Raw genomic sequence first — 124,132 nt, 5'->3', positions numbered from 1 at the left:
TATTGTTGGAATATTGGAAACAGCGGCATAAAACCAAACTCACTCACTCACAACGATATACAACAGGAGACATTTACTTTACGCTTTTATCCACACAATGCCACACATTTACAAATTTTCTAATAAAGTCATTTTCATATAGCTAAATTGTGCGGTGAGATTGTATTCTACAAACCTTTCGAAGTCACTCACTAACAGACTTATTTTCTGGTCTTTTAAATAACCAACGCCATGTCCTTGTAAGTTTCACAAAATCACCTTATTTTTTTATTCCGCAACAGTACCCAGATCAACACTGAAGACGATGGACCCTAGAACGTAGTTTTTGCTGAATACGTTATGTCATATTTTAACTTCGCACAGGCTCTATCAACAGGAAACAAATTTCATAGATTCATTTCGTGTTTGAAGGTTACGTTGTCTGACTCACATGTGAAAATAACGAATAGATTGTATATATATCAGGAAAATGCAATCAAATGTGAAGGCAGTACATCACATAGCTGTCAGTCATCATACCTCAACTGTAAGCAGTCGGGACAACCATCTGTAGACCCTTGTATAAGTATCAACAAGACATGTGAATATTCGGGTTATAATTGATCTTCAGTAACCCCTGCATGTGGTAAGAAGTGACCGAGGGGATAGGGTGGTCAAGGCTCGCTGACCTGGTTGACATTTGGTATCGTATCACGACTGTGTGCATCGATGCTCATGATGTTGATCACTGAATTGTCTAGTCCAGACTCGATTAATTACAGACCGACGCTGTTTAGCTTGGGTGTTTCTGAGTGCGGCGATAAACAACATCCAACCAACAGCTGGTGCTAATGATGCATGTATAACAGACAGATCCCGGGGAATCGAATCCGGGTCTTCGGCACGACGAACGAACGCTTTAACCACAAGGCTACCCCACCGCCCGGACTCTCACTACACTAGAAATCAAACCTTTCTGTTTGAAGTATTATGGGTGAAGGCACGAAACGTCTAAAAACACCCATGTATTTGTCTGAGTGCTTCTGTGCCTAGAATTGTTCCGTCTTGCTATGCACCTTTACACCATAAACAGCAATATTGCATCCTGTAAGACTCTTTGCCATGAACGGCTTGGACTGGCCCATTGTGTCCGTTTTAAGTGTTTGATTCACTTCAGCTCTGTTCATTTTTTTCTCGCTCTTTCAATACAACAAAGCTAAGTCTCTTTACGCTTCACACATCACCTTTTATGTTGTTCCAAACACACCACTGAAGACAAGGGGCTGTAGAACTCGGATATTGTGGAATACTACATTTCAAAGTTTGCTAACGAAATCATTTACACAGTCTCTTCAAAAATCCAACCTTCCAACCAACAGGAAAGAAGCGTCAGTCATGCCTCTTCATAAAAAGAATAGTGTTAATACATGTTCCAACCACCGACCGGTCGCGCTTACGTGCTCAGTCTAAAGATTTTGAAAAATGTGTGCTTCAATATGTTTTCAATTACTTCCGAGAAAATGATATCCTAACTAATTTACAATCGGGTTTTAGGCCGGGGGACTCTACCTAAAATACATTAACCTATTTTATTGCGAAAGGCCTTGGTGATGGTAAAGAAGTCAGAGCCGCTTCTTGTGATATCAGTAACGCTTTTAGTTTGGCATGAAGGCATAATATCAAAACTTAAGGGGTAGCCTAGTGGGTAAAGCGTTCGCTCGTAACGCCGAAGACCCGGGTTCGATTCCCCACGTGGGTACAATGTGTGAAGGGCATTTCTGGTGTCCTCCGCCGTGATATTGCTGGAATATTGCTAAAAGCGGCGTAAAACTAAACTAACTCACTCATTCTCTCAACACGTAAGAGCTAGGGTATCGATGGATCTATTTTGAATTGGTTTGAAAGTTACCTAGAAAATAAATTACAAAAAAACGTTGTCTTTAATGGATATTGCTGATTATAAAACTGTACACGCTGGCGTCCCCCAAGGTTCAGTCATGGGACCATTCTTCATTGTGTACATCAACGATATAGTAGATAGAATCGAAAATCACATTCGTCTCTCTGCTTAAGACACCTGAATACATGTAAGTGTAGATCACGACAGTGTCGCAGCTCGTCTCAATGATGATCTAAACCGAATCTCAAAACTGGGCAAAATTGTGGCAGGTTAACCCTCACCCTAACAAAACAGAAACAGTGAATGTTTCTGGCAGGCTTAAAACTAACAGGACTCCGACATAAAACATGAATCAAATTATTATACAGGAAATCAAAATATCGCCTTTCTAGGAAAACGCTCTAAACCATGCACAAGTCATTCGGGATATGCGATTGCTGTTGTCATGTTTGGGATAACTGTACGATTGATCAGTCACTTGAACTGTTACACTCTGACGCACTCCGCATCATACGTGGCGATTCGCGGAATTGGTCATGAAAATTACACCTTGAAACTAATTCTAAACCCCTGAAAGAAAGAAGGTGTAACACCAAATTAGTAAACTTTCATAAAATGAATAACAATCTCGCTCCAGGGTACTAATGCGAACTTGTACCTAAAACTCTCTCTGACAATAGTCAATACAATCTCAGAAACAATTCCAAGTTACAAACAATAAACTGTAGGACAAACACATATGAAAAACAATTCCTACCAGACACAATTAAACAATTAAAACCTGGAATTACCTGACGACGTAGCGAATACTAAATACAATAGGCAAATTTACAACTTTCTTAACAGATTATGAATCCAATAATTATCTTGACCTGAACTGTGGTTGTCGATTTTGCCAGATCGTACACAGTCGTATATAAATTTATATTAATCTTACTGGCGTAGGTAGGTAGGTGTGTATGTGCTGCGTGTGTGCGTGCATGTTTTACCTCACTTCGTGAGATTTTGCTCACTTCGCTAGGTTTACTCCGATAACTTCAAAGTTGTTGTGACTGTATTAGTATCTACAGCGTAACACATTAAACAATCTGTAGGAGGAAATATGGAGAGGAAATTGTTTGTGGTGACATAATTATTGTCAAGCGTTCTTTTTAACTCACCAGTGGGCGAGGACGGAGTGAGTGAGTGGATTTGAAGGCGTGTCAGCAATGTTATTGAGTATCGTAATTGGGAATATCAAAACAAACCATAATAGTTTTCGTGAACGCAAATTCTGGAAACCTTGTTACTTTTGTTGTGCTGCAAGGATATATTACTTTTTCCTATATGCATTTGCTCTGGGTAGTGGTATGCTCGCAAAATGGAATATGCCCTCTTTTCTTAACGGTATAGATATTGTAATTTCCCACGGATAAAAAACAAGTACAGGGCGACAGATTTTCTTAAAGGGTACTCCTGTTCTAAACAAGGTGTGCACTCCTTTACACCATCAGAGTCAGTGACATCAAAACATGAATTTAGAATTATGACCTTCTGTTGCTATACTACGGGAACATGAAACACGCATGAAAGTTTCCTCACAGTTCTATCTTCCTTTGAATGGTTAAATTAAATATTAAGGGGAAATGGGGATGTTGCTGTCCCGGATACGCGAAATACGCAGTGAATAATGGGAAATAACTACACAATAAATAGGGCATGGAAGAATCATAAATGTCAGGAGATGGTATGGTCAGCAAAGATCTCGGAGGATGAGAGGGTAATGCTAAAAAATGATTGATCTTATTGGATCAGTTCTGCGGAATACTCCTTTTTTCAACAATGAATTCACTCACAATTCAACCGGTTTCGATGAAGGGAACGAATTCGGGTGGTCAGGCTCGCTGACTTGGTTGCCACATGTCATGAAATCCCAGATGCTTTGATCGATGCTCATGCTGTTGGTCAATGGATTTCATTATTTACAGACACCCGCCATATAGCTGGACTATTGCTGAATGTGGAATACTAGGCCCAGTCACTCACAATCTCTAGCTTCATACTTTGCAAGATATCATTTCGTGATAAAACTAATATGGGGTCAGCGAATTCGGGTGGTCAGGCTCGCTGACTTGGTTGCCACATGTCATGAAATCCCAGATGCTTTGATCGATGCTCATGCTGTTGGTCAATGGATTTCATTATTTACAGACACCCGCCATATAGCTGGACTATTGCTGAATGTGGAATACTAGGCCCAGTCACTCACAATCTCTAGCTTCATACTTTGCAAGATATCATTTCGTGATAAAACTAATATGGGGTCAGCATGACAAGTGAATGCTTTAGCCACTAGGCAACCCCGCAGCCCTAGAGTCAACTAACAAGTGGTCAGATTCACTGACTTGGTTAACACATGTCATCAGTGTCATATTGTCAAGGTCGATGCTCATGATGTTGATCACTGGATTGTATTGTCCAGGTTTGATTATTTACAGACTGTCACCATATAACTAGAGTAACAATCAAACAACCAATATAGCAACATCATTCAGTATTATACAGAACAGTATATAATTAACAATCATCTAAACCAACCTTCATCAGGTTCTTCAGAGGCACTTAGACAGACTTCACATGACTAAGGGGGCAAGGAATAGCACAGAAACATTGTGACATGCAATAAAGGAGAAGTTGTCACCCATAATATCTGCCTTCAACCTTCATCCTTTAAATATACAGGGCCACATTACGCTAGAAATGTGTTTGATTCCAGCTCATGTGACAAAACTGACATAATCAAACTCAGCGTCGATGAAAAACAAACAGCAAATAATGCACAGATCTTTAAGATGTAAAAACTACACACTGAAGACGATATGTAAATATATGGGTGTACATGACTGTAGTAGCTTAGCTAGCCTGTTAACGTTGATACTTCTACCCCACAAAAAAACAAACTGGAATAAACATTAAAATGTACTGTTAATTTTCACTGAAATAGGTGTATGTGACAATAGATCTAATTCTGACTACTGTTAGGCTCTTGGGATGTTGGCTCAAAATGCAAACTGGCAGTTGTGAGAAAGCAAGCAGGAAGCGAGGTGCACAAATTAAATGTTCAGCATATCACCAGGGGAATCTGAAAGTGAAAAGATGCTTCTTGTTGTGTGCATGTATTTCACTCATGTCAACAATTAAACCATTAAAGACAAATAAATAATCAAAGCATTGTAATAAACTACTCAAAATATGCTGCTAATATACTGATAAAAATTAATAAGGCAAGAGTTTATAAAAGAAAATTAAAAACATAATCACTGTCCTGTATATCAGCAGCCCACAACAATATCAGTGCAACACTGTTTTAAATATTCTGTAAATGGATTCAGCTAGAGCCAGTAACAAAGGTAATTTATCACAAATATTTACTTTTTATGGTGTGTATTGCTATACACTTTAACAGATACGTTGTTACTATACCAACAAAAACAAGTAAAGCAACAGTTTATATATTTAAAAAAATAAACACAGTCCTGTATTTTTGCAGGCGGATACAATGCATACAACTTCATTTCCTGTTTATGAATTCAGACAATCAGAATGCATAACAAAGTTAATAAACTCTTTCTATTTATCCTGATAATTCAGTGCTAGTATGTAATTATGAGTCTTTTGCTGCTGTCAGCACTGTTTAAGGGGAGGGAACTCCTGCTGTGTTTACATACTGTACACATGGGCAAATCAAGTGATACTTTTAAAGTGTATGAGCCAACGCTTTGACCACATGGCTACCCATGGTTCTAAATTGTTTGGAAAACAAATGCAACGAAACATATCCAAATACAGGTTATCGGTATCATATCACAAAAACAATTACAACACAGAGTGTATGTCTCACCAAACAATTAAGGATTCTTGCACAATATTTGAGAGTGAGTGAGCTGGGATTAAAGCTAGAATCCTAGCTGACATATTGTATAAGAGAATGCATTATTACTCACATAAAAATAGTGAGTGAGTGAGTGAGTTTAGTTTTATGCAGCTTTTAGCAATATTCCAAAAATATCACGGCAGGGGACACCAGAAAATGGGCTTCACACATTGTACCCATGTGGGGAATCGAACGTGGGTCTTCGGCGTGATGAGCGAACACTTTAACCACTAGGCTACCCCACCACCCCCACATAACAGTAACTTGGCGCACTTTGAAAAGTCACAGTAGAACCTTGTCTGTGCTTTTTCTTAGTAGCATCCTGATTAAAGGGCAAAATGGGAAGTGGCTTTCAAAAAAAATGTACCCCTGTAAATTTCATATGGTGGCAACATTTAGACCTTATCAACTTGGCAGTATACATGTATGGTGACACAAGTTTCATTGTCCTTGATTAGATGAACAGGTCATAGACACTAAAGTTTGGACAATGCTGGCGCTGTCAAAGTAGCTTGCAGTCATGATATAAACAAATTATGTGTGCATATCAGCTGTTTGTCTCTGAGGGGTGTCAGCATGGCAGTGAGGTCAAGGGCAAGATGGATGTTGGATTGCTCCTTTCAAACTCAAGGACCAAGGTCAGCCGTCGTGCCAACAATCCCCAAGTCCATCCTCAAGGTATGAGATTCTACTTCTCAGCCATTTCACCTCCCGCCGTGCGCCACAGGTTGTCCAGAAGTTCAACATCTTCTTGTATCGCTGAGCCATGTCAAAGTCACAGGAGTAATGAAGTTTCCTCAGACAGACCGGGCAGAGGAATATCGGCCGTGAGTCCAACTCCTGCACATGATTGGATCCATTCATCAAGCACTTGAAGTGGACACAGTGGGTCAGTCCAAACATGTGGCCCAGTTCGTGGCACAGGGTCTTGCAGGCTCGGACCAGAAGCGTGCTGTCACTGTCAGGAAGAAACCACACATGCGAGTCAGTGAGAGTGTATGAGTGAGTGAGTGAGTGACTGAGAGTCCGAGTGACTGAGTGACAGAGGTTGCAGCTGATGGAATGGGAGTTCAAATATGTTAGGGTACAGCAGGTTAAGTATGATGTGTAACATTCTGCATTAACTGTGGTCCACGGTTCTGTCCCCTGTCTTAAATCTTGTGCAGTGTGAATACAGTGTTGGAACAAAAAAAGTTTATTTTTGTGAGACTTGGACTTGGTTAACTGAAACACCAAGAAAAACGAAAAGAATCAAAGCGAATCGAGCACTTGATGCATGCCAGCAGTGTGCCCTCAGTGATGGGCAGAAATAATAGGAGGGAAGAAATCAGTGGTTGAGTTTAAGTGGTTGAGTGATGGTTGAGTGAGTGGTTGAGTGATGGTTGAGTGATGGTTGAGTGACTGAGGGAGTGCTTCTGAGGGAATATGAGGTGAAAAATTGCTGGGCAGGTGGAGGTTTCAGTGAGGTTTAGTGGTTGGTTGGTTGACTGAATGTGTGAGGTGACAACTGAGTGAGCTCATATTAAAATTTTGAGTGAGTGGGTGAGTTGGATATAATAATGCTTGAAACAATTCTTCGCGTACAACATGGCATGTAAACATATGTTATGTATGTCATTTTTGGGACTACCGATTTTCATTAACAGGCAATGTGTATTCCATGTATGCAAAGTTTATGGGGGAAGAAATCCTAAAGGTTACAGTTAGATATTTGTCACATTTGTGTGTGCTGACAAATTTTGAAATCAGGGTCAACTGCAAATCAAACTATAATCACTGATGCCTGCAGTCCCGAAAGGACACAACTTTCTTAAAGGCATTGCAGCACTTAACAAGGCTGGACATAAGAAGTTACATAACACACTTTATACTCCAAGACATTATAAGTTGTTTATTGGTCAGGAGTTGGGCATGGGTTGACGTACCTTCAATGTTTGTTTATGTTCCCTGAGCCCACAGGGTGAGGGGAACATAGACAAACATTGGGAGTACCTCAACCAACTGTTGCTGACGGACCAGTGAACAACGTATTTATCTTACGGAACACCTCAATGTTAATTCGGATCTGTTTGAAGCATGGGTATCGGATCATACACTTCAGCCAACCTGTGTGAATCAAACGATTCGAATCTTGCATCTTGCTGTTTTTCCCTTAAGTATTGTCTTAGTAAAGTCGCTGCGATGCTATTCCCCTTCTTGATATTCACAAGGACTACATTTGAACATTTTGTCAAAATTTATTTATTGAAAAGAGAGTCAATTGTTTTTGTAGCCATCGCTAGACTTTGTGGATGACACAAGAAAAACAAATTTAGACTTATCTCCGTTCCACTGATTTTCATTCACAAAACATCATGGTAATTTCTGTGCATCATGCTTCATTTAATGGTATTCAAGATAAAAAAGTAACTACCACGAAGAACCGAGTGAGTTGCTATTGGGAGCGGGGTATACTGCAATGTATCAGAAGACGTTTATGTGTGAGGTAAGAGAAACTGATCTATAGCTGAAGTACAAACCATGAGAAGCCATCATCTTCATTGAAACTGTAGCAGCAGTTTTCACCAAATACAAAAAATATTATCCAAAATTGATGTGGCAGAGTCAACTTTGTAGATAGTTACTGCTGTAAATATAATAAACATGTGAATCTTTTAAAGTATCTTGTCATGGTATTATTTTGATGAGATATACTGTCTAATTAAATAGCCTAAATCTACCTAAATTTATCAGTTATTTTACATGTGAATAGCCTAAATCTACCTAAATTTATCAGTTATTTTACATGTGAATAGCCTAAATCTACCTAAATTTATCAGTTATTTTACATGTGAATAGCCTAAATCTACCTAAATTTACATGTGAATAGCCTAAATCTACCTAAATTTATCAGTTATTTTACATGTGAATAGCCTAAATCTACCTAAATTTATCAGTTATTTTACATGTGAATAGCCTAAATCTACCTAAATTTATCAGTTATTTTACATGTGAATAGCCTAAATCTACCTAAATTTATCAGTTATTTTATCTTCAAAATTTCATATCCTCTAAAGCTCTCTAAACACCAATCTAGTCTCAATGTAATCTATTTCAGTAATACTCATTTGCACTGCATGCTTTTCTCCTGTCAATCCTTCTTAAAACATGTCCTTTGCTCAGGCTAGTGCATAAATTCTATTGTTCTGTGTTCATCCAAGCGTGTAAGCTATCATGGTATTTAAAGTTTAATTTGATCTAGTTTCATGTCAGTATCTTATGTGGTCAGCGTCAGACAGGTTGTGTTTTTTTGGGATCGAGATCATGGTGATCTGGACTGTGTTTCATATATGAATGTTAGTAATGCCTAGTCTTGTATATATTTCTTGTGGTTTGCTATGTGTGTTTCATAGTTTGTGGTTGCATTGGCTATGGTTTATAGTATTGTTGATATCTCAACATTCACTCTTCATTATGTGTAAATAGTTTAAATGATGGTAACTCACAGTACAGTGAGTTGTGTAATTGCTATGTTACATAATTACCTATATTATAGCATCACATGTAGTTATTAGTTTCTATTTCACTTAAGTATAATCTCAATAATCTTCTCATCTTCCTACTATGTTGAAACATAATTGCCATTAGTACCCTCGTCCTTACAATAAAATGAATGCTTGTATAGATGTATGTGCGTATGTGTGGTTAGATGTGGTTGTTTGTATTTTTACCATAGTTGCTATTTTAATAGTTTGTTATACATATTACTATCTGCACATGGCATTTATGCATCCTACAGATAATGTGGGCAGGATGACGTAGATGTGTCAAGTTGGCAATAGCACAGGTGTCACCACCAAGGTATGTTTTCATTGTTTAAAGTACATTCTGTTTCATATATCCTAAATGTCTACAATAAGTGTAATGTTTACATTATCAGACTTGTGTAATGTAATTAATGTATTATGATGGTACTAATCATATGAATATCAGAAGTTGTCATTGTAATGCATTTATGTTTAGCAATATATGTGCATGTGTGTGTTTACATTTAGTATTTGTGAATATGTAGTAAGTATGTAGTAATGAGATTTGTTTTACCATATTTCAGACTAAATCGTCTTTATTACATTTATGTAATAAAATATCCACCTCCTCACACCCCAGTGGCTTTGTGGTTTTGTCCGCATCCTAACGCTACTACAGTGACATCACACAAAAATCACATGCAGAGCATAAAAACAAAAAATGCCTTAAAAAGTGATAATATAAATCATGATACTGACATACAATAAACACTCATGGCTAAGTCGAGAATAGTATTCTGTGGGAAGTGGAAGGGAGGTAATCTTAAACTGGAGCTTCTTTGTCAGTTAGGCACAAGAAGAGTTACCTCCCATTATATGCTTCTTCCAGAGCTCATAACAGCAACAACTGATTGGGGAGTTCTTGCTATGACCAGCCACAACTCCAAACTGTCTTAGATAGTATACAACTGCACAAAGAGTTCAAAAAAGCAAAAGACAATTATGTTTACAAACAACTGATGTTTTATTGATACTGAGTTATGTTACCCAGGTAATTATATATAAATTTCCAGATTTGTTTGTCAATTTGAATTTAGACTTCATTTCAGCTATTGGGCTAGTAAAATGAGGATGTTGTCGTGGAGTTGAACACATTTTTGTTAGTCAACAATCTCTAGCTAATCTGTATTTATGGTTCATCTCACCCAGTGTACTTGAATATGCTGGTCCTCTGCATCCCAAAGTTGTCAAGGTAACGAGCCAGAGAGTACACACCACAACGTGTGTGACTACTGGCTACCCCAAACACAAAGTTCCAGTCATCCTGTGGATACAGGTCACACAGTGTGACCCCTGCCACACAGAATGCATCAGTTCTCACCAGTTTCACCAGTCGGTTCAACACAACAAATGCATTCACCTGCAAGGTCCTGGAATTAGCATTCACCCGCTCGGGAACATCTCCCTTGAGGGAAATAGGTATGAGGACTTCCACATCCATTCCAAAGAATATGTGAGCATATGACTGTATGGCAGTGATGATATCTGGCGGCACCAGCTCCTCGTCAATGCTGAACGGCTGGATGTAGATACGGTGTCGGACACTATCCGGGGAGTAACGGAGGGAGGTGAGAAAGTCATAAAATGTCTGTCCATGCTCCCTGTGGTGTTTCAACCAGTCCGAGGAGCTGGGCTGGTTCATTACTTGAAATGATGTGAAGTCTGAAGGGAGAAGACATCAATAATAATAAATGTGACATTGATAAAGTACTTTTTCCAGTCTAGACTACGAGTTGTCCAACTTTCATTTTTGTGGAAGTTGCAGTGGCTGAGCGGGCTAGGCAGCTGACTTTGTGTGCTGGCGATTAGGTGCCTGACTCTGAGGGTCCGGGTTCGAATCCCGGATGGGACTCAACCAAAAATTACTAGAATTTGTACTTTACTGAGAAAGTGAAATCCCAAATATGACATTTACTTTTTCCAGCACAAACACATTATTCACTGTAAAAACACTAGCTGCCTGAGAGACTCTAGGAGGTTAATAGACCACGAGTCATTCCACCAGGTACCTAATTTCTGCTGGGTGGACAGAGGCAAGTTGGAATAAACATGTCACCTCACATTACAGTGTGAGTGAGTGAATTTACTTTTATGCCGCACTCAGCAATATTCCAACTACATGGCAGCGGTCTGTAAATAATCGATTCTGAACCAAACAATCTAGTGATCAACAGCATATAATGTTGAGTATAATACAAGTGGGTTTAATGACCGAGTGAGTATTTTTTATCATTTATTTTGCATGTGCTTGGAGTTCAGTGTTATATAAGAGGGCAATTATTACAATTATTATAATCATAGCTGATTTAAAACACAAAACAAAACTGTTCAGCGACCAGCTTACACAGATTGTCTCGTATTTTCAAACAGCCAGGAAGTACTATAATGCTTGTATTGACACTGCTCTCTCACCTAAACCTTTCTGCCCTATAATATCCTATCTTCAATCTTTGAATATTCAATCAAACAGATTCAGTTCTCATTTACCTGCCAAACAAAAGACCATCAAGGTCAAAGTGCTGCAAATGGAGAGAGATTGGAATTCTGCTAGAGTATCACATCACGGCGCTGCCATATTGATATATCTACCTGGTACAAAGAACTTCAACAAACTCTGCGTGTTCTGTGAACGAAGATCATAATGGTCTTCATATTTCAACTCGTAGCTTCCAAATCGTCCTCGCTTAGTTCCATCGTCCATCTGAATTAAAAACATAACAGGGATATTAAGCAATTTTTCAAAGGGTGTCGTTGGGCACTGGATAGACAATTTAGGTGTGCCTTTGTGAAAATAAGTTTGTCCAAACCCTTTGATAATCCAATTAAACTTAAAATATTCCAGTAATTTTATCATGTCAATGTATTGTTTCATATCTGTAGACGTCAAGTAAATCTGAACACTTGAAAGGTGGAATATCTGAACACTATCAAGACTGCAATTTATTTGTCCTGGACAAGTGAACTATGTCATCCAAAACAGGATTTCCAGTTACGAGCGCTGGCATTCAAAATAACGACAAACAAGTTAGGCTGTGAGAAAGAGTGCAAACGCTAAATAGTTTAAATATATTTTAATTAATTTTCACTTTTGTAGTCATGCCAACAGGGTACATTGGAAATACTTCATCCATGTTACTTCAATATCTAACATCCCACTGCACACAAATCAACCATGATTTCCATGGATCTTCAGTGTGATGAGTGATGAGTGATCCACTTTGGGAAGTGATCCACACACACCTCTGGATATGCCATAAGAGCAAATTATTCTCCTGACTAAGACTGTGCATTAATAGACATTGTGTCCTAATTGTGTAGATCATTGTTGGTGCTGTTTATCACTGAATTGTCTGGCTCACACTTAGTTCATAGGAATAAACTCGTATTCCAGCCAAGGCCTACCTTGGTATAGTGCGAAGTCGTCTAGTTATATGCTGGACTAGCTCACACTCGACTACTGTTTACAGACAGCAGCCATGAACCAGGAATATTGCAGAGTACAGAGGATGACAGACTACAGAAGAGTGGTATTTAAGTCCTATCCTACTTTCTTATTGAAGTTATCACTGTTATTTGTTAGTACAGGCATTTGTTAGTGCAGTGGTTTTCCTGAAATTAACGTTGAATCCATATATAACAAAAAATTGACAGGTTGACAACATTACTGAGGTACAAACTGGCCAGATGACATCTTTCGAGATGTCAACTCGTGATCAGCTGATGACAGAAGTGTGACCATTGTGAAACGACAAACCTTCACAGCGAGTCCTATGGCGTCTATCAACATGTCATCCGACAAACGAGTGAAATCCGCCATGTTTATGTTAGATATTTCACTTCTGCAGTCGCGGTGTCAGTCGATATCGTTTCTTTGGTCGACAATACAAGTATGACTTCACTTCGCGTGACACGACCACAAGCATTGTTGACTCTTTTAAGCTTCCGCAAATCTTGCTAAGGGAGGCTACTCTTGAGATATTACGTGCCACACGAAACGGTTTGCCGATCTTTTAAAAGCGCTACTACGTAATATTTAAAATAGTATTTAAAATAGATTCAAGACAAAAGCGAAAATAAAAAAAACTAAACATAACCAATAAACTCATAAATATTTCTTCCTGGAATAATTAGGAATATAACCAGATGAAACAAAGGCACTGTTCACAAATATGATGGCCATTTCTGGTTTCCTAGCATTTCTGCGTTTTGACAAAAATCTCATTATCCTGTTTTATATGAGAGCTTATAAATTAGATACTCTGTTGAATCCAGTAAAGACTTTGATGCATATCATACCTTTATTTAATACGTAAATTTCATTAATGATGCTGTAAACGAAATGTCAGCTCACAGCAAAATACTAGACTAAGTGTTTAACTGTTTGGTCAGTCTGGTCCTAGCAGGATGTGGCAGATTACAAAGGGAGGCAATCCGTGTACGACTATTAAAACATGCACCAAATTCTATTTTATGAATGCTTTTTTAACTTAATGCTCCTTGCACATCTCAGCACTTTGTTGATCTAAGTGTATGCAACTGAAAATTATCGAAGATTATCATGAATATTTTATGTGATTAAGTAACAACAGCACTGGAAATCAGTTAAAGTGTATGTTTTCGTCCGAACACCACAAACTATAGGCAAACCCTTTTCATGTAAACTGCAAAAGGAAGCTATTTTGAACAAAATCCTCATATGGTAATACAATATAATTGTCTTAATGATACCAAAAGTACTTTAAGAGATATCACGAAATATGTTCAGTGATTACAGTTTACATCCAGTGTGAAATTATATAAACAAATTAAATAAAGATAAAGAGCGTCTACAGTGACACATTTCTTTCAAGGCACTTGGGGGCTATGTGTATCTACTAACGCGCGTGTAACTGAATATGAAACCAAGAACAGTTTTACGGATTTGACAGTCGGTCTTGGCGATTTGTCAGTTGGTCTTAGCTATTTGACTGGCCAGTGAAGCAAAGTGTTTCAGTGTTTTGGCAGGCGTTCTTAAGGATGGTGACAATTGTTCTTACGGATTTAACAGACCGTCTTAGAGATGAGGCAGAAGGTTTCATGGATTTGGCAGACGACCTCACGGATTCGGTTGTCGGTCCCAGAGATTTGACAGACCATATTAGAGATCAAAAAGACTGTCGCGGGGATGTGACAGTCGGTGTAAAGTGTTTGACAGACCGTCTTAAAGATCAAGCAGGCAAGTCTTAATGTTTGTCAGTCTGTTTCAGGGATTTGACAGTCGGCCTTAGACTAACAGCTAGTCTCTGAAATGAACATATTTTACTGAAAAAACGTTCATAGTGAAAAAAAAAATAATATAGTGAAATGGAGCCCTGAGACTTTCTTCATTTTCCTGAAGCTATGGAAATCTAGACTTGCCACATTTTCTAGACTTGCGTGGGCTTTCTTGGATATATATACTTCAGGGTCTGAGTTGAGTTGACAGATCGAGATGAGACAGGTAGGCAATTTCTGAGGTTGGGATCCTTTATGTAGACCCCTAAACGTACACAGGCAGCTCCTTCACTCACTTTCCACCCATGGACTTGTGTGTGTAACATTTGCTATGTGGGTCAACGTGGAAGGGCAGAAGAACGGACACTTTGCCATTTCGCCATGTGGAACTCGTAAAAACAAAATGTCGGCGTGTTGTGACAGCTGCTCGGGCCCACGTTCCCCTCACGTGCCAAGCCGGATACCCCCTCCAATAAGTCTTGCATCCACGCCCCATAGCTACACATTCTTGGGGTGGGGTAATATTATCTCACATACAATGGCCATTCTTTCGACGTGAACTTCCAGTGAAGGTAACGCTGGTATGGCGCAGCCTCAGTTGTAGTCATGGTGAACTTTTTTCTCGACTTCTGATAGGTTAAAATCGTGATCTGCAAAGGCTTGTGGGAAATGGAGAACCTTGTGTGTATTTTGATCTCGGGGCTAATCAGAGTGAGAGTGCCTAACCTAGCCCCACTCTTAGTCTGAAAGATATTTGAAAACAAATACAATGTAACTCCCTTCAAAATTGATACTAAACTTCAAGAAGATGGGAATGGTGAGGTAGCTTGTTACACCGAAGATCCGGGTTCGGTTCCCCACATGTGCGAAACTCATATCTGGTGTCCCGTGCAGTGATACTGCTAGCGGCCTAACACAGTTACTCACTTACTCAGGGACATTGCAGCCAAGGACATCTATGCTTGCTATACATTGTGCTATGGCATGGTTGGGCGCAAAACATGTACATGTTTCACCTACGCATCTGAAATCGGGCCGGGTTACCGCTATATGCTGTTGCGGGCATACGAGTAAAGGGTATATAAATTAATATCTGTTACCAATAGTAACCTAGGGTAAGCTCTATTTTGGCATACGTACCACAAGGAAAAACATGTAAGCTTTGGATTTTTGGATTACATCTTCGAGACAACGTCTCTGGTAGAAATTCAAATGAAACAGGAACAATGCATCGTTAAAACCGATTTATGAAAACAGCCAATGCGTTTGAAGGAGATCTTGAGGCAAATTATGAACTAAGAGGAACTGAGTTTGTGAGAATATTCTCCTTTTAGACTGCGTGCGTCAATACATTCAGAAAATCCGAGTTTCGAGCTAGTTTACAACAATTTAACAACATCAACTGTCTTACAGTCCCCGAATCTCATTATTTTCCATACCACCAAGCCCTCTGTGCGATGCTAAACTCTTAAATGAAGCAGGCCTAGATTTCCTCAGGTTCTGAATCTCTGGAATCCCTGGGGCTCCTTTTCAATTTAGATGCGTTAGTTTGTTACAATCAAAATTATGTATAATCAGAAACTAAGCATTAGTGAACAATGTAACCTTTGTTGGTCGTATGAGACTATTTAACTGACAGGGTGATCAGAGAGCTGACTTGGTGGTTCGCACGAATCGTGCCTCAACGGCGTGGGAAATTGTTCAAATAATGTCGATTACTTGAATTGTCTTGTCCAGAAGACAATTAGACAAATTGTTCTTTGCGCCTTCAGTTAATAATCAGAAAGTTTCAAATATTTTGAAATGCGACTTTTTTTTCTCGCGGAGACGGTAAAGACGCTAATTTAACGAGATACTTAAGAAATTCAAACGAAAACCCGAGTATTGATTTTAATATAACGTGTCTACATGAATACAGACCCGTGAAGATCCTGGTTGGAACTGATCTTAAGTGACCCGTAATTGTTGAAAAAAGGGACTAACGGGTCCAGGTAGTCAGACTCGATGGCTTGATGAGCACATGTCATCGTATCCCAGTGGTGTAGATCGAGGTTCATGGTGTTGATCATTTGATTGTCTGGTCCAGACAAATTTGTAGATCATATCGCTGGACAAAAGCTGAGTACAGTGTTAAACACAAACCACCAAACATCCAGCATGAATACAATGATTTGATGGGATTCTGCTCCATGTTGTTAAAGCTTCCTAAAACAACACTCGCTCACTCTATTACTGAATCTATAAGACATGAATTTACAGCATGTTTAGCCAATGCGACTTTTTCATTCATTACACAGTGTCCTCTAATCTTACATCTGCAACAAAGAAACGGGTTACTGTCACAATACCGCTCTCATAACAATATTAAACTGTCAACGTCCTCATTAGATAGATAAGACTTGACGACAAAAGGGCCTCAACTCTCCCTCTGTCGTCCACCGTCTGCAGTCAATGATTCCTTGCTTGGTCGTTCCACATATCAAACCATGAAAGAACAACACCTAATTAAATCACAACTGTCTTGGGAGTGTGTTTCCGGGCTGTCACCAAGTTCCTAATTGTGTCGTGCATTCTCCTGAACGTGTTATATGGTTGTCTGAAGGCGTGGATGTTCAGCCTTTGCTGAAGTCCTTGCTAAAACGACAAGCTAAATTGAGATAAGACATAGGCATGTGTGTATTCACTTGCTTTAAGGCCCCGCTAAATAATACCTGAGTGGTATTGGTGTGGGGGTGGGGGTGGGGGTGGGAGTGGGAGTGGATGTGAGTGTGGGTGTGGATGTGAGTGTGGGGGTCGTGGTGGGTGTGGGTGTGGGTGTGGGTGTGGGTGTGGGTGTGGGTGTGGGTGTGGGTGTAATTTAAAAAATTAAATTTTCACCCCATTTCACTCTTCTTATAATAAACTTTCAGGATGAAATCAGGGAAAGCACACACACGCGCACGCACGCATGCACTCATGTAGACACACACACACACACACACACACACACACACACCAAGATTTAACAAAGTAAAAACGTAAACAAAACCATCTGTTTAAAATAAAGAGCAATGAACAATAACTTTGAAGAGCAGTCTTTTTAGGCCAGCAAATATTATACCTCCACACTTCTGAGAGTCTAGAAAGGGCGTATTCATTGTTTAGATCTGAATACACGTCACCTCTCTGCTCTTTGACTTACGTTCCGTCGGTTTGGATATTTTGGTATGCTCGTGGGAGACCCATCAAGCCTACTGGAGTTACCGCTGTATGGTGAGGTCAGAAACATGTTTATTGATAGGAGACGCCATCGAGTATAAACAGTGTGTCAACTATCCTTGTTTTGGCACTTCTCTGAACCAAGGCAACCCGCGTCTACTTACGACGAACATTTCCCCATTGCTGCCGGTATTTGCCAATTACTCCCTCGACCCATGGGAGCAATTGGTGCTTTACTCACGCTCGGGGCCGCATCGGTATGGTGGCTAGCCCCTGTCGTGGATGATCAGTAATTGGGGGTATCGCTGGGCAATGAGGCGTGGTGTGGTTATTGTTGGTAGACGTGATGTATGGTTTTAAAGAAGACATGTGGCATAGACATTCATACCACTGGAGTGGATCTAGTGTGGGAGATATTTAACATGCCGGCAGATGGTGCCTTGTCCTGATCTGATTTCCTTCGGCGGTGAGATTCCTCCTTACAGTGTATCACTAGCGGCACATTCCGCATTTTAAGTACCATTGTTTTATTCGTATGGCCATTCCACACTCATTCAACGTTTAAGTCTGACACCCACACCTATTCTCACACTCATACACACACCCACACACACATCCCACACCTACTCCTACACCTACACACTCCAATTATGAACAACTAGCCCTTACGTAAATGGATCCGTTATAAAACATTTTTAAGAAAAAAGCTGGACTTAGGACTTGTGGAATTAGTGAGTGCTTTTAGCAATTTTCAGCAACACCATGGCGGGTGACATCTGGGCTCCACAGATTTCATCCATGTCGGGAATCGAACCCGGGCATTTGGCTTCACGAGCGAACGCTTTAACTACTAGACTTCTCACCTTCCAGTGACAGCTGTGATAAATCTTACCAATGTACTTCCCTATTCTTCCCTCATTGATTCCTTCCTTTTAAATTTTATGCACTCCTAACCCTGTCTCCTCTTCTCAACTCTCACTACTGTCCCCATTCCCTCCGCCCCTGTAATTAATGATAATTCCCTTGGATAATAGTATCTGGGCCAGCCCAGAGGTTAATATCCCATAGCAGTCACCCACTGGCAGATACAATGAAGAGATGGGATGGCAAACATCGTATACAGCCTAAATTTCACCTAGTCCACTAGTCTGTCAGAATGCGCGTTGTATCAAGAACAATGTCCCTGTGTATACTCTTAAAAAAGTAGGGGAACCTTAACTTTCAATTTGGATGTGAAGTGTAAACGTTAACAAACGTTTCAAGGACTGACATCTTATGAACGCACCACCGATTCCCCTCTATTACCACCCCTAAACACAACGCATGATATACACATACACAACACAGTACACGTGCATGGGGTCCCATTAATATTCTTGATTTTGTCGATTTTTCTGGAAGGTCGAGGAATCACTTAGAACATTAATTTTGACACTCATCTTGCATCACACATTTGTTAGTGTTTGTTTCTAGTCATTTGTTTTTAAATGAAAATCGCACACATGCAAATTACTTGCCATACACGAATGATCTTTCAAAAGCGACTACATACCCAGTAGCATTGGTTGTAAGGTGAGTGAGTGAGTTAGTATTTAACGTCACATCGGCAATCTTGCAGTCATATCGTGACGAGAACAGTCTTGAAAAGAGGAATTTATATATCTAGTAAACAACCAGTCAACGAAGGACAGTAAAACAACTAGAGTATCACAATAATAAATAAAACTAGCTTGGAAAGTTAAAACTAACATCACTATTCAGACAATACCATAAAAACAGACTCTATAGATCGCCAACAACTGAAGATAGATCACCATACTAGAGGCCATGGGGACTTACATTACTTTTGCTACCTGCATAGACCGTAGCTGGATTTACACCATCCCCTCAGCTGCTGGAGATTGTATGCAAGATTAGCCACAAATTAAAATGACAGAAATACTAAGCTACAAAAAAATGGAAGATTAAATTTGACCTCAAATGTTTTGGGACTTACGTACCCTCTCAGGAGGACAATTATCTTACGGTACTTCAACCCCCTTCGAGGATACAGCCTCTACTAACGATCTCAGTTACTAATTCAACTTCCAATCATAAAATGGTTATATATTTACAAGTCAGATAACAAATCTAATTCTTTGAAAAATGCAAAAATTAAATGAGAACTTACGTTAGTAAAAAGGTCCATCATAGTTCTTGATTTGAAATAATTGTTCCTTGTGATGGAATATTCAACACAGTCAAGCAAGACATGCTTGACCGTGATTATTTCATCACAAGGGATGCAGAACGGAGGATCCTCGGCTTTCAAAAGATATTCATGCGTATACCTGGTGTGGCCAATACGACATCGTCGTATAATGACCTCTTGATATCTGGACTGACAACCCAAGTAGGTGTAACCGACATATGGTTTTATTGCATGTAATTTTTAATGCCTACTTGGGTGTCCCACTTCTTCTGCATCAGGTCACGGATGTAAGATCTAATGGTAGCTTTATAATCTGAATATGGAATGAAAAGTGGTGTCACAGATTTGTTGAGTGCTTCCTTGGCAGCAAGATCAGCCATTGTGTTCCCAGAAATGCCAACATGGCTAGGTAACCAACAAAAGACGATGTCGTATTGGCCGGTAGCAAGATTATTAAACAGTTCAATAATTTCTGTTAAAAGTGGATGTTTGGAGGAAAGATTTTTAATAGCCTGAAGGCAAGAAAGAGAGTCTGAATAGATTACATACTGTTTATGTTTGGGGTGTCTTTCAATATATTTAAGAGCTGTTAATATGGCGTTTGCTTCCGCTGTGAAAATAGAGCTGTGATCCGGTAATCTGGAAGAGATTGTTTTGGACCCAATGACCGTTGCACAAGCCACTGCACCATCACCCTTGGATCCATCTGTGAATAAGGATTTATATGTATTGTATTTTATACGGCGTTGATGAAGACATGGTTCATCAGCCTCGACATAGAGGCTGTCGACAGGTGATGTTCGAAAAGAGCCAAGACAAAGTCTCAGACCTTGATGGTGAACAGAATCTAAAAGTTTTAGGTTGCTTTTGCGAAAGGGATCAATGATCGATAAAGTTATAAGAGGGTAGCTTGATCGCCTCCCCACTTAGAATGTGAAACAACTTTCAACAAGTCAAGTGCCTTCAGGCATTTAGTTTTGAAGGATTTTATATGTGGTAGAAACGTTAAATGTGAGTCAAAAATTAAACCCAAGAACTTGGCGTCCTTTACAACTGTAATGGGAGTTTCATTGAGAAACAGTTCAGGGTCTTTATGCGGCTTATACTTTCTACAAAAATGTATACAATTAGTCTTGGTTTTAGAAAATTTGAAACCGTTTTCAAGACACCATTTATTAATCTTGTTTAAACACAACTGCAGTTGCCGCTCAATGGTATGCATATTTTTCCCCACGACAAGAAATATTAAAATCATCCACAAATAACGATCCATCAATTGAATCGTTTAAAACTTTTGATGAACTGTTTATCTTAACACTAAACAATGTTACTGACAAAATACTGCCTTGTGGGACACCCTGATCCTGACTGTAATGATCAGACAGGGTAGACCCCACTCGGACTTGAAATTGTCTGTCTTCTAAAAGCTGTGATATAAAAAGGGGTAAACGACCCCTCAAACCAAAATCATGGAGATCTTTCAAAATGCCATACTTCCATGTCGTATCATATGCCTTTTCAAGATCGAAAAAAATCGATACAGCATGTTGTTTATTTAGCATGGAATGTTTGATGAAAGACTCTAAGCGTACTAAATGATCGATGGTACTACGATTTTTCCGGAAACCACATTGAATGTCAGTGATAAGGTTGTTGGTTTCCAGGTACCAAACTAGACGATTATTAACCATACGTTCCATTGTCTTGCAAACACAGCTAGTTAAAGAAATTGGTCTGTAATTAGATGGATCTGTATGATCCCGGCCAGGTTTAGGAATAGGAATGATTATGGCACTGCGCCATGATGGTGGGAAATTACCAGAAGTCCAGATACAGTCAAAGATATTCAGTAATGTTTCTAAACACGAGTCAGGTAGATGTTTAAGGAGCTGATAATGAATATTATCGGCTCCTGAAGCAGTGTCATGGGCTTGCCCAAGTGCAGTATGGAGCTCATGAATTGAAAAGATTTCATTATAATCCTCTCCATTATCTGAACTAAAATTAATTGACATTTTTTCTTGCTGATTTTTAAACTTCTGAAAGGTTGGTGGATAATTGGATGAGGAGGAATGTTTAGCTAATGTTTCACCTAACTTGTTAGCAATATCAGATTTTTCTGTTAAAAAATTGTCTCCCTCTTTAAAATGGTGTACACTACATTTGGAACCTTTACCTTTAATCTTCTTCACCATATTCCATACCTTAGAAATAGGTGTTCGTGAGGTTATTTTGGAAACATAGTTTTGCCATGACTCGTTTATGCTGTTTAAATGTACGACGAGCCTTGGCGGTTGAAATTTTAAATTGGTTTAAATCATGGACTGTTGGATGCCGGCGAAAACATTTTTCTGCCTTTTTCCTAGCTTTTTGAGCTTGTTTGCAGTCAATGGTAAACCATGGTTTACGAATGTGTGGAACCGTAGAGGATTTGGGAATACAATCATCAGCAATCATATTTAATTCACCAGAAAACAGCTGAATAGGATCAGACGCATTTAAAAAGATTTCGGGTTTTAATCTGTTTGTGCATAAGGTCTCAAATAAAGACCAATCTGCCTTGTTAAAGTTCCACCTAGACGACGGTGCAGCATCACTTGGGTTTATGGCTGTGAGTATAGTGGGAAAATGATCACTTCCACAAAGATCATCGTGGACTGACCATTCAAATTCATTGTATAAGCTGGTATCCGCAACTGTTAAATCTAGAGAGGAGTATGAGCCAGTGGCAGGGTGAAGATATGTGTTAGAATTATCATTGAAAATACATAAATTCAGAATTGGTGAAGAAATCCTCAAGCATCTCTCCTTTTGTGTTGGTGTTATTGCTACCCCAAAGCGGATTATGACCATTTAAATCTCCCATGATAATGCAAGGTTTTGGGAGTTGATCATAAAGCATCTGAAGATCAGATTGCTGCAGAGACGATGATGGCGGAATATACAATGAACACAATGTGACAACAATATGCAGAGTAACACGCACTGCAACTGCCTGAAGAGGGGTATTGAGAGGAACAGTGATGTGGATAGTTCCATGATTCACCAAAATAGAGGACCCCCCAGTAGCCTTAGCACATGGAGGTTCTACAGGAGATCTGGGACAGTTTCTACTCCGCTCACTAATCTGCGGAGTGATATCCATGTGTAAAGGTTCAAATGGATTATGAACCTCCACAGGGACCGTCAAGGGCACTGGGACCTCAACATGTTTCAGAGTTCTTGATTCTTTCTTTTTTAACGACTTCCTTTCTTTTTTCGTTAAACGTTCTGTGATTGTTGCTGGTTGGGACTCAGCAGATTGGGACACAGCAGGTGTCTCCGTCACAGGTGTCGGAGATGTCTCAGTCTGAGTCTCCGATGTAGATTCACCAGAAATGGTATACAATTTTATTTGTTTGTTCAACACCCAGGATATTGCAGTCTGGCAGCCATTATCCACTTTGTCAGCACCGGAAGACACGGCTGCAGAGTAAGATTTTGCGGAAGGAGTTACAGTTGAAAGATCTGCTACGTTTTTTTGCTTCTGAAAAAGAGATGTTATTTGAGTACTTGATTTTATTGATTGTGACTTCTCTCTCAAATTTTGGACACATCTTCGAAGATGACATGTGCTTACCATGGCAATTTGCACACTTGACATCATTTGTGCAATCAGAGCCGTCATTTTGTTCACTACAACGGAAGCACACTGAAGCATTCTTACAGAACCTGGCACCATGTCCAAATTGCTGACATTTGAAGCAACGAAGTGGATTAGGGATAAATATATCCACTCCAAGGTTGAAATATCCAGCTTTGATAGAATCTGGAAGTTTAGAGAGAGCAAATGTCAAAAGGTAAGTATTTGTAGAAACAATTTTATCATGATCTTTCCTTGTAAAACTTTTAACAGAAATAACACCTTGCGATTTGAGTTCTGCAACAATGTCATCCTCTGACATGTCAGACAGGCATTTTGAGCGATCCCGGACAATGCCTTTACAAGTGTTTAGTGACTTGTGTGCAGAGACAGTGACCTCAGAATCAGCAACGTAGTGAGCAGTAAGCAAGTTCACAGACTGCTGTTTCGTGGCACATTCGAACAGCAGACAACCACTACGAAGATGAGTGACATTATTCACAGTACCACAAATACCCTCTATAGATTTTGAAATAACAAACGGATTGATCTTCAGTGGTGTACCGTTAGTTCCCTCCACAACCAGAAATCGTGGCCAGGAATTAGTGTTAACTTCAGGACATTCATCATCTGACGATGAAATTGTGTCTGTTTCTACGTGTCTTCGTTTATTTGTAGAACGAGAACCAGCATATTGTAGGTGTGCCATGTTGTAAAGAAGTAAATTCGACATCCCCGCTCCCCACCCGCCATCGAGTGTCAACAAGGACGACATAGCAGTAGAAACCAAATTGCAACACCAGGGTTACAGGGATGTTATACTCCAGCAATTGGGACATGAAAAGCTATGAAAACAAAAAGAATAAATGTCAGGCTGGTTCGGTCCATGACATCATTCCCAAGAACCACAGATTTCAGAGGCCCATATTACCAGATTGGCCCATGAGCCACCGCCTTCTGGCATAGGACTCTAGGCAATGTAATACAACAATATATGTTTGTACATTTCAGATCAAAAGGACCAATACCCAATAAGTTAAAAGTGCAAAAATAAATTCTATGCACAGGGCTTGGCGTGACCAGCCGATTGTTAGAACCGGGCCAGTTCTACCACCCGTCTAGGTGAAGTCAGGGCCAAAGTGGTGTGTTAGGCAATAGGAACACGGTTGCAGGCTCCTATTGCCCTCAACCACCAGGATCAATTCCTCCACCGACACAGGGCCGCAACCCACGGCTAACGGGTTGGTGGACCAAATATCCCCCGGGGTCCACTACGGGGGCGTCGGCGAGCTCTTAGCGCTACCCAGCACCCATCACGAGTGCCTGGTTGTAAGGAAGTGCAAATGGTGATGCACTCACTGTTCACTGTTATTATATCAAATCTGACTGACTCCGATAAATCCCCTAAATATATTTTAATCGTAAATAAAAAGTAACTGAAGTTCCCCTACATCTTTTAAGAGTATAGTTGATTCCAACTCGACGATCCCTACATCACAGCTCGCTTTTCTCTTGTTCTAAACAGCTGGACCCAATTCGACGGTTCCCTCATCACAATTCGTGTTATTCAACGTTCTCAATAGTTAGTTTCCACTTGACGGTGTTTACATCACAGTTCCCGTTGTATCAAGAACAATGTCCCTGTGCCTTTGTGAACAGCTGGTTCCCACTTGCCGATTCGTCCATCACACTTCGCGTTGAGTACATCACTCAACAACTGACCACTTAGGATCAGTCAAAATATTTTCTTAACACATGGACAACACCGCTCAATCATAACGTAGCCTTTAAGGTATTATTGACAACAGCGACTAAACAGCTCGTAAGAACCCTTTCATGCCGGTGCCTGTCCCGTGTCTGAAACACTGTAGTAACACTGGCAAGTGTACACTGGTACCATCCACTGTATCGGATACTATATGTACGTTAACCATATATCTCACCTTGTACTGACTGCCTTGTGCTGAACTCTATGAGGCCTGCAGAGAACGCGTTCAAATTTACAGTACTTTTTATAAAGGTATAAACACACAAAACTACAAGCTAAAAATCAATTGATTTCGAGTCTGAACTTGAAGCAGGTATCGATTCTCTCAGTCAGTGAGAGACAGGCAATCCTTTGTTTGCTTTCCCGTTTGAACTAAGCAGTTATCATGGTCTTATACAGCACAGAAAAACGCGGGGAAATCTTTGCTCTCTTGTCTTACTTTAAAGTAGCATCCACATTCTTCTCGAACTCAATGAGAGGAGGGCAGCCTTCTGCTTTCCCGTCTGATCTTGACGCATCAATCACATTCTTCTCGAACTCAGTGAGAGGGAGGCAGCCTTCGTTTTCCCGTCTGATCTTGACGCATCAATCACATTCTTCTCGAACTCAGTGAGAGGGAGGCAGCCTTCGTTTTCCCGTCTGATCTTGACGCATCAATCACATTCTTCTGGAACTCAGTGAGAGGGAGGCAGGAACTTGAAGCATCAGTCTTGTTTGTAGGGAGACATAGAGAGGAATTCAATGGTATGGCGAAGATATACAGGTCTGGGGATACTGACTGCTTTGTTACACGTATGTAGCAACCAGTGATTGATAATATGAACACCCGTCGTTGATGTATGATGACCACACAGATTCAGCTATTTCACCATGTCACTGGCCAGTCCAATTAAGCTGCCTCATGTTTGTTCCTTTGTTTCTTAAGTATTGAAGACAACACGATCTGAGCTCCATGACATGACAAGAAAGGTGATATAACATACACCATACATTAAATCGAATTAATATTATATTAGTCTGTTAATAATTAAATGACTAGTGTTGATATAATCCATTAGAAATCCTACTGTATTCAATATTAGTTATATCATTATATTTATCATCAGTCTAACGGCATCATAAAATCCTTCCATATATTGTGGCTGAAACTGTCGTTGCCTACAGAGGTACATGTGCATTAATTTTCTGTGTATAGAGCTGCACGCCTAGCCTAAAAAAATCAGAGCTATACCCTCGGTCTGTTCTTTCAGTATTGTTTCGCTTTCTTCATGGGAATTGTCATAGTGTTGAATTAGATGCATTTGATTGCGTTATATAAGAAACGACCACATACTGTAAGAATTATTTCGTGTTGCACAGCACCACTCAATCAGCTGATCGACAACCATCACATTCGCGTTCGTTTTTTATTTATTTTTTTTTGGGAGGGGGGGAGGTGGGGGGGAGGGGGGGAAATAGGAATAATTATTTTGTATTTTGACTTTGATTAGGCTACATGTCTGTACAGAGAAACATACCTGGGGTACATATCTATAGTACCTTTACCGTCAACGGCCCCGTCAGCGACATTGACGTTTCCTTTCAATACACCAGGGAATCGGAGCGATCAGGTGATAATGAGGACTCACCACGCCCCGGAAACTCACAGCAGCTGTGTGGGTCAGTCGGTACAAGACAAACCGGGACGGTAGGAATTCTTCTCCCCACCGGGGAATTATTGAACCAATTTGTGGTACTTTACCTCGTTTGTGGAGTTTGATATTTTGCAGGTTTCTTATCATTCCGTGTTTGCTGGTTCATTTCATATGGCGAGTCCTGCTTTGTTGTAACAGCTCTGCTAGCACATGTTAAATTACAGTATACAACGTTTTTAGCGAACAACGCTTATAACTAACGGGTATCACGAACTACCTTCTTATTCTCACCAGGACATATTATTCGAAACGTGGTTATAATGAAATTCTTTAAAGGTTTCCGGAAGGTGGACGAACATGAATGCGTGACACGTTTTGTTGGTAACTATTTGTTTTTATTCTTCACGCGATGTTTTGGACAGAGCAAACTCTTGTTTTCTCAGATGAATGCCAAGTCTATGGATAAAAATACAACATGATTTTTCTGTCTATCAATTATTACCGATTTGACTATTGTGTTATCGATAATGTTTTCCATTAACTTCTGTAGAAGTACTAGTTTTTTATTTCTCTCACAATATACAGTTTTAGGACTTAATTTATGGGCTTCTTCTGAAATACGTTCAAACCGCTGTGTTGTTAATAATCCTTCCGAAACGTGGAACCACTCACAGGTGATGTGAAATATACTATCCAAAAAATAAACGCATAGACGAGAAATCTGTAGCGAAAATGTTGCTTTTTCAAACATGAATAACTCGTCCACAAATAGACTTTAGTGCATGAACTTATACTCCAGTTTAGAAGGTACTGTCTATACAAACAAGTGGATACTGTTAGACAACAGAGACACTAGCTGGGCTCGATGGTGACGATGCAGCACGACCTCGACGTCACGTTTCCTGGCTCTCAAACCAATCACTTTCAGCCTGTTCCGTACAGTTTGACCGGATATCCTCTGAAGTCCAGGCATCCTGTCTGCTGTGCTTTCATACTATCACGCAACTGTATTACCCGGGTGTACTGATCTTGGGCTGCAGTGGTAACTCGAGGTCTGCCTGTACGGGGTCGGTACACCTGTATGGTTGTAACGAGCTGCAAGCTATGATGTCTAGTTCAGACTAACATTCAGACGCCTGACAATAGAAGATTGCTTATCTCCAGCAAGCATTCTTTCAATGGCGATGTCCTTTACATGTGTCCTACAGGCATAACGTGACGTAGGGATTTTACCTTGAAACTCCTTCAAAACAAATGAACTCCTTCTAAAATACTTTGAAGAAATCTCACCAAAATCAACAGTTTCAGGTAAAATCGATTAGTACTTGTGCAAATGTGTAAAATCATGTTATCAACACCTTTGGTACATATTTTGACGGTTGTTTGAACACAGTAGGAAATTAATAGATCTTTAAAAACACAAATCGCATATGCCCTTCTTTTCTGGGGCTAGCATCCATGCATTTCTTTCAAATACTTTAGATATCCTTGCTCAAAGTTACGTCTCCGATATTTATATATAATCAGTCGATATTCAATCAACGATTATTGATCTCTATGATCTATGTTGACCGGAAATGGGCTTCACACTTAGTACCCATGAAGGAAATCGAACCCAGGTCTTCAGCGTGAGAAGCCGACGCTTTAACTACTTTTAAGTATTTGGCTACCTAATAGCCAGTTCTGAGTTACTGGGTAAGCGAGGGCATACAGTTTTACACCGCTCAGTGAAATATTCCAGCAATGTCTTAGCGGGGAACACACATACATACACAAGTGGGCTTCACGCATTGTGCCACAGACGAAAGCTTTGTCTCTGAATATGTATTATTTTGATTCTTACAAATATACTCATTTGATTGAAAAGGAGAAACTGTGAAACTTTGGTTGATTCACGGCTTTAGCATTCCCGGTAAATCCTCTGTAAATCTTGACTTGCCACATTTTCTAGACTTGAGTAAGCTTTCTTGGCTTCAGGGTCTGTATCACAGACCAGGACTTAGATTTTCGAAGCTCTCTTAGCGACAAGACCTAAGAAAATGTTAATGTATGGTATTTACGATTATCTTAGTGCCAAGAGAGCTTCGAAAATCTATACCGGGCATTCGTAATAGTGGCAATTAATAGGAGTGTACATGCACAAGTCTCTGAGGTAACAATTAATGGTTTAAATGATACTTTCTAAAACAATATAGATAAAATTAACACATTGTTAGATGATCTTGTCTGGACCAAACAATCCAGGGATCAACAGCATGAGCATATCCCACTACATCTGAGACACAAAGACATGTCCACCACGTCAGCAAGACTGAACACCTGATCCTGTTTTAGTCCCCCTTTGCTATAAGCAAGAGTGACTGAAGATCCACTCTAAACCGGCTATTCTCGGCATGATGCTTTACGATAAGAGCATATCCCTTTGCAAATATCACTAAACATGCAAAAGCAGTTAGTCAGTGAGAGAGTGAGTTTAGTTTAACGCCACACTCAGCAATATTCAAGCTTTGATCTGTGAATAATCGAGTATGGACCAGACAATCCGTTCATCAACAGAAAGAGCATCGATCTGCACAGTTGGGAATCGATGACATGTGTCAACCAAGTCAGCGAGCCTGGCCACCCGATCCCATTAGTCGCGTCTTACGACAAGCATCGTCGCTTTTATGGCAAGCATGGGTTGCTGAAGGCTTATCCGTCCCCGGGACCTTCACGGGTCACAGTATTTCATCCGCTCAACAAACTTGTCTAAGATCAAAGATGTAATAATCGCAATGTGTGAAGGACATTGAAGCGACGGGGAAGCCTACTGGTTAAAGCGTTCGCCTGTCACGCCTTAGACCCGTGTTCGATGCCCTTTGTGGTTAGAGTGAAATGTGTGAAGCCCATATTCGGTGTCTCCTGCTAATATTGCAAGAATATTCCTCAAATCGGCGTGAAACCTCACCCACTCACCAACCCATTCGGAAAGAAGTTGCATTAGAACGACATTTCAGCGTCAGCCCGAGATAACATGATAAAGCATTATGAGTGATGGAGCATTGTTTCCACAGCGTCCTCATCGGGGCGGGTGCTACATTACATGGTAACCCCTTCCCTCCTGTATAACCCCCTCCCCGGACCAGATGCCCATCAGGAACATTCCAGCGACACGGTGGTATTTTTATGCTCGGCGACAATACTTCCAGCCCCGAGAGACAGGGATGAGATCTCGCTTCGGCCGCATCCCCATCGCCCCACGTGATAAGTGGTGTATTTGTTCAGGGGTCGAAGGAATATTTTAGTCTGGAGATTTTGGCTGTTGACTGTTGCTGTTTAACGCCGCACACAGCAATATTCCAGCTATGTGGCGGCGGTCTGTAACTAATCAATAATTGAGTGTGGACCAGACAATCCAGTAGCGAACAGCATAAGCACTAGGATGCGATGACATGTACCAACCAAGTCAAAGAGCCTAATCACTCGATCACGAGAGAGAGAGAGAGAGAGAGAGAGAGAGAGACAGAGAGAGAGAGAGAGAGAGAGAGAGAGAGAGTGAGAGGTGGGGGCGGAAAAGGGTGAAGGTAGTGGGAAATAAGAGAGAGGATGGGAGAATTAATTTCTCCTGTACACGTTCGGATCTCATCTATGGAAAAAATTGTCTGCATGAGTTTAATTTTTGTCTGCATAAGTTTAATTTTTAGCCACTCTTGGCAATATTCCCACAATATCACGGGACACCATAAAAGGGCTTCACACACTGTACCCGTGTGGAGAATTGAACCCGTGAGGAGCGAACGCTCTAACCACTGGCTACCCCTCAGCCCCTAGGATCACACTGTACGCAAGACTGTGAGCCATATCATATATGTCGTAATACATGTACTGCATGTGGAGCAATACGTATGCCAATCTCAATGTAAGGATAACATTGACGATAACATCAACAAGGACGATAATGATGACAATGATCATGATAAACTATCACAACAAAATGATTATTACAAAAGTGATTCAACATAGTTGCACAAACGATGTTTACACTAAAGCTTACAAGAACAACAATAACGTCATAATCAGGAAATGCGTACATCGAAAACAGGTCCAACCGCGCACTTTATCACCAGTTCCCAGGAATCTCTACGTATACACCACCGGCAAAGCACAAATCCGCCCATTCGCGTGCAAGCACTGAAGGTTTTCAAACGAAAACCAAGTTGGCGAAAGACTGTGTGAAGGATTATTTCAAGAGAATATTGGATTAATTTTCAGAATGGATTTTACACAGTGTGTATCAGTTGTCATGTTAGCGTTCAGCGGTCTGGTGCTTCCTGTTACAAGTAAGTTTCCGTTTCTTGTCCTTGGCCATAGCTCCATGCCAGCATCTGGCGGCGAGGCTCAACACGAGCCTCGGGGGGTGATGGAGATTGTGTTTTATGACCGCAACCTCTAAGTTACACGTGTAATCTGTCACAGTTGGAAATTGGATAAACTCGCTACTAAATTTACTGGGTTATATTTGTATATTTGTACATCGGTTGTATTTAAACCACCCCTTCTTAAACGGAGATGTGTCTTTCATAAAATCGTTTCCATTCAAATGACCACCATTAAATATGCAGATTCCCTCTTGTGCCACTCATAATTTTTAGGGTTTGCATTCAAGTAGACAGTGTTTTCGAAGCAGTTTGCAGATATGCGATATCTGAACAACGTGAGTTGAATTGGTGTAAAGCACGCACCGTCACGTGTTGTGTTTTTACCCCAAGACAACGAGGAACCTTATGAAATAGTTTATGTTTTTAGACGAACGTGTTTTGCAGCCAGCTGGTTTCCTGATGTACGTGTTTAACAGCAAAATTCCCCAGATATTCTGAAGTAAAGATGACGATATACTTGTTGCTCATTATGATATGCTTCAGTTCAAGTTGATATACGTGTTTAGCAGCCAGGCGCCTTATGATATACGGCAGTTCCATGTTGCGATATTTGTGTTTACCTGCCAGGCACCTTATGATATACTACAGTTCATGTTGCGATACACGTGTTTAGCTGCCTGGCGCCTAATGATATACTACAGTTCATGTACGACATACCTGTACCAGTCAAGTTATTTATGACAGCCTGGTACCATATACGTGTTTGAATGAGCCTCTGGATTCCTTATGACTTGCACAAATCTCTAAGGTAGAAATGTAGTGTTTAAATGATAATATCGATCTAAAACCGATATCTATCTTGTACTGTCTGCATATGTAGACTTGGCTCTTTAAAGGATAGAATGACATTACACGGGCTCAGCATTCAGTACAGCCATGAAGCAAGGCTACTTATGACATACCGCTGTACAAGTGCGTTTTTTGCCACCAGCTCTTTTATTAAATACTGCAACACACTTTACAATATACATGGTACGTGTTTTGTCACGTTCCCTTTGATATACTGCAACCCACATTAGGATACATGTGTGTTTAGTACCAAGTATTTTATGATATACTGCACTACATGGGACTATATGCGTGTTTAACAAGCACGGTTCATATGGTTAACTACAATGCGTTTGACGATACATGCATTGTGGAATACGAGTAGAGTGCGTGACATACCAGGCGCTTGTGTGTGCTGAAAAAGTACGACATAAAGAAACAAATCTTGTTGAACATTATGTTATTCATTTTATGACGTTAAAGAGAGAAAGAAAAGGGAGAGATGGGCCGGGAGGGGATAGAGAGAGGGGGGAGGGTGAGGGAGGAGAGAAAGGGAGCGAAGGGGAAGAGTGAGTAAGAAAGGGAGAGGGAAAGAAAAACAGGGAGAGAATGAAGCAGGGGAGAGGGAGAGAAAGAAAGGGAGAGCAAGGGAGGGAGAGAATGACAGAGAAAGAAAGAGTGAGGGAAGGGAAAGAGAGAACAAAAAAAAGAAAGAGGGACAGGGAGGACAAGAGAGAGAAAAAATGAAGACAGGGAAGTGGAATTGAGAGAGGGGTGGGAGCGAGTGAGAGAGAGAGTGGTGCATGAGACGAGTTCCCGAGTGCATTCCAAACCAGATGTAGCGTATGTAATGCATTGTTCTCACATTCATGCATGTTCACGGACAGACCGAGATAACACGAGAATGAAGGTCTTGAGAGAACATCCGGGCTGTACCCATTCATGCCTACATATCTGTGCTGTACCTGGCTTGACTTCAAACACTGATGCCTCCACAGCGCCACACCGTATCACGTAACGCTGGTGCAATTCCCCTCTGTTTTTCCACATGCTACACAGATTTTCCATCTTATAATTACCTTTTCGCATGTCGACAGTATTGCGGTTGTTATAAACCTGTCTAGCTGAAAGTTCATATGACTAGGACATATATACAGTGAGTAACACTATTCCCCAGTGCATCTGCAAGGCGGGAACTCTATGTTGATGTTTGGGGGAGGGTTTTTTTTTTTTAAACTAATGCTTCCGCCTTTATGAAATTATTAATTTGTGCAGAGTTTTGTTTGTTTATGGTGTTAACAAATTGAATGCAATTCCCGCAGCATCGTAAACATCTGTTAACACCTTACCCCAGAGATATGCCAAGGTCAAGGTCGCCGTCCTATTACTCATAGTGTCGGTGAACATATGTCTAGCTTGCCTGTATGTGTGCAAATTCTATATAGAACGGACCTGGAGGGCATGCATATAGAAAGAAATCTCAGTTTAGTCTCCCAGCAGAAAGGGACAGTAGATTTGACTGAAGTTAACCTTATGTTATCATATAACTATATTTTTTTGTTATAATTTCAAATGATCCCGGCTAGAATTGATTTTCAGTAACATGGCTGTCGAAGGAGGTGATTAACGGACCAGGTGGTCTGGCTAGCTGACGTAGTTGGCATATGTTAGCGTATCCCAGTTGTGTAGGTCTGTGTTCATGCTGTTGATCACTGGATCGGGTAGTCCGGTTCGTTGACCTTTTTGACACATGTTATCATATTCTAATTGCGTAGACCATGCTGTTGATCACTGGATTGTCTGGTGCAGACGTAACTGATTGTTTATAGAGTACAGACCACCGCCACATAGCTGAAATATTGCTGAGTGCGGCGTGAAAGTTAACTCACCCATTCATTATAACTTACAGTATTGTTGAAATTTTGTAATTACCTGAAAATAAGACGATGGTGAAAAATATTTGAAAAGAGTATAGAATGCCCAATGCAGATTGTAGAATGTCCGATTTATTAATTACTATTAAAATACATTCATTTGTTCACCGAGTTATTTATTGAATCATGTTTATTGTAGATGTGTGTGTTTATTTGCATTTGCAAGATTCTTATCTTAATTAGTAAAACAAGTGGAAATACATTCTAATTTCATCACAGGTAGCACTAGTGAGTGTTTCGCGACGAACAAAAACATTAACCTGCCACTATTAAAAAGTGATGCTCTGCGACTGTTTCTTGGGGGTCTGCTGATATCCATTCGCCAGATTGAGTTATGGGACGAGTTGAACAGGCCTGTCAACGTTAAATGTAGCGTGTCGTACAGTTACAAACACAACACTCTCTTGGGGAATTCAACTGACGTAAATACTTGTGTTGGATGCGAGATCATGTAGATTCTTTCGTGTTGGCTCGATGTTCAGTCTCATGTCTTCTGTGTTGGCTGTGCTTGGCTAGAAGAAGCGTAGCTCAAGACTTCAGTGATTCAAAAGTCTATGGATGTGCAGTGATTTGTCTTTATGACATGCAAGTCTGGACAAGCGGACAACAACGCGGGTCATTTGAGCAAGAAATTGTTAGTATTGTCATTTATATATAATCTTATAATAAGGCTCTTGAGAGGCATATAAGCCAAAATATCACGGATGTCAACTTCTTCTTTATTCAGTACACAATGTTTGTTGGCTTTCCGTGCCCCTACGTCAGGTGAATGAGCGACACAATGTAATTGTGACAAATAGCTACAGATATCTTGAGAGATCAGAGTATGATGGAAGTTCCTTAAGTGGCTTCGCTAAGTAATTCCTCTTGAAATAGCTTTGCCCCAGATATTGTATGTTACATCAATATTCCAGCCATTCCATATTATGTCGACAGTCTGTAAATAATCGAGTCTAGTCCGGGCAATCTAGTGACTGACATCATCTAGCCAACTGGACCACGGTGACATGGATCAGTCTACAAACTTGCAGTCGGTACAATCACCCCACGCAGGAAATACTCATAAACCCCTTTCCTGTGAGAACTTTTATAAAATGAGGACAATGTGGTTGTACCCTCGCGCAGGCAAGTCACCCACCCTTTGATGGTGTTATCAAAATGTTTGTAGTTAAGGAATCTGTTTCCTAGTTAGTCAGACATCAGGGTTTTCATCTTGACTGATACAGCTCTGACTCTTGAGATATCTCTGCCATGTCTCGTACCATAGGTTCCACCTTATCTTAACGCACAAGGGCCCGTTTCACAAAAATCTCGTAAGAAGATACCTCGTAGCTTTCCTAGCAGCATTCGTACCTCCTATACTGTAACACAGGAGGTACGAATGTAATCTTTCGTACAGACTCTGAAGTAAATATATCCAAGAAAGTCCACGCAAGTCTAGAAAATGTGGCAAGTCTAGATTTCCTTTGCTTCAGGCTGAAAATGAAGAAAGTCTCAGGGCTCTTCAGTGAAATATGTTCATTTCAGAGACTAGTTGTTAGTCTTGTACGAATGCAACGAGAAAGGTTACGAGATATAATGCCTACGAGAGTTTTGTGAAACGGATCCCAGTATCCTCCACACGCTGTGTGCGTGAAGGTGGCGCATGTGTTAATATGTATACTCGGGCATACGTATGAAAATACAAATGATTCTGTAGTTGTTTCCAGAGTTTCGGCTTGCGTTGCGACACAAAGCATGCGAAGCCAATAGTATTGGAACACTTGTACTTTCAGGCGTTCCCTTTTTCGTTTCCATGAGTATATGTTTTCCCCGATGCCAACTTGCGTTTCTCCATTACCTCACTGACTACTATCAGACTGACACCGACACAATCCATTCATCACATCCCTCGCATGCACGACTTACACACCATCTACAACACGTACATCAGCGACGGCGTCCTCGTCAGATAACGTATGTAACGATAAGATAGCTACATATGTGTTTACAACGTCATCAGCAACGACTGATCCATCCACTCCAAAACTCAAGTCGCCGTGCTATCGTGGCCTATCTTTGGTTACAAATATCACTTTTGGTAAATAAAAGTGATCAAAAGGGTAACAATTTCACTAATAGTTTACAAGTTCTAGCAACGGAGTCAATGATACTCATATGGAGAAATCATGAAAATGAAATCACTGGCATTAATTAGACAGTGTCGTTGAATAGGGTGTGCGTAATATGAATCAATGGCATTAATTAGATAGTGTTGTTGAATAGGGTGTGCGTAATATGAATCAATGGCATTAATTAGACCGTGATGCTGAATAGGGTGTGCGTAATGTGGCTCACTGGCATTAATTAGACAGTGTTGTTGAATAGGGTGTGCGTAATATGAATCAATGGCATTAATTAGACAGTGTTGTTGAATAGGGTGTGCGTAATGTGACTCACTGGCATTGATTAGATAGTGTTGTTGAATAGGGTGTGCGTATTATGAATCAATGGCATTAATTAGACAGTGATGTTGAATAGGGTGTGCGTAATGTGGCTCACTGGCATTAATTAGATAGTGTTGTTGAATAGGGTGTGCGTAATATGAATCAATGGCATTAATTAGACAGTGATGTTGAATAAGGTGTGCGTAATGTGGCTCACTGGCATTAATTAGACAGTGTTGTTGAATAGGGTGTGCGTAATATGAATCAGTGGCATTAATTAGACAGTGTTGTTGAATAGGGTGTGCGTAATGTGACTCACTGGCATTAAATAGACAGTGATGTTGAATAGGGTGTGCGTAATGTGACTCACTGGCATTAATTAGACAGTGATGTTGAATAGGGTGTGCGTAATATGAATCAATGGCATTGATAGAAGGTGTTTCCGAATAGAGTGAGCGTATCCGAACCTGTAGTTGGCATCTACCACAAACACTAGCAAAACCAAGTCAACTGTTCACCTTGCAAAAAATAAAATAAAAAACTACGAGAATTAATATTAACCATATCATCTACGATCTAGTTCCTGAAATCAAACCGTGAAATTCTACACTTACCACAGACTCTAGGCTTGCATGGATTCCTTGGATATTTGTTGCAGAGTCTCTGTGGCAGAGGAGCTAAAGTACGGCTTATCCATATTGAACATTGATCGAGCATGTCAGTGTGGTTGTAAACGAGAGAATGATCCATGTTAATACTTAGAATGCCCATTCATACCTCAGAGATTGCATATTTACTCATTTGAACAGTATTGTATGTAATGAATTATTATATGATATAATTCTCATTTTACATAAAAATGAAAACAAACATATATGAAAATGAAAATGAAAATCTAAAGGTTTTCAAATGTGTTCACATGCACAAAAACCAAAGTAATCGTTTTCTCGTGTAATATACCACACAGATCACGTTCTGTGCTTTTCCTCTGTTTTCACACTGTTTCGAATTGTCTTCAGAAACCCAATCTAGCCGTGAAAGACGACTAACAAGCCAGGGTCGTGTGGTCATGCTCGTTGACTTGGTTGACACATGCCTTCACTCTTTGTATTCCAGTTGCGCAGACTGATGCTCATGTTGTTGATCACTGGATTTATTGGTCCAGTGTGTGATTAACAAGCCGCCGAGTCAAGCAACGAAGAAGAATACATTATGCTTAATATTTATACAACTTATATTTCTGTGAAGGGGCTTGTAAAGATGTTTCTTAAGATTTTCTCTAACCAACCTTTTCTTTCGTGAATGTCGAATAGGAAACGGAAATATTAAATATGTATGTACACGGTACAGGTTCAAATGCGTAATTCAAACCTATAGTGATGCATAACCCATCAGCTGATGCAGCGCAAGGTTGTACACAGTGCGAGATGCCGATTTTACAATGATCGTTAGTCAGTAAAGCATGTCGGGGTAGCGTAGCTTGGCGGGTAAAGCGTCCGCTCGTCACGCTGAAGACGCGGGTACGATTCCTCACATGGGTACAATAATTGTGAAACCTATTTCTTGTGTTTTCGTCGTGATTTTGCCGGTATATTGATATTTGCCGTGTCACCTATGTTCGCTACACGTACATTACATAATGATGACGAATATGTTTCTTTGGCGTAACTGGCATTCCCCGGGCAGATTGGTTTGCCGTTAAGACCTGCTGATTGTAAGATGTGACTAGTTTTTGCTGCTTGTTACTGTGTGTGGCCTTGTGATTTACGTGTAGGTGTACCTCAACATGGTTCATTTGGATCATGGTTCTTGGTAGTAGTGTTTCTCATATAAAGGTTTTTTGTAGTCGAGTAATTTGGTATCACGTTGGGATATATGATATTGTTACATGTGTTGTTTAACGCCTCACTAACCACTGTCCCTGCTATGGATTTTGGTATATAATCTTTTATGAAGGCTTGACTGCCAATCACAAAACACTGACATGGAATATGTATTTGGTCTGCTTGACGGGGCCTGAAATATCCGTTCGTCATGGTACAAGTACATATATTCGGTACTTGGCCATGACCACACAACACTAAAAGATACGTGAACCGTTTCCACACAAATCTGGCTCGACAACGTACCAGAATTTGTAGTGAAACGTCGAGTTCATGAAATAAGTTATTATTCATATCTGCAACGTCAGAATACTGTCGAAGGTATTTTTTCACATTATTCCGTTTTATGTCGTGTATTACAACAATAATTTTCACGAACCTTGATTCACAAGTTTTCTGTCACTACCATAATGTCATATCCACAACAGCAGTTTTTGAGACGAGTAAGCCTTGGTGGTTTTCATGATACAATGATTTATTTTTGATAGTCCTGCCATATTGGTAAACCAATGAACAGGTCGAGTGACTGCTACGTTTGGAATGTGAACCCATATCGAAATCATCTTGAATCAAGATGATGACAGTCACTGCGAGTTATCTGGTACTATATTATACAGCTGGACGGTTCACTCTTTCATCCATACGCTGCATTCATATGCTGTTTCTAAAGCTACGTTACTGAGATAAATGATGTCTTAAACAGCCATTATTGAAGAAGGATAAAGAGATTATTACAGCCGAATGTTTAGGCGCCATGTTGCATAGGATGATAATTTGGATCTTCACCATACACGTTTTCTACAATAAAGAGTGCAAAACGCGTCGAAAACGTCAATTATTTCACGAATAACATTGCACGTTAAAGAGTTTAATTACACGCGTGTATTCCCTTCCCTAAGGACCATAATAATATTAATATTATTCCTGCATAGAAAATGTATGCTTTTCAGAAGATAATGATTTCAATCTGTGGATGGACGGCGTGACCCAGATTCGATATTCCTGTAGCAGACACGATAGGGCAGGGATATTAATGCGCAATTCAATCATCATTAATTAAATTATTCCTGATTAAATGATTCACTGCTGAAAATCAAATCGTTTGATTATCCTAAGCAGGACACTACACAAGTTAAATTAAAGAGGTGGTTCAATAAAAATACGTCATCATAATTAGATTAGCTGCAATGTGCGAACACAGTTGCAAATGAAAGTATGAAAATGAAAGTTGAACTTAACCAAAACATTTTAAAGTCATCGAAATATTACCTGCCCGAAGTCTACCCGAAACGATTTGTGAAGATCCAGGTTATGGTTGATCTTCTGCAACCTATGCTTGTCATCGTATACCAGTTGCACAGACCGATGCTCATGCTGTTGATCATTGGGTTGTCTGGTGCAGACTCAGTTATAGCTGGAATAATGCTGAGTGTGGCGTTAAACAACAAAGAAACAAATTATTATAAATGAAAATATTTCACAGGTTTCGGTTTGAAAACTAAATTGAATTAATTTCAAATAGATGCTGTGTCTATCAAAATTGTCTCCAGAGACCACTCTGTAGTCTGTAGTCTGTAGTCTGTAGGTTGTAGTGTGTAGGCTGTAGGCTGTAGTCTAGCTATCATAGAAACCAATTACAATGTACAATAAAAAACGCAAATGTCTTAATATCACATGTAATCCCAGAAGCAACTGACGATTTTTAATAGTCGTGTATTCACACATTCTCCATAGAAACTAATATCCCCACGTCTATCTACCGGAGCACCACAACGTCATGTAAACATACTACATTCAGTAAAACTTCCGCCGTATCCCCCAGCCACATTTTGCGGTGAGGACATGTTTCATTCCTCTGGCACGTTTTAGAAGTAGAGTAAGGCTTTCAGAATATTCAGATACAATTTGAAAAACTCATGTTATGACTCATCAGATCAGCCTTATCAGATGACGAATATGTATTCTGGTGATATGATTTGAAATGAAAGAAATATAAGGGGGGATACATGCGGAAGACTTTCCCTACATTCTCCAGCGGTTTCCGAATTGGCTGATAGTCTGATATGCTGTGATTTAAGTGCAACACCTGGTCTTAAATCGACACGTACTCGTTCATGAAACCTTGCCTTGTAAGACAGGGAAACTGCATGTTCATATGAGAGACACGCTTCTAATCAAATCAGTACTGTTTCCAGATAATCTTATATAACACACTGTGGTATAATATTTATATAATACAGGGTATCTTAGTTCTGTTATGTAAGACGTGTTTCTTTCTTTTTTAATCTTCTAGGTTGCTGGGTTTTTTTTGTTTGTTCTTGTATGTCTTTGTTTTATTCTATTTAGCTTTTTCAAATGAATGTTTATTATCTTATTCAATTGTATTTAATTTTATACATTTATTCGGTATTATCATTTTGCTATGTATGTTATATTTATATATATCTCGTGGAATGTTTCAGAATCGTGAATATAATGTAAGTGGTAAACATATGCCCGTTTAGACAAAACACAACGCAAGTGAAAATAAGTATTACCAAATGTTTTTTTAAAGACAAGGGCTATTGTATGGAATGATTCAGCACGTGACCTCATATTCTTTACTGAAACTAGTGCTCAAAGCGGACAAACACATACACACACACACACACACGCGCGCGCGCGCGCGCGCGCACACACACACACACACACACACATTCACGCCCGCACACTCACCCGCGCAGTTCCAGTGATAAGGTTGACAGGAAAGAGGACAAGATAATGTGGAAATTTCATTCACGGCGTATACTACAATATCCAAACAAGACGTGGACTGTCTGTCAGACAACCCATTGTATATAAATGAGTCACTTATTGTAGTATTGTAGTCTGAAATGACTCGTGAAGGTCCCGGGTAGAATAGACCTTCAGCAACCCATGCTTGCCATAAAAGGCGAGTATACTTGTCGTAAGAGGCGACTTACGGGATCGGGTGGTCAGGCTGGATGACTTGTTTGACACATGTCATCGGTTTCCAATTCCGCAGATCGATGCTATTGTTGTTGGTCACTGGATTGTCTGGTCCAGACTCGATTATTTACAGACCACCACCAAATAGCTTGAATATTGCTGAGTGCGGCGTAAAACTAAACTCACTCACTCACTGTGGTCTGAAAGATTCTTGTAACGTGGTACCCTTAGGGCATGAACACAGTGAAATATGTTCCGTTCTAGAACCGACTTTAGCATATTCCACCATAGGCTATAAGAAATAAACCCATTTAAATTGAAAAGGAGCAACGGGGAGACCAGAGATTCAGAACCTGGAGAAATCTAGACCTACTTCATTCTGGGCTTGAGCAGTGCATGGAGGGCCAGGCTGTACAGGACATGATATGGTTCAGGGCCTGTGATTCAGACTAATCCACTCTTTGAACAAGGATAAATGAAACGATTTGTCATGTCATCACATGATACAACATTTAATTCTAAGTTTCTGAAATACAACCATTTGGCGAGATGGTTGTCTTATAATACATGTAAAAACAAGAATTCCAAGTCTCATCTTCTAGAAATGTAGACTTGCCAAAGTAACGGGAAACCACGCAGGGAATCTTGGGATGTGTATTTCTGCTTCTGCGTTGGAAGCTGTGATAGGTTATACGTTCTTCCAGATGTGATATTCCTTTGTGAGGCGCAATACCCCGGCTGGTCTAAATCAATGTAAGGCAAGACTCCCTCATCCCCTCTCCAGCATGTCTGAGTAACGGTGCTGAGGACGATGTGTATAACCTACTGTTTTTCCCGTATCCGTTACCCGATGCGTCACTCAGACCTGTCTCCTCATCTGTTTTCCTCCTGCCTGTATCTAAGAGTGGAGATCATCGTCATATGTTGGGAGGCACAGGGATATCATTATTTGCAAATTGCAGGAGGGTAATATAAGCCTGTTTACACTGCAGGCTAGGCAAATATATACATGTCATTACAGAGGGTTTTTATCGTTACTTTTCGCACGTGCTCTGAGCGTTATTTCTACGTGAATGTGATACGAGTGTTAAATTTGTTATTATTTACGTCAAATTTATGCAGTGAAAGAGAAAGCCGTTGTGGTCTAGTGAGATTCGAGCGTGTCTGTTCATGCAATAGAGGGTCGTTGGCTCCTAGATGCCTCATAACAAATGTGTCCATGTGTCATAAAATTATAAAATCAGAACTGGCGGGTACGGAATCAGCATTCTGTGTCAACATGGTAGCTTTGCTCTACAAGTGGTCTGATTGATGAGGAAGTGGCTATAGAGTGTTTCTATCTGGGCAAGCCAAGATAAGCGGACTAAGCACGTAACTGTATACCTTTTCATACCTTAAGGGCTTGTGCAAATCTATCGGCTTGGGTAAAGTGAATGAGTGAGTGAATGTGGTTTTACGCCGCGTTTAGCAATATTCCAGCAACATCAGAGCGGTGACACAAAGATGTGCAGGGACGTTGATATATTCCAGCCTCATGACGGCGGTCTGTTAATAGTTGAGTCTGGACCAGACAATCCAGTTGTCAACAACATGAGCATCGATCAACGCAATTAGGATATGATAACATGTGCCAGTCAAGTCAGAGAACCTGACCACTCGATCCCGTTAGTAGCCCATGTTATACAAGCAGTTGGATCACTGTTGTAACACCTCCTTCGCTGCAAGTGTGCTCAGGGCATGACTCATTTCATGTATCGAGAATAATACCCTGGATAAACGAAGATGAAATCAGACCAAAGAACAGTGGAATTATCATTGATTGTCAGTGTATATCTGAAAGGCAACCAACGTGATTCAGTAGTTGTTGCAATAAAGAATGTTTAACATACCCACCGAACCTACTGTTTGTTACCAGAAGTTAAACAAAGATCATGTAAGTTAGCTATATCCTGCATCAGATCCTCTTACCGCACATGGCGAATGCTATAAAAGAAATCTCGCCGATATCGTGACCTTTTCGAGATTTAGCCGGATATGACGTCTGACTGCCTTCTGACACGCGCACTGATAATATCTGGGAAGTCCGGCACTGTAGGGCAACGATGCCATGGAAACATGAAGCTTATACAGGGCCGCCATGAAGAACCATCTGTCCCATTAAATTTGATAAATTCTAATAATCACTTTCAAATAGATTGGGGGTAATTCTAGGCCATTACGGTAGAATTGTGGGTAAGGCATTCACTCGAAGACCCTGGTTCGATTCCCCACATGTCAAGTCTTTAAAGGGCACTTAGAAGTGAAATACATAAGAATGAAGGTTTTTATGGATATCAACTTCTTTATTATGAGAACACAACGTTTCGGTTTTAATGCGTACTCCTTCATCAGGTGTTTTCCCCACATGTGAATCCCATTTCCAGTGTCCCCTGTCGTGATGTTGCTTGAATATTGCTAAAAGCGGTTACCTAACTCAAACACCACATGGCAAAAAAGTAAATATCTTGTATCTTGAGAAAAATATTTAAATGGAATCAGATGAAACGTTTTCATCGTAATATGAGTCTGTCAACAGAGCTCATGTTTTGGGGAAATCCTGGTGTTATCACTGTTTAGTAGAGATTCAAATATACATGCTAATGATATGAAAGAAATTGCAAATGACGCTATATTTCAGTAAAGGCTTTTTATGAATAAGGGGACTGAGGGTAGCCCAGTGGTTGAAGTGTTCGTTCATCACGGGTTTGAAACCCATTTCTGGTGTAGCTGATGGGATGTTACTAAAAGCGGAGTGACAACATACTCAATGCTCCTATGAAGATGTGTTGTGTTGCTGATTGGTAAGTCAGAACATTTCCCCTTTGATGAAAGGTATTTGTTGACAGCAGCAGAAACAAGGTGAATCTGGGAGTGAAAACCACGATCGTAGGGTTTACCTGTTTTACAAACGTAAGATCCATAATTTGAAGCCGTACCCCGTAGATCTTGCCTTTACGAAAGACAATTCAGCTCGCCTCCGTCTTGTATACATGAAGTTGTCTCATGAGTACTAGTACTAGTTGTAATTCATGTACTTGTATACTGGCGAAAACATGATGCCTGTTCAAGAAACTGTGCATACAGACGGATCACAAAACAAGCCGAAATAAAATAATGATAAAATAAGATGTTCGTATTTTTACAATCTTTCATGCAAACCATAAAGCAAATATATCCAAGAAGAACCTCGAAAGTATAACAAAAACTCTCACTTTCATCATGCTTTGATTTTTTACTTAGAATTTCTGTCCGTAAAATATGTGTATTTCAGAGATGCCTTCATGGAAGGGGAAATTCAAAAAAAATCCTGTTTTAGCTAAATGCATGTATAACTTTACACAACATTTCTGAAGAAATGAATACCATGCTAAAGGAATTATTCACAGGTCTCTTTCACTTAGCTGAAATTTTGCCCAATTGCGGGTTAAATATCCACAGCAAAATTAACTTAGTTCCGTTTGTGTGGAAACCTAATGGATACTGGGTAATGTAGGTTCCCGCTTGGTTTCAGTATATGGAAACATGCAATGAGAGTATCCGTATAGTTTACAAAACAGAAACTAACTGTCATAATTCCGCATCTGAAACTGTCTCAAGGAGTTTCCATTTGGTTTCAGTTTGTTGAAACATACATAGTGAGAATAACTTGGTTTCCGCTGTTGCAGAAACAGAGTGGATACCGGGTAATGTAGGTTTCCGCTAGGTTTCTGTACCCTCCAACTGAGGAAAAAAACATTGTTTCCTCGTATCAGAATCGACAAGCTTAGCTTGGTGGTGTACCACTGGGGACTATATTTATGTACTGTTATATTTACAAAATAGTTTCGAGAGATAAAAAAGCAAAAATAAGATTTCGAGATTTCTGGAACCCTACATAAAACTGGGTAATGTCAGAATCATTTAAGTACACGGAAACTATTATTGTTGGTTTCCGGCAGTTTCCTTTTGCTGAAAGTATCAAGATTAGTTTCAGCATAGGTTAGTTTCCAGAAATGGAAACTGACAGAAAAGGATCATTGTTAGTTTCCATTGCATAAAAAAACTGGAAAACATCATCGATGGTTCCATTAGTGAGATCTTGCATGAAACGATTGTAGAAAAATAAATGTGACTTTATATGCATACATGCAGAAAATACATTAACCTACATCAAACTGCCTTTGTGTCATGCTCAACGTAGTGTTTCTGTACACCAGAATTCAAATAGAGCATATTATCAGATAAAGTAACATTAAGTTCAGGACAACGGAAATCTAACTGAAAGAATATGGAAACTTATAAGATCCTACTTTCAGGGTTTGTATGGGAAACATACGGAAATCTTAAACTTATGAGTTACTGAGTAAGGCTCCATACGGCTTCTGTTTCCATTTGTTATATTTCTCAACGTGATACGTACTGATAAAAGTAACTTGGAGTGGCTTGACACATTACACATAACTGTACCAAAAAGAACAATATGTTCGTGAACGTTCTGGGGCAGAATTATATTTGTCACAGCAACATAATACAAGTCACAACAAATCTGTTTTTATTGAATTTATAAAATTTCTAGATAAGTTCTAGAGTACATAAAATATAAATGAATCCTATTTCACACACATTTGCCCCAACTGTGACTTGTTGTCTACTTCGCCTAGAAGAACTTCACGGTGAAACGAAAATTGAAATGCAATGATGTTTTGAATGGTATAACAAAAATAAAAACAAAATATAGATATCAAGATATCAAACTAATAACAAACTATCGTTATAGCAAAACCATTGGGATATTACCTTTTTCGAGGAATGTATCCATCAATATTCACACCAAGAAATCAAACGATATGCTATTCGCCTACAGCTAACAAAAATCCTTTTCCATATCACGTATCTTTTTTATTATTTTTTTATTGGTCTATCTTCTCAATGAACGCCTGACAATTTTTTTACATGATGTCCACAATTCTTTTCATCAATGTGTATGTTTTTGGTTTTTTTGTTAATCCTCGAAGGAAGGTCGATGAGTTTTCACAGAATATAAGTGTATTCAGTATGCGTTAGTTACTCTGCAAACATAAGCCTTTTAGCAATCCGCTGTGCAAGATAAAAGATATAAATCCATTAGCGTGTTATCGGTTAATCCTTCCATGTGTGTTTGTTACTTTAACTCAGTTGATAATTCCTTTGGATGCACCACCATCTACTCATTACACAACATGTAATACCTTAGACCTTGATTTATAACATAGAATGTTTAGTGCAGACATACGAAACGCTAAATGGGAATCATTGTCGGGTTGCCACTTGTCATCCCTTTTATTGATTTATTAATTTGACCATTAATCGAATGATGACAAATAAACAGATATAGGTTTCTAATTTCAAATAGATGCTGTTTCTATCAAAATTGTCTCCGGAGACCAGTCTGTAGTCTGTTGGCTGCAGGGTGTAGGGTGTTGGATGTAGGGTGTAGTCTGTAGACTGTAGTGTGTAGTCTGTAGTCTGTAGTCTGTAGTCTGTAGTCTAGCTGCAGGACCCGTCATGGAAACCAATTACAATAATATACAATATAAAAAACCGCAATATCTTGCTATCACGTGATGTAATCCCAGAAGCAACTAACGCTATTTTAACAGCCGTGTTTTCAGATATTCTCCTTAGAAACTAATACTGCCACGTCTATATGCCGGAGCACAACGTCATGTACATAGTAAACACACTACATTCGGTAAGACTTCCGCCGTATCCCTCAGCCAAAGTTTTGGGGTGAGGACATGTTTCAGGCACTTTTTAGAAGCTGAGTAAGGCTTTCAGAATATTCAGATACATTTAAAAAAATAAATAAATAAAAAAAGAAATCATGTTTAAACTCAGCCTTATCAGATGATGAATATATATTCTGGTGATATGATTTGAAATGAAAGAAATATAAGGGTGGATACGGGCGTAAGACTTTCTCTATATTCTCCAGCGGTTTCCGAATGAATTGGTAGTCTGATTTAAGTGCAACACCTGGTGTCAGTCACGCCTCCTTTGAAATATATATTGTAACAGCAGACTTACAGACATAGGCAAGTAAGCAATGACGGGAGAGAGAGAGAGGGGGGGGGGAGAGAGAAAGATTATGCTCAGTCACGCCTCCTTTGAAATATATATTGTAACAGACTTACAGACATAGGCAGGTAAGCAATGACGGGAGAGAGAGAGAGAGAGAGAGAGAGAGAGAGAGAGAGAGAGATTATGCTCAGTCACGCCTCCTTTGAAATATATATTGTAACAGACTTACAGACATAGGAAGGTAAGCAATGACGAGAGAGAGAGAGAGAGAGAGAGAGAGATTATGCTCAGTCACGCCTCCTTTGAAATATATATTGTAACAGACTTACAGACATAGGAAGGTAAGCAATGACGAGAGAGAGAGAGAGAGAGAGAGAGAGAGAGAGAGAGAGAGAGAGAGAGAGAAGAGCAATCGGTACAGATGGAACGTGCATTAGAAATCTGACAGATACACACAAGTCCACAACACAGCTACACACCTATCGAGTCCACCAAACCGGTTTGTGCCAATATTTTTAGCCATCATTGAACAGAGGCTTGCTTTGTTTTGTCCTGTTGTGGTTTCAGGTTGAGTTATATAAGTCTGTTTTTGGCCCACAGGAATGAGTCAAGGTATCGTTATGAAATACACTGTCAGTGTATGTAGGTACTGTTTCCAGGTGATCTTATGTAAAACACTGTGCCGTTTATATAATGCAGGGTATCTTGGTACTGTTATGTAAGACACGTGTTTCTTTATTGTTGAATTTGCAGGTTGCTGGGGATTTTTATGGTTAGTCCTTGTATATCGTTGTTTTATTCTATTTATCTTTTTCAAATGAATTTTATTATCTTATTTAAGTATGTTTTACTGTATACATTTATTCAGTAATATAATTTTATGAATGTTATAATTTAGTTTTTGTCTCGTTGGAGGTGGGGTGATCTAGGAGTCTGGATATCTGGTGGAATGTTTCAGAACCGTGAATATAATGTAAGTGGTAAACATATGCCCGTTTAGACAAAACACAACGCAAGTGAAAATAAGTATTACCAAATGTTTTTTTAACGACAAGGGCTATTGTATGGAATGATTCAGCACGTGACCTCATATTCTTTGTTGCACCAAGTAGATCGTACACTGAATTCTTCCCCTGGTACTCTAAGACTGTTATGTCTTTGCAGTGGGGGTGGGGGGTGAGGGTTTGGTGCGGGGGGAAGGGGGGGGGAGCGGCGGCTGTAGTGTGTGTGATGAATCAGTAACACACACAAGTCGGAAGGAATACCACGGTAACATCATGTTAGAATACTCACTTTTGAATGTAGCGATTGCTTCAGAAACTAGTCACACATGTGAGAGATATTCATATTGCTCCGCCAGATATTCATTTCCTCATTACTACCGTTTTATCAAGCTTAAATGTTTAATGTAAGTCGCCATAAAATCTATAAAAACATAATGATTTCTGAAGAGGATTGTAAAAGTGTACATGTGCGTATGTAGAAGGATAGGAGTGTATGAAATGATGTTTTGTATTGTTATTATGACCTTGGGAGATTTCAGTCAGTCGAGGTTGTAGGGCATATTTAATTTATGTCTGTCAGGGACAGTGATACACCAGTTACCAGTATTGCACGGTGTGACTTGTTGGTAGGAAATAACAATTGTGTAACATAGTGGCCACGATGCAAGCATTTCCAGCATGCCGTGTAGCATTAATGTTGGTGAGTGAGTGAGTGAGTGGGTTTAGTTGTATGCCAGTCTTAACAATATTCCAGCAATATCACAGTGTGGGATGGGTTTGTACACGTCGGGATTCGAACCCGTGTCTTCGGAATAACGAGCGAACGCGTTAACAACTAGCCTACCCCGGCGTTGTTGGTAATGAAAAGAACCTGGTTCCGTTTCTGACAAAATCGTCCAGCTGATGTCATCTTCATTATGCACCTCTCCAAGCTGGACACTCTCATTTCAGAGAGGTGTTAGTAACCGGATACTAATTTTGTCCACAACGGGACAAATGAATACTATGTGGCATATCGTCTGGGCACCTGCAAGATTCGTCAGAATTATATTTCCGCCTGATGTAAAGCTCGTCATCGTAGGCAGTGATGATCTTGGTCCACAGGCAAACTGTAGGGCAAATGGCTTGCGCAACAGAGACCAGTCTTTCTATATGCGATTGAAGTGAGCAAAGGATGTCCTCCCTCGCTTCAATGTCAAGGTATATTATCGCTACCGTCAAAGGAAGACAGCCATTTCCTCTCAGGATTGTCCACTCAGATTCCCAAACTCACATTTAATTACCTTGATTAAAGATTACTTTAATTGTATTTTTATTCAATATTTCAAGCTTTACTTGTGGCATATCAGATTGTTCTTGACCTCCAAGATTTCGATTCAACGTAGTGAAGTCTTTCTCCCTGTACCACATTTTTTTCTCTAATGCCTTACCCTTCGCGTATTGGAAAAAACTAAAAGGTTAAAGATTTTCCAAGGTTATCTCCCAACTCACTGGGATAACTCACTGTCAAAATTACATATATTCTGGGGATAAACGTTAGTCTAGGGTACAGAGGGCGCAAGCCATTTCTGACGTTCCCAACCGCCATGTTGCTATAATATTGCTTATATAATTTATCGCTCACATCGCTCTGCAAACGTTATTGGTAATTCTGCTCACTTCTGTTTTATCAACAAAGGATCTTTTGTTCTGAAGCACTTCGAGGCAATGCTTGGAAAATGTTTACACATCGTAAGCATTGTAGTTTTTTCACACTGTTCTGAAGTGCACACTTAGGAGCGAAGTGAAAACACATGCATCAGAGGACTGTGTTCTACAGTCGACTGCCCGTTCTCAGTTTTGATACGGACCGACTCTTGAAATTACTGTCATTTGTTATCCGATGACTCTTTTGTGAAATTAAAAACATATATCAGATAGGTATGTATTGCAGTAGTTTACAGAAACTAGTGCTCAAAGCGAACGCACACACATATTCACGCCCGCACGCACTCACGCGAGCAATCCCAGTGATAGAGGTTGACAGGAAAGAGGACAAGATAATGTGGAAATTTCATACACGGCGTAAACTACAATATCCAAACAGGACGTGGACTGTCTGTCAGACAACCCATTGTATATAAATGAGTCACTTATTGTAGTATTGTAGTCTGAAATGACTCGTAAAGGTCCCGGGGAAGGATAGGCCTTCAGCAACTCATGCTTGCCATAAAAGCGACGATGCTAGTCGTAAGAGACGCCTAACGGGATCGGGTGATCAGGCTCGCTAACTTGGTTGACACATGTCATCGGTTCCCAAGTGCGCACATCTATGCTATTGATATGCTATGTTGGTCACTGGATTGTCTGGTCCAGGCTCGATTATTTACAGACCACCACCAAATAGCTTGAATATTGCTGCGTGCGGCGTAAAACTAAACTCACTCACTCACTGTGGTCTGAAAGATTCTTGTAACGTGGTACCCTTAGGGCATGAACACAGTGAAATATGTTCCGTTCTAGAACCGACTTTATCATATTCCACCATAGGCTATAAGAAATAAACCCATTTAAAATGAAAAGGAGCAACGGGGAGACCAGAGATTCAGAACCTGGAGAAATCTAGACCTACTTCATTCTGGGCTTGAGCAGTGCATGGAGGGCCAGGCTGTACAGGACATGATATGGTTCAGGGCCTGTGATTCAGACTAATCCACTCTTTGAACAAGGATAAATGAAACGATTTGTCATGTCATCACATGATACAACATTTAATTCTAAGCCTCTGAAATACAACCATTTGGCGAGATGGTTGTCTTATAATCCATGTAAAAACAAGAATTCCAAGTCTCATCTTCTAGAAATGTAGACTTGCCAAAGTAACGGGAAACCACGCAGGGAATCTTGGGATGTGTATTTCTGCTTCTGCGTTGGAAGCTGTGATAGGTTATACGTTCTTCCAGATGTGATATTCCTTTGTGAGGCGCAATACCCCGGCTGGTCTAAATCAATGTAAGGCAAGACTCCCTCATCCCCTCTCCAGCATGTCTGAGTAACGGTGCTGAGGGCGATGTGTATAACCTACTGTTTTTCCCGTATCCGTTACCCGATGCGTCACTCAGACCTGTCTCCCCATCTGTTTTCCTCCTGCCTGTATCTAAGAGTGGTGATCATCGTCATATGTTGGGAGGCACAGGGATATCATTATTTGCAAATTGCAGGAGGGTAATATAAGCCTGTTTACACTGCAGGCTAGGCAAATATATACATGTCATTACAGAGGGTTTTTATCGTTACTTTTCGCACGTGCTCTGAGCGTTATTTCTACGTGAATGTGATACGAGTGTTAAATTTGTTATTATTTACGTCAAATTTATGCAGTGAAAGAGAAAGCCGTTGTGGTCTAGTGAGATTCGAGCGTGTCTGTTCATGCAATAGAGGGTCGTTGGCTCCTAGATGCCTCATAACAAATGTGTCCATGTGTCATAAAATTATAAAATCAGAACTGGCGGGTACGGAATCAGCATTCTGTGTCAACATGGTAGCTTTGCTCTACAAGTGGTCTGATTGATGAGGAAGTGGCTATAGAGTGTTTCTATCTGGGCAAGCCAAGATAAGCGGACTAAGCACGTAACTGTATACCTTTTCATACCTTAATGGCTTGTGCAAATCTATCGGCTTGGGTTAAGTGAATGAGTGAGTGAATGTGGTTTTACGCCGCGTTTAGCAATATTCCAGCAACATCAGAGCGGTGACACAAAGATGTGCAGGGACGTTGATATATTCCAGCCTCATGACGGCGGTCTGTTAATAGTTGAGTCTGGACCAGACAATCCAGTTATCAACAACATGAGCATCGATCAACGCAATTAGGATATGATAACATGTGCCAGTCAAGTCAGAGAACCTGACCACCCGATCCCGTTAGTAGCCCATGTTATACAAGCAGTTGGATCACTGTTGTAACACCTCCTTCGCTGCAAGTGTGCTCAGGGCATGACTCATTTCATGTATCGAGAATAATACCCCGGATAAACGAAGATGAAATCAGACCAAAGAACAGTGGAATTATCATTGATTGTCAGTGTATATCTGAAAGGCAACCAACGTGATTCAGTAGTTGTTGCAATAAAGAATGTTTAACATACCCACCGAACCTACTGTTTGTTACCAGAAGTTAAACAAAGATCATGTAAGTTAGCTATATCCTGCATCAGATCCTCTTACCGCACATGGCGAATGCTATAAAAGAAATCTCGCCGATATCGTGACCTTTTCGAGATTTAGCCGGATATGACGTCTGACTGCCTTCTGACACGCGCACTGATAATATCTGGGAAGTCCGGCACTGTAGGGCAACGATGCCATGGAAACATGAAGCTTATACAGGGCCGCCATGAAGAACCATCTGTCCCATTAAATTTGATAAATTCTAATAATCACTTTCAAATAGATTGGGGGTAATTCTAGGCCATTACGGTAGAATTGTGGGTAAGGCATTCACTCGAAGACCCTGGTTCGATTCCCCACATGTCAAGTCTTTAAAGGGCACTTAGAAGTGAAATACATAAGAATGAAGGTTTTTATGGATATCAACTTCTTTATTATGAGAACACAACGTTTCGGTTTTAATGCGTACTCCTTCATCAGGTGTTTTCCCCACATGTGAATCCCATTTCCAGTGTCCCCTGTCGTGATATTGCTTGAATATTGCTAAAAGCGGTTACCTAACTCAAACACCACATGGCAAAAAAGTAAATATCTTGTATCTTGAGAAAAATATTTAAATGGAATCAGATGAAACGTTTTCATCGTAATATGAGTCTGTCAACAGAGCTCATGTTTTGGGGAAATCCTGGTGTTATCACTGTTTAGTAGAGATTCAAATATACATGCTAATGATATGAAAGAAATTGCAAATGACGCTATATTTCAGTAAAGGCTTTTTATGAATAAGGGGACTGAGGGTAGCCTAGTGGTTGAAGTGTTCGTTCATCACGGGTTTGAAACCCATTTCTGGTGTAACTGATGGGATGTTACTAAAAGCGAAGTGACAACATACTCAATGCTCCTATGAAGATGTGTTGTGTTGCTGATTGGTAAGTCAGAACATTTCCCCTTTGATGAAAGGTATTTGTTGACAGCAGCAGAAACAAGGTGAATCTGGGAGTGAAAACCACGATCGTAGGGTTTACCTGTTTTACAAACGTAAGATCCATAATTTGAAGCCGTACCCCGTAGATCTTGCCTTTACGAAAGACAATTCAGCTCGCCTCCGTCTTGTATACATGAAGTTGTCTCATGAGTACTAGTACTAGTTGTAATTCATGTACTTGTATACTGGCGAAAACATGATGCCTGTTCAAGAAACTGTGCATACAGACGGATCACAAAACAAGCCGAAATAAAATAATGATAAAATAAGATGTTCGTATTTTTACAATCTTTCATGCAAACCATAAAGCAAATATATCCAAGAAGAACCTCGAAAGTATAACAAAAACTCTCACTTTCATCATGCTTTGATTTTTTACTTAGAATTTCTGTCCGTAAAATATGTGTATTTCAGAGATGCCTTCATGGAAGGGGAAATTCAAAAAAAATCCTGTTTTAGCTAAATGCATGTATAACTTTACACAACATTTCTGAAGAAATGAATACCATGCTAAAGGAATTATTCACAGGTCTCTTTCACTTAGCTGACATTTTGCCCAATTGCGGGTTAAATATCCACAGCAAAATTAACTTAGTTCCGTTTGTGTGGAAACCTAATGGATACTGGGTAATGTAGGTTCCCGCTTGGTTTCAGTATATGGAAACATGCAATGAGAGTATCCGTATAGTTTACAAAACAGAAACTAACTGTCATAATTCCGCATCTGAAACTGTCTCAAGGAGTTTCCATTTGGTTTCAGTTTGTTGAAACATACATAGTGAGAATAACTTGGTTTCCGCTGTTGCAGAAACAGAGTGGATACCGGGTAATGTAGGTTTCCGCTAGGTTTCTGTACCCTCCAACTGAGGAAAAAAACATTGTTTCCTCGTATCAGAATCGACAAGCTTAGCTTGGTGGTGTACCACTGGGGACTATATTTATGTACTGTTATATTTACAAAATAGTTTCGAGAGATAAAAAAGCAAAAATAAGATTTCGAGATTTCTGGAACCCTACATAAAACTGGGTAATGTCAGAATCATTTAAGTACACGGAAACTATTATTGTTGGTTTCCGGCAGTTTCCTGTTGCTGAAAGTATCAAGATTAGTTTCAGCATAGGTTAGTTTCCAGAAATGGAAACTGACAGAAAAGGATCATTGTTAGTTTCCATTGCATAAAAAAACTGGAAAACATCATCGATGGTTCCATTAGTGAGATCTTGCATGAAACGATTGTAGAAAAATAAATGTGACTTTATATGCATACATGCAGAAAATACATTAACCTACATCAAACTGCCTTTGTGTCATGCTCAACGTAGTGTTTCTGTACACCAGAATTCAAATAGAGCATATTATCAGATAAAGTAACATTAAGTTCAGGACAACGGAAATCTAACTGAAAGAATATGGAAACTTATAAGATCCTACTTTCAGGGTTTGTATGGGAAACATACGGAAATCTTAAACTTATGAGTTACTGAGTAAGGCTCCATACGGCTTCTGTTTCCATTTGTTATATTTCTCAACGTGATACGTACTGATAAAAGTAACTTGGAGTGGCTTGACACATTACACATAACTGTACCAAAAAGAACAATATGTTCGTGAACGTTCTGGGGCAGAATTATATTTGTCACAGCAACATAATACAAGTCACAACAAATCTGTTTTTATTGAATTTATAAAATTTCTAGATAAGTTCTAGAGTACATAAAATATAAATGAATCCTATTTCACACACATTTGCCCCAACTGTGACTTGTTGTCTACTTCGCCTAGAAGAACTTCACGGTGAAACGAAAATTGAAATGCAATGATGTTTTGAATGGTATAACAAAAATAAAAACAAAATATAGATATCAAGATATCAAACTAATAACAAACTAACGTTATAGCAAAACCATTGGGATATTACCTTTTTCGAGGAATGTATCCATCAATATTCACACCAAGAAATCAAACGATATGCTATTCGCCTACAGCTAACAAAAATCCTTTTCCATATCACGTATCTTTTTTATTATTTTTTATTGGTCTATCTTCTCAATGAACGCCTGACAATTTTTTTACATGATGTCCACAATTCTTTTCATCAATGTGTATGTTTTTGGTTTTTTTGTTAATCCTCGAAGGAAGGTCGATGAGTTTTCACAGAATATAAGTGTATTCAGTATGCGTTAGTTACTCTGCAAACATAAGCCTTTTAGCAATCCGCTGTGCAAGATAAAAGATATAAATCCATTAGCGTGTTATCGGTTAATCCTTCCATGTGTGTTTGTTACTTTAACTCAGTTGATAATTCCTTTGGATGCACCACCATCTACTCATTACACAACATGTAATACCTTAGACCTTGATTTATAACATAGAATGTTTAGTGCAGACATACGAAACGCTAAATGGGAATCATTGTCGGGTTGCCACTTGTCATCCCTTTTATTGATTTATTAATTTGACCATTAATCGAATGATGACAAATAAACAGATATAGGTTTCTAATTTCAAATAGATGCTGTTTCTATCAAAATTGTCTCCGGAGACCAGTCTGTAGTCTGTTGGCTGCAGGGTGTAGGGTGTTGGATGTAGGGTGTAGTCTGTAGACTGTAGTGTGTAGTCTGTAGTCTGTAGTCTGTAGTCTGTAGTCTAGCTGCAGGACCCGTCATGGAAGCCAATTACAATAATATACAATATAAAAAACCGCAATATCTTGCTATCACGTGATGTAATCCCAGAAGCAACTAACGCTATTTTAACAGCCGTGTTTTCAGATATTCTCCTTAGAAACTAATACTGCCACGTCTATATGCCGGAGCACAACGTCATGTACATAGTAAACACACTACATTCGGTAAGACTTCCGCCGTATCCCTCAGCCAAAGTTTTGGGGTGAGGACATGTTTCAGGCACTTTTTAGAAGCTGAGTAAGGCTTTCAGAATATTCAGATACATTTAAAAAAAAAAATAAATAAAAAAAGAAATCATGTTTAAACTCAGCCTTATCAGATGATGAATATATATTCTGGTGATATGATTTGAAATGAAAGAAATATAAGGGTGGATACGGGCGTAAGACTTTCTCTATATTCTCCAGCGGTTTCCGAATGAATTGGTAGTCTGATTTAAGTGCAACACCTGGTGTCAGTCACGCCTCCTTTGAAATATATATTGTAACAGCAGACTTACAGACATAGGCAAGTAAGCAATGACGGGAGAGAGAGAGAGGGGGGGGGGGGAGAGAAAGATTATGCTCAGTCACGCCTCCTTTGAAATATATATTGTAACAGACTTACAGACATAGGCAGGTAAGCAATGACGGGAGAGAGAGAGAGAGAGAGAGAGAGAGAGAGAGAGAGATTATGCTCAGTCACGCCTCCTTTGAAATATATATTGTAACAGACTTACAGACATAGGAAGGTAAGCAATGACGAGAGAGAGAGAGAGAGAGAGAGAGAGAGAGAGAGAGAGAGATTATGCTCAGTCACGCCTCCTTTGAAATATATATTGTAACAGACTTACAGACATAGGAAGGTAAGCAATGACGAGAGAGAGAGAGAGAGAGAGAGAGAGAGAGAGAGAGAGAGAGAGAGAAAGAGCAATCGGTACAGATGGAACGTGCATTAGAAATCTGACAGATACACACAAGTCCACAACACAGCTACACACCTATCGAGTCCACCAAACCGGTTTGTGCCAATATTTTTAGCCATCATTGAACAGAGGCTTGCTTTGTTTTGTCCTGTTGTGGTTTCAGGTTGAGTTATATAAGTCTGTTTTTGGCCCACAGGAATGAGTCAAGGTATCGTTATGAAATACACTGTCAGTGTATGTAGGTACTGTTTCCAGGTGATCTTATGTAAAACACTGTGCCGTTTATATAATGCAGGGTATCTTGGTACTGTTATGTAAGACACGTGTTTCTTTATTGTTGAATTTGCAGGTTGCTGGGGATTTTTATGGTTAGTCCTTGTATATCGTTGTTTTATTCTATTTATCTTTTTCAAATGAATTTTATTATCTTATTTAAGTATGTTTTACTGTATACATTTATTCAGTAATATAATTTTATGAATGTTATAATTTAGTTTTTGTCTCGTTGGAGGTGGGGTGATCTAGGAGTCTGGATATCTGGTGGAATGTTTCAGAACCGTGAATATAATGTAAGTGGTAAACATATGCCCGTTTAGACAAAACACAACGCAAGTGAAAATAAGTATTACCAAATGTTTTTTTAAAGACAAGGGCTATTGTATGGAATGATTCAGCACGTGACCTCATATTCTTTGTTGCACCAAGTAGATCGTACACTGAATTCTTCCCCCGATACTCTAAGACTGTTATGTCTTTGCAGTGGGGGTGGGGGGTGAGGGTTTGGTGCGGGGGGAAGGGGGGGGGGGAGCGGCGGCTGTAGTGTGTGTGATGAATCAGTAACACACACAAGTCGGAAGGAATACCACGGTAACATCATGTTAGAATACTCACTTTTGAATGTTAGAATACTCACTTTTGAATGTAGCGATTGCTTCAGAAACTAGTAACACATGTGAGAGATATTCATATTGCTCCGCCAGATATTCATTTCCTCATTACTACCGTTTTATCAAGCTTAAATGTTAAATGTAAGTCGCCATAAAATCTATAAAAACATAATGATTTCTGAAGAGGATTGTAAAAGTGTACATGTGCGTATGTAGAAGGATAGGAGTGTATGAAATGATGTTTTGTATTGTTATTTTGACCTTGGGAGATTTCAGTCAGTCGAGGTTGTAGGGCATATTTAATTTATGTCTGTCAGGGACAGTGATACACCAGTTACCAGTATTGCACGGTGTGACTTGTTGGTAGGAAACAACAATTGTGTAACATAGTGGCCACGATGCAAGCATTTCCAGCATGCCGTGTAGCATTAATGTTGGTGAGTGAGTGAGTGAGTTTAGTTGTATGCCAGTCTTAACAATATTCCAGCAATATCACAGTGTGGGATGGGTTTGTACACATGTCGGGATTCGAACCCGTGTCTTCGGAATAACGAGCGAACGCGTTAACAACTAGCCTACCCCGGCGTTGTTGGTAATGAAAAGAACCTGGTTCCGTTTCTGACAAAATCGTCCAGCTGATGTCATCTTCATTATGCACCTCTCCAAGCTGGACACTCTCATTTCAGAGAGGTGTTAGTAACCGGATACTAATTTTGTCCACAACGGGACAAATGAATACTATGTGGCATATCGTCTGGGCACCTGCAAGATTCGTCAGAATTATATTTCCGCCTGATGTAAAGCTCGTCATCGTAGGCGGTGATGATCTTGGTCCACAGGCAAACTGTAGGGCAAATGGCTTGCGCAACACAGACCAGTCTTTCTATATGCGATTGAAGTGAGCAAAGGATGTCCTCCCTCGCTTCAATGTCAAGGTATATTATCGCTACCGTCAAAGGAAGACAGCCATTTCCTCTCAGGATTGTCCACTCAGATTCCCAAACTCACATTTAATTACCTTGATTAAAGATTACTTTAATTGTATTTTTATTCAATATTTCAAGCTTTACTTGTGGCATATCAGATTGTTCTTGACCTCCAAGATTTCGATTCAACGTAGTGAAGTCTTTCTCCCTGTACCACATTTTTTTCTCTAATGCCTTACCCTTCGCGTATTGGAAAAAACTAAAAGGTTAAAGATTTTCCAAGGTTATCTCCCAACTCACTGGGATAACTCACTGTCAAAATTACATATATTCTGGGGATAAACGTTAGTCTAGGGTACAGAGGGCGCAAGCCATTTCTGACGTTCCCAACCGCCATGTTGCTATAATATTGCTTATATAATTTATCGCTCACATCGCTCTGCAAACGTTATTGGTAATTCTGCTCACTTCTGTTTTATCAACAAAGGATCTTTTGTTCTGAAGCACTTCGAGGCAATGCTTGGAAAATGTTTACACATCGTAAGCATTGTAGTTTTTTCACACTGTTCTGAAGTGCACACTTAAGAGCGAAGTGAAAACACATGTATCAGAGGACTGTGTTCTACAGTCGACTGCCCGTTCTCAGTTTTGATACGGACCGACTCTTGAAATTACTGTCATTTGTTATCCGATGACTCTTTTGTGAAATTAAAAACATATATCAGATAGGTATGTATTGCAGTAGTTTACAGAAACTAGTGCTCAAAGCGAACGCACACACATATTCACGCCCGCACGCACTCACGCGCGCAATCCCAGTGATAGAGGTTGACAGGAAAGAGGACAAGATAATGTGGAAATTTCATACACGGCGTAAACTACAATATCCAAACAGGACGTGGACTGTCTGTCAGACAACCCATTGTATATAAATGAGTCACTTATTGTAGTATTGTAGTCTGAAATGACTCGTAAAGGTCCCGGGGAAGGATAGGCCTTCAGCAACTCATGCTTGCCATAAAAGCGACGATGCTAGTCGTAAGAGACGCCTAACGGGATCGGGTGATCAGGCTCGCTAACTTGGTTGACACATGTCATCGGTTCCCAAGTGCGCACATCTATGCTATTGATATGCTATGTTGGTCACTGGATTATCTGGTCCAGGCTCGATTATTTACAGACCACCACCAAATAGCTTGAATATTGCTGCGTGCGGCGTAAAACTAAACTCACTCACTCACTGTGGTCTGAAAGATTCTTGTAACGTGGTACCCTTAGGGCATGAACACAGTGAAATATGTTCCGTTCTAGAACCGACTTTAGCATATTCCACCATAGGCTATAAGAAATAAACCCATTTAAATTGAAAAGGAGCAACGGGGAGACCAGAGATTCAGAACCTGGAGAAATCTAGACCTACTTCATTCTGGGCTTGAGCAGTGCATGGAGGGCCAGGCTGTACAGGACATGATATGGTTCAGGGCCTGTGATTCAGACTAATCCACTCTTTGAACAAGGATAAATGAAACGATTTGTCATGTCATCACATGATACAACATTTAATTCTAAGTTTCTGAAATACAAACACTTGGCGAGATGGTTGTCTTATAATACATGTAAAAACAAGAATTCCAAGTCCCATCTTCTAGAAATGTAGACTTGCCAAAGTAACGGGAAACCACGCAGGGAATCTTGGGATGTGTATTTCTGCTTCTGCGTTGGAAGCTGTAATAGGTTATACGTTCATCCAGATGTGATATTCCTTTGTGAGGCGCAATACCCCGGCTGGTCTAAATCAATGTAAGGCAAGACTCCCCCATCCCCTCTCCAGCATGTCTGAGTAACGGTGCTGAGGGCGATGTGTATAACCTACTGTTTTTCCCGTAGCCGTTACCCGATGCGTCACTCAGACCTGTTTTCCTCCTGCCTGTATCTAAGAGTGGAGATCATCGTCATATGTTGTTATCATTATTTGCAAATTGCAGAAGGGTAATATAAGCTTGTTTACACTGCAGGCTAGGAAAAAATATATATACATGACATTACATAGGGTTTTTGTATCGTTACTTTTCGCACGTGCTCTGAGCGTTATTTCTGCGTGAATGTGATACGAGTGTTACATTTGTTATTATTTACGTCAAATTTATGCAGTGAAATTTGTGGTCTAGTGAGATTCGAGCGTGTCTGTTTATGCAATAGAGGATCATTGGCTCCTAGATGCCTCATAACAAATGTGTCCATGTGTCATAAAATTATAAAATCAGAACTGGCGGGTACGGAATCAGCATTCTGTGTCAACATGGTAGCTTTGCTCTAAAAGTGGTCTGATTGATGAGGAAGTGGCTATAGAGTGTTTCTATCTGGGCAAGCCAAGATAAGCGGACTAAGCACGTAACTGTATACTTTTTAATACCTTAATGGCTTGTGCAAATCTATCGGCTTGGGTTAAGTGAATGAGTGAGTGAATGTGGTTTTACGCCGCGTTTAGCAATATTCCAGCAACATCAGAGCGGTGACACAAAGATGTGCAGGGACGTTGATATATTCCAGCCTCATGACGGCTGTCTGTTAATAGTTGAGTCTGGACCAGACAATCCAGTTATCAACAACATGAGCATCGATCAACGCAATTAGGATATGATAACATGTGCCAGTCAAGTCAGAGAACCTGACCACCCGATCCCGTTAGTAGCCCATGTTATACAAGCAGTTGGATCACTGTTGTAACACCTCCTTCGCTGCAAGTGTGCTCAGGGCATGACTCATTTCATGTATCGAGAATAATACCCCGGATAAACGAAGATGAAATCAGACAAAAGAACAATGGAATTATCATTGATTGTCAATGTATATTCTTAAGGCAATCAACGTGATTCAGTAGTTGCAATAAAGAATGTTTAATGTACCCACCGAACCACCGTTACCAGAAGTTAAACAAAGATCATGTAAGTTAGCTATACCCTACATCAGATCCTCTTACCGCACATGGCGAATGTTTTAAAACAAATCTCGCCGATATCGTGACCTTTTCGAGATTTAGCCGGATATGACGTCTGACTGCCTTCTGACACGCGCACTGATATTATCTGGGAAGTCCGGCACTGTAGGGCAACGATACCATGGAAACATGAAGCTTATACAGGGCCGCCATGAAGAACCATCCGTCCCATTTAATTTGATAAATTCTAATAATCACTTTCAAATAGATTGGGGGTAATTCTAGGCCATTACGGTAGAATTGTGGGTAAGGCATTCACTCGAAGACCCTGGTTCGATTCCCCACATGTGAATCCCATTTCTTGTGTTCCCCGCCTTGATATTGCTAAAAGCGGTGCATTACCTAACTCAAACACCACATGGAAAAAAAGTAAATATCTTGTATCTTGAGAAAAATATTTAAATGGAATCAGATGGAACTTTTTCATCTTAATATGAGTCTATCAATAGAGATAATGTTGTTTTTTTTGCGAACCCATGGTGTTATCACTGTTTAGTAGTGATTCAAATATACATGCTAATGATATGAAAGAAATTGCAAATGGCGGTATATTTCAGTAAAGGCTTTTTAAGAATCACGGGACTGAGGGTAGCCTAGTGGTTGAAGTGTTCGTTCATCACGGGTTTGAAACCCATTTCTGGTGTAGCTGCTGGAATGTTACTAAAAGCGGAGTGACAACATACTCATTACTCCTATGAAGAGTGTTGCTGATTGGTAAGTCAGAAAATTTCCCCTTTAATGAAAGGTATGTGTTGACAGCAGCAGAAACAAGGTGAATCTGGGAGTGAAAACCACGATCGTAGGGTTTACCTGTTTTACAAACGTAGGATCCATAATTTGAAGCCGTACCCCGTAGATCTTGCCTTTACGAAAGACAATTCAGCTCGCCTGGAGAATGAAACTCCGTCTTGTATACATGAAGTTGTCGCATGAGTACTAGTACTAGTTGTAATACATGTACTTGTATACTGGCGAAAACATGGTGTCTGCGCAAGAAACTGTGCATACAGACGGATCACAAAACAAGCCGAAATAAAATAATGATAAAATAAGGCTCATGAATGTTTAGATGAATATTGACTTACTCAGTGTCTATGATCTATGATCTTTGGGACTCTTTTCTGGCAACGAGAACACAGTCGGTCATGCAAACACAAAGGCAAATATGTCCAAGAAGACTACGGAAGTCTAAAAACTCTCCTTTTCATCATGCTTTTGATTTTTAGTAAGACCTTTTTTCGAAAAATATGTGTATTTCAGAGATCAGTTAGTCCATTTTTTGTAATAAACCACGGAAAATAATATACTGATTGTACGACCGCTTCATGTTGGCCTCTGATGCCTTCATGGAAGGGGAAATTCCAAGAAATCCTGTTTCAGCTAAATGCATGTGTAACCTTAAAGGAGAATACTAACGTAAACCTATTTTTGATATATGGAAAAACGCATTCTAAAGATCACTTTCCGTATCAAAATTTCTCAAAAAGTCGCAATAAAAACGTGATAACCGACCTCGGATTTCCGCTTGTTACGGAAACACACCAAAGTTAATGAGCAGAGGCGCTATCACGTGACATGACGTCAAATGTGACTATTGCCGGTGACTTCCTCCTTGGTTATATTTGACAACTTGACAGTGACCATGGATTCTGAAGCTATAATATATGCACCCAAAGTCATGTTTTATCTGGAAGTTAGACTGTATCAATACTAACTGATTTTACATCGAGCAGGAGAAACTTCAAGTGAAGATGAAGAAGAAAAATCAATCAAATTGGAGGCACCGATTTGATTCCATTCAATTCAATTTATTTCCTGAGTAGTTTGGCCATGTGACCCAAAGTACAATTGATTGTGACGACTTAACACGTGACAGGAAGAACACAGGATACATCTTCATGAAAAGGAAACACGTGTTTCGTGAAAACTGCGACAGAAGTTATGGTTTGGGGTTTTTTTTGTACCGAGGACAGACAGACTTTTATAATTATTTTGTTCCGAGATGCGCACACCTTTCACATACAAATAATACATGGTACTCATCTTCGAGAACTCCTAGATTACAACATACATACGTAGTGCACACAGGAATGCTTTTATTAGTACAATTTTTTCTCTCAATAAATTAAACTTTAATCAATAATTTAAACTAATGCAATGCAATACTTAATTTACGGAATGTCACGAATCAAGGTGTTATCACTTAGTGGTGTAAGGTTGTAATAATGGTTTGAAAGTTGAGTAATTCCTTAATGGTGTGGATGTACAAAGAGACTCATGCCAAATGTGGGAATATATATCACGGATTCTTTACGCGAAAGTGCTGTTGGACATTTGTATTTTCCCTGCACATTGCTCTATCCAAACATACGAAAGTCCAGTTCTGAAAAATAAGTGAGGGACATATGAAACATATGTATGCTTAACATGTTCATCAGGTTTGCTGTTTTTATAGGAATAGATAACAGTGGTGAGGAATGCTGTGTGATTCCATTCTTAATACTTTTAATCCAAACTTTATAACACGCCTTTGAGTAGACACGTGCACGTATCTACCACACCCACCAAATATGGCATTATTTGATGCACACTTCCAAACATTTCGAAATGATTTTAAGTATGGAATTTGTACCTTTTCTATGCATCCATAATGCATAGCATCCCCTTTATTCATGAAGTACTAGTTGCTGTCTAGCTTTGTACGCAGTTGACATTTTTCACGTCTTACAATCCATGCAATAGCTACCATTTTATTCTTACGTTCGTCGGAATTCGTTTTGTTGTACCAAATCGTCTTGTAAAATACGCGGCTTATGAGGTGTTTGTTAATGATAACATTCGAAGCAATAAGCGCGTTTTATGTTTGATGGGTAAAGTGGATTAATTCTCTGATAAAGAGGAAATTGTTTATTACACTGTGTCAGACTCTGATAAAGAGTACGGCCTCTTTAGGCATATGAGACACAATAACACAAGGATAAAAACCATGATGATATTAAAATGGCACACCTGTAGTCAACACACATTTTATAACAACCATCAGACAGTGACACCAACAACCGTCAAACACATGCAGTTACGCATCTGAAAAAAATACCTTATTGCATAACACTCCTCCATTCCTTCAACAGTCAAACTGCTTAAACAAATAAAATACAGAAATGATGGTATTACACACACACACACACGCACACACACACACACACACACACAACCACACACACAACCACACACACACCAACATTGACCCCATCCACACCCCGACCCCTGCCCGTCAATCTCACCCCCATTTACCCACCCATACAAAAACAGACAGAGGTGTTTTCATTGTACTTAAATATAGTCTTAGGGGTGACTGTGGTGAGAGCATTCCGATGTCAACTGGCCTTGAAAGTAAGCGCTCCTGACTCGGAATGAACTTGCCTAAATCTGTCTTTATACTTGGAAAATGGGTGAAATGGTGGCTCTTTTCATTGTTCGATGATTCCATGCATCCCCAGGTAACTGAATAAATCATCGTACCATTTGCTAAAACGTCAGAGCCAACACGATTTGTATTACTGGAGCGCTTGGTCTTTAGACGCTAGTCACATTTGACGTCACGAGCGGAAAGGTCACGTGACTTCAGTGGAATATGCATAACGGCCGAAGCTGAGATAACAGAAACTGTTTTCGCAATTAAGACGTACATATTCATAATTTGTAAATGAAACTTTGGATATGTTTCTGATGACTTTATCTTTCACACAGAAAATTATTGAAATTCTCTCGTATTCCCCTTTAAACAACATTTTTGAAGGAACGAAAATCATGCTAAAGAATAATTATTCACAGGTCTCTGTCACGTAACGGAAATTTTGCTGAACTGCGGGTTAAATATCCAAGTGCGCCGAATTTCCCTCACAATGAGACCAATCTAAACCAAACACCACTGAACCAGACCCTCATGTCTTTGTGAAGTTTTAAGGTTAAAATTGTTTGTTAGATGATCCCGACAGGAACTGCGTAACTGTACAATGCATCATGATGCATTGTACCTTGAAGAATTTCGAGTCGGGGGGGTCATCTTAATTTTGTATAGATATTCTTAAAAAGAATAGGTCCTTTGACAACAGATGGTACTACGATAACTGCGGCGTAAAACAATGCTTACTCATAGTTAGAAAGTTCCAAACGGGAATACATGATGTCTTGGTGCAAGGTTTGTTCCATATATGTTACAATAATACCGTATGTCTCATTTTCAGGTCAGCAGTTCGTCAGCAAGCCCCAGGGTTATGCGGTAATGCAAGGAACTAATATCACGCTGAAATGTAAAGTCTCCAAGTTAGGTGAGTAGTCTTAGTCCACTGAAGGTGTGTGGTTTTGACAGGCAAAGTGATCATACGTTGATGTTTAACTCTGTGTGATCACTTTGATACGAGTGTTTAAAAAAATTATAGTATTTGCCGTACTATTGCCGAGGATGGTTGGTTTTTTGTTTTACGCCGCATTCAGTAATATACAGGCTATATATGTACATAAATATATGTAAATAATCATGTTTTTAATATTGCTGTGATGTATCTGTTATGTTACCATGGCATTGCTGTGATATGCCTGCAATATTGCTGTCACACTGCTGTTACCCGTGTAGTATTGCTGATGTATATGCAATATTGCTATGACACGTGTAATATTGCTGTGATACGTGTAACATTGCTGCTACCCGTGAAGTATTGCTGATATATCTGCAATATTGCCGTGACACGTGTAATATTGCTGTGACACGTGTAATATTGCTGTGATACGTGGAACATTGCTGTTACCCGTGTAGTATTGCTGATATATCTGCAATATTGCCGTGACACATGTAATATTGCTGTGACACGTGTAATATTGCTGTGATACGTGTAATATTGCTGTGATACGTGTAACACTGCTGTTACCCGTGTAGTATTGCTGATGCATCTGCAATATTGATGTGATGCGTGTAGTATTGCTGTGATAGTATAACATTGCTGTTACCCGTGTAGTATTGCTGATATATCTGCAATATTGATGTGATGCGTGTAGTATTGCTGCGACACGTGTAATATTGCTGTGATATGCATGTATATCTGCAATAGTGACGTGTCTCACGTGTAATATTGCTGTGAAAGCTGAAATATTGCGGTAAATCCTGTGCAATGTTGCAGAATGTGTAATAATGCTGTAACAGTTACATATGTGTACTGTTGCATGTATGTTCACTGGTTAGACAGTTATGAGGTACATGTGCTACAGCAGCTGGGAGGGTGAGGATGTAGGGTGTTAGGGGAACATGTGTGGTAATGACGCACAGACGTCATATTTCAAAGTTTAGCACTATTTCGAATGAATGATGATATTGTGTGTACGTTTGGACGTCAGGAAATAAAATTATTGTATTAAAAACACTGTCTGTGTTCCAACGGTCCTTAATTTTACAGACAGACTTCCGGTTGTTACATTTTAAATAATTTTAAATTCTTAGACTTATTGTTCCATGGAACTAATTTTTGTCGTTTAAAACTCATGTGACTAACTTGTCTCAATCCAATCGTCGCCAGTTTTTTTTCTCAACGACTTGTATAATGGGTGAGACCTTTTGACGTTTGCACAACGTAAACACGCGACAGTGTTATGGGTAACAACTTCTTTATTGTCTGCTGAAAGGGGCAAGATGTAGGTTGTCCTTGTCATTTTTTTGTACAGATGGTTTAATGGAAAATGTTAAAACTTTTCTTTTTCAAACAAATGTCAAACTCCTGGAGGCATAGGAAATAGTGTTACTTCACTTTGCTCTTCTACAAGGTTATTTCAGCTATAAAATCCTGTAAATCTTAACTTCGAACAAATATTTATAGGCGAAAATATACTCATTTGATATTCCGATAAATTGTACAGAGAACATTGGCATTTCTTGGTATTATAAACACAACGACGTTGGGGTAGCCTAGTGGTTGAAGCGGTTTCTCGTCACGGCGAACATGCGAGTTTTATTTTCCACATAGGTACCGGTGTCTACCGCCAATTGCTGGAATATTGCTTAGAGCGGCTTATGTTCTTTAAAAAGAGGGGATGCTGAAAAGAAACTTATATTAATTTCAAGGGGATGTTTGATTTCTTGGTATTGTGAAATAAGCTTCACGTATTGGACACGTTACAACTCGCAGTGTAACCGCGAGGATTCGGGTTAGAATTCGTCTTCCCCAGTAAGTGTAAGAATGAGCTAACTTTTGCGTCACTTTTAGCAATATCACACCACAATTGGACTTCACACGTCGTACCGATATGGGGAATCGAACCCGGGTCTTGCTTTAGTATTCTGAAAGGGCAAGGCAGAGAGGAAAATAATGCTGTCCTGGGACTGTGAGACAGATTTAATCTGAATCCTTTATCAACTCTCCAAACCAGCATCCTAAGTTTTCATTTCACCAGTCGTGATGGGTATTCTCACTCGTCTTCTCATAGCGTCGTAGAGACACAGATCAAAACTGTATCCATTGGAATACAGTGAGACCCCGGACATCCGGACACATTCGTTTTTGCGTAAATCGTCCAGATAATTGAATATCCGGATATCTAGAATTCTGTCATCCAGCTTTCATTGTTGAAACGGTAGCTAGAATACACTTCTTGGTTATAATCACTTGAAAAACAGCAGGGTCATTTTGTTTTATCAACTACAATTCACTCAGTGTCAGACAGGCCTACTTATCACCACCAATACCCTGGTGATCTGTCAGTAATCCAAATTGTCAGACCTTGTCTTGTGTCGAAACACATGTACACTCGCGCTTCACTTTATACAGTCCGCGGATATGTGAGTCAATGTTGTGGTGATTTAGCGGGTCCGGTAGTAAGTAGTTTGTATATGTTTTATTTTTTGCACAACTGGTACTCCAGCGATTTATATGTATTACCTATCAAAAGGATAGGTAAAACTAAATCACTCACTGAGATTCATTATCAGCTTGCGATGATACCAACTGTTGGCTGAAAGGTAGTCTATCCTTCCCCGTCTTTGGCGTAGGTCACAAATACATGCAAATCCAAGACAATGTTTCACCTGATAAACCTCTGTTCCAGGTGCTAAGAACGTCATATGGTCACGTGAGGTAGCGTTCATATCGATGAATCATATGATCATTGGAGGTGACGTCGACCGGATGAAGATAACTGGGAAGTACAACCTCAACATCTTCAACGTCACACAGGCAGACGAGGGGGAATACGTGTGTCAAGTCACATCTACGCCACCTTTAATACAAAGGTCCTTTATCAACATCACAGGTAAGACTCCTGATTCTACTAAGGGGCGTAACTCCTTTCCTGCTAGCTTTGACTTCAGTGTGGACTGGGGTATTTTCTGAATACAAGTTATATTTTCTACGCTTTTAACTGATGCATACTCCTAAGTACGGCATACAAAATAAACCCCACAAATATAGACGTGAGCTGCCACATCTAGTCTTGAAAAGTTACGTCCTTAACAGTTCAGTGTTGAGTCGCAAGTGCTATTGATATTTTCCATCGTCTCTCAACTCTTAAACTGTGTTTATCACTCCAACACCTTGCCTTACTACGTTCAAAGCGCTAAGATTATGAAGAAGAAAAAGAACAAGAATACTTTATTCCAGTGTCACATGCTCTTACAATAAAATCTTTGATAAAAGCACAGTCATGAAATATATATTGCACATTAGTAAAAAGAGCAACCGGTCATCAAGGCCTAATATTATCGTTAAAATACACATTATATGATTAACATGGCCTAAAATAAAGTAATGGGGAGTGAAACGATGTGACACGAAGAGGCGAGAGAACTTGACTAAGTTTTTAATACTTTGTCTGCGCCGAAGCATTTGTGATATAAGAAGGCAAGCGGTTTGCATAATTCACTTGATGCCATAAGATAAATGAACTGGTTCACTGGTCTGAACGGGGTGAAAGAGGGGTCCGATCTAAGTATTTTCGGCCATAGACCAGACCTTAAGTCTGAACATATCTCCCATCTTACTCCCATACCTTAACCTTGAGCTTCAACGTTCGTAGCGCTGAGTTGATAGCAACTCCCATGCATTAGCATAAAACTATTTGCCATCGTCTTTTAACTCATAGATTATGTGTGTTACTCAAATACCTTAACGCATAACTAAGATAGTCGTAAGCTGATCGTAACACCTATGCCTTAACATAGCCTTACGACGGTCGTAACGCTTCGGTGGTACAAACATGCCTTAACATACAGCAGTCATGGCTATAAAGTGACTTTCTCACTTATTTGAAATAGACTTACAACGGTCGTAGTTCCAAGGTTGTTTTGTATAATCGCACCTAGACTAACAACTGGTCTATGAAATGAGCATGTTTTACTGAAAAAAAGTTCATAGTGAAAAAAACATAATATAATGGAATGGAGCCCTGAGACTTTCTTCATTTTCAGAAGCTAAGGAACGCTAGACGTGCCACATTTTCTAGACTTGCGTAGGCTTTCTTATATATGTTTGCTTTAGGGTCTATACGGCAGACTAAATGGTCTGATGGCCCGTTTTATTGGTTGTTGAACATGACATATGACTCCTTCCAGTACCCTCTACGGTGGAGATGTTGAATAAAACAGTTGACATCGAGGCGACGTTGAAGGATAACGTCACGCTAACGTGTGCCGCCACTGGAAAACCCAAGCCCACGATAGTGTGGTCACGAGAGGTGAGAAAATCTTATTAATGGGTCCCTGGGGAAGCAGTCATACCTTCGTCATGACAATGACACAGGGTAGTGTGAAAAGAGTGTAGGTTTGTGAGCATCCTACTTGTACGCAAGGGTTGCACCAAGGTTGTCTTCCAGCTCCCTCGCTTTCTTTCTTTTCCTCTAAAGTCTTTCAGTTACCACTCAAATACAGGTACATATATATAATCGGAATAACATTTAAATGAAGTGAAGACCTACCCCTGTGGCATTTACGAAGGAACCTGTAGTCACCGTGGATGTCTGGACCACGGTATTTCATTAGTTTATGAGTTTCAGTATGCTCCAAATTGCATCATTATATAAATAAAGGACGTATATGGTTGTCATTCTTGTATGTTCCTACAGTTACTAGGTGGGCATGTAGTCCATGGACGCGATAAAACCCTTGTACCCAATCACACACAGGATGTACTTTTGGAAGGGTGGATACAAATACGACGTACCAGAAAGCTATATAGTGTTTGTTACACATTTTATATAATCAAGATAACTGCATTTGACATACAAACATTTTTAATTTTTTCACTATCTGCAGCCACAACCGCATGTTGACTATGAGTTAGTGACTTTACCGTACGTTTCTTTTATCAATATTCCAGAAATCACACATTGAGCCCATGTGGCGTGACGAGCGAACGCTTTAGCCACCAAGGCACCCCAACGTACAATTTCACTATGAAGTCTTATGTATGCAGACCTCGTCTCTATGTTTCTGAAGCGGATGTAATTCAGAAATTGGCCGAACGTTCATTTGTTTAATGTAGACAAGTTGTTGGCTTCGTCAATACATATTTCTTTTCTATATTCAACAGTTGCGGCACAGTAGCAGATAGTCTTTCAGCTGTAACATACACATCCATTTGTATATTTTAGGACGGATCCCTTCCCGGGGGTAAGAAAGAAATGGAGGGAGACACTCTCACCCTCACAGACCTCAAGTACAGCCACGGGGGAATCTACAGATGCACGGCCTTCAACGGCGTGGGCGATCCGGATGAAGACTCTGTCAGGGTGGATGTTTTCTGTTAGTGTTATAAGCTGATGTAGATGTTGTAGCTGTCTCCTGTTGATGTCTCCTGTTGTCGCTGTTCTGTTGTAGTTGTTTCCTGTTGTAGCTGCTTCCTGTTGTAGGTGCTTCCTGTTGTAGCCGCTTCCTGTTGTAGCTGTGTTCCTTTGTAGCGGCTTCTGGTTGTTGTTACCTCCTGTTGTAGCTGCCTCCTGTTGATGTCTCCAGTTGTCGCTGCCTTCTGTTGTAGTTGTTTCCTGTTGTAGCTGCTTCCTGTAGCATTTGCTTCCTGTTGGAGGTGCTTCCAGTTGTAGCCGCCTCCTGTTGTAGCTGTCTTCCTTTGTAGCGGCTTCTGGTTGTAGTTACCTCCTGTTGTAGCTGCCTCCTGTTACAGTTGCCTCCTGTTGGAGTTGCCTCCTGTTGTTCCTGGGTTCAAATTGTTTTGTTTGTTGATTTGCTTGGTTTAACGCCACACTCCGCAATATTCCAGTTATCACATGCCTGTCTGTAAATAATCGAGTCGATACGAGACAATCCTATGGTCAACAACACGACCATTAATCTATGCAATTAGGATACGATGTCATTTGACAACCAAGTCAGCCTGTCCATCCAATCCTAGTCGCCTCTCTTACGCCGCGGGCGTGGGTTCTGGAGACCATTTATGACTCAGAACCTCACCAGTTAAGAGCAGGGTGTTAGATACAGGAAAAACCGAACAGAAACTAAAGAATATAAGGGATAGTAAAGGGAAATAGTAAATAAATAAAGTCACTCGACATCAAGAGCCAATGTTTAACAGTTTTGTCTTTCGCAACAGATCCACCGACGATCCACTCAAAGCCCAAGACGCTCAGAACTGGTCCAGGGTTCTCAGTGAAGATTCCGTGTATCGCCAGTGGACAGCCTAAACCCAGAATAGAATGGCGACACAACGATACGGTGATCGATCTCAGGAACCTCCCTAAGAACATGAAAATGTTGTTGATAGAGAGAGGCTTCAAAATAGATTACAGTATGGAGATCAAAAGCATTGAAGACAACGACCTTGGCTCCTATTCCTGCAGAGTCACCAATAAGAAGGGATCTGACACATTGAAGATCATGGTAACAGGTAAGATGACGAGTTGAGTGTCAACTGGGACTGTTTGATGATCAGTACCATTGTTCCCATACATAAAAAATGTTTCAACATAAAAATGTCCCTATCGGAATCCCCAGTTAGAAGGAGATGTGGGGCACCATGTGAATCTTGATGTCTATGATACTATACTTGTGGGTGGTTCGCGTGATGATCCGGTTTAGAAATGGTCTAATTTTGCATGCTTGTCGCAAGCGGTAACTAACGGGAGCGGGTAGTCAGGCTGGCTGACCTGGTTGACACATGTCATCGTATCCCAAATGCGTGGAACCTCGTATTTTTGATCACCGGATTGTCTGGTGCAGACCTGATTATGTACAAACTGCTACCATATAGCAGGAATTTTGCTTAGTGGAGCTTTAAACTTCAGACCAAGCAACCAAGTTGTGAATAGTGTCGACATGAGTGTTCTCCGACTGATTAAGTCATTAAGTTTTCACAGAGTGGACGAGGGCTGATCAAAGAGGGTACAAAGCTATAATGATACTCTTTTGGATTTGAGCCGACGCCCTAGAATCAGGCAGCTAATCGCCATCACACAAAGTAGGTCATCAAACCCCTTCACCCACCACGGTTTGCACAAGTGGAAGTCAGTAACAGGTATTTAACGATACTCTTGAAATATCATTATTTCCTGTCTTCCAACAAGCAACATGAAGCTAGAAACGTATTCGGGATTCGAAGTACTGTGTGTGTGTGTGTGTGTGTGTGTGTGTGTGTGTGTGTGTGTGTGTGTGTGTGTGTGTGTGTGTGTGTGTGTGTGTGTGTGTGTGTGTGTGTGTGTGTGTGTGTGTGTGTGTGTGTGTGTGTGTGTGTGTGTGTGTGTGTGTGCGCGCGCAATGCTGAATCCACAAAAGGAAAATTCGATTCCGTTAATGACCGAGTCTGGGCCAGACAATCCAGTGATCAACAGCAGAGTGGATGAGCATCGACGTGCGCAATGGGGAACCGATGAAATGTGTCAACCCAGTCAGCGAGTCTGACGACCCGATCCCATTTGTTACGACAAACATAGTCGCCTTTTACGGCATGGGTTGTTGAAGGTATATTCTACCCCGGACCTTCACGGGTCGCGTGTTGTAGAACATGACGACTATACTTAAAAGCATGTCCTGCTTCGTGAGGTGGGCAAAAAGCATGTCCTGCTTCGTGAGGTGGGCAAAAAGCATGTCCTGCTTCGTGAGGTGGGCAGAGCTGTACTGCAAGACCAAAACACATCCTTTCAGAATCCAGAACAGTCACCTGTACCTATCATGTCCATCATGAAGTGATTTTATTGTGAATAGTAATGGGGAAAATAGTATCGTAATGCTTGTATTGTAATTCTGCAACAATGTACAAGTTAATGTTATTTTCAGCATGACATACTCGTCATGGTGACTTAACTTGGTCATCCCAGCATGGTGTTGTACGACATTTACATGCTGTCGTAATGACAATTACAAACCTATATCAGTCATTCCGACCCTTTTGGTGCATTTAAAAAAATTAATCTGTGAATATTGAATATTAACAGTATAAGTGGCTGTGGCTGTGGCTGTGGCAGCCACGTACCAAAACTAAAACTATCTAGCATAGGCCCGTTCATGTTTCAGCATTACCTGGAAAAGTTGAGATCAACGGCCCCGCCACTGGCAACTTCTCCAGGGTATACAGCCTCTCGTGGACGGTGACATCAGCAGTGAAGCCTGTGACGTACAAGCTGATGTATCGAGAGGTAATTGTAGCAACATCGTGGCAGGATCGACATTAATAAGCACCGACCACCCAGAATGAAACATTTTTAGAAGTGCTATACCCGGAGGTGTGTTTTTTTCATTTAGTAATTTTTCTGCACATGCATGTCTCATATCACATGCACATGTCTGCGTGCTAGCGATAACGTGCCTGACTCTGGGTTAGAATCACGGACGGGACTCAACCCAACATAAGTACTAGGATCTACCCTTTGCTAAGAATAGATGGATACTATTAGCTAAGAAAGTGTAATACCAAATATAACATATGTTGCATTTGACCACTTTCCTATTGGCATTGTGTATTCAGGCATGTCTCCGTCGCATGCGGGTCAGAAAATGTGTAGTAGTGTCTGCCATCACACCAATTAGTGAGTGAGTTTAGGTTTCACTTCTTCTCAAAATAGGGGCGCATTTGATTGTCAATTAATCTCCGCAAATGGAATACTCATTTTAAGAGAGAGTCAGTATGTAATTGTAACTACTGATAACCCGGTAGTAATTTGTTATAACAAAGAAACTATCAAAGAAACTTGAAATTATTTAAATTTAATGTCAAGTCCACACTAGTGATGTCTGTTGCCAGTTTTTAATTCACGAAAATTTGTGTCAGCTTTCATGGTTTTGTAATGGATTTGGGACCCTGTTTATGATATAAGCGAGTATGATATATCCTTTTTGACGTAGCCAGGAGGCAGAGCTGCGAAAAGAAGTCTGACGGATCCTAAAAGTTGACGTTTTTCTACTCGGTCCCTGTTTGAAGTAGGCTTCTGAAGTGCGTATGCTTAATGATGTGATGGGCAAGGCCGTTATAATATCAAAGTAAACAAGGAATTTACAAATTAATCGCCAGCAATATCATGATGGGGGACACCAGAAATGGGTTTACACATTGTACTCAAGTGGGGAATCGGATGCGGGTCTGCGGCGTGACGAACGAACGCTTAGCAACATTACGCTGTTCATCACTTGCAGAAGGAAACGTCGCACCTAATGTATTAAACAGGTGCGGTGGGGTAGCCCAGTGGATAAAGCGTTCGCTGGTCATGCCGAAGGTCCGGTTCGATTCCCCACATGGGTACAATGTGTGAAGCCCTGGTGTCCCTTGTCATGATATACCTGTAATATTGCTATAAGCGGAATACAATCTTACTTACTCATTGTAGTAAAGTTATTTATTCATGCATAATTGTTATCCTTCCGTTGTATCCAAACATCTAAATGCCTCTCAAAGTGTCCAAGAGATTCTGTTTTCTGTTTATCTTCTAGCTTTGACGCTGTATATTGTCTGGCGATGTGGCGTTAGACAAGCCACCGGGTCGCCCCCTATAGTTGTGCCGTAAGGGCGCTGTGGGGTATGTTAGTGGTTAGGGGGTCACACCATTTTCACATTCCCCACATGGGTACAATGTCTGAAGCCCATTTCTGTTGTTCCTGGATGTGATAGTGCAAAAAAGCGGCGTAAAATAAACTAACTCACTCAAACAATGACGCTACCACAGGAGAATAGTGTCATTAGCCATCACTTGTTTACCATGACCTAAAATACTCTTCACTCACTGGCTTAACTTGCAGATGAACGAAACCCTCGAGGGCAACTGGACAGAAGTCGACGTGGCGGCAACATCCAAAGATGGCGTCATTACCCACACGCAGTCATTCAGCCTCACCGCCTTAGCTCCTGACACAAAATATGAAGTGATGTTGAGAGCTTACAATAGATATGGCTGGGGCGAAATTAGTGATAAATTCATGTTTACAACAAATGAACGTAAGTATGGTTCTAACGATTTTTGCTAAAAGCATCATTGTATTATTACGTGAAAAATTCAATTTACGTGCTTTTTGTCGTTGCGTAGATTCGCTGTGTTGTTTTTGTACACTGTCAGTTCATATTTTTACTGTTGATATCTAGCACTGGTTCAGTTCTGTATATTGCCGCTTTCTATCTAAAATCATCTATCTGCAACTATACACCGGCATCTGAAATGATTCTGGTCTCTCTTACTTCTACCTGTCACCTGTCAATTTGGCGTCAATGGTTACCATAATTATTAAATATTGTATTTAAAAAGAAACAAACTTCCCCTTAATATAATTACAGGTTGTCTAATTGGTCATTAAGGTATATTGCTGTCTTTAGTGCGGTGTCATAAGAAGAAAGAACTATGGTGACATACCGTTTTCCAGAGCAGGACCCACATTGTTGATCAATCTCACAAGCAAGGTTCTAGACATATGTGACATCGAGCGAATGTTAAATCACAGGTTTTTTACTCAGTCTTTTCATGAGCACATTTGAGCAATTTGTTGGAAGAAAGGATAGAACCTATGTATAAGACGTCCCCTTGTTAAAAAAAATTCAAAATCGAAGCAAATATATACTGAGGACAAAAAATAAGGGATCACATGAAAGGACAGGTTTCCTTTTTTTATCAAAGTGTGTTCACAACATACGTAATGTATAACTAGTGAAGAAACCTGGAAAACATAAGGACCTCTTGTGCTTTCACGTGATTCCTTATTTTTCCCCTCAACATATATACTCGGTCATTAACGTAACCCAGAACGACGTTGTTTACTTTTCCGTTTTCTTTATTTAATGCTGCACATGGTACCAGTTTGTGTTGACACGATCGGGCACGAAATTGCCACATTCTGGAAGGTGCCGAACAGAGTTGTCAAATGATGACAGTATACTTCCTGTATTTTTGTCGTCAAGACTTAGTTGACACATGTCATCGGTCCCCAGTTGCGCAGGTCGATGCTCATGCTGTTGATCACTGGATTGTCTGGTCCAGACTCGATTATTTACTGACCGCCGCAATGTAGCTGGAGGATTGCTGAGTGCGGTGTAAAACTAAACTCACTCACTCTTTCTGTCGTCAATTATCAGTTTCAATCGATTAGAATTATGTTAGAACTTTGTCCTACGAAGAACGTGTTACTGGACACGACAGATTGCTTGAACATTTGCTCCGGTAGATGTGAAAACAGAGGGATCTCTTTTCAGTTTCACCGGTTATATATATCGTGTTGGACCCGTGAACATCCAGGTTAGAACTGGTCTTCCGCAGTCCGTGCTTGTCGAAAGAGGCGATTACGCGGGATCAGGTGATCAGGCTCACTGACTTGGTTTGACACATGTCATCCCAAATGTGTAGTTCGATGTTTATTCTGTTAATCACGCGATTGTCTGGTCAAAACTCAGTTATTTACAAACCAATACTAAATAACTCTAATACTGCTAAGTGATGAGTTGAACAAAAACAAGACCCTAAAAATATCACATGGCATGATGAAAGGAGTAAATAATTGGACCAAAGTATGGCCGTAAATAAAGTGTTCAGGTCACGTACATTTGTGCCATTTTTGCCTGTCACAAGAGGTCACACAACAGTAGAAACTGTAACAGGATGTATTATATAGAAAGTTATGCTTCCTTGAGTTATAACTGTTGGGATTGGTGTCGTCAAATAAGAAACGTTCAAGAAATGAGAAGCATTTAAAAGCCGCAACATGCCATGTTTCTTTACCTGAATGATGAAATGATCCTTTCATCAAAAACATGTATGTCATATAATTGTTGCATAAGGTTGTCTTTTGACATGAAACATGACTGTTTGTTTGATATGTGGAGACAGCCGGTTGTAAACAAACAGGAAGCTCATGTGACGGGTGTTTGTTATGTGTCCAGTGACGAGGCAATTGAAGAAATGTTTACATGTGGTTTATGAAGGTTATGGTTCACGAAGATATTAGTAGGCTATATGCCTTATTTTTCTTCACTGTTTTTGCCTGGAAGGTTTGCCTGCAAGCTAATGTAGCTGAAGTGTGCAGTTTGGAACATTTACAGTTCGAAGGCACGTTTACGCTTGCCTCTTGAGTTTTGATCGAAGTTATTGATTGTGCTTCCTTTTGGTTTTTGGAATCTGTTTCTGTTTTTGGAATCATGCGTCTTTCCAAATGCTAAAATAAAGATTATCCAACTTTGTAATTCTCATTGTGTAATAAGCGCTGTTTTGAAAATTACACATTTTTATTGTTGTACGCTGACAGTAGGGGGATATTTGTGTATCAATCAATCAATCAATCAATCAGTCTGCTGCAATGTCAAGCTTGACTGATATGTGCAAGGCGCTGTTCGAGTGTTCCATAATCTTTGCTATGTCATTTTGAATTGAGTTGATCTAAATTTTTATGAAGACAAACATTCGAACAAAACAGAAATGCCTGCACATTGCGATTCACTCGGAGAGATCCAATATGCATGTTTGAAATGTATTTTACTTCAAAACCTTTGCTTCCCGTTCTTTCTCTTTGTTTAGTGGGTTGTATTTCATACACTGGAAAACATCCCTCTATAACTCTTTTACTGTGATGTCAGATTCATGTACTGAGAAACCCTGCTAATCCGGACGATAGTCACCTAAAAAATATGATGTGTTTGACTTTATATAGTGACGACCGATAATATCCTTCAATGTGTGCACACGTAGCAAGTGGCTGCTGTAAACGGGTTTCCAGATGACGAATGTCTGCTTTAGCGAGGTTTCGTTTTATGCCATTTATCATGAAGCACAGGTTCATTCAGACAACAGATTTAATAACATTGGAACTAGAAAAGTCGCAATTATACGACTGTAAATTACCATTGTTTTGCCCATTTCTGGTGCCCTCCACCCAAACGTCTTAATAATTCAAGTCAGGACATTTTAGCCCAGATGTTATTTTAAGTTTTTGTTACGCTTGGCATGTTCCTGACAGCGAATCTGTTTATTTATATAATTATATTATAATTTTTTCATTAAAAAGACGAAGAAGCATTTATGACCTGACAAATCAAACTGCGAACAATTCAAACGTCAACATAATCCACAAATGCCGAAAGGCACTCCGTAGATCTTGGCCGAGTTGTTTGAATCAGTAAAGGCTTTCCATGGCATAGTGAGATAGTTCTCGCGTAATACGTAATACATACGTTTCAATGGGTAATGAGGAGCTAACGCCGTAAAGAATTTACCCCCATACATCTCTCATTTGTTAGTCCACGTGAACGAAAGTCTTGTGCAGTCGTCCGTCCTCAATAGTGAGGATCTTCTCCGACAGCGATGAAACTGATTCCTTTGATACTCTTCCGATCACTGATGATATCCGAGATTCATCTCTGATGTTTCATAATGGCTGCCGAGGAAGGCACATTGAAAAATATACGACATATGACCATCACACAGTCATTTTGAAATGAAATATAAGTGATTTTAACTTTAAGACTAACGTTAGACGCTCATGCTGTGAATTACTGGATTCACTCAGTGACTCTTTCGTACCCGTGAAGGTCCGGAGTAGAATAGGCCTTCAGCAACCCACGCTTGCCATAAAATGCGACTATGCTTGTCCACTTTTCTGTGCAAACACCAACACATTTGGCATAATCATGATTTGTAGACATATTCAAGAAGGATGTTTTGCTGCGAGGGATATTGATGACTTTTTCTTCTTGTCTGAACTAGAATCGGTTATTTACAGACCCTCCATACATCGACAGGATTGCTGCAAACAAACAATTATCAAATCTTAGGGTAGTTGCTCATGTTTTGAGTCACAGCTCTGCTTATTAGCCAGTCCCTGTGACATATGTGCGAGCCTACTTACCGTGCACCCAAACCTACAGTTAGCATGTGTGAGGGTCAATGCCAGAAATATAGTCATAAGTGTATTCAACTCTCATGTTACCTTGGCTGAAGCAGGTAGAGACGGACGTACATTTGACTTTGTAACTAATTAAAAAACGACAAACACTGGTCTTTCTGTGGTACATTTGTACAGAATGAAGGTTCCGCCCGGAAGTGATCAAATAAAACCCGTAGTGAACCATGGTTCTATAGAGTTATGGGTGGACCGGTGTTGCCAGGAACCCGTGGCTGATGGTTCGAATCAGCAGTGCACCTGTCCACACCAAAGTATGAAAGTGAGTGAGCATATTTTAACGCCGCGATTAGCACGGTTTAGGGACAACAGAAGTGGCTTGGTGATAAGAGGCTATCCCACGCCCCCAAGTTTGAGAGCTCATGCTCACATGGTTAACTCCATTATTGAACTATCTATTTCAAACAACAATGTTCAATCCACCTCACTATTCACTCACTCACTCTTTTTATTTAGTGACTATTGAAGGGGAGACATCGATAGTCTATTGCAACATACTGTTGCTACCAACAAAGGAAATAGTATTGTATGGTGGCTGAATTGGGCCATCGCTTTCTCGCCTTAAATATTGGAGGCGAGAAAGCGAGAAGCCCTAATCAGCCACCATAGCATTGCAACAGTTTTTATCCCCACGCCATGTAATGTCTGTCCCCCCGTCCGCCGGTTCCGGCGCAGAACTCAAAAGCCGTTCAAACTTTTTTGCAAAACTTTGTAGATTTATCAGTCAGAACCTAAAGTGGTGCATTTTGCTATGTACAGGTTTTTGTGATTTATTATTTTCTCGGTTTTCATGGAAACGTTTGAGACTTAGTCAAAATGGAGGGATGGATTTCGTTTCTGGAGCATAACTCAAAAACCGTTCAGTATTTTTCTGCAAAACCTGTTAGATATAATAGTCAGAATCATAAGTGGTGCCTTTTGATTTATTATTTTCTGGGTTCCAGGGAAACGTTTCGGCCTTAGTCTCAACATGGAGGGATGGGCTTCGTTTCCGGGGGGAATTCCGTTGCACATCTCGTATACCATTTGATGTCTTTCAACAGATCTTGGCAGATATATGAGGCAGAACTTGAAGTGGTGCCTTTTACAGATATATGGCATTTACATTTTTTATGATTTCCGTGGAAACGATTCAAACTTAGTCAAAAAATCATCAAATAACCTTCAGATCGTTTGTCCTTTCAAATATGTGGGGTCCGGGGGATATGTCATCTTCTGATGACTCTTGTTTAGTTATTTAAATTGTATATTCTCGTTTGAAATATAGTTTATATGACGTAAGATTTGAGGCTATTTAAACTGACAAGAAACGTGAAGCCCTGATCAAGTAAACAGAAAAAAAAGAAACTCCGAGTCGCAAGTCGTGTTTGCCTCCATGCTTGTTTGTGAGCTAACAAGGGCGGATAACTCCAGATCAAAGTGAACAAATCTGGTATTTGCTGTAGTTTGCGTTGCGCATTTATCAACGGGAGTCAATTACTAAACTGTCGATAGTCACACATACTTTTAGTATCTACCATCGATAATTGTTATTGACAACAATAGCAATCAATCGATAGTTCGATACATCTCTACGGCACTAGTGTTATTACATATCGATATCCCGGACTGAAGTGAAATGCACCGAATCTTGTGGTTTGGGGGAAACGTCGTTAAACATGCAATTTAAAGACCGGAAGTGAAGTAATCACTTCTTGATGTAGCCGTTGTTATACACTTTGTTATATGCTTGTTTGAGGTGGTTTCTCTAGCCGGAGTTATGCCATTTGACATTAAATGACGTAATTAAGGCATAGTATTAATTCCATTAATGTCCTCATCGTGTTACCTTGAGGTGTTTTAATACGGCGTCACATAGGAAGCATACATTTCCCCATGCAAAAAAATAAAACACTGATTTTAGAAATACGGAGTGGTATGTAATTAACCTCGATTATGATCTCCAATAAAACCTTTGAGACTCTTGCTTTTGCCTTTGCAAGTACTCATTGTATTTTTTCTTTTACTAGCTCTTGTAAGGGTCACGTTGTCTGAATTATCCTTGCTTGTATCATTCATCATTCAACCTCTTTCCTCTCATCGTCACTGTCATTCTCTCTCATCGTCACGTGATTCGTTGATTGACAGCTGGTTTTACCCCGCCCCCTACAACACGAGTGCCCCTGGTAAGGACGCATAGTAACGAAGAAAGGGTTTGTAAGTACACCGCAAGTGTTTCATTGTTGTTACGTCATACACAGAATAAAGATCACTATGTGTTTAACATGATCAAGTATGCAAATATTCGTGACACGTATTTATGAACCTCTAGTAAACGCATTCCAGTTCGTCTTTTTATCCCACTCCAGTCTTCAGTGGCAGAAAGGCCTAAGAGCGGATGCTATACAATACTCCGGCATGGAGCATGCGACAAACGAACTGGCTTCAGACATTGTGCTTTTGTCACAATTCGAATCCGAAGTTTTGGCTGACGAAAAAGTACCTCAACGCTCGTTTGTTTCTGTAAAACAATAATAGACTTTCATTTCCTAATCACTCGAATTTATCCTGATACATTTGTTGATTTGTAGTGTTGTGTAAATATTTACTAACACTCTTTTCTACTCTTAAACACATTTGATTTTGTTAAAAATCTGTTACATAACAGTCAATCATATATAATCAATCCCAAAGGAAACCTGAATTGTACACGTACATGCCAATATAGTAATCGGTTTGATGTACTTTTGACATATCCATCGTGATGTGTAATTCGTCCCTCAAGTGTAGTACTACCAATTCTTTGTCAGCGCCTTTAAGTTTGCTTCTGGCAACACGCATCTCAATGGACAAAAGAAATCATTTGTTATCACCTGTTATGTCTGTAAATGTTTTTTTTTTGTTTCGTATCGTTTCATTTTCTTTCTTTTTCTTTTTCTTTTTCTTTTTCTTCTTCTTTCTCTCTCGTCTCCGTCCTCTTCTACTCACTGCACGTGTTCTATTGGACGTATATTTTGAAGTGTGCAAGTGTTCTATTTCTACCGGCAACATACCCAATATTATGTTGAGTAGAATGTCCAAAGCAAAGTATAACGCAGGAAAATGGGGGCCGATTATCATGTATGTGATTCTCAAATACGTGGGGTAAAGACTCTTTGGCGTCGCGGAGATTGTGACGTCATTTATGAGGTCATTGTAGACAATCCACAACTTGTTTTCACGTTCCATTTAATTGCTTTCTTTCCTTTGAACATTTTGAGAACAGAGGTGATTGTGGTTTCCGCCATTTAACACTGACTCAGAGATCGTATAGCGCGTTGTGGAAGGGGCACCACGTTTTGGATGAGTAAGGGAGATAATCTGGTTTTACGCTGCTATTGGCTATATTCCAGAAATATCATGTAGGGGCTCAATAGAAACGGGCTTCACTTATAGTACCTATCTTTTGGATTGAACCCGGTTCTAATGCGGACACTTTAACCATTATGTTATGCTGTCGCCCTACTATTTGGATGAATATTGTTAGTTAAACTGCAGTATTTGGGAATCATTTCAGGCCATTCCATTCATCAGGGTGTTACCAAATATATTGCACACATCTATATGTTCAAGACCTCAATCTGTCCATGTATTTCCTTCCAGATGATGACCGCACCAACGATGGCAACCATCTGCTTGCCTGGCAACCGATGGCTGTTCTACTGCTAATACCATGTATATCAATGTTCCTGTAAGATACCCTGCTTAATACCGGCAAACGTTTGCACATTGGAACTGTGAATAAAACTAAACCTACGAATTCTGTATTTGAGACGTAATACTAAAAGCCAGTTCAAAATGTGGCAGAACCTTGGAACAATCAAAAGAATCAAACTCAAATCATTGCCAAAACCATTTTGAAAAGTTGCAATTCTGGAATGAACATTTGCAAATTATCACCACAAAGAAGAATCAAACATCGACCCTAATTTAAACACAGTTTGAAATATTTTACGGTACAATCTGTTTTATAGGTAAAATGCTAATCGCAACTTCTTTGTGAAATCCGTTCCATTTCATATGTTGAAAGTGCTTCTGTAAGTCCTTAAGTCCTTCTGTAATATATGTATCGTAAAATATTATTTTGAAAGATGATCTTTACAAGATTACTAGACCTACCCACAGTGTCACACATGTGAATATGAGAATGAGTAAATACTGTTGGTATTCCGTTTGAATCTACTTAAAATATATAAAAATTAATCAATATATTTATTTACATGAAAGTATGAAATGTGTATTAGACACATCGTATCTTTGACCTACAGATGAATGTGTTACTGCGCAAAAGATGAACCGTCGTTTTTTATTTTTATTCCAACCCTGCAGGAGTGTATTTGAAACCTGCATCCGGATTCCATGCAGTCACATATGGAATGTCCACTATGTATGCAGAGGCTAAAACTCTTGATGTCAAGGCATTGTGGCTATAGTTTTTCAACAGCATACATACCATTCAAACGGCTGACCTGTGTAAATAAAACCATTTTGAAATTTAGCGTCATAGCTTTAATATCGTCTTCATCGAAGGGTTGTGACTTCCACTCAGGAACACTCAGCACATGCGAAGGTATTTTAAGATGCCCAATAACAGTTATCGCCTAGCTCGTGTCACTACATCTTGTACGACGTGATCGACCATTCTATTTTCGTGGAGGGGTGTTTGAAGTTGCGGGGTTTTTAAAACATAATTGTTCCAGAAAGGAAGTTCCCGAAATTTGTTCTGTTTTGTACCAAAATACCGATAGATGTCTTAAACATCACTACAGATTGTATATACTCCATATTTTACTGAAAAAAACGTTAGAAGCAGTGATCAAAATATTTAAAAGAATTTCGATTCTTTCATTTAAATTAAATTGGCTGTTTGAGAGCATTTATTATGTCTATTGCTCCGTGAATCGATAACTAGCCATGCAAGATAAGGGGAATCGGGTGGTCAGACTCGCTGACTTGGTTGACACATGTCATTGTATCTCATTAGACTACTGGATCAATGTTCATAGAGTCAATCACGGGATTGTCTGGTATAGAAAGGATTAGATACATACCGCCATTCTGTGATCAATGGTATATTTGAGATTAGTTTAACTTAAAGATGCTACAAGTGTATATTGGCTCGGCCGAAAGCTATCAATACACTGAGGGGTACACAAACTGTCTAGACTACTAGTTATCCAACCTCCGTTTTTATACAGGCCAAGGTGGCTACAGGGGTTAGACGACTGACATTATGCTGACGATTAGGGGATTATGAGAGTGGGTTCGAATCTACCCCAAAAAATTACTAGAATCTGTACTTTACTGTAAAGTGTAATCCCAAAAATAACACGTGTTGCATTTGACTGTAAATGGCATTGTACTTCCATTACATGGCTGTAGTACCAGTCAGGGCGGCGGTAACACGGACAGATGTCTTTGTGGCTAGATCCAATCCAATAAAAAAATCTTTATGTTAGATATATCTAAGAACGGAGCAGGCACGATGAAGTTGTTTCTGTCACACTGTTCACCTGGTTCACCGATGGTTTATCAGAATCTTTAGTGCATGACGCGTACGTCTTGCATCACAAGTAGTTTACTTTGTGAAGCTTGTTATGGACAACTTTAATCAAGTATTGTTTTGCTCTGTGAACGCTCGTGTTACAAGCATATCTACGTTGAATGAAGATTCTCCCATAACCAGTGACTTCATCCCTGTGTCCGAATTATTATGGGGTGAAAAATACAACAAAATGTTATGAAAGCAGGCTTTGTACCCAAGGAAGTCATTTATTTCTCGTATTTGTCTCCATTGTAAGTTTATTGTACCTGCTAAGAAATATGTATCTACATCCTGTCGCATTTTGTAGTATCAAAGACAATTTATGTTCTCTAGTTTCAGCTGGAAGCTTTATTTGGATAACTTAAGTCTCGTTAAGTGAACTGATTTGCTATGGTTTATGTATGCTTTATAAACACATTTTGTAGTACAGATCAAAGACAATTTATGTTTTCTGGTTTCAGCTGGAAGCTATGCGTAGATAACTTATGTCTCGTTAAGTGAACTGATTCAATCTTCAAAATTTCATAAAGTTAAGAGCAGTGGATTTATTTACGAAAAAATCATTCGTGCCCATACACTCTGATGATTTGTTACATGTATCTAGTAGGGCTGGCTAAATAGATCGATAATCGGAAATACCGTTTATTAATTAAATCTTTTTCAAATTTTCCCCGAAAATTCACAAGTTAGGTGTATTTTAATGGGCTGCTTCTGAAGTATATTCGGAACGGCGTTTTCTTGGTAATCCAAGCATTCACATCACATCACTCACACTTGATGTTGATTTCTTCCACATTCTTGTAGTCAAGTTACGTATCGACATTTATCGTAATCGATCGGTATTCTTTTAACGATGATCGATAGGAAATGTATTATGTTTTATAAAAAATGGGCTTCAATGATATTATTCATGATGTAACGACCATATGTTCTGCGTGTACTAGTGGATTTCCATGTGATTTCATATATCTCACTCGAGATTGTAAACGCACGTGTTTGATGCTAGAACTTTATTATACACACTGAATTGGTGATTTATTGTAATAAATTTGAGTATATATAATAGTGGGTTATGTATTCATTAATACGGACGCTGAACAAAGTTAGTGATATCGGGTGTTAGATAATGAGTGACTGAGTACGTGTCTACCCATTTTTTGTAATATCATGGTGGGATACAACCAACATGTGGCATAGTTTCAGTGAGTGTGAATTCAGTTTTATGCCGCTTTTAGGCAATATCCCAGCAATATCACCACGGGAGACACCAGAAATGGCTGCACTTATAGAACGCATGTAGATATTGTTGTAAGAGATCATGAACGGGATTGTATGGTCCAGGATATTTACAAAACCCTAATCTTATCAATGTTTCGCTTAGTGCATATGTCTGTCCTCTAAATGGAGATGGCGAGTGAAGATCCGGGATAGAATTGGTCTACAGTAACCGATGCTTGTTGTCAAAGGGGACGAACGGCACCTGGTGGTCAGACTGTTGACTTGGTTGACACATGTCAACGCATCCCAGGTGTATTGATCGATGCTTATAATTTTAATCACTGGATTGTCTGGCCCAGAAACGATTAAAATAGCTGGAATCATCTTGGAGTGACTGACGTAAAACTAAAATCACTCAATCCTTAATGACTTCTCAAAAGAGAGAAAAAGAAACAGCCATTTGCCTGGAATAGGAAATGTTATATAGAGTATTATGAAACACCAGCACAGCCATCCAGGAGGCAATACACGTACTTAGTTTTACTGTGGCAAACACATGAACAGCCTCTCACACACGCGCGCACGCACAAAAGCACACACAAAATTTTATGTATTAGAATAATCTTTTGAATTTGATTTCAATTATTCAATTTTTGTAACATCAAACGCACCAAAACCCGGGTTCGAGTCTCTCATCGGTGCAGTGTGTGAAACCCATTTAAGGTGTCCCCAGCCGTGATATTTCTGTAAATTCATTCAGTCAGTCAGTTTAAACTTTATTTCATTAAAATCTTAGCCACCACAAAAAATAAAAAAATAAAAAAGGGATCAGTAACCTTTGTGTCACATGATGCCAAATAAATGTCATATATTGTATTCATGGACATAAGGTGTTTTTTCATGCTTCTAGTTTGAAAGCAATTAAAGTTCAACTTTAAATTTATTAGAAGCATTGTAATGTATTAAAGGAGAACAAGTGTAAGTTTGTTTTCAGTCATACTGTAGTATTTCTGGCGACTGCTAAACCATTTCATCTCTGTACAGTCACTTGGTACCCTACTTGAATTATTCAGTGAGTCTTAATTCCTTATTTCCTGTCTTTAATTCCGGTCAGAAAGTTCTCTCCCTGCGTAACGGAAGCTGACCACTTGTGAATATACTTGCGCCATCACACTGAACATTATCAAGAACCATTTATACATGATTGCAGTCTAAACATTTTCTGGTCAACGTGACCACGTCCGCACCGTCATGCACATGTATGTACAGACATAAGTCATGATAATAAAAATGACAGCACTAAATGCCGAATATGGTGGTCAGTTTTAATGAATGGATGGGGGTGCGTTCAAGAAACATAAACATCGTACACTTTTTCAACCAATCACATTTGTCAAATGTCTCTTCAGTTACGGTCCGACTCAGTCAGCAAGTGATCTGTGCTGTAGTGTAGCTCATGCAGTGCGCCCCATTCAAGCACCAAATATTTAGCTAACAGCTACACTCGTATATTTGTAACTGATATAAATACAGAAATTCCGTGTTGTTGTTTGTGCAACAAACAGTGAGTAATTGTCAGCGTGTTTTATAGTGCCTAGTGATGCGTTTGATTTAATAAGATGCACGCTGATATTTCGCTACTTTTTCCCTAACAAACAACGACTAACTTCCTCGTATATGCCTATTGATAACAGGTTTTGCTGTGTGAACGGTAAAGTCGGCAGACTCTGAGTCATATCCCTCACAATATAACTAAACAAGAATTAAACACATAATTTCTGAATGACTCGCTAATATTGAGTCAGGAGAGATGGGACCACATTTACCCACACCTAGAAATGTGTGACAACGTGTTAAAGCAATCTAACAGACATTCCTGTCTCTGACCACTGGGGTCAACCCTATGACCACACCCCTGGTCCGGGAGCGGACTCATCCACAAGCGGGTGGGCTGAGTTCAACACTCAAAAATCGATTAGGTCACAAACAGGTGTGGTGAAAAACAAACAATACATAGTGCAATGGAGAAACAAGGAAATCTTCATGCTTTATAATACTTGTCGTACGCAATTAAAATTCGATTAGTAGCAACTGATGTGAATAAAGTTCGCTTAGGTAATCTTGTGAAACATGCTCACCGGTTGTCATGAGATAGCTCGAACTGGCCCTGCCTGAGGAGCTGGGTGAAGTTAGGTCACAGCCAAAGCGATTCTTCATTCAGTAAAGACTTGGGTTATATCATCATTTCACACTGTATACATGGTAGAATATGGTGGTCATTCACTGAAATATACATAATGTTACTTTTACAAAACGAGGGTGGACAAAACATTTCGGTACTTACCTGCATAATTTTATGTATTTACACCATTTTGCAATACTATCTTTATATGGGTTTGTTATTAATTCCAAAACTTGGTTTCTTCCAAAATAAGGTTTAATCAGCTGTTTTCGATGTACTGTATGTTTTGGACAAATTAAAAAAAAATGGTATTCATCTTCAATTACGTTTATATTTATTTTCTTTGCAGTAGATGCAGCATTCTTTCTCTCCGTCAATATTTTCATAACGCCCAGTTTCAATTTTTAATTAATGACACGAAATTCGTAACATAGTTAAAAACCTAACAGTTGGATGTGAAGCATCTAAGTATGATTCATATCCAAATTCACATTTAATATTACTGTGTATATATTTTATTACTGGAAGTAATGTCATGATGCTATTTTTAATAAAACAATCAATCAAGCGTTGCTTAAAACGCAACAAAAGGTACTAGGGTCAACACATCCTGGGTCATACCATTGCCACCCTAAAGCATATATAAATAACACATTTTAAGATGGAACATCCAGTTTTTTACGCCATTATTACTCTGAGATTCTTAGGTTAATTTAAGGAGACAATTTGAAGTATTTTGCAAAGTACAAAACAGGAGGTAACTGATTCACAATCCCGCACAATCACTAATCCCTTAACTGTTAATCTCTTTTAATCCCCCCAGCATGTTGGGTAAGTGGGGATGAGCATGCGTCCGCTCGTCACGCGGAAAACCAGGGATAGTTTCTCTACATGGGTACCTTGGAGCCCATTCCCTCCGTGATATTGCTGGAATATTGCTAAGAGCGTCGTAAAATTAAACTCACACACTCAGAAAACTGACCAAAGACCCGATTCTCCCTTTTAACAATGTATGAAGCCCATTGATACCGTACGTTGTTGCCTAAATACAGTTACAGTGTTTTACTGCGATGTGAAATCAAAGCCTCAATAATATCGTTTCCCCCTTTACTTCACTAACTACCTTGAAAACTCTGAAGACAGAAATGGTATGTGGAATTCAAAGTCTCGGGGGTTACTTTGGTTAGGCAGCTGAGTTTGCATTATGTGCTAGGGAAGAGGTGCCTGCTCTAATGGTGACTTCGAATTCCGTATGGAACTCAAACCAAGAAAAAGTACTAGAGTCTGTACTCTGAGAAAACTGAGAAAGTATAATCTCAAATATATCATATGTTTCGTTATTTTAAAAAAAAAACATGATCTAGCGATTAAACAGATATGTGAAAAGGTGGAACTCCCAACCTTGACCTTGTTTGTACACTTCTGAGCTCAATGACAGCGCATACTACCGTCGTTAATCATTCTGATTCGAGCAAAGATAGCATTGTTGAGAGATTTCTTTGATGAGCTGCAGTAGTCGATCTAATTCAACGTTATAGAGTTGCGATAACTATCTAGGAAGCTCACTTCAGCAATCGAAATGAAAATTGAGTAGCAAATGCAGCCCAAATATTACCCAAAAAACGAACGCACATCAGCGTTGAGCGAGCCAAGAAAGGAAGCCAGCACTACATGGTGCTTTCAATTCTTACTAGTAAATGAAACAAAACTGGTCCATATGAACAGGCGAGTGACGGCTTCGGGGGTGAGATCCACTTTGCGAGGATTAAAGATTCAAAATATATTGTTTTTGATTTGACCCCCCCAAAGTCAAAATACTTCATAGTGCCATACATGTGTTATAGTGCTGTGAAGCACTTCGAATCTGAGTTTGTCTAAAATTTTTATATATTTAAGCAAAATAATCCTCGCAATGACACGCAAAGGCCCGTGTTCAGATCCCAGGTTCCTGATCTCAATCACTTAATTGCCTGGTCCGGACGGTATTATTTATAACTGGAAGATTGCTGCATATAGCTTGAAGACACGAAACAACCATGACAAATGAAAATGAATACAATAGAATGCTATTTTTAATACGTCGTCAGTTTATTAACGGAACAAATCAGAGAAAAAGGTTTATAAGAATTACCGTAACGTAAGGCAACACTGATGGCACATTATCACAGGACAAATTAGCATGAACGAATAGATCGGGCGACATTTTAAATACTGCTTCATCTTGAATAAATTTCATAGGACAAACCAACACACTTTTACTAAAGCGACTTAAGGCGTTTGAAGACAATAAACCACAATAAACCACTGTCTTTGTCAGTTCTGTGTCAGTAATCAAAGAACACATACAAAATTAGAGATTGTTCAGTAACGACCATGGTCTGTCATATCAACAGGTAAATCATGTGATTGTTACATGTAGAAAATAGTGTACACCCTCAACCTGCACAACTTGGGAATATGCTATAAAGTGAAGAGGTCACTTAATGACATTACTGAAATACTAATTTAACTCACTCGCTCACCCACGCACTCACTCACTCACCAACTCACCCTCACTCAGTTACTCACCAACTCGCCCTCACTCACTCACTCACTCACTCATCCACCCAACTCACTCACTGTCCAGGACGACGTCTGCCAATAGAGATTGTCTTAGTTGAACGGGAGCATCTCTTTAAATGTTGCGAGCCAAGATGCATTTTCCTGCGATTTGTCAAGATGGTCACAAGGGATCTCATTGTTGTAACACGACACATTAACATTTTACATCCATCATTCCACACAAAAAATCCTTCTGTTTGAATATCATCACTTTTGGGCACTATAAAAATGTGATGTTTAACAAACACATATTATGCAGATGATTACAGGCAAGATAACACGAATGTCTAAGTACGTGTCCGTATAGTGGGCCTGTTTTTCAAGGACACTTGATCGTCACTTGCTTTCCTGGATAACTTTGTACGCGGAACCCTCCTCTTCCCTGTCGTTTTGTTGTCTGAAAGAACAACACATTCTCTGTACACATTCAAACCACTACAGTACGTTATGAACAATATCGTTCGGTTTAGCAAATTGTCGGATGGTTGTTTACCACCGCGCTGAGCAGTGTTCCAATTCTATGACCCGCTAACGCCTCGCTCTGCAGTTTTGAAGCTCTACGGCGGGTTAACGTCACGCTCGGCAGTATTCCAGCTCTATGGTAGAGTTAACATTACACTCAGCTGTATTCCAGCTCTGTGGTAGGGTTACGTCACACTCAGCAGTATTCTAGCTCTATGGCGCGTTAACACCGCACTCAAATGTATTCCAGTTCTATGGTAGAGTTAACATTACACTCAGCAGTATTCCAGCTCTATGGTAGGGTTAACGCCACACGCAGCAGTATTCCAGCTCTATGACGCGTTAACGCCGCACTCAGCTGTGTTTCAGTTCTGTGGTAGAGTTAACATTACACTCAGCTGTATTCCAGTTCCATGGTAGAGTTAACGTCACACTCAGCTGTATTCCAGCTCTATGGTAGGGTTAACGCTGCACTCAGCTGTATTCCAGCTATATGGTAGGGTTAACGCCACACTCAGCAGTATTCCAGCTCTATGGTAGGGTTAACGCCACACGCAGCAGTATTCCAGCTCTATGACGCGTTAACGCCGCACTCAGCTGTGTTTCAGTTCTGTGGTAGAGTTAACATTACACTCAGCTGTATTCCAGTTCCATGGTAGAGTTAACGTCACACTCAGCAGTATTCCAGCTCTATGACGCGTTAACGTCACACTCAGCTGTATTCCAGCTCTATGGTAGGGTTAACGCTGCACTCAGCTGTATTCCAGCTCTATGACGCGTTAACGCTGCATTCAGCAGTATTCCAGCTCTATGGTAGGGTTAACGTCACACTCAGCAGTATTCCAGCTCTGTGACGCGTTAACGCCACATTCAGCTGTATTTCAGCTCTATGGTAGGTTTAACGCCACACGCAGCAGTATTCCAGCTCTATGACGCGTTAACGCCGCACTCAGCTGTATTCCAGCTCTATGGTAGGGTTAACGCTGCATTCAGCTGTATTCCAGCTCTATGACGGGTTAACGCTGCACTCAGCAGTATTCCAGCTCTGTGGTAGGGTTAACGTCACACTCAGCTGTATTCCAGATCTATGACGGGTTAACGCTGCATTCAGCAGCATTCCAGCTCTATGGTATGGTTAACGCCACACTCAGCAGTATTCCAGCTCTATGACGCGTTAACGCCACACTCAGCTGTATTTCAGCTGTGTGACGGGTTAACGCCGCACTCAGCTGTATTTCAGCTCTATGGTAGGGTTAACGCCACACTCAGCTTTATTTCAGCTCTATGACGCGTTAACGCCGCACTCAGCTGTATTCCAGCTCTATGACGGGTTAACGCTGCATTCAGCAGTATTCCAGCTCTATTACGGGTTAACGCTGCAGTCAGCAGCATTCCAGCTCTATGGTAGGTTTAACGCCACACTCAGCAGCATTTCAGCTCTATGACGCGTTAACGCCACACTCAGCTGTATTTCAGCTGTGTGACGGGTTAACGCCGCACTCAGCTGTATTCCAGCTCTATGACACGTTAACGCTGCATTCAGCAGTATTTCAGCTCTATGGTAGGGTTAACGCCACACTCAGCTTTATTTCAGCTCTATGACGCGTTAACGCCGCACTCAGCTGTATTCCAGCGCTATGACGGGTTAACGCCGCACTCAGCTGTATTCCAGCTCTATGGTAGGGTTGACGGCACACTCAGCTGTATTCCAGCTCTATGACGCGTTAACGCCGCACTCAGCTGTATTCCAGCTCTATGACGGGTTAACGCTGCATTCAGCAGTATTCCAGCTTTATGGTAGGGTTAACGCCACACTCAGCTGTATTTCAGCTCTATGACGCGTTAACGCCGCACTCAGCTGTGTTTCAGTTCTGTGGTAGAGTTAACATTACACTCAGCTGTATTCCAGTTCCATGGTAGAGTTAACGTCACACTCAGCAGTATTCCAGCTCTATGACGCGTTAACGTCACACTCAGCTGTATTTCAGCTCTATGACGCGTTAACGCCGCACTCAGCTGTGTTTCAGTTCTCTGGTAGAGTTAACATTACACTCAGCTGTATTCCAGTTCCATGGTAGAGTTAACGTCACACTCAGCAGTATTCCAGCTCTATGACGCGTTAACGCCGCACTCAGCTGTGTTTCAGTTCTGTGGTAGAGTTAACATTACACTCAGCTGTATTCCAGTTCCATGGTAGAGTTAACGTCACACTCAGCAGTATTCCAGCTCTATGACGCGTTAACGTCACACTCAGCTGTATTTCAGCTCTATGACGCGTTAACGCCGCACTCAGCTGTGTTTCAGTTCTGTGGTAGAGTTAACATTACACTCAGCTGTATTCCAGTTCCATGGTAGAGTTAACGTCACACTCAGCAGTATTCCAGCTCTATGACGCGTTAACGTCACACTCAGCTGTATTTCAGCTCTATGACGCGTTAACGCCGCACTCAGCTGTGTTTCAGTTCTCTGGTAGAGTTAACATTACACTCAGCTGTATTCCAGTTCCATGGTAGAGTTAACGTCACACTCAGCTGTATTCCAGCTCTATGACGCGTTAACGCTGCATTCAGCAGTATTCCAGCTCTATGGTAGGGTTAACGTCACACTCAGCTGTATTCCAGCTCTATGGACGGGTTAACGTCACACTCAGCAGTATTCCAGCTCTGTGACGCGTTAACGCCACATTCAGCTGTATTTCAGCTCTATGGTAGGTTTAACGCCACACGCAGCAGTATTCCAGCTCTATGACGCGTTAACGCCGCACTCAGCTGTATTCCAGCTCTATGGTAGGGTTAACGCTGCATTCAGCAGTATTCCAGCTCTATGACGGGTTAACGCTGCACTCAGCAATATTCCAGCTCTGTGGTAGGGTTAACGTCACACTCAGCTGTATTCCAGCTCTATGACGGGTTAACACTGCATTCAGCAGTATTCCAGCTCTATGGTAGGGTTAACGTCACACTCAGTTGTATTCCAGCTCTATGACGGGTTAACGCTGCATTCAGCAGCATTCCAGCTCTACGGTAGGGTTAACGCCACACTCAGCAGTATTCCAGCTCTATGACGCGTTAACGCCACACTCAGCTGTATTTCAGCTGTGTGACGGGTTAACGCCGCACTCAGCTGTATTTCAGCTCTATGGTAGGGTTAACGCCACACTCAGCTTTATTTCAGCTCTATGACGCGTTAACGCCGCACTCAGCTGTATTCCAGCTCTATGACGGGTTAACGCTGCATTCAGCAGTATTCCAGCTCTATGGTAGGGTTAACGTCACACTCAGCTGTATTCCAGCTCTATCACGCGTTAAGGCCACACTCAGCAGTATTCCAGCTCTATGGTAGGGTTAACTTCACACTCAGCTGTATTCCAGCTCTATGACGGGTTAACGCTGCATTCAGCAGTATTCCAGCTCTATGACGCGTTAACGCCACACTCAGCAGTATTTCAGCTGTATGACGCGTTAACGCCGCACTCAGCTGTATTCCAGCTCTATTACGGGTTAACGCTGCAGTCAGCAGCATTCCAGCTCTATGGTAGGTTTAACGCCACACTCAGCAGTATTTCAGCTCTATGACGCGTTAACGCCACACTCAGCTGTATTTCAGCTGTGTGACGGGTTAACGCCGCACTCAGCTGTATTCCAGCTCTATGACGGTTTAACGCTGCATTCAGCAGTATTTCAGCTCTATGGTAGGGTTAACGCCACACTCAGCTTTATTTCAGCTCTATGACGCGTTAACGCCGCACTCAGCTGTATTCCAACTCAATGACGGGTTAACGCCGCACTCAGCTGTATTCCAGCTCTATGGTAGGGTTGACGGCACTCTCAGCTGTATTCCTCTATGACGCGTTAACGCCACACTCAGCAGTATTCCAGCTCTATGGTAGGGTTAACGTCACACTCAGCTGTATTCCAGCTCTATGGTTGGGTTAACGTCACACTCAGCTGTATTGCAGCTCTATGACGCGTTATCGCCACACTCAGCAGTATTTCAGCTGTATGACGGGTTAACGTCACACTCAGCTGTATTCCAGCTCTATGACGGTTTAACGCTGCATTCAGCAGTATTCCAGCTCTATGGTAGGGTTAACGCCACACTCAGCTTTATTTCAGCTCTATGACGCGTTAACGCCGCACTCAGCTGTATTCCAGCTCTATGACGGGTTAACGCCGCACTCAGCTGTATTCCAGCTCTATGGTAGGGTTGACGGCACACTCAGCTGTATTCCAGCTCTATCGACGCGTTAACGCCACACTCAGCAGTATTCCAGCTCTATGGTAGGGTTAACGTCACACTCAGCTGTATTCCAGCTCTATGGTAGGGTTAACGTCACACTCAGCTGTATTGCAGCTCTATGACGCGTTATCGCCACACTCAGCAGTATTTCAGCTGTATGACGCGTTAACGCCGCACTCAGCTGTATTCCAGCTCTATGACGGGTTAACGCCGCACTCAGCTGTATTCCAGCTCTATGGTAGGGTTAACGGCACACTCAGCTGTATTCCAGCTCTATCGACGCGTTAACGCCACATTCAGCAGTATTCCAGCTCTATGATGCGTTAACACACACACACACACACACACACACACACACACACACACACACACATTCCACCCCAGCCTACCATCCTCTCTCCAAATCCAAACCCACAATTGTAAATGTATACTTTCAGTTGTGCTGAATGAAGTACATCTCACCTATGACACGCAATATGGAGGTCTGTTCCATCACTGGGTCTGTCGTTACCATGCACTTGTACATCCCGCCATCACGCACTGTGACATTGTTGATCTGGAGCTGAAATCCACCAATGGGGTGGATGTTCACGATCACGTGATTGTCCGAACTAAAGGTGTGGCCATCCATGGACAGCAGCTTTGATGACGTAATGGAGAACCACGCAACGCGGTCGGACGTCTCTGTGGAAATTTTAAAAGAATTACAGGTAACAAGCGTTGTGTTTAGGATTAAATCTTCTTCAGAAACCGTTCATAATTTATAGCTTGGTGGGTGATACTGATTTTTAAGGGAAAGGGGGGGGGGAGGAGGAGTTTGGGGGTCACTCATTTTGTTCTGGGGAGTTAGGGGGGTCATCAGTTATAAGAGGGCTAGCAATTTTGTACATTGAGCGTTACCCTGAACACCCGGTTTCTCTTAACCACATGGGTACGGTGTGTGAAGTCCATTTCTAGTGTCCTCCGTCGTCCTGTTGCTGGGATACTGTCGAAAACGGCACAAAAACCATTTTCACTTACTTCCGGGTAACCTACCTTTTGCACACCGAGCAGATGCTCATCTGCATGGTTCGAAGTATTGTATACGGAAATACATGTCTTACCTAAATTTTCAACTTTACATGGAAATATTGCATTCGATCCTCTCTTTATCGTCAAGTTGCTTGGCTTGTTAAGAAAACTAGCTCCATCTGTAAGGCAAAAAAACATAAATTAAAACCAGATCGATACTACAATCACTTTGCGATATTCCCTTAGCGAGTTTTAGGTATAGTCGAACATGTTCTTGCAAATATTTCACATGACACCATAACATAGCTAAAATTATGTTTGATCAAGGTTTCAGCATTGAACTCTGTACCAAAGCTTTCAAAGTGTTTCTTTGGTTGTTGACAACTAAGCTAGGCCCCCAAGTTACCAAGGTGATGTAAGAAGCATCCTCTATATTACTTGTGTTTACCTTGTGTTTGATCTTCTCAGTTTTGCTTATTTGATAACACTATTTTACAGCCTATACAAAATATGCCACTCTTCGTAGAAAGCCAGATATTATATTCAATGCAAGTAGTTACTTATGTTAGGTCACGCCACTTTTAGCAGGTTTAGAGCAATATCATTGCAGAGGACGCCAAAAATGGACGCCACATATTAACAAGCCTCCTTATTTCAGAAATTTGACATTGTTGACTTCTCGTTCACCAACAAATGCGGACAATCTTTAAATACCCGTCTGACTTTTGAGGGAAGGGCTTTGGAAATATGATATGTCAATGTTTGAAGAACAACACTGACAGTTTTAAGTAATAATAAATTATTGGTGGGGGCGTGCACCTGCTCCAGCATACATCCTGACGAAATGGCTGCGTCACTCAGGTTATATTCGTGGGTCAACATGACATATATGTAGTAGTTCATTTAGTAAACATTTAAGAATGGACCAGACTTGAATAACTTGCAGGTGTTAGCAGAGGCCGGAAAGGAACAATAAGGGCGTTATTTGTCGCTCAGTAGAATTCTGAATAAACATTGAATGGGAGATTGTAATCATGGGTATAGCACACATAAACCTTTGCCCACTTTAACTGACGGCAGCATTACATAAGAATATGAGGCAAACGTGTGAACGTATGTGGGAGATGGGGAAGGGTGAAAGGCAATATAATCCGCAACACCAGCCCCATTTTTATTTATACGTTGCATTTAGCGATATTTAAGCAATATCCGTTGTACCAATGCTTGACAAGGGACCACTTTATACTCCAGGCTACTCCAGACTCCAATTTTCGAGAGATCTTTGATAGGTGCATCAGTGGCGGCACATACGTTGATGGGTGCGAATTGCAGGTTGTATACTATTTTCGACATCAAGGCTATTGTTTTCTGAACCTGACACTTCATAAGCACTAAGAGGGTGAGATCCGACCTTCAGCAACCCATGCCTGTCGTAATTATACATGAGAGGCGACTGACGGGATCGGCGTTATCAGACTCCCTGATTTGGCTGATACGTCATTGTACCCCCAACTGGGTAGATCGATGCTCATGCTGCTGGTCTATTCACGGACAGCTACTCAAAAATCTACACCAAAAACCTGATTGAAATCAACCAGAGAAAGTCTGTAGGATTATGCAAAAGACACTTGCGATACTTCCACCAGGACCGCTTGTCAAACGACGACGCACACACGGCGATGCCCTGGACTAATGTGCACAAGATGTATATAATCAATTTTTTTTCTATTTATTGAGGGTGGCATACCAGAACACGTACTCCAGACAAAAGTACTCAGCAAGGCCAATGTCTGAAATATGTCATTGCCAGCTACGCCTTCGCCTGCCAACGACGAAAATGACACAGAACGAATACTCACATGTCATACTGAAGCCATTGGGCTCATAGTCAGTCATATTGTGCAACATAAACCGTGTATCTCACAAGTCAGCGCAGCCTTTGATAAGAAACTATCGAGGAACTGAGACTGAATGAGAATCAAACAGAACTGATATCTGAAACGGAGCACAAGAGCAAAATAATTGAAGATATAAGAGACTTGAGGACTGGGAGAGACGATGAAAATCGAGTCACAAGAAATGAAGACGCTCAAGGATAGAATCAACGAACTAGAACACGAACTACTCCGCCTCAGCTGTCAAATAGACACCAAACTAAAGATTTTAGACAATAAGATAGGAAGTGTCACGTCAAGTACAGTCGCCCCCAGCATCAACTGATGTAACCACACAACAGCCTCAGACGGAATCAGCAAATGTCACCCGAGACTAGTCTGTGTCAAGCTCCACCCACACGACCTACCATGAAGACAACCAGTCATCGACAGAACAACGAAGAGACACCAAAACACAACACAAAAAAGGACAAAATGTCACAAAAACAACGTCGGGAACAAACACCTCTGATCGAAAGGAAAAACACATATGATAGATCTAACGAACACCGATCTTCTATGGAATATCTACAATGATAACACCCTCGGCCTAGTTTTCTCCGGTATGGATGGATGTGATAACTCTCCCCTTGCTGATGTCCGTGTAGATCACTCTGACAAGTCCTCACGTACCAACAAGATAAGGTCACTGGCTAAAACCTGCCATACGTTAAAATGGGTATCAAGAACCAGGACCAAAAGAATTGTAATCTTTAACATTAAAGCAGACAAACCATTTGATGAGGTGAAACAACTTATATTTGACTATGCTCATGAACAGCATGTGCGTGTGACGTATGCTCGTCTTCTGAAGAAACGCACTCACTACAACAATATAGAGACATACATGTACACAGTTCAAGTCAATATGACATGTGAAAACTATGACTATGTCACTCATGATAAAACTGGCCCGAAGATATACAGTGTCGTGACTGCATCCCCCGCACCAGGAACAACGTGGACAATACAATAATAATACAATAATAATACAATAATAATTCAATAATAATACGGATGATAACAGTAAACGACGTTACTAGAAAACACATAACAACCCTCAGCTCTAAACCAGTATCTGTTCCAACCATGCTACTGTTATGTACAATAAAGAGTCCTTGACCCCCCACGTGGAATGTACGCGACTTGCTACACAGTACACGTGATATATATAATGTAATTCCCAACTCAGTGGACATTCTACTATTTGCTTTTCGTGTAATTCACAATCAATTTACTCTAAAGGCTCTGGTGACATTGCAAGGTTATGTAATGATAAATCCATGTGGAGTGCACCTTGTTAGTGTAACACACGACTTATGTAGTACAGATTCTGGGTACACGTATAGAAGCAGAGACATCGTTAATACATCACTCATTGACTATGCTCTTGTACCACCCCACATGTGTAATTACATCATCAACTGTAGCATTCGTGATCAATGTCACTACTATACTGATCGTTTCCCATGCTTTGTCTGTATACAATGTATACCTAACACTCCACCCAATATACATTGAAGAAATGTCCCCAAATAGCACTCAGCACTCGAGGCACACTTAAATATGTATACGAGAGACGTCGAGACACTTCTCTCCTCCATATCAATTCCGTGTGATAGATCCCAAATTGATACCATGGAAGATTTTAACGCACAACTATGTGAACGTCTTATGCATGCTAGCTCCCTACACATCCCTCAAAATGTATACAGATCACACTTAAATCCCTACTGGAAAACCGATGATTTACACGGACCTCAAATAAAATGAGAGTGGCTAGACGAGAGTGGATGGCCAACAATATCCCGAGGGGACAAATTTCAAACTTGTACAAATCTAATAAATATGGTAAAAGGGAATTCAGACGCTTACATCGAAAATCAAAACGTAAACGATGTAAAGAGATACGGACAGAACTAGAACGCTGACATTAATACATGTTATAAACATGTCCGCAAGCTGAGACGTGTAAGTCCAGTCATTGAAAATCTAGTCTACAATGGATGCACTGCTCTTTCATCAGCTGACATATGTAACCTGTGGGGCGATTACTACTCAGACTTAACGAAACCCCACCAATCTGACGCATTCGATAAAGAAGTTGGAACGCACCATTGTGTCAAAACTTCACTCCATTATTGAAAAAAACGGTTGTAGACACAATCAACATGATATCCTGTATACAGATATCACCGACTTAGAAATCAGATCACATATACACAATCTCAAAAGAAACAAGTCTCCATGACCTGACGGTATCACAAACGTGCACTTAATATTTGGAGGAGAGACGCTTGTGGTCACGCGGAAACACCTATTCAACCATACACAAACGTGTCAGTAATATCCACGAGCGTTCAGTCAAGGTATGATAATATCTGTTTATAAAGGCAAGAACGACAAGCATGATCGAAGTAACTATAGAGGCATAACTCTCATATCAAACCCTATAGAAAATCATTTTAAGTAGAATAGAAACATATACACACGATAACCTCCAATCCTTTCCTGATGCACTACAATTTGGTTTCAAAAAAGCATGGAACCAAAGCATGGTTATGTCTGTATTCACAATTTTAGAATATGTTAACATCTACTTGGAAAGAGTTGATGCATGTTTAGATAATGAAAAAGCTTTCGACCGTATTTGGCATGCGGGCCTCTTCGTCAAATTATACGATCTCGGGATCAAAGGCCAATTTTGGGAATCTTCTACTGCACAGCTACACAGGCAGTTATGTCTATTTATCATACAACGGGAAAAGATCTCATGAGTTCCCTATTAAAAAGGGTGGTGGGCAAGGTAGAGTTATGCCAGCTTGTTTTTTCCTTATCTTCATAAATGACCATAATTGTTAATTAAGGAAAACCATCAACGGTCTCTCCATTCATCGAATACACATACTTTGTGTGTTATTAGTCGATGATACAACACTCCTGTCCTCAACCTCTGGGGGCCTACAGACATCTATCTCTTAATTCAGTTCACCTATATGCACAAAAATGGGGACTCACCTACAACGCCTCTAAAACTAAGTCACTTGTTTTCTGTAAATCACCCCAGACCATAATGAAGTAAAATACAAATATGGCGAGGCCACTATTGATAACTCTGACTCTATCAAGTATGGCGGTATAATACTAAACAGTAATTTATCCTGCAGAGAAAAGTTACGTGTTGTTGTGCCGACACAATGTGCTGATCGCTTGGCCTGAACAACTATGCCCCAGCTACGTGTGTTAACATATGAAAACGAATGACTCTAGCTACATGTTTTTACGGGTGGGAACTGCTACAAACTCGTCTGTTTCAAACTTAGGAATATGGTCAGTGAATGGTTACACAGACAGATGTAGATTACAACTAATAGGAAAGCTCTGCAATAATGATTGCATGTCAATAACGACAGAGATTTTATGCGTATATGACTACCCATGCCTCAGACAATACTAGTCGTCCGACGACTAATAATCGTATGACGTATTAATAAAAAGAAGGGAGTGATCAGCTATGTTTTCGTTCAGTTTGTGGACATTTATTTTCCCCACTTTCTCTGTTTTATTCAAACATTTTTATACATTGAATCGTTTGCACATTCACCTTACACATAATTAAACATTTTATAGCAGTTTTAAGCTTGTCAGAATTATTTTTACTGATTTTAAAAATCCAGTCGAGAGGCAGACGCCATTTTGTTTGCATGTCATATAGTCGGTGGCAATCTTCAAAATAAAATACGATGATATTTGGTACATTTAACATGACAGCACGATACAAACGCTGTGACCCTTTTCCTTTGAGTACAGACTCGGGTAAAACTGCTATATAGACGCGTACCTCAGACCGTATCACCCTTGAGAGAAGCCTACGACTTATATTGACCGCTGAAGCACAGAAGTGAAATTTTCATATGACGATTTAGAGAATGTGCATAACACCCGTCTGTTCCCTCATCTGCTGGTCAGGTGGAAGATCAAGAGAACCCCTAAACTGATAAACTAAAGTAACGTTGTAAGTGTCAATAACATCACTTAATGTGTTACCGGTCTAATATTTCATGGTAATATTTGCTTACAATCTCCTTCGTATGATACTGCGGACTGTGAATTTAGTTTTAAGCCGCGTTCACAAATGTTTCACGTGTAAGGCTGAGGTCTGTAAATAATCGAGTTTTCACCAGACAATCCAGAGACCAACAGCATGACCAGACACGTGCACAAACTTTTTAAACAAGTGGGGAGGCAGTTAGAAGAAACGGAGTACTGCCTGTGGTACAGATCACGCTTACCATTTCTCAGAACAACTGGTGTCACTACTGTTTTTTGTGATCCTTGCATATAACTTAAGTATAGAATATATTGTGGGTGCGGCTTAAAAGAACATTTATTCACTCATAACATAATTTACACAACGTATTTGCTTTAAGGCAATAAATGTCACCTGTTAGTCTACTCTGTTTATTTATCGTCTAGCTATGAACTTTACGATTACCTTCCAAACCCTCCTTATGATTTCTGTTAGGTCACAATAACCTTAAATCGTGCATTGGGGCTGAGTGTTGTGTTAATCAATATCTTGTCAGGCATTTACCAACTCTGACCTAGTTACACCACTCCCCACGTCCGACCTTCGCTAACAATACAGGCTGAATGTGAAAGGTCCAAGTACACAAGGCCCAGATCTGTCGTTAGAGTGTAATGCATGTCGCAGCACAAATGTGGTATTTGTGTCGTTTTAACGAAAGCGTCATGGTCGAAGCGTCATGTTGTGGCAGTATTGTAGAGCTGCGTGTAATGATGAGAAAACTATGTTAGTTCAAATGTAGCGGGTATAACTTGTGGAACTTCAGTGGGACATACATTATGATTGCATAACGAATTAATGCAAACAACAAGATATTAAAATGTACACCTGTTGTCTCAGAAACATGTTATTTGTACAAAAGCACAGATTCATCCAAACCCCAAAGAGCCAAAACAAGTGATGTAGTAATACAAAATAAGATCAGGTCGACTGTGTCGGGGTCTTTAGGATTATTGACTTGGCAGATTACCAACACACTCAAACGTCATACACATAATATTAATCACAAGTTTGTCTGGGCTGTTTAAATGTTCCTAGATTATCACATATAGCTGAAACTTTGAGTAAGGTGTTCAAAATAAACAAAGTACACTTAGTTAAGTTTGATATGAATAATTTAACAGGCAACCACATCGTTTAGCATAAATGAGCGATGTAGCGCTTCCTCAATATTATCATAAAGTTGACAGAACACTATCGTAATCGCTGTACTTAGGTGTTTTACTCACCAACATGGAGGACCCACAGGAGGAAATAAAAGACACTCGCGTGCTGATAACGGCTCATGTCGCGATGGCGTGGATTGTCCCAGCGAATATAACGTTGTTATAACATGTTGATACAAACTTTATGAACTAGACTGGGCCACGTAAAGTTCGAGTCGAACGACCTTTAGCTGACACGCAAGAGCATTTATATAAACATTATCGACATCCTGGCTTCAAAAGTCACCACTGTTCCCAGACCGCCTACATATTCAGCTGTAAGCAGTGTGTAGTTGATATCTAGCATTTGGACTAAACAGTCCCATGCGAACGCGTTTAGTACGCATGTTTCCTTACATGCTTTTCAATGGTGACGATTAGCAATGACGATTGCATTGTTTGGTTGAGTAGCTTTTCAAAAAACCACATCAATAGCTGCGAACAACTTGAATGAAAGAATAGAATGGAGAACTTGTTGAGCATGCCTGACAGGTTTTTGCTCAAGACTAAAATATTCTATACGTTCGGTTCAGTGTTAAACCTTAGTCACATTTACCTAGATCATATTTGCCAAGACTTTAGTTACTAGATCTCGTTTACCTTGGTGACATTTACTTAGATCCCATTTACCTTGATCACATATAAATAGATGTCATTTACCTCGATCACATGTACACAGGTCTCATAACCAAGATTTACCTTGATGTCATGTACATAGATCGAATCTTTTACCTAGATCAAATGTACCTAGATCTCATTTACTTAGATCTCATTTATCTTGATCACATGTACAGAGATCTCATATACCAAGATGGGTCCCACAAGGTTTGCATTATAAACTTGCGTCACTACAAAAGTAACTCCAGTCGCAATCAGGCGTATCCGAAGAGATCACTACCACAGGGTACGGACACGTACGTCTGCGTACGAACGAACACTGATGACAATAGAAGGCTCATGCCCAAGCTTAATTTCCCCAAAGCGATATTTTTGTGACCGCGGGTGTAAATATTACATCAAACGAGAAATTACGTTTTTGCATTGCAGTAAGGAAGTATGTTGAGGAAAGACGTTTTATTTCCACGCTTCTCCGAAAAGTGGGAAAATAGCTTGAAGCATAGAAGTCGCTCCATGAGAACTATTTTGTTCTATCGTCAAAACTAGGTCATATTGACCTTTTGGTATCTTTGGAAAGCTCCGCACGACAGAATTACCATCAGTAAGATTTTAATGTTTGTACTTTAACATCTCATCAGACTGGCATATAAACTATAATTGGTGATGTTTGTGGTTCCAAGCAGCGTATAATGTTAATATTTTATGATGTATGTCCTTTTGATTCAGTCACCTCCAGGTGTAATATTTACTAGTAACTCTTTGAAGCATTAAAATAACGTTCGGTGTTAATGTTCATAAGCCGTGGTTTGAAAGCCTGGTCTATTAAAATGTTTTCTTCATTCTTATCCTTTAATCTGGTGAGAAACCTTCACATTCAAAATGTATGTAATGCAGCCATAGTTGGTACGGTAATTCTTTCTTAGACCGGTTGATGGCCATGCTTAAATCATCATGTTCGTTATCGTCTAGAAATGTTAATAAGACAAGGCTGGCTTTCAACACATTTGGCTAACTTGCTCGTATCCATTTCATCGAAGATCAAAATTGCTGAACTGAGATTATTTATATAATCTCAATTTTTTTAGTTGGATTATTTATGTAAATATTTTGTATAATTAAAAATATTCAGCAAACTTGAATCTTTATGTTACTCTTTGCCTCAAAAATTAATGACACCTTTGGATAAACAAACAAACAAATCCACGTAATTCTCATATTTATTATCACGTATGCTTTCGTTGTAGTCAATTATTTCTGAATTATAATAGAATACAAAGACAATGAAGAAAAAAAACAACAAATTAAAAGTATAGAATAGTTTAAGATTTTAGCTCAAGGGTCCTATCTCAAGCATAAAATCCTCGTTTTCACTTAAATTACGCATAAATGAGGGTTTAGATGATTAGTTTTATTAAAGTCACACGGAACAAATACCTAAAAAGCAACTTGCAACGACATGATATTGAAAATTACATAATACCATGATGCCAAAATGTCAAACTCAAATTTCCACAAATGTGAAAAATGGCGGATAGAACGAAATAATTCTCATAGAGAGAAGTGTTGCACGTGTAACTTCTTTACCCCACCGTTCCGGAGGAATCCAAGACGACGCGCTCCATATCGCTCACAACTTATCGTGACAGAGGTGTGTGTGTGTGTTTGTGTGTGTGTTTGTGTGTGTGTGTGTGCGTGTGCGTGTGCGTGTGTGTGTGCGTGTGCGTGTGCGTGTGTGATGGTTTGGGTTGAGGGGAGGGAGGTGGAATCGAATCGGGAAAAGGACAAGCAATCCCGAACGAAACGCTCGATGCTTCAACGCCACGAATCAAAGCTAGATATATGAGCTGGCGTCCAAATGAAATTAGGCAGCCGATTTGAAGCGCGATGTCGCAATCATATGAAAAGTAAATGACCAAAGTATGCGGACGGAACTGTACGTTTTAATATGTGCTCAAACCTTGCGCAAACAGTCATAACATCCCAATAAACAATTTATATAAAATATATAATATGGCTGGTAATGTTCATATGGGGTACATAAAACAGTTTTTCACTTTAGGTCCCGTGGCCCCGTGAACATCCGGATTAGAACTGATCTTCATTAGCCCATGTTTGTCGTAAAACCCTCAGGCTCGCTGACTTGGTTGGCCCATGTCATCATATCCCAGTTGCGTAGATCGATGTGCATGCTGTCGATCACTCAATCGTGTGGCCCAGACTGGATATTTTACAGACAACAGCCATTTGACTGAAATATTGTTGAGTGCGGCGTAAAGCTAATCTCACTCACTTATACATGAAATTTAATTGTAATGAAACTAAGCAAGTAAAATAAAGCTCATGCGAATTATGTCGGTCGATAAAAAACAACATATGTCATGTTTGGGATTTCACTTTCTTAGTAGAGTGCAAATTCTAGTACTTTTTGGTTGAGTCCCATCCGGGATTCCATCACGCACTCTCAGATCTAGGGTCAGGCACCTACAGCACACAAAGTCAGCCGCCTAGCCCGCTCAGCCACCGCGACTTCCACAAAAAAAATATGACATATGTTGCATTTGACCACTTTCTAAATGGCATCGTGTAATCATGGTCGACAAAAAGGTAAACTAAAGACACTGCGTTCTAAAAGTGACATTTTTATTGGAAGTAACGAGTGAAATATGTCTCGATTTAGGCTAATGTTACCACATCATGTTATCAATTTTTTGGCAATATATAGGAATGCACTTCACTACTTGGTCTTGCAAAAAAACTAGGGAGAACGTGTGGTATTTCCGTACATCACTGCAACAGGACACACAATTTGGAAGAGTAACGGCATGTGACTAGCTACAGAGACACACTGTGGCAGGACTAATTATGACATTCCCGCCATCTCTGTAACACGACTCCATCTGACTGATGTACCAGGACAGCTAACACTAAACACTGACATGTTAATGCTTTCCGTTGCTGAACTTTGTCGAAAACGTTCGCATCGCTAACTTCCAACACTTTTTTGGGTGAGTGAGAGAGTGAGTTTGTTTTGACGCCGATTTGGGCAATATTCCTGCAGTATCACAGCGGGTGACAAAAATGGGCTTACACATTGTTCCCATGTAGAGAATGGAACCCATGTCTTCGGCATGACGCGGATGACTTATCCACCAGGACACCCCCCCCCCCCCCCCACCCCCCGACTAACTTGAGTATATTTCTGTTGTGTGAGGTTACATAGTGTTGGGTATTGTGCCGGAGGGGCTTGAATCTGGATTGAAAGACCTCAAAATATCCGTGTAATTATTGAACGTAAAAGCTCCATTGAGGTTCAGTGTTCTGAAACCTGTCTCGTGCACACATGTTATTTCTTCAAAAGGGACCGATGGGACAGCCTAATGTTAAAAGCGTTCGATTCCCCACAAATCATGAGTACAGTGTGTGAAGCTCATTACCGTGATGTTACTAAATATAGTAAAAAGCGGAGTGAAACAAAACTCACACCATGCTAAATGTCTCAGAGTGTCCAAAATGCCTCTCACGCAGGGAGGAATTCCGTTATATAGTTGTCAGCTTAACAACATAGCGATATTCCTGGAGTTCCATCCCCAAGGCTTCTCCAAGATTTAATGAGTAAAGGTTGCTGAAGGTTTGTTGTTGCAATACTAGTACAAATAGAATACAAAGTCTTCATTTCATTCATTGCAAAATGCCATTTCTACAGAAAACCAAGTTCGTCATTTCTCAAGACTTTCGCAAGACTTTCACGCAGGGTACAGATAAATATTGCTGGAAGAGTGCTATAATCAAGCTATGTGGCAGTCGTCTGTAAGTAATCGATTCAGAGTCAGACATTGATGATCATGCTGTTGATTACCTACAGACCGCCCTCATATAATTTACCTGGAATATTGCTGAGTGCGATGTTAGACGGCTAATGAATTCGAAACCAACCTGAATCGACCATCTGCAGGACTAAGCTGATGGTCGTGTACACCACACACAGAGGTATACCCGCCGAACACGTGACAGTAAGAGAGGAAGCTTTAGATGGGTCTAGAGGAGCGCCCTCCCCCAACACACACCCCGTGCGCGTTTGTCCAAGAAGTACGTTCACCCACCCCACTTTACCCCCACTTTCTCAAAACGCTGTATCTGCCTCTAGAGGTGAATATAGAAGAACAGAACCCTTGGGTGTATTCAGGCCGTTCCAGTACAGTGAGGACTATAGTCTTGTCACAAGACGATCGGTTTGTCGTATCTACAGAACAGGTGATTATCTTTGCATTTATCCCATTAATTGACCTCAGTAGGTTCTTTTCAAAAGTAGCCTTTTTAAGGGTGTACTGAGATGTTTGGGTAAACCTACCGAGACGGATGGCCCCATCACGTCTACAGTACAGTTTTGTAACGTCATTAGTCCAAAAGCTTCAGTATGTTCTATTCATAAGAATCATGACGCTTGAGAAAAATATGATTATATGTTTCCGTACCTCCGCCCATGTTATTTTCCGTAAATTTAGTTTAACCTTTCATAGACACACTGATATGTAATTAATAATCAGGAGGTGAACATTTTAAAAGTTGAAAATTTGTAACGCACAAGGGAGATTATTCACGTATTTCTTCTATATCATGCCTGTGGAGGATGATTCAGCTGAATTGAGATCCTGCAAAACAAAATGGATTTAAAAACTACACAGCAGAAAGCGTTCCTTGCACTATGCCATTCGTAAGCTCCTGGCAAACTATCAAGTTACGATTTCTAGTAAAATTACGATTGCTTTATGCATCGAGCCATTGAGACGATTTTTACGATAGTCGCGTAAAGCCCGAATGTTTTCTTCTGATATGTTTTATAAGCGTTTTAATGACATACCGGTCTGCTTATCACACTCGTTATGTACTTGTTTGTAATTATGCATGTGACTAATACGGGGTTGCAAAAAGGAATTCTTTTTGTCAAATAAAATTCAGTGGTGTGCTGGTTACCATGTTCCGACTGCCAAGCAAGAATAAGTGTGAAGGTTCTCCAACAACTAGACGAATCCAGCATTGGGATGAAACTTCAAGGAAACATTTAAACTCTGTGGGTGAGTGAGAGCAAACAGTCTGCAAATGCTGAAACGATTCAAACCGAAGATCAAAAACAATAGATAGCTGCATCAGTGAGAGAGTGTGTTCTTATTTGTTCTTACCCCATGCAGTGATATTGCTGGTTTAGAGCTAAAGGCGGCGTCATACTAAACTCAACGTGAAGAAAATATACAAATGGAAGTGGATTTTCTTCATTTTAAGTTAGGTTTTAAGGGATAGGGCGAAATGCTTTATTTTGATAACCAGCGACATACAAACTAGCTTTTGCTTTCTCGTCTGGTGCTATCGCTTCTGTGTTATTTACTGTTTCATCTGGTGCTATCACTGCTGGTGTTACCGCTTTATCGACTGGTCCTGTCGCTCCTTGTGTTGGTGCTTTGCCGAGTGATGATATCGCTTCTTGTGTTATTGCTTTCTAGTCTGGTCCTATCGCTTCTTGTGTTATTGCTTTCTCGTCTGGTCCTATCGCATCTCGTGTTATTGTTTTCTAGTCTGGTCCTATCGCATCTCGTGTTATCGCTTTTATGTTCTATTGCTTTCTCGTCTGGTCCTATCGCTTCTCGTGTTGTCGCTTTCATGTTCTATAGCGTTCTAGTCTGGTCCTATCGCTTCTCGTGTTATTGCTTTCATGTTCTATCGCTTCTCGTGTTGTTGCTTTCCCGTCTCGTGCTGTCTCTTTTCGTACTATTGGAGTTATTCACGTCGCCCCTTTTCTTTATGAATGCGAAATGACACATCCCGTCAATAACAACCGGAGACGTAAATAATTAGTCATAGTTATTCACTGAGATTGACGTCACTCTATTTATCCTGGGGACACGTTTTTTTCGTAATATCCATCAAATCGGATACAATGTCGCTTCCTAGGGCAGTTATCAAAATAAAGTCCCTCTGACCCGGGGGGTTATATTAATAATGTCCCTCTGACCCGGAACTTTGAATTATTACATGTTTTGAAGATTTATTCGACTTTGCCAGGCCATCACTGAATATATTTGTAAAATATGACATTAGCGACAGTTTTCAACATGTAGTGCCGAGACCCGTTTTCGACCCTGTGCACCTTCGCTCACTGTCGTCACTGTTTTATCTACTAGGCTACGAAGGATCGTTGTGAAGAATGAGACTGTTCCTCGGTATGAACCGTATGTTTCTAGCAAGACGGGTAGTGCGGGCAGCGCACGTGCATTACGCGTGCAAGGCGAGACGTCTGCTGCCATGTTTGCTTTGTGAGGAAGTTATTGTGTTCCACTGAATACAGGTGACACTCGGTGTATAGAGATTTCAGTCCAGTTATTACACTAAGCGCTTGGGTGGGTTTTCATTCTGTCCTAGCTATATGCATAGCGTGTTCAACTTCTACAAAATTACCCGTCGTCAAGGCCACAGACAGTTTGTGTCACATTATCTTAAAACATAAATGTAATAGCTACACTACAAATTCGCCGGAGGTATATTTGGTGAGGGCAGAATTGATATCAAGTGCAATTTCCCCCGTAATAAGTTTATAATGTATAATATGCGTGAAGCCCTTACAGCCTATTTCTGTGAATACTCAAGAATGTTCCAGCAATACCATGAGGGATGACAGGAAATATGATTTACCGGCCGTACCTATGTAGATATTGAATTAAACTTGGATTTCTTCAACAACTGGAATATTGCTGTGTGCGTCGTTAACATGTGTCATTTGAAATCTTGTTGAATGAGTTTCCAGCAGTATTGTCATAAACGTGTCATTTTAACAATCTCAGTCGTAGTTTCTCATCGAACTGCAACAATCACAATAACATTTCCGCTTAAATATATTGCGCCCTCGTATGTGTGTGTGATGCGTGTGATGTGAGTGCTTGCTGAGCTATTATGTGTGAGCGCACGCTTGCGGTTGTGTGTGTGTGTGTGTGTGTGTGTGTGTTTGAGAGAGAGAGAGAGAGAGAACGAAGAGAAAGGGGTGAGGTAGGTGGAGATGAGGTTTCAACAACTTTCAAGAAATTCAACGTTCGTTCTCACTAGCGATGTCAGAAAAATGTACCGCTCATTTCATGACATTGACTATTCATTTCATTTGGTTATGTTTTGGTATTCCAGTTAAAGTAAATCTGCAACAACGCACTATAGTTTGTGACATGCATTTAACAACTGAAGTACTTGTTACCTTTCAGGTAATGTAACTGTCGGGGACGATCTCACAATATGAACATTTGTTGCTAATTAAAATATGAATATGCTTATGCATATTTGTCAAATGAATGAATATGTTAGTAAATGAGACGCCATGTCGTAACATACCATTTTATACACATTTAGATGAGCGAGTGTAGTCTACACCGCACTCCGTAACTTCTGTGATGCAAATATCATATTTTCTTCATTTTCCTTCAGCTGCATGAACTGTGTACACCCGTTTTGGAGAAACAACAACTTGGCATGGAATTTGCATGGGTCCGGAATGGAAGAGTTTTTGGTCAGAAACGACTTTTGGAAGAAGATAGTTTTTCACAATGTAAACTACAACCAAGTCAGCATTCCTGCAAATAGTCTGAGATCAAGGATAGCATTTATTGGACATCTATCCTTGACAGGAACCTTGAACCCAGGTTCAAGATCAATGGTGCTGACGATCATTACTTTGGTCAGTACAAGGGTTCACCTCGACGTCCTGAAGCAAAGGTCCTCAAATGTGGGCAAAACCTGATTGTGATACGTACGTGAATCATTAACTGGAGCTCGAGGTCTTAAATATCTGTGCTAAAATTGTTACCGTCTGTCTGATTTTCATCGGTGTTTTGAACCTATTCCACCCAAATTCTCATTCTTATGAGATCATACCTTTTAACATCAGGACATATTTTCAACACTGAATTTGGGATCATTTTTCTTTAAGCACACCTTAGTTGGATGATGTAGTAGTCGTATTCAACATGGCTGTGGAAGTATTTCTGAACACATATTTTACATCAACGAGAAATAAGTCTCCCCATTTCGGGGTCAAGGAATCAAAGGTAAGCATTATAATATCGCTGGGACAAGAAACAAAATGTTGTTACTTTGATAAGAATGTCGACGCAATGCAGTGAAAATGTATAATACATCATCCTAATAAAGGATTTTAAAGATACTTGTTCATCCCTTTAGTGTATGTCACTCCAAATTACGACGATGGTAAAGAACCTATTAAACTCATTTGAGAATGAAGTCCTATTGGAATCGTGACGTCAGTTCAGGCGCCCGAAGACCAGTGTGTGAACTAAAACACGTCTGTTCAGATATATTTGGGACATCGCCATAATTAGCAGAACTACTTCATATGACCTATAACGCTATAGCTTTTACTGGACTGAGGGATTGGATTGCCCAGTGGCTAAAGCATTCGCTCGTCACATCGAAGGTCTGGATTCGAATCCCCAAATGGGTCCAGTATGTGAAAGCCATTTCTGGTGTCCCCAGCTGTGACATAGCTGTAATATTGAAGACCTGGTCAATACAGTTCATGGTGCGCACAACACTTAAGTCTCCCGTACATCTGGATGCTTGTGATAACAATTACTTTCGAAACGATATTAAACATGAAAAATAAAGAAGGGGAACAGTTTGAAAAGTACAGGAAAGCGAAGGATGTAATGATTTCAAACTGTTTGACAACCTCTCCTATATTTGACTCTTCCCGGGTAGGTTGACTTTAGTTTGATGGTGAATGCAGTGTTCAACAATGTTCCAGCTACACAGCCGCGATCTGCAAATAATTTAGCCTGGACCAGACAATCAAGTGCTCAACAGCATGAGCTTCGATCTTCTCCCGGGAAAGGGGAAGCCCCAGTCGTTTGACTTTGTATTGTTTGACTTTGTATTGTTTGACTCTTTGTTGTAGTTATTGGTTTGACACCTGTGTATTGTTGTAAATACGCATGAATGAAACGTAAAAGCATGTAAACATATATGATCTGTCAGTGAAGTGCTAAAAAAATTCGGTTTACTGCCTCTATACTTATCTTGATCATTCTCTGAACCTGAAGCGTCGGTGGGAAGCTTACAGGTTAAAGTGCGGAAGATCCGAATTCTATTCCCTACATGGATACAATGTGTGGAGGTCATTTGTCATGTACCACGTCGTGACATTGTTTCAAGGCAGTGGAATTTGTCAAATACGGATCGTGCGTCATACGGTTTCTCTATAATCCGGAGTCACTGCAGTTGTTTTCTTAGTTTATTATCATCCTTTGTAATCCGAAAGTAGCTGACCAAAATAGCAATCCGTTGAATAAACATCTCCGTTACTGTTACTCTGTTACTTCCGCTCACAATGGTTAATGACTAAAAACTCCGTGCTTCGTCGAAATTTACAGAGGTAAACAGCAATTTAGACTTTTTCCAATGAAATTCTATTAATGTATTATAACTAAACAACAACAACAGCAACAACAACAAAAAAGACCCAAATCAACATCTTGGTTGTCCTTAACAAAGGGAGGTAACTCATGGTGGCAGTGAGACACGTTAACGGACAAAAGGTGGCTAATCCGGACTGTTTAAAATGCATATAAATGTCCCAGACCACGTAACAACAGAAAAAAGTTCCATCATCTCGGCCAGGAGTAAAAATAATAGGTGGACTACAAATGGAAGCAAATACCGGAGTGTCTTAATTAATTTATGGCCATCAACGTCGCGTGCAGCTGAAGCCCGAACTCAAAGTGTCCAGTTGTTTAGGTAAGGAACAAGCTACATGAAACAGATATGTTTCCCGTAACCCTGAACATGTCTTAGCTTTTATAATGCTCAATCGGAGAAGATGATACACTTTTATTGTATTAATATTTCTTATCTGGAACCTTTCTACGGAAACAGAAATCATTCATAAAACAACGACACAAGAATTTTCTCCAAATGGATTATTCCATGCACTAGACGTCATGTCCACACATCACCCTGCCTTTGTAGAATTGATAATACTTTACGTTGACGTTGTGACATGACAGCATTTGTTGTCAGTTTCTTTTCCATTGATTTCCATTGAACATAATGCTATCATGGATGCGTGAAATACGCAAGGACAAATTACACGATACACCAAGGACATTGTCTATAATCTGATTAGTGAGACGATTCTTCCCAACCACTGTCTGACAAGTATACCTCTCTGCTCTGTCCTTCTTTGTCACGCCACTGATGGTCAGGGTGCTCGTCATCAATCGATCGCCAGTCCAGCTTCTGCTACCAGACACAGGCTTATATTTGCTTCCGTGCTCCAGATGAAGGGGGCAAGGGCAGGTTCCAGTTGGGGTAGCTTCTCAGGAATGAGTGGCATGTCAGGTTTACAGAATCTCCGTCTGTTACTTTTTCTGGACTCTCAATGTAGGTTCTTGAACACCTGTTGCGAACACAATAACATGTGGAGAGTGAGTGTGTTCTCAAAAGCTGGGATTAACGGGAACGGGATGTTCAACGACCAAAGAACAATCCTTGATTTGCTCATTTAATACAAACGGTGAGTCAAGAAACAAAAACAGTAACAAAAGGAAAGCCAAGTAACTAACAAACAAATACAGTCCAATTTAGTGATTGATCATTAACAGTAGTACTAACTGTATCAATGAGTGAATGAGTGAGTTTAGTTTTACGCCGCTCTCAGCAGTCTGCCAGCTATATGGCGGCTGACATCAATGATATCTTCAAAACAACAGTGTGCTACACACCGCAATGTGATTCTGGAAAACCAAAATATTGTATCAAGACTCTTTTAAACAGTCTGTCATTCATTAACAACCTCGTCTATGGACAGGATATTTTAACAACGCTCAGAATTAGCCGAATTCTGAGAGATAAAATCATTTGAATACACAAATACTGTGTACTGATGTTTGTAACCTACTTTCATCCATGTTCAACCCTCAAAACACGAATTGTGTGCAGACCTAAACATTTTTGTCCAAGGACCGAGTCAGTTTTGATTTTGCGCTTTCGAAAAACCTTTTGAAATTGTCCATCATTTGCATATATTCATGACAACTGCATCTTTAACTTTGTCAAGTCCTTTCTCACCAACTGGCCACACTGTGGAGAGTTTCAGGGTTTCCAGAATAAGTTTGAGTCGTAAGGTCGTAAGGTCAAGAGGAACTGTTTCTGTTTTAGGAGCATGTCATTTTTGTTACTGTGGGCGTTATACATTTCTTGCAGCTGGATCAAGTTAACGTGAGTGAAGGGAAGATAGAAACAAAAGCAGATAAATGAATGAACTACAGCACTGTAACAAATCTTAAGTTTTATTTGCAAAGAGGTTCTTGGGTAGCCAATCAGTAAAAGAGCTGGCTTATCACGCCAAAGACCCGGGTTCGATTCTCCACATGGGTACAATGTGTGGAGCCCATTTCTGGTGTTCCTCACCGTGATATTGCTGGAATAGCGGTGGTATTGTCAGGTCCAGACTGCAGTCACAAGTAGTACAACGGGTGGCGTTAGCTCACTTTGGAAACAGAACTGGTTAGTGAATTTATCGAAAGCATCGCCTCACGAGAGCTACCGGCCCTGTTAGTGTTTCTGAAACCGTAGAGGCAGACTGCCATCTGACTAATGAACGTCTATCCTCATCAGAAAAGGTCTACAGACAGTTTATCGTCAGTCTGCAATCAGAGTACCTTCAGTCTGCCTTCAGTGTTCATGTGTACTCAGTTAAGAGTCCACTCACAGCCAGTCTACGGAGTCTTCGTTCATTCTACTTACAGTGTACGCGCAGTCTCATGGAAGTCTGCAGCGTGTCTGCACGCTCTCTACAGACAATCACACACCACAGACAGTCTGCTTTCAGTCTGCAGTCATTATACGGCCACAGTCAGTCTAAAGACGAAATTGTGGTTACATTGCTTTACATTTATATATCATTACATCCCCACTTTTAGAGGGGATCACATACAAGTCATATCATAAGTTCAAACTAACAAATAGGAAACCACAGCCCCTCTCCACAGACAGCATGTACAGACAATCACACACCACAGAAGTCAGTCTAAAGACGAAATTGTGGTTACATCTGCTCCACCAATGGGTAACACGTCCAACAGTTACACGCTGTAAGGTTCTGATGATAAACACCTCATTTCACGTTTATCGCCCTTGAATGTCATCAATATGATAATATATATATATATATATATATATATATATATATATATATATATATATATATATATATATATATATATATATATATATATATATATATATATAAACATATTACATAAACCGAACCTTCAAGACCCTCATTAAGCCTGGGCTATCTTTCCTGCCCTTGGTGTTCCTGCTTGCTGCAGTTTCCTCGGTGGTTAGTTAAATCTACTGTATATACGATGTGTTAGACACAAGGTGAGGAATAAAAAAGGGATTACATGAAAACACAAGTGTTCTTTCATTTCTTTCGAGGTTTCTTCAAAAGCTGTGTGATGCAAGGTCTGTGAAGAAACCACGAAAACCTAAAATAAAACTTTTATTTTCACGTGATCCCTTATTTTTCCTCTAGTATGTTTCTTGCACAGATTATGTAAAACCTCTTCAGTCACTCAGGTGTGACTGGCTATCACAGATGTCGAAATATGTATCAACTATTTTGGACCATAACCCCATTTCGTCTCGAATCGTCAACTCCACAAACAAGATTGTATTTGGCATCTATAATGGATTTGTAGTTGAAGGAGGGCTATCATCGGCTGCTGACAGAACAATGCACAAAGAAGGTCACTTTATGGGTAAATGGATCAGAACACATTCACAAAGATTCAGCTGTTCTCTTTTGGTTATAAAACGTCCACGCAGGAATGAGGCAAGCTCTGTTATCTACATGTTCATCTAGTGTACAATGCAGTCTTCGATACGATGTCTTCGTCATTGAAAATCGGTGATTACATAAAGATGATTTGCATAAAGGATTGGCATACAGGGTACGCTTGTTCGTGCGTTATATAAACAGGATATAATTTCCCGAAAGACATGAAATCAGCAAATAGGCTGGATCAACCGATGCAAATGCTTCTTCTAAACTCAATCTTATAAATAAAGAACTTATATATACATTTGCGGAACTAAAGAAGTCAATAATATCAAACTAAGTACATCATACTGCGCCACACTTCGTGGAAAAAGGTCGGTATCATTCAAGTGATAATAAAGGGATTTTATTAGTAAGTCGTTTTCATAGTAAGGCTGGTAGAATAGGTCTTCAGAAACTCACGCTTACCACAAAAGAGTATGACTAGAGGCGACTAACGGAATCGAGTCGTCGACCAGTGAAAGTGCTTGCTTTGAGCACACACCCTTTATGCGGCGTTAGTGTCCTTGCTATCGTCCGCCATTTGTGTCTGGATCGTTTCGTTAAGGGTTTTCGGTTTTCAGGCGACTTGTAGAAATAACAAAGAACTGGTAAGTGTTGTGAGTGGTGATCGATAGGCCAATCACTCATGATTATGTTTAGATGATGTTTTAATCAACTGCGTGCGATGATAGTGTAGCGATCGGCAAAGCAGGTGGGTGGGGTACACCGAAGTGTCAGGCCTTGTCTACATAATATTATATTGTACCGTGAAACGTTTCAATTCGGGGTCATCTCTAAATTGCTACAAGAGGTAATACCAGCAAACATCCCAAGTACATTCCTATTCTGAGTTATGTCAACCCTCTGTCTTACATACAAAATTAAGTTGGAGGCAGTTGGAGGTGTTGTTGACCTCAAACGTGTGTTAAAAGGAAATGCAGACCTATCATCATTTGAAAAAACAAATGTATTCATGTTAGTGCAATCATTCATCAGTGAGACAAAACGTCATTTATATGTCATTCTGTATAACTTTATCTAGATTTCTTTCTTACTTTCACTACCTGCTTGTCCACATCTGTCATCTCCAGTTTCAGGAACCTATAATATCTATGTACATACCAAGAAGAGGGTATTCTAAGTCGGAGAACTTGTTCCTGATCCTTTTCTCTGTGAATAAAATATGTGTAAAACAAGTGTTGTTTGAGAACTTTACAGATCTCAAGCCTGACACTGAAAAGTATGAACATTGGTTTGAAGCTTATTACAAAAGGGGTCGGTGCGCTACATCCCGATATCACAATTTCAAGATAAGACTCATGGTGACGAAAAACAGTATTGACCATAGCCTGTTTGTGTTCCTTCGCCGCCGTCTTTGGCGATTTTTATGCCGTTTTTTTGGATACCATGACTGCTGTTTTCACGCACGGCGACCGTTCTCGCGCGCTCCCCTAGCTTAGAGTTTTGTTTCCATATCAAACGTTTAGTTTTAGAGAGTTTGTTTCGGTTTTAGAGGATGTTGTTGCAGTTTTGGAAATGTATTGCCCTACCTGGGTGCTTTCTTTTCTGTTCACCGTTTGGGTAACACTTCTCTCTGTATCTCCCTAAATTTTAAAAATGAGGAAACAATTTTCTTCGGGTGGCATTTTTAGAAGTCTTTCAGTATGTTGAAATACAAATTAAGGAACATGTTATAACTCATCGTCATCGGATGAGCGTTACGAGAGCGTATTTTTTGTAATTTGTATTGTTATTGATTAAATGATAGTTACTGTTGGGTCACAATGTTTAGAGTTTTGAGTGATAGTTATAATGGGTCACGTTTCGTATCATAGGTAATAGTGTTTTAGCGGCACGCCTTTAAGTTAGCGCTTTAGAGTTGCCTTCCATTGACGAGGCCGATCGCGAAGGTTCCATACTTCACTGCAATGCTCAAGAATCAGTGATTGTGTGGTGGTGTGTTAACCACACACACGCGCACACACACACACACACACACACACAAACACACACACATGGACGTGCGCTCAGAGTAATACATGAATTGTGTCATCATCCGGCCAAACTACATCTGTCTGTTCGTCAAGCCTGAACTTCAAGATCAACACATCTGTGCCTGACCGCTCGCTGTGAAAGATTTAGTAGAACATTTGGCTTTGTTTTCAACTTTGTTGGACTAATTTTACGGAGCTCTGGTGAAAATTAAACAACAGACCCAAAAGTGTTTTACGGTACATTTACATTATTCATGGCTCTACATTTATATGTCATTTCATCCTCACTTTGAGGAGGGATTACATACAAGTCATATCACATGTTCACTTGAACAATGGCCCACAAACTAGCAAATAGGAAACCATGTCCCTGAACATGAACATCAAGTCCAAGAGGCCAAATTTCGAATACACCGATTTAGCGAGTGTGAATAAATCAAAGCACATCGTTTCGGAGGCATCGTTGGACCCCGGAAATGAGTCTGACAACTCCACAAGGCACGCCCGGCCAACTGACTGGCCAAAATTGACGCTTGCGTCAGTTTTGATTGACAGACTGGATCGGTCTATTGAAAAGTAGAATAATAAGGGGTCTATCTGTCTATCCCGTGAGAACCTTCTGTAAGATGAAGGTAGAGAAAATTCAGAAGGCATGGCGAGAGCCGAGAGAGACGCAATCACCCAAAATGATGACGATGGTAGCTTAAAAGAACGAAAAAGCCACACCCTACAATATTCTATGACTGCAGGACCCGTGCAGGTCCTCGGTAGAATAGGCCTTCAGCAACCCATGCTTGCCATAAAAGGCGACTATGTTTGTGGGTAAGAGGCGACTAATGGGATCGGGTGGTCAGGCTCGTTTACTCGGTTGGCATATGTCATCGGTTCCCAGTTGCGCAGATCGATGCTCATTCTTTTGATCACTGGATTGTCTGGACCAGACTCGCTTATTTACAGAGTGACGCCATGTACCCGAAATATTGCTGAGTGTCGCGTAAAACTAATCTCACTCACTCACTCACTCACTCACTCACTCACTAAAACCATTTCTAGCCCGGATCATCATAGGGACAGCACCTGTCTGGCAACCAGGATAGAGTAGACTGAACGAGGCTATTAGTTTTAATCCGGGTTAAACCCTTACATATATAGTGTAAGAAAAGTTATGTCCATTGTTCTTGAAAGTGTTTTATTAGCATAACTGATTAACTTATCTAGAGCAAACATTTCTATTTAAAAGCGGTAAAATAGTGCTTATTATGATAATCTTCATCAAGCCGAATACATTACACACGTATCAAATAAGTATGCCCCCATGGTAGCAACAGCTCTGGCATGGTAGTTTATTTAAATAACTGCCATGTACGAGTGATTAACCTATACACACAAGTGGGGGGAAAGTATAACTTTAAACTGAAAAAGAATGCAACCAAACCAAAGAACCAAGTGTTATAACACTAGATATGTGTCTGGCTTGTACCCGTATTCATCGACAGATATCTAGTCAGTACCCGTACTATCTTCGGTTTTCTGTTCGACAAATGTATCTGTCATCCGGTATCTGGTCAATACCAGTACCTGTCATCTGTTATCTCGTCAATACCTGTACCTGTCATCCGTTATCCGGTCAATACCTGTACCTATCATCCGTGCCATATGGGTATTATCATTCCATCTATGTGTGCCACATCGATCTCATTATTACCATCTGCCTGTACCATATGGATCTCATCATAACATCTGCCTGCACCATATGGATCTCACTAGTACCATCTGCCTGTACCATATTGATGTCATCATAACATCTGCCTGCACCATATGGATCTCACTATTACCATCTGCCTGTACCATATTGATGTCATCATTCCATTTGCCTGTACCATATGGATTTCATTATTCCATCTGCCTGTACCATATGGATCTAACCATTCTATCAGATTTCACCACATGGATCTCATCATTTCATCTGCCTTTACCATATGGATCTTAGTATTACCATCTGACTGTACCTTATGGATCTCATGATTCCATCTCCCTGTACCATATGGATTATGGATCTCAATGTTATCATCTGACACTACCATTTGGATCTTACCATTACCATCTGTCTGTAGAACATGGATCTCATCATAACATCTGCCTTTACCACATGCATCTCTTTATTACCATCTGCCTGTACCATATGGATCTCATCATTTCATATGAGTGTAGTACCGAATGGATTTCATCATTCTATCTGCCTGTACCATATGGATCACATCATTCAACCTGACTACATCATGTGCATCTCATGATTCCATTTCCTGTACCATATGGATCTTACTCTTACCATCTGCCTCTATCATATGCGTCACATCATTCAATATACCTCTACCATATGGATCTCACTATTAAGGTCTGCCTCTACTATATGGGTCTCATCATTCCATATGTCTGTACCGTATGGATCTCATCATTCCATATGCCTGTTCCGTACGGATCTCATCATTCCATTTGCCTGTACCATATGGATCACATCATTCAATATATCTCCACCACATGGATCTAACTATTAAGGTCTGCCAGTACCATATGGATCTCATCATTCTATCTATCTCTACCATATGGATCTCATCATTCCATCTCCCTGTACCATTAAGATCTCATTATTAGATCTATGTGTACCGTATCGATCACACTTTTACCATCTGCCTGTGCTTATGGATCTCATCATTCCATCAGGCTGTACCGTAAGCATCTCACCATTCCATCGGTCTGTACTATATTGATCTCATCATTCCATCTCCCTGTACCATATGGATAACATCATTCAATCTACCTCTACCATATGGATACCTCTTCATCCCATCTGCCTGTACCATATGCGTCTCATCATTCCATCTGTCTGTACCATAAGCATCTCATCATTCCATCTGCCTGTACCATATGATTCTCATCATTCCATCTGTCTGTACCATAAGCATCTCATCATTCCATCTGCCTGTACCATATGATTCTCATCTTTCCATCTGCCTGTACCATATGGATTTCACTATTACCATCTGCCTGTACCATATGGATTTCACTATTACCATCTGCCTATGCCATATGCATCTCATCATTCCATCTGCCTTTCCTTGTTGTTTATTTTGCTATTTCGGTCACAAAATTAGATTAACATATTCACAGAACAAGGACACTGGGAACAAATGTAAAAAAATAAATAGTAAAACGTATGTGACACAATTTGGAAATTTGTAATACGACCAGGACCATATGTAAATATTTGGCTACAACTGTTACTTGTATTTTATTATGCGTGCACTAACGTGGAACGTTTGTGTTAGATAACCAAATATACAGTGAGGTCAAATGAACTGAACAGATATACAGGCACACAAATATGCATGCATGCATGCATACATACATACTTACCCCTACACAGGACGTAGCCTACTGGCTTACTTTGGTAATATAAAAGATTACGAAGTTATATAAGACGACTACACGTGATCACACGCTTCACACAAATGGCTGTTATGCAAGTGTTGTGTTTCAACAATGTTCTTTAAGGTAAACGTGATGAGCCACGTTGCCAACACTATCTTTAAAAGTATTATATAACATTGGTAAAGGGAAGAGGGGTGATATAGCAGCACAGCCATCATCATCATCATCATCATGTAGTGGTTAACGCGTCCACTCTTCATGATGAAGACCAGCGTTCGACTGACCATATGGATACAAAATGTGAAGCCCTTTGCGGATGTCCTCTGCCGTGATATTGCTGGAATG

At 40.2% G+C, this 124,132-nt stretch overlaps 3 protein-coding genes across 3 annotated transcripts; 1 reads left to right on the top strand and 2 right to left on the bottom strand.

Annotated features, from left to right (window-relative positions):
* Nucleotides 1–4,691: 4,691 nt before the first annotated feature.
* LOC137288079 (archaemetzincin-2-like) lies at nt 4,692–13,342 on the bottom strand. Its single transcript, XM_067820458.1, has 4 exons — nt 13,113–13,342; nt 11,948–12,059; nt 10,504–11,020; nt 4,692–6,750 (listed from the first exon to the last, which is right to left on the bottom strand). Exons 1-4 carry the CDS (start codon nt 13,173–13,175, stop codon nt 6,432–6,434), a joined length of 1,011 nt encoding a protein of 336 aa, XP_067676559.1. The 5' UTR covers nt 13,176–13,342; the 3' UTR covers nt 4,692–6,431.
* A 17,827-nt stretch (nt 13,343–31,169) lies between these two features.
* LOC137288058 (opioid-binding protein/cell adhesion molecule homolog) lies at nt 31,170–86,435 on the top strand. The gene is made up of 10 exons (XM_067820438.1): nt 31,170–31,343; nt 66,269–66,352; nt 69,114–69,317; nt 70,615–70,736; nt 71,652–71,802; nt 72,605–72,898; nt 74,521–74,642; nt 76,237–76,432; nt 82,498–82,566; nt 83,992–86,435. The coding sequence occupies exons 1-10, from the start codon at nt 31,277–31,279 to the stop codon at nt 84,081–84,083; spliced, it is 1,401 nt and encodes a 466-aa protein (XP_067676539.1). The 5' UTR covers nt 31,170–31,276; the 3' UTR covers nt 84,084–86,435.
* Nucleotides 86,436–91,402: 4,967 nt separating this feature from the next.
* Nucleotides 91,403–105,263, bottom strand: LOC137288099 (opioid-binding protein/cell adhesion molecule homolog). The gene is made up of 4 exons (XM_067820480.1): nt 104,897–105,263; nt 97,739–97,825; nt 97,098–97,319; nt 91,403–92,331 (listed from the first exon to the last, which is right to left on the bottom strand). The coding sequence occupies exons 1-4, from the start codon at nt 104,952–104,954 to the stop codon at nt 92,222–92,224; spliced, it is 477 nt and encodes a 158-aa protein (XP_067676581.1). The 5' UTR covers nt 104,955–105,263; the 3' UTR covers nt 91,403–92,221.
* Nucleotides 105,264–124,132: the final 18,869 nt, after the last annotated feature.

This window comes from Haliotis asinina, chromosome 1 (genome assembly GCF_037392515.1).
Source record: "Haliotis asinina isolate JCU_RB_2024 chromosome 1, JCU_Hal_asi_v2, whole genome shotgun sequence".
In the NCBI taxonomy this organism is placed as follows: Eukaryota; Metazoa; Mollusca; class Gastropoda; order Lepetellida; family Haliotidae; genus Haliotis; species Haliotis asinina.
This window is presented reverse-complemented; position numbering and strand designations above follow the sequence as displayed.

What these genes read in the sequence shown, in the direction of transcription:
- LOC137288079 (XM_067820458.1), bottom strand. Translation starts at nt 13,175, where the DNA reads ATGGCGGATTTCACTCGTTTGTCGGATGACATGTTGATAGACGCCATA. An exon ending in CCATAGGACTCGCTGTGAAG is followed by an intron (nt 12,060 to 13,112) that starts GTTTGTCGTTTC and finishes TTTTTAATTCAG; the next exon opens with ATGGACGATGGAACTAAGCG. An exon ending in GTTGAAGTTCTTTGTACCAG is followed by an intron (nt 11,021 to 11,947) that starts GTAGATATATCA and finishes TTCTCCCTTCAG; the next exon opens with ACTTCACATCATTTCAAGTA.
- LOC137288058 (XM_067820438.1), top strand. Translation starts at nt 31,277, where the DNA reads ATGGATTTTACACAGTGTGTATCAGTTGTCATGTTAGCGTTCAGCGGT. An exon ending in CGATAGTGTGGTCACGAGAG is followed by an intron (nt 70,737 to 71,651) that starts GTGAGAAAATCT and finishes TGTATATTTTAG; the next exon opens with GACGGATCCCTTCCCGGGGG. An exon ending in ATTGAAGATCATGGTAACAG is followed by an intron (nt 72,899 to 74,520) that starts GTAAGATGACGA and finishes TTCATGTTTCAG; the next exon opens with CATTACCTGGAAAAGTTGAG.
- LOC137288099 (XM_067820480.1), bottom strand. Translation starts at nt 104,954, where the DNA reads ATGAGCCGTTATCAGCACGCGAGTGTCTTTTATTTCCTCCTGTGGGTC. An exon ending in ATGTAAAGTTGAAAATTTAG is followed by an intron (nt 97,320 to 97,738) that starts GTAAGACATGTA and finishes AAATTTCCACAG; the next exon opens with AGACGTCCGACCGCGTTGCG. An exon ending in CTCCATATTGCGTGTCATAG is followed by an intron (nt 92,332 to 97,097) that starts GTGAGATGTACT and finishes TTGTTCTTTCAG; the next exon opens with ACAACAAAACGACAGGGAAG.